The sequence below is a fragment of the Anopheles marshallii genome, chromosome 2, assembly GCF_943734725.1.
Source record: "Anopheles marshallii chromosome 2, idAnoMarsDA_429_01, whole genome shotgun sequence".
Taxonomy (NCBI): Eukaryota; Metazoa; Arthropoda; class Insecta; order Diptera; family Culicidae; genus Anopheles; species Anopheles marshallii.
Genome location: NC_071326.1, coordinates 37,311,524 through 37,451,787, shown reverse-complemented (window position 1 = coordinate 37,451,787; position 140,264 = coordinate 37,311,524). Strand labels below are relative to the sequence as shown.

At 43.0% G+C, this 140,264-nt stretch overlaps 18 protein-coding genes across 20 annotated transcripts; 11 read left to right on the top strand and 7 right to left on the bottom strand.

Annotated features, from left to right (window-relative positions):
- Nucleotides 1-14,977: 14,977 nt before the first annotated feature.
- LOC128719581 (B-box type zinc finger protein ncl-1-like) lies at nt 14,978-18,849 on the bottom strand. The gene is made up of 5 exons (XM_053813207.1): nt 18,236-18,849; nt 15,889-18,042; nt 15,618-15,781; nt 15,304-15,536; nt 14,978-15,082 (listed from the first exon to the last, which is right to left on the bottom strand). Exons 1-5 carry the CDS (start codon nt 18,847-18,849, stop codon nt 14,978-14,980), a joined length of 3,270 nt encoding a protein of 1,089 aa, XP_053669182.1.
- A 6,010-nt stretch (nt 18,850-24,859) lies between these two features.
- LOC128717927 (anaphase-promoting complex subunit 4) lies at nt 24,860-27,295 on the top strand. Its single transcript, XM_053811603.1, has 3 exons — nt 24,860-25,103; nt 25,165-25,310; nt 25,376-27,295. The coding sequence occupies exons 1-3, from the start codon at nt 24,860-24,862 to the stop codon at nt 27,293-27,295; spliced, it is 2,310 nt and encodes a 769-aa protein (XP_053667578.1).
- A 276-nt stretch (nt 27,296-27,571) lies between these two features.
- Nucleotides 27,572-28,030, bottom strand: LOC128710085 (40S ribosomal protein S14a-like). The gene has a single exon (XM_053805124.1). It carries the CDS (start codon nt 28,028-28,030, stop codon nt 27,572-27,574), a length of 459 nt encoding a protein of 152 aa, XP_053661099.1.
- A 434-nt stretch (nt 28,031-28,464) lies between these two features.
- LOC128719258 (N-acetylglucosamine-6-phosphate deacetylase) lies at nt 28,465-29,981 on the bottom strand. The gene is made up of 5 exons (XM_053812881.1): nt 29,753-29,981; nt 29,417-29,691; nt 29,126-29,344; nt 28,733-29,054; nt 28,465-28,664 (listed from the first exon to the last, which is right to left on the bottom strand). The coding sequence occupies exons 1-5, from the start codon at nt 29,979-29,981 to the stop codon at nt 28,465-28,467; spliced, it is 1,245 nt and encodes a 414-aa protein (XP_053668856.1).
- Nucleotides 29,982-30,850: 869 nt separating this feature from the next.
- On the bottom strand, nt 30,851-32,223 carry LOC128708461 (uncharacterized). Its single transcript, XM_053803439.1, has 2 exons — nt 32,158-32,223; nt 30,851-32,092 (listed from the first exon to the last, which is right to left on the bottom strand). The coding sequence occupies exons 1-2, from the start codon at nt 32,221-32,223 to the stop codon at nt 30,851-30,853; spliced, it is 1,308 nt and encodes a 435-aa protein (XP_053659414.1).
- A 525-nt stretch (nt 32,224-32,748) lies between these two features.
- On the top strand, nt 32,749-34,509 carry LOC128717926 (uncharacterized). The gene has a single exon (XM_053811602.1). It carries the CDS (start codon nt 32,749-32,751, stop codon nt 34,507-34,509), a length of 1,761 nt encoding a protein of 586 aa, XP_053667577.1.
- Nucleotides 34,510-46,768: 12,259 nt separating this feature from the next.
- LOC128710101 (troponin T, skeletal muscle) lies at nt 46,769-55,680 on the top strand. Of its 3 annotated transcripts, none has more exons than XM_053805141.1 (9): nt 46,769-46,791; nt 48,279-48,317; nt 53,355-53,721; nt 53,818-54,036; nt 54,135-54,227; nt 54,314-54,394; nt 55,098-55,176; nt 55,377-55,528; nt 55,594-55,680. In XM_053805141.1, exons 1-9 carry the CDS (start codon nt 46,769-46,771, stop codon nt 55,678-55,680), a joined length of 1,140 nt encoding a protein of 379 aa, XP_053661116.1. The 3 variants fall into 3 exon arrangements, with proteins under 3 accessions (XP_053661116.1, XP_053661117.1, XP_053661118.1); XM_053805142.1 differs by having other exon boundaries at nt 53,355-53,727; XM_053805143.1 differs by lacking the exon at nt 55,098-55,176 and adding an exon at nt 54,623-54,701 and having other exon boundaries at nt 53,355-53,727.
- Nucleotides 55,681-57,200: 1,520 nt separating this feature from the next.
- LOC128719095 (nuclear pore complex protein Nup98-Nup96) lies at nt 57,201-64,000 on the bottom strand. The gene is made up of 6 exons (XM_053812716.1): nt 63,730-64,000; nt 61,336-63,576; nt 61,008-61,260; nt 57,935-60,939; nt 57,587-57,699; nt 57,201-57,518 (listed from the first exon to the last, which is right to left on the bottom strand). Exons 1-6 carry the CDS (start codon nt 63,998-64,000, stop codon nt 57,201-57,203), a joined length of 6,201 nt encoding a protein of 2,066 aa, XP_053668691.1.
- Nucleotides 64,001-65,735: 1,735 nt separating this feature from the next.
- Nucleotides 65,736-73,026, top strand: LOC128707157 (cellular tumor antigen p53-like). The gene is made up of 6 exons (XM_053802105.1): nt 65,736-65,791; nt 65,875-65,908; nt 66,586-67,021; nt 67,152-67,517; nt 67,612-68,010; nt 72,965-73,026. Exons 1-6 carry the CDS (start codon nt 65,736-65,738, stop codon nt 73,024-73,026), a joined length of 1,353 nt encoding a protein of 450 aa, XP_053658080.1.
- Nucleotides 73,027-74,456: 1,430 nt separating this feature from the next.
- Nucleotides 74,457-75,701, top strand: LOC128707360 (lipase 3-like). Its single transcript, XM_053802311.1, has one exon. It carries the CDS (start codon nt 74,457-74,459, stop codon nt 75,699-75,701), a length of 1,245 nt encoding a protein of 414 aa, XP_053658286.1.
- A 22,657-nt stretch (nt 75,702-98,358) lies between these two features.
- Nucleotides 98,359-103,778, top strand: LOC128710423 (ecotropic viral integration site 5 ortholog). Its single transcript, XM_053805477.1, has 9 exons — nt 98,359-98,961; nt 99,035-99,394; nt 99,470-99,628; nt 99,712-99,948; nt 100,171-100,194; nt 100,960-101,133; nt 101,203-101,793; nt 101,872-101,970; nt 103,614-103,778. The coding sequence occupies exons 1-9, from the start codon at nt 98,359-98,361 to the stop codon at nt 103,776-103,778; spliced, it is 2,412 nt and encodes an 803-aa protein (XP_053661452.1).
- Nucleotides 103,779-114,267: 10,489 nt separating this feature from the next.
- On the top strand, nt 114,268-115,915 carry LOC128708179 (glutamine synthetase 2 cytoplasmic). Its single transcript, XM_053803140.1, has 5 exons — nt 114,268-114,275; nt 114,573-114,754; nt 114,842-115,374; nt 115,447-115,690; nt 115,767-115,915. Exons 1-5 carry the CDS (start codon nt 114,268-114,270, stop codon nt 115,913-115,915), a joined length of 1,116 nt encoding a protein of 371 aa, XP_053659115.1.
- A 1,812-nt stretch (nt 115,916-117,727) lies between these two features.
- Nucleotides 117,728-119,241, bottom strand: LOC128707102 (beta-parvin). The gene is made up of 3 exons (XM_053802049.1): nt 119,124-119,241; nt 118,414-118,775; nt 117,728-118,345 (listed from the first exon to the last, which is right to left on the bottom strand). Exons 1-3 carry the CDS (start codon nt 119,239-119,241, stop codon nt 117,728-117,730), a joined length of 1,098 nt encoding a protein of 365 aa, XP_053658024.1.
- A 653-nt stretch (nt 119,242-119,894) lies between these two features.
- On the top strand, nt 119,895-120,468 carry LOC128719947 (vesicle transport protein GOT1B). The gene is made up of 3 exons (XM_053813590.1): nt 119,895-119,919; nt 119,994-120,085; nt 120,163-120,468. Exons 1-3 carry the CDS (start codon nt 119,895-119,897, stop codon nt 120,466-120,468), a joined length of 423 nt encoding a protein of 140 aa, XP_053669565.1.
- Nucleotides 120,469-122,271: 1,803 nt separating this feature from the next.
- On the bottom strand, nt 122,272-123,341 carry LOC128706831 (ADP,ATP carrier protein 2). The gene is made up of 3 exons (XM_053801772.1): nt 122,917-123,341; nt 122,703-122,830; nt 122,272-122,621 (listed from the first exon to the last, which is right to left on the bottom strand). The coding sequence occupies exons 1-3, from the start codon at nt 123,339-123,341 to the stop codon at nt 122,272-122,274; spliced, it is 903 nt and encodes a 300-aa protein (XP_053657747.1).
- An 8,243-nt stretch (nt 123,342-131,584) lies between these two features.
- On the top strand, nt 131,585-132,808 carry LOC128708159 (carbonic anhydrase 13-like). Its single transcript, XM_053803120.1, has 2 exons — nt 131,585-131,660; nt 131,754-132,808. Exons 1-2 carry the CDS (start codon nt 131,585-131,587, stop codon nt 132,806-132,808), a joined length of 1,131 nt encoding a protein of 376 aa, XP_053659095.1.
- Nucleotides 132,809-136,342: 3,534 nt separating this feature from the next.
- LOC128719968 (carbonic anhydrase 2-like) lies at nt 136,343-137,290 on the top strand. Its single transcript, XM_053813611.1, has 2 exons — nt 136,343-136,406; nt 136,497-137,290. The coding sequence occupies exons 1-2, from the start codon at nt 136,343-136,345 to the stop codon at nt 137,288-137,290; spliced, it is 858 nt and encodes a 285-aa protein (XP_053669586.1).
- A 1,637-nt stretch (nt 137,291-138,927) lies between these two features.
- On the top strand, nt 138,928-139,995 carry LOC128707498 (carbonic anhydrase 7-like). The gene is made up of 2 exons (XM_053802451.1): nt 138,928-139,003; nt 139,103-139,995. The coding sequence occupies exons 1-2, from the start codon at nt 138,928-138,930 to the stop codon at nt 139,993-139,995; spliced, it is 969 nt and encodes a 322-aa protein (XP_053658426.1).
- Nucleotides 139,996-140,264: the final 269 nt, after the last annotated feature.

Genomic DNA, 140,264 nt, shown 5'->3' with positions numbered 1-140,264 from the left:
TCAACAAAAAGAAAAGACAAATTGTTTGTATGGAACTCTTGGTTGTTAAGGAAGTTACGAAAAGTTGAGAAAGTATGGAGTGTTTTCTTAAATGAAAAACAAGTACAAATTCTCCTTTTGCTTCTCTTAACTCAAGTTCATATCGTTAATCAAAATGTTTGTTGCATTGTTATATGATATGTGCAATCATAACATTGAAAAAAAACTAAATCAATCATTGAATTTAAGTCATACCTTATCATTTTTAAGAAAAAAATACCCTGAAAAAAAATTAACTCTGTATACCTATACGTAACCATAAGCTTAAAAAATTGTAATAATTGATAAAAATGGTTAAAGTTTTACTGGAATATTCAGTAAACAAATTTAATACAAATAATACAATACAGAATATAGCACCTTCAAACAGAAAAAACAATAAACTATATATAATTATACATCACGTAAACGAATGTGCTGCTTTGGCCGTTACAGTATACGACGCACCAAGTAACCCTCGTCGAATGCCCTGGGCACTCAAATGTTTGTCTGTTCGAACGCTCTATTAGGAAAGATGCAATAAACTTTAATCTGACGGCGGAACAAACGGAGTATATTTGTATCTGTAGCTATTGCTTACCAATTTCGCACTGCCATTACACACCTGTGACTAATAACTTCGTCTGGCTAAGCTCTGTGTTTTTATTTCTTATCTTCGGGAACAAGTTTTGCTTATCTTCGATAAAGTAAGGGGCGCTCATTGGAAATCATGCCAATTAACAACGTGGTGTTTAATTCTAGTCGGTACGCAGCTGGTGGTAGGAAAAATGTACCGATATAAAACCCAAAAAAGCTAATGACAAACTAGTCTTATTTCATAATTTTCACAACCGTACTATAATCGAAAAGGATGGTAAGCGCTGTATCGCACCAGTCGATCTTGTGGCGATGCAAAGCAATGCCCCCGAGCTGGTTACCATTTTAGCTGTAGTAATGTATCAAACATTTTCAAACGAAATACGGTTTGTTAAACAGCGTAAAAAGTTGTTGTGCTGCTGTACTGCCACGCTACGGGACACATATTCTAAAACACTACGCTACGACCATTCTATCATCCCTCCACGTTATATGACACCGAACTAGAACACCGTGTTGGACCTGCTGGCACCAAATATTCTTCATTGCAGCATCAAAACTCGTATCCATTCGTGCTATACTACGCGCTCAGAAACCATGGCACTACATTGTTTTGGGAGCATGAGGCCAAATGCATGACTTAAACCGAGACTTTCGTGCCAATATTGTGTAGCCTCCCACGGGAAAAGCTTTCTACCGTGGCAACCGAATTGATAGAACATGTTACTGACAGTTTTTTTTTGTTCAAAAGTTGCAGCAATAAGCTGAAAGAAACTCTGGAACTAGAATATTTTGTGAGTTTCATTCTGTACCGCCGGTTGCAACCCCGATAAAGGATGCATAGAGTGTAATTTTCAGGCCTATTTTGCAAAATGTGGCTATACTGTTTCTTTTCGCGTCAACGCTTGCAACCATCACAGTACAGGCGTGTGGTGACATGATTTTGGTGCTGCCATGCCTACTACCGATACGATGCGTGTAGGTTTACGAATGTATAGCACGTGTTTGCATTATCTACACACACACATGCGAACACACACACACACAATATCTGTATACGAATATAAATATTGTAATACTTTTGTTTTTGTTTGTTTGTTTCATTTTGTAATATAAATTATTGCTTTCAATCCGAAGTTTAGCTACAGACAGTATGATTCATCGTTTGTAACATTCATTTTCACACGTACACGCACGTACCGTTGTTGTTTTGTTTAGCTTAATCATTTCTCATGCTTTTGCCGCCCATTTGTTTCTTTGGCTTCTTTATTAGAATTTCGCCTATTATTTTTTTCTTCTTCGTCACTTTTTAAATCCAGCCACCGATCGAACGACATAAATAGGAAAATAAACGACGTTGTAAAATAAGCACATCTTATGCCCACATTCGCATTCGTCCACATTCCAACGCATATTTGCTACGTTCGCTTTAGCTACCAGGCGTCTCCATCGGACGCTAACTTTTTTTATTTCCCCCTTTGCGGCATGGTTCGCCTTTTTGCCATTATGAACAAATGTTGCAAGTAGCCTTTGAAAAACATAAACCATCGAATGAAATACAGAGCCACTGATGTAACCCAGAAAGATTATTTAGGGTGGAAACTAGATTACATCGACGGTGGATCAAGTACTAGGCGGCTCCATTACAGAGATACAAACCAAACCAAACAAAAACATTGTACTATGTTGCATTCCTAACGGTTTAATTTGTTTCCTACAGAAATTATCTAACTGGACTGTTTAGTTGCCTAAATATCCACCCTTTGTTTGTGCGGAAGTAAATGTTGTTCAGTATCAGCTGCCATATGCGCCATTTGCTTTGCGCTTTTATACCCCATTTCTGCTTTCTTCTCTTAAAAACCCCCTTTAGGAAATGAAAACAACAAAATTCATCACAAAATATTTTTAATAATCTTTTTTGCATTTGTTTTCTATTAAAACTTTCTCCTTCCCCATCCCATCTCAACTCCCTTCTCTTTCTTTTTCTTTTCTCTTCTTTCGCTTTCTTTCTCACTGTCTCTTCCTCTTTTCTCTTCCCCTGATTCTTCGTAACGTTCGCAGATTTTTGGTTGTTTACAGTATGTTGCGTTTTTGTGTTTATCTGCTTTCTTTACTAGCATGTACTTTTGTATATGTATATATATTTTCATATATATAGATTTTGTGTATAATAAATATGTGTATATAAAAAAGACAAGGCATACTATATATATATATATGTTCTTATGCGCGTGTGTGTATATATAACTTGTTTTGGGAAAAATAATTGATTTTTTTTATTTTGTAAAAAAGACAAAAAAAAGAACAAGATGCACTATCAAACATATCGGTTTTGGTCGTGAAATTTATCGTTTCACGCTGGGTGTATCTTTCATTTCATTTCGCTTGCGGTGTCGATGCTTTACTACTGCCCAAATCTACTACGACCCACCGTCGAGTGATAAGTGAAGCAGCAGTAAACAATGATCAATATTTAAGAAACTTTGAATTTGAATTCAACGGTACGGCTACAGTTTTGTTTTTTTTTACCAAAACAGGTAGCTAACAGTTGGTTTACATGAACTTTTGGTTTAATTTTTTCGTCATATATGTATACCCTGCGCACCGTATGCGCACGTATGCGCACCTCAATAGCTACCATTTTGGGGGGAAGCACGTATCCCACACCGCTACTTTCTTACAAGGTTTTTTTTGTTTTGTTTATCGAACAATGGACACATTTTCATTAACAAGCAAAAACAGCAAGCATTTACGTGAAGATGTGTGTGAGAGAGAGAGAGAATAGTGGGTAGTAACGCCGACAAGACCTTCGTTAAAATTCAAACCTATGCCTATGCCCCGCACTGCCATCGTGCTTGCGAACGTCAATGGTTAAAGGTGGATCCGACTTTTAAGGAACCATACGATGGTTAAATACAGCCCAACTGCCCATTGCCACTCGCGAGTGCACAACACTATGCCGTATGCGGTTACATTAGCACCGGTGCGCCTGGAAGAAATATGCAAGACTTTCACTGTCTTCTTTTATCTCGGTTTCTCTCTGCTTTCAAACACGTGCATCCCGGTTGGGTAATATTGTGTTTCATTAGTTGTGTCTTATCGAAAAGAACTACAAGAGGTATAACTTCAAAGATTTTTTTTTAATGTTTAGATTAAACTATGTTTTAAAAATTCAGTTTCCATATGTCGGGCTACATTTTTTTGTGTTTTTTTTTTATACGTATAAGTATATCTAAATGCATATATGCACGAATATATTACTATATATACTCATATATATGTATATGGGCATGTGTGTGTGTATATATATATAAGGTATAATTTAATTTTCTCTTTACTCTGGAGATCTAGAGATCGCTGCCAGCGCAGTGTTGCTTGCGTGTACGAGCTAAATATGTAAAAAATACTATATATTCACACAAAGTGGTTTGCTGACAACTCGCGTTTGAAGTGAATGTAGTAGGAATCGTGGTTAGCGTTTGGTTTGGTTACAGAAACAACAACAACACAAAACAGAAACACACTCGTAGTTCTGTGGCATTCCGTTTTCCCGTGGCTGTGAATGTGTTACTAACAGCTAGGCAAAGGTTTGCGCGTTCGGATGTCACGCTCTTTTTTTTTTTTAGCAGAGTTGCCAAAACAGCACCGAATTGTGGCTATTAACTGTGCTTTTGTCTACGTCTGTTGAAAGTTTATACCATGCTTAGTGTTGCCTATTATGTTGTTGTATACTTTTTTGCCAGAGTACAAACGTTCAATTGTTTCAACGCGTTGAATCGTGAAATATTCTTCTTCGTAAGGTCGTGACGTTTTCTTTGGAGCAAAACTGAAAGCTAACTGTGGGCTTGTTTTGTTTAGACCATTTTGTTTAACTTATCTATTTAATATATTGTCTTTTCTAACCCTTCTGCTAGTGTTGCACGGTTTACATGAGTGTGCCGAAACGAAATCGCGTTCAATGGTTTGCCTAATTGTAAATATTTCATGGTTTCTAGTGCTCTATGAAATCCGCCAATACAATGTACTGCACGCCATCTTGCGCCTGTGAAGTAAATATAAATAATACACTTTTCATTGGGCCTAATGCTTCCAAACGCTTTCTTTCCTATCGCTTCATTTCATTTCCTACCATCTCGCACGGTCTATGGTGCATGATCAATCTCGCAATCAGTTTGGCACCCAATGTGACTTTTCTACGACACGGTGCACACAACATCAAAGGGATGTCATTTCTGAAAGCGAGATTTGCGCCATCTTTGCAGGATATTAAACGGGATTTTCAAAACAAAACAAATGCGCTTAATAAGGTCGTATTTAAGAACAAATATTGGTTAAAACAATGCATCGAAGCTGGTGGTGCACTAACGCTTAAACTTTACTACAAATAGCCTTAGCAGAGGTTGCTAAACGGCCAAACGAAGATCAATTCTCGTACCTTCGCATTGATTTGGTTTGTTTGTTTTTTCCTCCTTTTTCTCGTTTTGTTACTATAAAACATAAATAAGAAACTCTACGGGCTAAGGTCATCAAAGGGACTAGGAAGACATCAAATGTGAGGCGCGTTCTGTTCTTTTTGTTTATGTATAGAAAACAAAAATCTTTCACACCATTTCCAAAAACCTTAAGCAACGTGTACTAGTATATCTACGGAACATATGACTCGATAGGGAACTAAACAGCCACGCCATAATACGAAAGATTAAAAAAAGAAAAACAATACGCATATATTATAAGCCTAACAATAAGTAAAAACACAAACAAATAAGACACAGAAACATAAATAACCAACGGGAGACGAAGGTAAATAAAACTGTAAAACTTTATTTGTTTTTTTTCCTTTTGTAAATTCCTGCATGTATAATTTGTATGTATATAATATATTTTTATATAAATTTTATGTACATTTCTTGTGTAAAAGCGAAAAAAAAACATTTTAACACTAAACCGTGCAAAAGGCACTACATCAATAGTAAAATGATAGTAAAGTTTTAACTATTGTCATCTCAAACAATCCTGACTTGGGTGTAAAACAAATAAACTAAAATACAATAATCATTAAAGAAAAAAAACAATTTCCTTTTAAGTTTAACTTTCACTCGCTATCGCGCGCCATTGTCTCTTTCAGCAGATTTTTCACGTCCTCGTTTGACAACAGTTGTTTCACATCCGCTCGATTGATCTTTTCATTTGTTTTTTTTTTTTACTTTGCAAAATGGCCTAAAGGTAAAGTGGATTACAGTGCCACCGTCCAGCACATGTGCTTAAGACTTATCGAATACGAAAGACTGCAAAAAGGATTGCTAGCTACAAACTAAACCATACATTAAACCATCTACCAAACGAACCTAACCCTAAAGCCGAATGCGTTCCGCACACTTCCATCATTTCACTGTACGTAGGAGCAAAGGAAAGAACATATTGAAGTGGATATAATGGGGAGCATAGACCTCTTTCACCCCAAAACAGGGGACATTAATGAAATGAAAACAAATCGTTAGGCCTATCAAAAGCGGGAGATGAAATAATTGCTTCCAATCCATGATGAAGTACGCTTCGGAAATTGATTATTATCCTAGTGTACATATGTGAAAACAACGAAACCAACTTTCACACTTCTCTCTCTCTCTCTCCCTCTCTCTCTCTCTCTCTCTCTCTCCTCTGGCATGGCACAGTTACACTCATTTCGCTTCCCATTGCTTCTTGGCATTCATGTTAAGAGAACAGCTACGCTTTCGCCGATCATCCCTCCACGTAAAGTTCAACCATGTTCGCCGGGGGAAGGTGCATTAATTGGGATGGACAAAAGGCTAATAATACGCTCCTCCGGCTCGCAATATTCCGAGAACGGTTAGTACTCGTTCAATAATGCTAAATATGAAAACTATTAGGCAAGAGATGGTTTTGACTATTTGCTTATCGTGCTGCTTTAAATATTTGCCTTCTGAGTAAATAAGATGAATTGTATGCATTGCCCTTCATTTTTGTGTTTCCTTTTTGCTCTACCTCAAATGCATCGTTTCTGGACGTCGAACGCTATATATGCCCGAATCTCCTGTATTGATATAGGTAAGTATTGAAAAAACGTTCTGCATGCGTTCTGTGTACAATGCGCGTCACAAACGAACGGCTGAGCTTGTGATGTATGTAACCACGGTTGGGAAATAGGTTTAGCTTTACTGTTTTCACCTTGCTCCTATATACTAGGTTTCATTCTTTAGGTTAGCTTCCGGTTTGTATACATAAGAAGTTGTCTAAAATTCGTATTAACATGGTATAGTAGGCATGTAAATAGCTTCATTTCTTCATTAAAACTCCCACAATTTCCAGCGGTTGGCGTTCTTTGCGCAAATATTCTATAGTTGCCCACGAGCAGTCAGAACACTCATGCGCCTTTCTCTGTTGCGCAACACGTATCTCATTCCGCATTAGCTTCCTTTAGCGTTTCCTTTGCAGTGTTAAAAGTGTCCATTCGTTTATTGTGTTTTCTTTTTCTTATGTTTTTGCAGAAACGTAGAATGTGACTTTAAAGAATACATCGTTAGAATTGATTTAAATATTTGTCTACTATTTTTTTTTTTGTTTCATATAAATATTTTACACAAGTGCATAAGTAGATACTTCTATATGTAATTTTTAGATTTTTGTACATACTTCCACTGTACTGGGTGCATTATTTCTTACTCTTTTTCTTTGTGTGTGTGATTGAATGTTGAAGATGTGAAGAAGATCAGTAATAAAATATTATAGGTGATTGTATTGTTTCAAAATCCGATAGCTCTGACATTCCAACAGTTCGTAGCAGTCAAAGAGGTTTCCACAATGCGTATTTGTTCAGCACTAGCTTTACGCTTTACCTGCCTTTCGTTTTCTTTCTCTCTTTCTCGCTTTCGCTTTTCGCCTATGCATTGTTGTGTCGTACTCGTTTCTCGTAAGCTTTGAAGTCGTAGAACCGTGAGCATTTTATAATTGTATGTAATTTATATTATTATCAAATTGATCTCAAATAGTTATTGTGAACAATGGTTTTTCTATATTGATTCGGTACGCTTTTTTTGCAGCTTGCATGGCTCTATAGACCCTGACTTGGTCTCCTCATTCAGGACGATAATTTTTTTTTTTTCAATAAGGAGTATATTTATACGTAACACAAGTGTATGTGTATATATGTTGTAATTCATATACACAATATCGATCTACAAAAATAGAAAATTCTGCAGACTCGCTGTTGGATTTAGTTTTTAAAGCTAGAACTGTACTTTACAAATTGTATGTATTCCATATACATGTATAGTAGGACTCCCTGGTTTTCTTTAATGAGTTTTCGACAAACTTTTTTTTTTGAAGTTTTAGGTTTTGTTTGAAAGGGTGTTTTAATTAACTTGTGTAAAGGTATTTTATTATTTCTAAAAGATTGCATTCAGTTCCGAACAATACGTTCCGTTTTTTCAATTATAGGAGAAATAAGAGAAAATTATTGTAACACGTGTCGGGGTTGTTTGAAAGGTTCATTGCCGCGTGTGAATGATGTGCTGTTGCTTGAACTTGATGAGATGCATTCGAATATTCCAAAAACGTCACTTAAATTAGAACCATCTAGGAGGAACTATGGATGGACGCTAGTTTGAAGTACCTTGTTGTTTTAGTTTATAAATACTTTCAATAGTGAAAGTTAAATTATACAGCGGAGCAAATCTTTACAATGACTTTCGTAAATGATTCTTTTATTTTGGCGATTGATTTCAACTAAAATGCATGTTCGCAAACAAACATTCAAATTTATATTGAAATTATTGAAAATCTTCAAAATATTGCCAACCTTGTCAACAGATTGTAATGCGATTCTCGTTGGTTAATGCCATAGTTCTTAGCAGTTCTAGCGTTTTCTTCGCGCAAATCTGTTCGAGTTCTGAACACAGTCATCATCATATGATCATCGTTGCATGATTTTTACAATAGGAAGAATGAAAGTAACATGTGTTTCTCAACAGCTTGCCCGAAACTGTTTGTTAAATAGATACAAAATGTGCGATTTAAAAGGCGTCTCCTCTTTTCTGTTAAAAAGGGTGTTTATAGTAAGATTTGACGTGTCTTTGTTCGATCTTTGTCTGTGTGCAGAGATAAAATATAACATGTTTGCCGATTATCTTTACTCATGGTTTTTGCTTCACCCTGGCTTTTTATCCTATGTATGTATATATATTATGTATATATATATATTATGTAAATACGTAAAAAAGCTTAATATCTACTGCGACAAAATTGGTTCAAACAAGAAACATTTCTACAACCATCGAAAGATCTTCCTTGCTTTGTTTTTTTTTTGTTTTGTTTTTACAACAAAAACGTACGCGATGGAAAGATAATTAAAAATCTAAAGTTTTCGACATTTGTCGTTCGTCTCGCTAAGATTACGGACGTTTCCTGTTTTTTTCTGCAAGAGGTTTTTCTTCAAATCTTATCTGAAACTATTTGTCTGTTGAATTTTACTGTAATTTCATTATGTATATTTTTTTTTTGTTTATTTTTCCCAACAACTTTTCCCATCGCCGAACGCAAACGGTTATACGCGATAAATGAAAATAGGTATTCCAAAAGGAATTTTAACGAAATAAAATATTTTGTTTTTTTTTTACTACTGATGGCACTATGTTGCTTGATTATTTTTACTTACTAAGTGGTTAAATTATTCTCTATTTTTTTTTTTGCTTTGTTTAAAACACCGTACTGTTTACATACTTCAGGATGTTATGTTTGTCAGATTCTACCACCAAATGGCAGGTTCCAAAAATATTTCGTGATTTGTTTCTATTTAATTCAACTATAATGTCGCCCTGTAGTACGACATTCTGAGCAAGTGTTATGCGTTTTCGAAAAAAAACCATAGTTCAAATTGTGTAGAGTGATTGGATTAGAAAACTGAAAAAAAGGAATCGAAGTATCTCGTGAATGCGATTTTTAAATCCAATCCAACTGCGTTTATATTGATTTTTCATTCAAAATTGACTTCATACAATGGATTTTGCAATGATGATATGTGTTTACGCCTGCTCTATAAATGGTTTTATCTGCTCTATACAGACCATTCATTGAATCGGTATGGAGCTATGCAAATAAATAAAAACTATGCGATATAACATGTTCGTGTATGACTTCGTTTTCTTTACCGACATTCGTAACAAAAATAAAAAGCCACCCTGCTGTAAATTGCTTTCGGAATTGTGTTACGTTGCGCATCACTTTTGTGATGCACATTATAAATATAAGCGTGTAATGTGATTTTCATTTCAATCATACACTTTCCGTATTTTTGTCTGAAAGTGACTTTGAGAAAAGTTTTACGCTTGCTTGTTTAGACACAAATTGATTGAGAGTTACAATAAAACGCAAACTATTTAACTCTCCAACAGTAGATACGGTTTTCTAAAACAAAGCACTAATTTGTAAAACCTACGCAATAATAATTTGTTACACAATGTAAAAACACTCACAAGGTTCATAAAAAATAAAGCGATAAAAATAATCTGTATCTTCATTCCACTATTCTAACACCTCGCCGTAATGCCTAATCTAATTTGGATAAAACAAACAGTCGTAAGCGTAAATAAAACATAAATTTAAAACTGTAAAAGCGTATCAAATTTCAGCTTTTATTTGTGCCGTAAAACCTACACTAAATCTATAACTATGCTGCAAAAACTGCTAAGGAACTGCTTTAGTACTGCAGAGTGTGCACACATCAACATGGTAGATTGAAAACTTCTAGATGTGTCAAAACGTTTGGCGAGCCCCAAAATAAGACAGCCTAAAGAAACACCCGGATAGCACAGCAGGATGCTCCTTTTAATGTGGGAAAATATACTATTACTATGTAAATTAAATCCAATCCGGGTACATTCACCCTCTAGTGTATCGCTGGATGCATTGAACGATCAATTTATTGATTTGAGAAGGAACTTTAATCGTTTTAGTTGTAGTATCCGTGAGATGTGAACGTTTATATTACTTTACTTGATTATGTTTTTCCTCTACTATTGGGGGTTTATTTTGCATCGTTTTTCGCACCTAACTTTTATATGACCGTTGGTCTGTATATATATTATGAACATAAATTTCCCGTGTTATGTTATTATTCTCAAGGTACGCCAAACGTTATTTCTGCACATACAGTACATTCTGACACAACTTTATGTAGTTCGGTAAAATTAAATTAAAATATCTTACTGCCATTCGATAGTATAGAACGGTACACACTGGTAGTATTCCTCTAACTGGTAGTAATCGCGCTCTACTATGAGAACTTTGAGCGACTTACCATCATTTACATCGCATTCTGCTCATTCTAAAATCGTTGCAATATTTCTATTCATAGATGTATAAATGTAAAATGTAAGGCAAAAAATATTTTGTTTCAATTATAAAATATTCTGCTTTGGGTTCGATTTTTTCTATTTTTTGTGAAAAAACCAAATTTTAGTTTGTTTGTTTTTCGTGAGAAATTTCTCTCGTAGTCGTTTGTCGTTTTATGTATAACTTTGTCGTTTTTCAAGGTCGAAAGATGCATTTTTAGTTTCATTTTTACAGGAAGCCATTGAATTTTATGTTTGGCTATGTATAATTTAGGATGGCAATTTAATTATCTCTCTGTTTACTACAATCTTCAACCAGAAATTGTCTTAGAACGGTTTGTGGTATTTTACACATGCTTATTCATATCCGTTATCAGAAACACAGCAAATGCACACAATTTGTTACAGGATAAATATCAGATTTTAAAGTTAAAACAACACGTCTACCAAACTTCATAAGCTTTGCGTTGAAAATAATTGGAACATTTAGTTGTTACACAAGAAGAAATTAAACCGATTCAATGTTATTGTTTGAAACCATTTTATACAAATCATTCTATTTTAAAACTGTTACCATTACTGCTTTGACAGTATGTTAAAATATGGCATCTATATATTGCATTCCGGCATCGCTTCGATGCATGCAGAGTTTATTATTACGAAACATTGAACACAAAAAATACCTTTTTCGAGATTCATTCGCATAAACATATCAACCAAACAAATATCTAAACCAAAAATGCGTGTAATAATAATTGTAAGCGAGATTCACAGAAACAAAATAAAACAAATTTGTCGTTGATAAAAATTGGTTGCCTTAGCGCAAGATGCACGACAGCAAAATACTAACTAACTACTCCAAATAGGATTCATATTTGCCGCACAGCTTGAATGCTTCGTGGTTTTCCAAAAATATGATCAAAACTGTCTGATTATTGAATGTGTCTTATAGTTCCGTACACACATGTACCTCTTTCACAGCTAACATAACACGGGAATCCATTTACGTGAATACCCGTCCAAAAGGTTCAGAGATGCGTCAGACCATATTCGACGTTTCGCTTTTCGACAAGATCTCCTCGATTATCTTTGTACCGATTCTTAAAATAATAACTAATAAATAAACAAATGTTACTCTAAGTGTGTATGCAACATATTATATTGTGGCATTGTTTACAAACTTACGTTGATTCAAACACGAAAAAGTATGATTCATTTTATGATGATACGCTACTACAAAAAAGCTTATAGCCATTTGGTCAATAGAATAAACTTAAACTTTTTTTCAAAAAGAAAACGATAAAATTCAAAAGGAACAGACTAATGCTTTACAAAAATTGTAACCAATAATGTTGCAGAGTTGAGTTGTTCAGGTTTTATACAGGCGTGTATGCTTCTTCTTTTTCTCTATGGTTTAATATGAGTGTCATAATTGAAAACAAAGATCTACATACAAATAAATATCAAATATTTAAAAAAAACATCAAAAACTGCTACATTTTTTTTACGACAGTGCAACCCTTTACACTTCTTTGATAAGTCTAGCTCATTTTGAAATTATTGACTGAAACAAGTGTGTAACAAACCTCGTGTTACTAAAGGAAATAAAACATGTACCTTCTGGAATGATACTTGGTATAAACAGAACACCAAAACAAACAAAACATAAGACAAATGTCGGTTACTTCTGGACATTTTAAAATTGCACGTTCAAAGTTGCAGTGCTATTGAAAGGGTTTTGTCAAGAACAAGAGGATATCATTAAAACATATATGTCTTTTACAATTATTGATCCCATCACGCTATAGCCCTGTAACGATTATTAGTTTCAAGTCAAAGGAATAATGGGACAATGGCCGCTACAAAATCATTTGGAACACACTCATTCTTAGGGAGATGCATAAAGAAGCCCATCGTCTACATGAAACCTAACAATCTGTCACGAACGAAATCACACAAGCAATATACGGGTTAACAATTATAAACAAATACTGCTAGAAATATTAAAATGAAAACATAGAGACCGATACAATTTTACGGTAAGTTTTAGTCGCGCTTCGTTGGTGGGAAAAATCTATCGCATAAAGAAATACATTGTTTACTGGTGGACTGTACTTAGCAATCAGTGTGCTTTCATTGCGAGGATTCACAATCGGTCACATTTAAAATATTACGGAACTACAAAAAAAATCACAAAAAATGTCTTTCTGTACCAGTAAAATAAAAACATACAGGAAAAATCCCCTACAGACGGGATGCAATAAAACAAAATATATGTGCTTCTTTTTACAACACTAACCTAATGACGATAAAACGACGTCATTCCATCTTAAACATTAGTTCAAAAGGCAAATATGTAAACTAGGAAAAAGAAACATGGAACTTGAGTCAGGAAAAAATCTGCCAATAACACAACCATAAAATTCTTAACAATATTAATAAAATTAGGAGGAACGATGCTTTTTGCATAACTAAACCATTCCATTTTTTATGATTTTTTTTTGTCAGCCACTTAGTGGTGTATGCAGTGCATTGCTGTACCTTCTGATAATATTTGTCTTCGATTCGGTTATTAGAAAAATTATATTGCTGTTTCACTTTTGCGCAAGTGTAAAAAGATGTTAGCAATTCTATCTCTCTTTCCTCTCACTCGTCCACTCTTGCAGTGAGTAGTTGTTTTTTCTTCCTCATTTTGTATATGATTTGTAATTTTCCATTCAAAAATATATCGGTAATAACTCACTGCATTTTTCCAATACTTTGAAAAATTCTACTTTTCCTGTTATCGAACAATCTTCGCCGATATTTTTTTAACGAACAGGTCCCACAGCGGGGTTGTATTATTAAAAACCATGCGCCATATCATAAGGATCAACTTAGAGTTTCTATGACTAATTCATCTGTTTTGGAAGCTTTTCTTCTTTGCTTGCTTATGCCAAAAGGATCTCGTTTATGTCGAATCTGATAAAATATCTAGCCAAGTGAAAAAGACAAAACACCGCCATTTCAATACTATTTACAATATGCTGCTATATGTTTGGACTTGTCCAAAAGTGTAATTCCTTTTGTACGGCAACGTTAATAAATGTAGATACTTGTGAGCGCATAAATGCGAAATATTGTTGTGTTACGAATAATGCACGCTCGTTGTGTATGTGGATGGTCGCCGACAGTGCACTTCTTTACGACTTATGCCATATATACTCTTTTCTTCTACACACACACACACACACACACATTTCACGCTGTAAATATATTATAGTTGAGGCGGTTCTTATTACACTTAGGAAACCCCGCAGTACGTTCTTGTACCAAACCAAATACGGTTAGTAAACCTGCGCATTGAGAGTGTTTCGCCAATGTCTCACTACATTGATGTAAACACAAGAACAGAGATCATATATTGTTGTCATCTTCAAATAATAAATATCGAATAATATAATTTACAGATTACAGAGGCGCAAAACAATTACCTACGATGAACACAAACAATTAAAATAATGATAACCATTGCTCTATAAATTAGTAATATCATTCATCCATCTTGTAGGCAAATTAAAAAAGCTTCCTGCTCTTGGTTGCAAATGGGTGAACCGCTCTGGAGAATGGTATTAGTTGCTAATGGCGAATGAATCGCTAATTCGAAAACGTGTACTATAAGCAATATCGCGACATAAAAATCATGCCCCGAAAGCTCGATGAATCCTAATGTTCCTATGTTTACTGGATTTTTGCATATGCCAATGAGACTTTTGTCATGAAAAGTCCTTCACTTGTTGGCTATACCGTAAACTCCCTCACTCCACGACGGTCATACCTAAAATGCTTTCTTGCACTTGTTGTTGCGACACGACGTGAAATAATGGACATCATAAAAAAGATGAATAGAACAATATCATACCCACGTGGTAAGCGAGGAGACTAATGTGCACAAGGATTACCGTTTTGTTTTGGAAGAGAAGGTGTGCAAAGATGCCTTAATAATTAGGTTTCAATATTCTCGCGCCCGCTATTGATCACTGAATATACAGTGTATTCAGGACAAGGACATGATGATTATTTTTGGCTAAAGTTACCACATATCCCTCGGAGGTGATTTTAAGTCCACAGCAGCGAGATACCTACAACAAGAAAAATACATCAGTTTAAAAAAAATATAATAAACCGATCGCTGTACTACACATTGTAGTTTGGTTGACGATGAAAAAAAACACTCAACAGTTAAACTTTAACATTGCCTTCCGTCCTCAATACTAAGATTTAAGAATTTCATCAAGATAGCAAATGGAGATCAAGGATATTTGAGCGCAATTACGGTGTGAATAACTGTTAAAAAGCTTACCTTCACATAAGGACACTCAAACTCCGACTGTAAGTGTCCATCCTTCGAATAGCAAGCGACGTGGAAGCGATTACCGTGCGAATCGCCAATTAGTACATCTCCAGCATCAGATATATCGATACCGTTTGGGAAGCAGGTTATCTTCTCACTGCCGATACGATACTTAAACGTACCATCTTCTGCAAATACTGCCACGCAGTGACCCTTGAAATCGCACACGAAGAAATCCGTTCCTACGATAGTGTAACAAAGTTGTAAAAGTAACCTTAAGTTTTGCTCCTATTTGTAGTCTTGTACAAATGCACCAAACATACCGTTGATAGCTATATCCGATGGTTCACGCATAAAGTCGCTACAATCGAACCAGTGTATCAGATTGCCGTCTTCGCATATGATAAACACGGTCGGCGAAACGCTGTCCACTGCCACAATCAACCCCTTGTTTGTAACGGCCAATCCGGCAACAATATCGATGTATCTGTGCGATAGATAGAACATATAATAATTAACCTTGCAATGTACCATGTACGAAAACGGGCCACTATTAACCCAACCCTTAAATAACCCAAAACCCTTTTAGCGCACCTGATGGCGATCTTCTTGATGAAATGGCCGTTTTTGGAAAATATTTGCATCCTCGAACGCTCGTTGCCCCTATCACACACCACAAACTTGGCACTGGTGCGCATGACTGCCACCTTGCGCGGGTAAAACAGTTGACCCTCCTCCTTGCCCGGTACGCCGAACGAAAACTTGAAAGTTCCGTTCTTTTCGAATATCTCGATGCGATGATTGTTCGTATCGGCCACAACGATTTCCTCGTCCACGCCCAAACAGAAGCCGTGCGGCGAGTTGAACTGACCCTTCGTTTGCCCGAGTGAACCAAATTTCGTACGAATCTGCATCGGCGTGGCCTTGGTACGCCCATTCACACACATCGACGGCTGGAAGCGGCTCATAGCCATATCGCTACCAGCACCATTCATCCCGGGACCATCGATAGTCGGCATGTTCGGTGGAACGGGCAGGATAGGAGATGTCGAGCCCGGCAGCACACCCGGGAAATCATTCATCATCGGCACATTGTCCAGGCTCGGATGGGGCGTTAGCATCGCACCATTGCCCATATCTTGACCGCCCATGGAAGAATACTTGGCCAGCGCCTGTATGGCGTGCTGGTTGCCAGATATCAAGTCAGCCAATGTAAAATTCGGCGTTGCACCAGCGGTCGATACCGTCGCCGGATTGCTGTTAACCACAGGTACAATTGAATCGGTCATGTCGTTCGCGGAGGATTCACCAGCCAAATTTGCCAAACGATGAAGATTATACTCGGCAATGCTGGACAGGCCGGGAAGTGTTGGAGGTCCCGCTCCAACCACGACACCCGGTGATGGTGTGCCACCACTGAGTGGATTAGAAGCGCCGGAAATCGTTCCCGCTCCGGTCGCCGGTTCCGGAGTCAGCACGTTCGGCAGAATGTAAGCAGTGCCAAGCGTCGAGATGTCACCGTCGAATGACGATTGCATTGAGGTTGGTAGTGAGATTGGACTGCTGGCAGTTACCGATGCAGTTAGTGGACCCTGGCTAAGTCCACAATTTCCATTCCCAGGTTGGTGGTGCGCCTCGGAAACCATTATTGGCACGCCGGGGAGCGTAGGAGATGGTGTAGTTTCGTTCAAATTCCCCGATAAGCAAGATTCGGTGCGGAATTTCCCAAAAAGCTCCGGTACGAGTTGTTCGAATTTTTCGTAGTTGCTTTGAAACTCAATCGAGAATTTCACGTCACCCTTTGGAGCAGTACCCATTACTTGGCTCAGTTGGGCACATATCATGCTTTTCAGGCTCAACAGTTCTGGCCCATTGGCCTGATCCAGCACCTTTCGGGCGTACTTAGTGGCGACTTCGATTTTCTCCACCGACTTCGCAACATTATCGTAAAGATCCATGATCTTCAGTTCCCGCTCGGAATGCAGCTTTTCCAAATTCTTCAGCGAATCTTCCCTGCACTGCTCCAGCACCGCCTTAAAGCTCTGGAATGACTCATTAATAAGTCCGCGTGCTGTCTCGTACTGGCTCTGTAACTCGTGCAGTGACGATTCCAGCTTAGCAGTCGCTTGATTGCAGCATTCGATTTTGGACTTTGCCTCCCGCATCGAGCACTCCAGTTCCTGGCGCATCGGCTTCTCGGCCTCGCTGATGATATGGTAGGTATGATCGTTGCCTTTGTGCTCACCGATCAAACATTCGTTGCATACCGGCGTTGAACAATTGAAGCAGTAATACTTCAAGTTTTCCGTCGCATGCACCGGACAGTAGAGCGGCTTGTGAATGGCCACCTTTTCGGACGACTTGCGCAAATCCTCCAACTGCACTACCTTATGATCCTCGAAGCAGCGCATATGTTGATGCGCATACTCGCAACTGTCGCACAAAAAGTTGGCACAGTCATTGCAGCGCGATATGGCCATTTCCTTGCTCTTGCACGAGGTGCACGCTAGAAGTGCTGGTTCGATTGTGGACAAATCAAGCACGTTGCTCAAAATGTAATCCTGATGAAGGCCAGCTGCACCCTTCGGACCGATCGAAGTAGATTGTTTGCAAATGGTGCAAACGATCGTACTACCATTACCGTCTTCAAGGTTCTTATCACCGGAACCATCGACCAACAGCTTATCCAGACAGCTCTCGCAAAACACATGCAAACAGGACAGCACACGAGGCGAAGTGTATTTGTTTCTGAAATACGAAATAAATTTGTTGAACGAAATTTGTCTAATGAAAGCTATCCTAAGATTGTGGATTGCGACGCGGTAAAACTAAATTTAGTAAGCCAGAAATGGAGCAGGCATGACCAAAAAGTTCATTACGTGGAGAAAGACTAGCAACCAAACTAATATACTCATAAATAATGGAGTATTATCTCACTTACTTGCAAAGGGTACAGTCCTGTTCCATCAAATCGGAAAGCGAACTGTTATCCAGTTGAAAATCGCCACCAGAGCTCCCATTCTCGCTCAGCGAACTATTGCCCACGTTCTCCAAATCCAGCATATCGTCCAGCTTAAAAACTTCCGGAAACATGCTACTACTAGTACTGCTACCGTTGCTGCAAACGCTGCTGCTGCTGTTCGGCGATGGGCCCCCGATCAACTTCGGCACGAGTTGGTCCGAACGGGGTGACACCAGTACGGCAACGCTAGGTGCCGTTTGCTGTAAAATGGCCACAGCAGTAGAGCTCGTCAGCGTCGTTGACGACACCGTAGCACTCGATACCGCTGGTACACCGCCGGCTATCGTACGTTCCGCTACACCAGCAACCAACTCCGGCGAGGCAGCGGCCACCGAAACAACCATCGATTGAATAGTGGACCCAATCGAAACGGACGTAGAGCTAACCGTCACTTCCGCAGCAACCGATGAAGTCGACACCGTCGAAGATCCACCGGAAGACGTAGTCGCCGACGACACTAGCGAACTACCGCTACCGTTCGCACTTCCGCCGGATTTACTGGTCGAGAAAGAGTACATTTCAGCAAGCGTCATATTAGCTTCAAAAAATCACAACAACAACGACACCACCACCAACCACCAACCACAAACACTGCCAATGGTCCCTGCTATTTGCCCACTGCACTGCTGTGAACCACCACCGTAATAGAATCACTGACGCAAGTGTTGTGGGACCGGTACACCACAATCAGCCGAAACCAAAGATGCGTACCGTTGACTGTGCACAGCTTAACTTACTTGATGGCAACAGAAAAGACCAATGCACGACACCTCCGTTGTTGCTTGGAAACTTCACTGTGTGCAGAAGCTTAACACGCTACTTCAAATCGAAGTAGCTACTGACGTTTGCTGTTGGTGTATCGTGATATTTTTAAACCGTTCCAGGATATGCGTATATTTTGTTGGCCTTACTGTTGCTGGATGTTACAACCGTTGATGCTTTTCTTTTATCTTTGGTACTGGTTAAAACGTTGTTCCAAATGGTTGCACGTTCTTCCTTTACAATACACCAGATGAGTGCTATGTTTTCGCTGTTTAGGCCTGCTGTTTTGCTGGTTTATGTGCAGTTCAGCCCAAAATCTGTCGGATGGAATAAGAATCGAAACAAGATTAGCTTACCGAATTTAAAATAAACCAAATCTAACTTTATACATTACTGCCAACCTAATCATTCACTCCTGAACCATCATATTCATAAAATTATAATTATATACACCACAAGAACAGGACGTCAAGAGGAATTCAATGCCACTTAACCATCCTAAATTATGACGAACGATAAAACATCATTGAACGTTGCATAAGAATGAAACAACTTGCCTAAGTAGGCGGACATAAAATCCCCACCGAATGGCCTACTCATTTACATAAACGCTAACGGGTCATGTATACGGATATATCTACTTGTCTCCGGATTGACCCTAAGAGTGGATTTTTTCTGACAAAAGCTACAAAAATGCGGTCCCCCTACCAAAAACCTCCACCAAATGTACAGTAATCCAACAATCGGAAACATTCCAACGAAAAGCACTCTCCAAAATTGTTCACTACGAATCAACCTTACTGTTCGAAATCTAAGCAACCCTTGTCGAGTGCCATCCACTTCCCATCCTCGCGCTTCACACTTTCACGACGATCATTTCTCCTTTTACACACGTGACCTTTATCTGTGCCATTTTTTTTCTATAGAGTTCGTCGGCTGCATGCGCCATACTTCTCATGAAATATAAATCAGACCCAGAGAACCATATAGAACCAAATTTAAGAAAAAAATAACCTTCGGTTCGATACCTTGCTCCAAGGAGCTCCAAGTTTAGGATCGTGGAAAAGCTACTATTTCGCAACGTACACTTAGCAACAGAATAACGTATTTTTGAGGTTCATTGCAAACAAAAAGATCCAAGGCAATGATTGGCAGTATTGGGCATGGTTTCAAATTTGAGGTACTAACTGCTTTGTTATTACTGTTCCAGAATAACTTTTCGCAAGTTTCAAATAGTATACATTGATACACGTGATGATTGATTGATAGAAGAATAAAAACGGGGGTACAATATAAACAAAAAATCTTCCAATTACACCATGAACCATCATTACTTCCAGACCAAATCATCAGTGCACACACAAGCAGCATAGCAACTTGAGCGAGTGGCAGAGAAAATTCTTCAATTTTTGTTCCATTTGAGGCACACTTTGCGTCACCATGTTAAGCACCGCAAATCCTAAGTAAGCTTTCAAAAACAACGAGGAATGAACATGATACTTGGGAAGAACTAACACCATGTAATATTACTTAATTTCTATTTAGTTTATGCCAAGACCTACAATAATCAAACATTACATAATTATTGCATTTAAGATGTAGTATTTTAACTACAATTGCAAGACATGTCCTGTCACAGAGCTTTAACAAAAAACCATCCTATTTGGTAGTACCCTTCTTATTCACATTGATATCAGACATTTGCGTGCATTGCATTTTTACAATAAGCAGTACACCAAAAAGGATTAAACGAATGTTACGATATGTTTAGTACACACCAATACCTAGCAGACCATCTACCAATCCGACCCGGAATGAAACGCAAAGCAAGCCTTGGACAGGTTCCGCAAAGCTATGTAGGAAAATTGCATAACACCACCCCAGAATCGGATCGTGCGCTGCGATGAACGGAAGAGACACAACCCACGTTTACACGCGCGACTCTCTCGCGCCAATGTAGGCGAAGGTAAAGGTTACAACTGGAGAAAATTGGCAAACACACCCTAAACGGGCATGAAGTTGTAATAAGTAATATCCTTTTTAGCGATGCCTTACGTTTGTGGAAAATGTACTATATGTTCAGAATTGATCGGTCGCATAGAATACAAAAGTAAAACCAATAGAATTCCAGCAGTTTTTAAACAAATCATTAATAAAATTACACAAGAGTGTTTCATTCCATTCTGCAAAACAATCGATTTATGGCCAACATCCAAACCTAGCCAACTTGGAATTAAAAATCGATTCTTTTCCTGTTTTCTGTGGCAATCAATAAACACGAAACACACGGATGAAAATGTGGCACATATCACTTATGAATTACATAAAATATCCAACAGCCTCATCACACTTCCTGTAGCACTATTGATTGGACATCCAAGGCAACACTTTCGATGCGATGTTTAATATCCAGCAGTAATTTTTCTTTTCACTAGTTTTCGGTATTCCACAGGATTGCCTCTGCGTTCAATGGGCGCATTAATTCACCACAATTCGCACATCCCACATAATTCTATGTGAGGCCCTTTTCCAATCAGTTCGTTGTATTCAAAGATTACATAAATCACACAAACTTTCCTCAATACGTTTTTTTGTAACCCGAAAGCAAAAACAATTCACCGTTTGCAAAATGATGCAAAAAAGACGACCGAGTAATTAGTAATCCACGTACCCACGGTATCACGGTAGGACGATGACGACAGTTCGTCTGCTACTGCTGGCAGATCCTTCAGTGGCTGCTGTCGCCCCGTATTAGCAACTGAGCGAATACGAAGTACGACGAAGAAAAAAAAAGCGTCTAGTAGCCTTTGGTGTTACGTCGGGGCCGTGAGAGCATAAAACTGTTGGTGAATGCGGAGAACGAGAGCGAAAAATGTACCGTGGCCGTTCTGCGTCGCCGTTGCATGTAAACACACGGCGGGTGCATATAACGCATCCACACCCTTATTGAAAGGACCCGTTCGGTGCGGCGCGGCAGCGATAAAGGGTGGGAGTTCCGAGCAAGAATTACAGAACACGCGTGGTTTTTGCTGTGGAGCGAGAAGATGCTGCGTTTTTCGCTCCATTAAAATTCGCCAACCGAGAGAGGCAAACAGTATTGCGAGCATCGGGTAAGTAGCCATGGACCAGACAAAATTTAGTGGACAGATTGTATTCCGCGTGTGGGATCGATGTTATGGGTAGGCCAACTAGATAGGAGGGCACATATTTTGTTTTTCAAGTGCTTAAAAAAATATAAAAATTTGATTTTTTTTATCTTTACTCCTGAACCTTCCGTTATATTAAGGACCTGACCTTGGCATTGGCTAAACTGTACACTCGATACCATATCTAGTTTTGCCAATTCAGTAAAGTTGTTTGGGTTTCACTATGAACCAACCCGTTTATCTATTTGGTTTGCGCATTTCAGTATGCAGTATCTATTGCGGAACCCTGTAAAATGTACAATGTCCTTGAGTTTTTCACAGCAAAAAAAAAATTGCATTAATAATCGCCAACGAGCAAAATGTCATGTGTGTAAAATAACAACACTAATTGCGCGCACACACATTCGCACAGGACCACCATCGGATAAATACAATCTTGGTTTGGGAATATTCCCTCGGGTGGTAGGCAGAACTATTTTTAATTCGCCATGCCATTTAACGTGTGCTTCCTTCTCCTGCTGATGTATATAGATGCGGGCCGAGAATAAAAAGCAGACGGTAAAAACAAATCCGTTCTTTCACGTATTTTTTGTGTGGTGGTAGGACAGCCGTGATTATGTTGTAATCATATTTTCAAAATATATTTGTCCTGTGTGTATGTGTGTGTATGTCTGTGGATAAAGAACCTGTTTTGTGTCGAAACGCGAAACAACATAACCTTACTTTGGTGACGAAACAGCACTATGATTATGCATTCAAATTTGAACATGTTTCCCTTAGAACATCCCATTCCAATCCAATAGAACAGCAAATTGAAAACTATGTTATATACACACTTGGGGAACTGTTTGTTCTCTCTAAATCGGGAACTGAATGATTTGCACCCTAATACTCCACATGGTCCTCATGCTTCCAATGCTGTGCGTATTAGAAGTTATTCGCAGTTCTTTTGCTTATTCCCCTTTTTTGAGGCATGGCCTGCCTGATTGTTTCGAAATTCGCGCGGACTACTGAAATCACGTTAAATGCTCGCACACCATCGTACCACCGGGTTGGATCACACGCGCACACAGCTACACATGAGCACGCCGTTGAAGTGCGCGCGCTGTCAGTGGAGCACATTTTAGGACAAACGCACCACAGCATCATCACCAGCACCCCCCGATTAGGTTGGGCGGGGAAGAATAGCAGCCGCAGAACGCACAGACGCACGGCCGCGTACACCCAACCACCTTCCGGGCGCACACCTTTACCCATTTGATTTGCTTCACTGCAAATCGCGCGTGCGGCGTAAACAGGGACTGGCGAACGGGAAAGGTATACAACGACTTACTGCGACAATTTTATAGCGGTACAATTGCGTATTCTTCCCAGAGACAACCTTTTGCAAACCGTAACGCCTCCCAGTTCTTCGCATATATTCACCTGTACAGCAGTCTAAGCCTTCGGACAGACACTACCTGCTTAGCACTATTGAGCAATAGTGCGAAAGGGCAACCCCTAGTGCCCGACGAGAAGATTAAATCGATATCAATCGGACGGGAACCGCTACCCTTACCAACCCCACACAATTCTCCACTGCGATACCACGACCAATAGAATGCAAAAAAGAAGATACACATAATCATCCATCCGCAGCTTCAATCACGGCTCACCACATTACACACACACACACTTTATTTGCACTACCCCTGTTGGACGAAGATTAAATTGCTTGATCTGTACGAGTTTTCACCTCAGAACTCACAACTTCCGGTGGGCTGAAGGTGATGGATGAAAAGGTGAAGCTGCGATTTGTTTTCCCCCTCCAGTTCGGTACGCGAAAGTTCTCACTTTAAAACGCCCGGAAAATGTGATTGCATCACCGGTTCTGTACCACACGGTACCGCACAATCACTACACGAGATCGAGCAAATCGGAGCGATACAGGCACGAGATGTTACGAGTTTGTAGCAAAACGGAAGATCAATTTACCTGCATCCTGAAGTTGCGGTGAAAAAATCCCGACCGTGTAAAATCTGGACCTCCTGTGTCACTCTGCCCTGCTTCTTGGTTTGCTTCGGCGCACTCGGACATCTGCGAACGGGTTGGCTAATGTACAAGCAGTTTGACAACCTAGGCAAACTATGCCGAGGTTGACGTTTGTGGAAAATGAACATGATGTCGGAATTTTGGCAAGACGTTTTTCTTGCAATTCTGGTACAAGTTGAATCTTTCACTGCAATTTTAAGATTTTGATGATGAAATTCAAATTTTCCTATTTTCTAGGTGTCGTGCCACAGAAATGCGGCATTTTCGTTTGAAATGTTTACTTTCACGAGAACCCTACAAAGTAGGGATAAATTAACCGTGAACAGCTATTAACCTTGGTGTAAACAATCAACTCATATCTGCACAACAATGCGAATATCTGCTTTATATTAGCGAATTATTCAAATAAAGCTCAGTACATCTCAAAAATAAACACACAGATACATTACGCACCTCAGGTAAACTGTTTTAAGTTCATATTCTGTTTAATTAACGTATTAACATCAGTGATTTATCCCCCCCCCATGCAGTTGCCGGCATCGCTGAACAAGAAACCATTCAAACAAGTTCTTGATTAAGGAATTCCAGTAAAAGAATTTCCACCATGGCTAATCAATACGGATTGGTGCGAAATCTCATGAAGCAAACCTGCAACAAAAATGTTGCTAGCAAAATTAACATTTTCAAATGGAGCCAAGAGATGGATTTGCTAGCGTTCGGAACGGAAAAGGGTGAAGTGTTTCTACATCGATTAAAATGGCAAAAAGTGTGGCAACTGAACCCACCGGAAGAAGGGCTGAAAGTACGAGGCATAGCATGGCGACCGTGCGAGAAATTCATCGCAATCGGTAATGTTCGGTAAATGAATCGTTGCCAGCTGCTGAAATGATTAAAACGCTCTCGTTTTAGGCTACAGCAATGGCACCGTATTGTTGATCGATCTGGAAACGAAGGAAGAAATCCACAGCTTCACCATAAAAACGGATATTACGTGTTTGAGCTGGACAGACAATACTGATGAAATGGCTTACGATGATGTCAGCTACAGTTCGGTGGTAAGTGTTTATCTAACAGCTCCTCATCAAATGCTTCTAATCGCAACAACGGCAATCGATTTTAGACTAGTCACACAAAGTATCTGCCAGAGCTACCGGTACTCAGCTCACTGTCCTCATCGGCAAAACCTCTAAATCCGAACAGGAGTAGTTACTGCTCGAAGCACATCCTAAGCATTCTTCTCATCGGTACGACCACCGGTCTGGTGTATATCTCCGCTCTGGGCATGCTGCCCTGTGGTAGTATCGATGTGTTCGCCACACTTGGCCTTCCTTCGACATCTTCTGCCTGCATTCGGGAAATTAAGATGAGCCACGACTTTAAGCAACTGATTGTAGGGATAGAACAAAATGAAACACTCAGTGTGATCGTGCTGGAAAACGATGTACTGCACAAAAATGCCCCCGCTGTGCTTAATTTGGCTTTAAAGTACGCCCAAATACTCAACACAATGTCGTACATGAACGAAACCATCGACTGTATCGTGGAGGCATGGGAAACGGTTTTGCTCGAAATGGACAACAAGCTCACAAACTACGCAAAAGATCAACCGGACGGATCGATATCGGCCGACTTTCTCGAACTGCTCATGTTCGGGACCGCGTCACCATCGCTAGAACAATTCCTGCTGCGCGATCTCACCGAAAAAGGGCTCCGCAAGCTGGGCTACAGTATCGAACTGAGCTATGTCACCATCCAACGGCTAGTAGTGAAACCGCTCTACACAGCCATCCATGCCGTGTTCTACCATCTCAACACACTCGACGGGATGCTGCGCAATCGGTTCTACTACGGTACGCTAATGCGCGACATGGCCACTGCAACGGAAGTGTTGCGAAGTTGCGGTGCGCTCCAGATAAAGGCTCATGAACTGCAACAAACGATCGATGCGTCGAAGCGCGATTTTAAAATATTTTTTCGCTGGCTGTACGTCGTAATAGTGCGCGTCATGGACGAATCGTTGCAGGAAAACCATCCCACCATCACCCAGCGGGAGATTCATTACTTGGCCCAATTTTTAAGCAACTTTGATACGGCCGCCCAAAACACGTGTGTCGACGAAAGCCGGGGAACGATGGAATCCCGTCGAAAGTTCAATCTCGAGCGAGTGGGTCAGTATCTCGAAGATAAACCCCTGATCCGTCCGATGCCGAAGGAGGACGAAAATGGATGGAAGCTGTTGCTGGAACAAAACGAATGTTTGCGCAAGTGTGATGCTATCTATCCACACTACGAAAACATGTCGTTAATTCAGCAGCAAAAGCTACTAAGGAAGCACATCGATCAACTGTTCGACCAACCGGGTAAGGTTGTTGGGTCTGACTTCAAGCAGAAGAATTCGCTCACGATTCAAACATCGTCGGTCTTGTCCGGTTTGAATGTGGGGTCGTTTGCATTCATTTGTCATCCACGGAACCACCTGACGCTGCTGGCCATCCTTCAATCTAGTCGCAGTCTGCTACTGGTAGAATGTTTTAACGACGGTGGTCTGAACCCCGTGCGACTGCACTTTGAAGAGAAACCATACTTCGATCAGCGGTTTGATACGTTCGGAACGCTTACCTTCCAGCACGTAGAGTTTTACGACGAGGAAACACTGTCACTGCTGTTACGCTCTCAAACAGCAAACGATGACCGTGCGGCGAGTTGTTACTTCCTTCAGCTTAATCTTGCTCCTGTGCGTGAGTTTTTAGGTACGTCGGGGACGCGAAGCTACATGCAAACGCTTATGGAAGATGCTGCCGGTTGTGCTAGCCTCAACTTGTACACGCTTATCGATGAAGGTTCACTTAAGTTGCTGGAAAGTAGCGATGGTCATAAAATTGCCGTCTCTGGCAAGCGCAACGTGATTGCTTTATTGTCCGAATCGATGAAAAACGTACGCATCTACGATATGGATGGACAGGAGGAAGATGATATACTGGATACATCGTCACAGATTAACAGCAGTCTGGAGAACAGCCAGGAATCGGTTCAAGAGTAATAATACTATCGTTTATTTGCGTACAATAAAACAAGGTGGATGAAATTTTTTCAAGCGATGAAATTGTGAAAAAAAGAAGAATACGAATGAATCAGCTGTGTTAAGAAGATTGTATGATATATTCACTAACGAAAACATTTAACGGAATCCGTTTGATAAGTGGTTGATTTGTCGTTTATTAGCTCTTCTGTTTACAATTCGACCTTGGTATCAAACGTCCACCAGTATGAGACGCACGAACAACCACCACCCGCCCCACCATGAAGAATTCGGCTCTTACAACCGACGACCGCGACGACCACCCTTGCGGCGGGTGGAATCGGATGGAATTGGCGTCACATCCTCAATGCGTCCGATCTTCATCGACGAACGTGCGAGCGCACGGAGGGCCGACTGGGCACCCGGTCCGGGTGTCTTCGTACGGTTACCACCGGTGGCACGCAGCTTGATATGCAGCGCCGTAATGCCAAGCGATTTACACTTTTCGGCAACGTCCTGGGCAGCTAACATGGCCGCGTACGGTGAAGCTTCATCACGATCGGCCTTCACCTTCATGCCGCCGGTTACCCGGGAGATGGTTTCCTTTCCGGAGAGATCCGTCACATGCACGAAGGTATCGTTGAAGCTGGCATAGATGTGTGCCACACCGAACACGATCTCACCATCGCGCACTTGCGGGCCAAGCGAGACTTGGACTTCTTCCTTCACTACTTTATTCTTGCGAGATGGAGCCATTCCTGCAGCGTTGGAATAAGAAGCAGAACGTTTATTTTCACCGAAATCGAAATAGCGCAACGTACGTTGATGTTGTTCGGCTAGATGGTGGCGGAAAAAGGAAAGAATTTTATTTGCTGCATGCTTTGGTTTGTTTGGCCGGTTGTCAAATTTGACATCACGTAATGTCAAGCGATTGGCTGCGTACGTGTTGGAGACATGTATTAACCTTGACCTTAACGAACACCTACGGTTCAATTTCGTTTTTTCCGGTACGTTTGCGATATTAGCCAGAAAATGCTACGCTCTGGGTCCAATTTTTCAAATAACTATTAAAATTACCATTGGTAAAATATTTCTTCGTTTAGTATAGATAACGAAGATAGTACCATTGATATCCTTTATTTATCAAACTGTCCTCGTATTTAAATTTCGTTTGGCACACCGGTACGCTTTTACAAAGCATTCGAGACAATCTCTTCGCCTCGATAGACACATTCTCCCGCAATCCATGTGGATTGCACCTGCAAATGATCATCCAGCACCACAAAATCGGCATCCGCACCATAGTTCAGCGTTCCTTTACGCTGCTCTATCCCTATACAACGGGCCGGATGAAGGGAAGCGGCCTCCAACGCGTATTCAATAGAGCAATCTACGAACGAAAAGGGGTGCAGGTATAAACATTATTTGTTTAAAGCTAAATGGTTAAGCGAATCATACTGGAGGCCTTTTTGAAGAATCGAATACACTCATCCATCGGTGCAATGCTACCGCACAACGTGTTTGTTCCGGCGACGTACGCTCGCCCAGCGCGAATTTCTATCTCCATCTGTCCGATGCGATGGCGTCCTTCGGCCAGCCCCATAGCCGATATAGCATCGGTCACCAGGATCAAACCGGCCGGATGCGTTTTGTATGCGATACGCAAAGCAGCCGGATGCGTATGGACACCATCCGAAATGATACCAAAGTACACGAGCGCATCGTGTGGAATGTTATCCGTTGTCAGCAACCCTACCAACCCCGGATCGCGATGATGGAACTGTAAAGATGCAAACGAGTTTAATAACGTTCAAAAGATTCTTTCAAACATCCAAACGTATTGATTCGCACCGGAAGCATTGCGTTGAACAGGTGCGTGATGAGCCTTGCACCATGCTGTACCGCAACCTCACCATCGCTCAGATTTGCCATCGAGTGGCCCACCGAAACCGTGATTCCATTGTTGCTTAGGTTCTGTATAACTTCCATAGCGCCGACCTTCTCCGGTGCGAGCGTTATTATCTGCACGTTTTCCATCGAACCGTAAACCTCACGCACCGTTACGATACCCTTCAAATGGACCAATAGAATGGTTTTTTTACTCGATACTTACGATACCCATCGGTTCATAATGGCTCATACCTGATCAAACTCTTTGATACACTCCGGTGGATGAGCACCCTTTTTGTTAGTGTTAATAAACGGTCCCTCCACGTGGCAGCCCAGCACGGTGGCACCATGTCGCCCACCAGCCGTTCTGGGAATGCGGGGCAAAACTGTGTGGTACGTTGCTGGTGGCGATGTAACCAGCGTCGGACAAAACGATGTAACACCGTGAGCTAATAGTCCTTTTGCCACCTTTAGCACACCTTCTTCGACGGTTTCAACATCAAACGAAAAGTCAACACCGTATCCACCTGGAAAGTTAAAGGGAAAATGATTATTTCAACACGAGCAAAAGCAAAACGCTTAAATTACCATTGATCTGTAGATCGATAAAACCGGGTGCAACGATACAGCCATGACAATCGATCTGTACATCCGCCTGTAGCTTTTCGTCGAAGAACACTTTCTCCGGATCGATGATCTTGCCATCGCGCACCCAAACATCGTCCTGCACCAGCCGATGATTGCGTAGTACGCGACAATTCCGAAACTGGGTCAGTTTCTTATCCGTCTCCGACAGGGTCACGGTGCTCAATGACATGACGCTTAAACAGATTCTACTTCGACACAAACGGAACAAAGTGCACCAACGTATCACAGCACAGGTCAAGATCACATTAATTGATGACAATTTACTAGCAAAACGGCACCCTTTTTCGGCACACTAGCGTCTTCGATCTCTGCCAATGCTCAACTGGAATCGAACGGAATGAAACACTACGAAGCGGTGATCACAAGTAGCGATCGTCACAAATTGGGTGACCTTCTAGCGCGCTGCAAACGCAAACTTCGATTCCTTCGATTGCAAACGAGTGCTGGTAACTGAGTGCGATAACCATTTTCGCACGATGATATGGTCTCTTTATAAAAAAAAATGCAACCGTCCCAAGGACAAACGCACGAAGCTGCAGTTCTGTTTCCTTATGGTTGTGACGGTTCCATAATCCCCTCCTATCTAAAGAACGCTATTGGACAGTTTTAGCGCTGTAAACACTGATTTGGATTTGGGATATACTGTTTTCTCTCTGTCGGTCAGATAACAAACAGATCCAGCTTATCATGCCACGGGATCACCGCACCATTCGCTAAACCCACATCTACGATCTGATCAGTGGTGGTTCGGTTTATGTCGCTTTATGGTTTTATGTGGTTTAAAATTGATAACGTATGGCCTAATAACAATGGCAAAGATGATCGTGCTTAGAAATCTTATCTACACTTCTTGTGGTTTGGTTTGTTTTGATGGAACGCTGCTCTACGCCCGCTTGCACACACACTACGTTAAATTTGACAAACCGACCAAATGCGTGGTGATGGCTGCGTTGTGTGCGAAAGCTTCATACGAAATGTTTCTCACTATTCATGTTCTTCTCTTCATATTCGCAAAAGAAACATAGCAAACTAATTTATTCATATATCTGCTGAAGTAAGTGTTACAGTTTCCTCCTCGCTACTCTCGACATCTTTGAACTCACATTGCCCTGGCCGGGAAAGAAGACTTTTTTTCTTGCTCTTCAAACCAGCTTTCGATCGCTTTTTTCCTGTCTTTTCCTTCACCTGCATCAGTTCCTCTTCCGTTATCCATTGGTTGCTGTTATCCTTACTAGCCGATATTAATACGGCCGCATTTTCACCGACCTTCACAACTGTTTCTGAATCATCTACAGCCATCGGTTCAACCGGTTCATTGTTTACCTCGCCAGAAGTTTCCCCGATGGTTTCCATTGCATCGTCAGATTCTGTTTCCTCGTCACAGTCAGATTCCGAACGTTCTTGTCCGTCAATTTTCAGCTTGAACCGTTTCAATCGCACCTGCATCCTATCCTGGGCGTGTACCGTCGTTTCGTTACGTTCAATTCCTTCAGCAAATCCGACCGGTAAACCCTTTTCGCGATCGTCATTGTCCTTTTGGATGGCGGCTTTGATCTTTTCCACCACTAGCCGGGCCCGTTTGCTTGCCTTCGACGATGTACGCAAAAGCAGATCGGCACTCGTGAGCGTTGTGCCACCGAGATGCAACCCACAAAGCTCACCGTACGAATTGATTCCGAAAACCATTTTTGCTTCAGCGACACGCTCCTCCAGGTAGGTGGGGTCAGCGATGGCTATTTTGCCCTGGTTGAAAATACCATAGCTCACGCAAATTGGATAGTGGAAAAGCGTCACCTTGATTGGATCCTTTTCCTCCATAGTGTGCACGATCACGTTCTCACCGTCGACCGTTATGTCTGGTCGCTTGAAGTGGGCCAGCGCTGTCAGGGCAGCTATCGAACAGCAATCTATGGTGTTGCCTTCGTGATTCAGCACGGTTACGTCCACACGCAGCGTCCAGACCTTCTCCTCCGACACCAGGCAGAGCGATTCCAGGTCGACACAGCCCGAATCTTTCAACGCACGCTCTAAAATGCGATTCAACTGTACACATTCGTCTGATTGACGGCCTCCATCGAAGTGTGGTGCTGCCATTGGACCCAGCTCGACATTTACGAAAAGCATGCCCTCGTTTGGGCGAGTAGCTTTGGGTTCCACCACCTCACAAGTGACCCGTGCCAGAGCTCGGGTTTCCCCCAGGATCACATGCACCAGTCCCCATTCGCTGCCGAAGCTTATCCTTAGTTTGCGGAACTCATCCAGTGTTCGGCCATCGATACGCTGAAAGTAGAGTACAGAGTTTTGAACAAAGAACTTTGGATGTGGCGACATCCTGTACCACTTACGATCGATTCAAGAATAGCCTTTTGTACGAATGATTTTTCATTATTTGTTAAAACGCGTTCCTTCATTGTACCGGCGCTAATACCGTGGGGTATATTTACAAACAACACAGGATCTCAACGTGCTCGTGACGTTTCGGGATTGACGCGCATTTCGTTACACCACATCTTGCGATTACACCACACAACAACTGCAGCTGTCAAAAATGTTCTTTGCATCGCTGGTGCACGGATTCTAAAAAGTGCATTAATTTTTGTGGTTTTTGTTGCCCAGTGTGGTTTTTAAAGTGCATTATGTTATGCAGTTTTATCCGCGCATTTAAATTCGAAAAAAAAACCTTCTGGAACGGCATAATTCAGCACTTTGTATAGACCGTCTCGAACGGATGACATTTGGTTTGGAAGCGACCTTACAAAGGTAGCGAAATTTTGTTTACGTTTGTAACTGCAGCAGCGAAGGTGATCTTTGTCGAAAGTTTTGAATACTACCGCAACGAACAAATCGGTAATTTTTATTTGCTTGCGATAACCCACAATATTTGGCCAGAGTTCATTTATTGCATTGTTTTCAGTTCACAAATCACAGCTAAAGAAATGTCGCACACATTGAACGTTCAATGGGTATCGGATGATGGGGAAGAAATCCAAGTGAAGGAGGAAGATGTCGTGTACGAGGATATCGAATATATTGAAGAATATTCGCTCGACGAACCAAACGCGTCCGAGGGTGCCGTATCGGTAAACGAGGAAACAAACACATATGTGACAAAAATTGAAACTATCGACAGTGCGCTGGATATGCTTCAGAATTCAGTATGGTCTATCCAGCCACCGGAACATGCCGGCACAATGGGACGAAGGCTGGCACATCCTCGTTCTGTTCCGATTGGGTTGGCAAAATCAGCGAAAGGTTTTGCCGATTGTTTGTCACTTTTTCTCGATGCAGACGTGATTGCCATGATCACCGAGTACACCAACGAGCAGATAAAGATTGAACAACCCAACTATTCCCGCGAGCGTGATGCAAACTTAACGGATGAAACGGAAATTAGAGCTTTGCTGGGTATCTTATTTATTGCTGGTACGGTGCGCGACGGGCGAGAAAACATCGAGTATCTGTTCGACACCAAAATGGGCACTGGTTTAGAAGCCGTCTATCTTACCATGTCCTCTTTGCGGTACCACTTTCTCATTCGAAACATTCGCTTCGATGATCCGGCAGCAGCCTTAGAAGAAACGGAAGGCGATAAACTAGCGCCGATAAGAGCGGTGTACGAGCGAATAGTAAGCAACTGCCAGAAATACGTCCGTCCCGGACGTTTCCTCATGTTGGATGAGCAGACGATACAGTTTAAAGGGAAATGTGAATTTCGCCAATTTTTGACGAGCGTGCCTGGCGGGGTGGGATTTAAATTTCATCTATTAGCAGACTGCGAAACTTCGTACATAAGCAATTTGGAAATGTTAGTACCTGATAATCAAAATCCGTTCAACTTGAGCTACGCACCGATCGATGTTGCCATGCGATTGACGGAACCGATACAAGGCAAGCAGAAAACGGTCGTACTCGGTCCATCATTTACATCACCCGAGCTGATTAAAAAGCTGCACAACAGCCGAACGATGGTAATAGGAGAGGTGAAGAAATCGTACCCGGACATTCCAAAAGCATTCGTTTCGAGCAAGGGACGCCCGGAACATACCACCTTGGCTGCATATCACGACGCAGTGACACTGTTGTCGTACGTAACTAAGCGTAAGGATCTGCTGATACTCATGTCCTCTTTCACAGATATCGACCCGGAAGTGAGCGAAGAGTCTGATGAAATTCAAAAGCAGAACCAACTCTTTCAGCTGGTAGAACTTTACAATCGCACCAGAAGTACCGGACAAAGCATCAAGCAGATGTGTACAATGTATGACGTTGTGCGAAGCACTCGCCGGTGGCCGATGGTCGTGTTTTTCAATCTCATGAACCTGAGCGCCATCAATGCGTGGTGTATCTATCAATTAAACAATCCAGACGAGAACAAAATAGGTCGGCGAGATTTTCTGGTCAACATGTCACTAGAGCTTCTACGTCCACAGGCACGAAGGCGGTTGGACAACAGAACAATATCGCGTACACTGAAGCACCGTATCGCCACCTTTCTGGGGATTAATCGGGAAGAGTACGAAACCGTCCCGGTGTTTGAGAATCGGAAAGATTCGCGAGGCCGTTGTTACTTGTGCAGCAGGGCACGCAATAAAAGCACACGCATTTCGTGCAACAATTGTGGTAAGTTTACCTGCGGTGCACATTGCGCACATTTGTGTCGTACATGCTACATGGAAGACGGTACGGAAGAACAGTAATTAATGCGAAGATAGGACTGCAGTATCGAACAATACAGGCGAATAAAACCTGAATTATTTTAATGAAAGCGTCCCATATTTCATTTGAGAAGGCTGCATTTTGTGAACTTTTAATTGTTATTTGAATAATGGAGGTGAGTTTATGACCTATTTAAAAGATTATGCGATGATCGTTCAACATCACGGCTTGAATTTGCACAAGACAAGACAGGTGCGACTGAATTGCTTTGTTTGCATTTGATGACTGAAAAGTAGATGTTTCGTTTCGATGTTTCGATGTATAAGATGCACCATCGATTGCAGGTAATTTCTAGGGAAAAGTTTGTTATCAGTAAAAGTAGTTTTATTATTGTGTAGTTTGTAAATGTGCTCTGTTACTGAATTCCCTAATTAAGTCGGGTCGCTACATAAACAAGTTCCACCGACGTTCAGGTTGCCCGTAACTCTTGTTTTACCAGGGACCACCTTCCGCCCAAGGGGTGGGAACTAGTCCGTGTACCCAAGCTTGGATATACGGTCATACATGTTACCACTATGCACGGCGAGGATAGGAATAGGAGTTATGTAGCCTTTGGAACCTTCGAGAGGTTTCGGATCCTACCTCATTAAAGAGCTATGGCGTGTTTAACATATTAAAATATATGTGTTAGGATTGTTAAGTAATTAATTAAATATTTAAAAGAATACTAATACAATAACTAATACTAAATACACACTAAGAAAAACTATGCTGGAAATAAAATAAATAAAAGCTATAAAACAAATATCGAATGTTTTGTATGATCGTAGCAATTTACGCAACTTAAATTGGACCATTTGCTTTCGTTAACGATCTGCACGATCGATGTAAAGTGAAAGAAGATTGATTTGATGAGAATTTGTTATTGTAGTTTTATATCTAGTCGACGTATAGTTAATATTGTTTTATTATTTTTCACAAATCATCTTTTTGCCAAACAACGCGTAGTAATGTGTGGCGACCAGAGCATCGCAAATAGCCAAGACACAAAATAGCGCCACCTAGGCAAAAATGAGGGTACTAAACAAATTGCTAGTTGGGAAGTTTTGCCTGGACACGACGAACACAATCAGTCCTTTGTTCCTAGGTAAACCCAAACTAGCAACCGGTAAAAGCTAGAACAATAAGATCCTTGTTTGTAGGAGAGGAACGAAGGAATACTCGAACAAACGAAAAAACAGACAGGATCAAACACGAAAGGAGACAGGAAAGTTCGAGACATGGCCAGCACAATATAAAAGCGGTGGCATGTCCGAACGAAAAGTTAGTTATCGCTCCGGTCCCCGACGAGGAAGACCTTCTTCTAGTTATCGCTCCGATCTCCGACGAGGAAGACCTTCTGCGAGTTATCGCTCCGATCTCTGACGAGGAAGACCTTCTGCGAGTAATCGCTCCGATATTCGACAAGAAAATCCTTCAGCCAGTAAACGTGTAGTAGGGAAGCAAAGTTGTCTGGAACCTAACTCCCAGCAGTTGGAAGGAAGAATAAAAATAGGACCCAACTTCGGTTGAACAACTCCTAAAACTGGTGACCCCGACGTGATTCCTTCCACCATCAGCCTTCAAACAGGCTTGTTGGGTACCGCACCACTGGCACCGAGGATCAACATGGGTACTGAGGAACCATCCGGTTTCTTTACTCCACGTACGTGTTAGTGTACAGTCTCGATCCGCACAAGCCGCTTCACCCGACATCGTCCCGTACCAACACTGTTGAGTATGACGCTGGCTCTCCGACGCCGACTCGTACACGCCTAGCCTTGTGTCCGTACACGCCGTACCACCTCAAGCCGTTTCACCGCACGATGAACGCAATCATCACGATCGCTGTGAACGGTGACGATTTCCGAACGCCGCCATTTTCTTTCACCACGTGCTGAACAACGCCACCATAGAAGGACGAACGCAGAAACGAGCGATAACTCCGCAGCCGAGGAACGACACCAGCAGCCACGAAACATCCGGTACCACCTCGTACCAACGCCTCGGCCCGTAAATGCTGCTACCTTACACATCGTCGTGTAACGGCTCATGTCGACAAACACCATCCGTACCGACGCTATCCCGTCCGCACCTTTCCGTAGGACATCATTCCGTTAGACATCATCCCGTTCGACGCCGTTTCGTTACACGTATTCCATCAAATATACAGCGTCCGTCATCCGCAGTGACGCCGTATTAGTGCGCCAAAAAGCACATACGGAGCGCCCCTACACTCGACAAAACTAGACGCTGTAACTTCCCAGGAAACGCTATCCACGCCGTCTTATTGCGTGACGAACGTAGCCACACCATCATCTACTGGTTGTTTTCCTTGCACTGCACAACGACAAACACAACCGCGTTGAGTGTCCTGGGAACGAACGAACTACCATCATCGCTGATGGCACATTGATCCTGAGCCTGACGACATCCATTGGAACCAACCGAATTGGTTTACGATACAACGTTGACGATCATCGACCTGCTGATGGAGTTCCCTGGATTGACCATTCGGTTCCGACACACGACAAACACCGGCACGCGCCTCACGCCCTCTAGATCAACTTTCGGGCCCTCGACCGACTCGCAGCCTCCTGCCCTCATCCACGGGAGCCAACCGTCATAGTCCGCGATACGACGCCAACGATGATCGACCAGCTGAGGGAGTTCTTTGGATCAACCGTTGCCTGATCACATCACCGATGTGCCCGCCTTCATCACGTCGTGACAACCGTCACCCGACCGCATCACCGAGGCTTCGCAACAACCGTTGCCTGATCCCATCATCGATGTGTTATCCTTCGTCGCCACTTCCTGGCGGAATCTTTCGATCGGTGTTTCCTAGTCACACACAGTTTCTGGTAACACCGCTCTAGGAGGGTAGTACTGTGGCGACCAGAGCATCGCAAATAGCCAAGACACAAAATAGCGCCACCTAGGCAAAAATGAGGGTACTAAACAAATTGCTAGTTGGGAAGTTTTGCCTGGACACGACGAACACAATCAGTCCTTTGTTCCTAGGTAAACCCAAACTAGCAACCGGTAAAAGCTAGAACAATAAGATCCTTGTTTGTAGGAGAGGAACGAAGGAATACTCGAACAAACGAAAAAACAGACAGGATCAAACACGAAAGGAGACAGGAAAGTTCGAGACATGGCCAGCACAATATAAAAGCGGTGGCATGTCCGAACGAAAAGTTAGTTATCGCTCCGGTCCCCGACGAGGAAGACCTTCTTCTAGTTATCGCTCCGATCTCCGACGAGGAAGACCTTCTGCGAGTTATCGCTCCGATCTCTGACGAGGAAGACCTTCTGCGAGTAATCGCTCCGATATTCGACAAGAAAATCCTTCAGCCAGTAAACGTGTAGTAGGGAAGCAAAGTTGTCTGGAACCTAACTCCCAGCAGTTGGAAGGAAGAATAAAAATAGGACCCAACTTCGGTTGAACAACTCCTAAAAATGCTTTTTAAAACATACTGCCATAAAAAAAGGTTTATTTGACAATCTGTTCAAGCGGATCATGGGGGAACAAATTGTTAGCATTTCCTTACATACCAATTTGTAAAACTATGCACAATTTTCCTAACAGCTAGTGCGCGTAGCTAAACACGTATCAAAATATTAATCACATCCTAATGTGACCTCCCCATGTGCAATAATACTTTCAACATCTTTTTGCACCTGCTTCCCGCCCAGAGTAGGCCATGGTGAATACGTAGGAAACCAATTTATAGATCGACAAATCTTCTGGCAAGCAGGCGGGATGCTTGGGCGAAGCAAAGAGATGCATGGAAGCATAAGGAAGAATTTATAATCGCCGACCCGGTGCAACACCGTGAACACTACTACAACAAGGGAACTCTTACAAACGATCTGTAATACAGAGAAATGATCGTTAGTTTTTATTTTATTTGCTGTACCGTACTGCTTCGGCGGGACGTATAATTAGATCACATTCAGATTTCAACAAATTTGCTAAATTCACTAGACTGTTTTGAACGGTGTTCGAGGATCGAGATAGAAGACAGACGTAGAATCACATAATGCACTTTATATTAATTTTTCAAAATACACAATTGAAGCATGAGATGTTTTTCTTTCACTAGAATTGATGAGAGTAATTTAACTTCATGTCGAATGTCAATTTAATACTTTTATTTCATTGGATTTTTTTTTATTTCCTAACTTTGTATAACACATTTCAAGCCGTCGTTTGTCCGAATTTCCTGCTATTTCCAATGGCCTAGCAAACACCTGCGCTTCCTTCCTTTCGCGATCTGCCGTTCCGCAGCGGGAACGCTCGCCGGTATTCTCGATCGCAATTTCACATTTTTCGGAACTTCTAACCTTCTTCTCCAGAAATGTAAACATACCCGACGGACGAACCACACATCGGTTCGCTCCATTATTTAAGTAGAAGGTGTTCGTTTGTTTTTTTTTTCTCTCCTTCCATTATGGTCCATTGAAGCATCCCTACTATGGAACCCGACAAAGTTAGCCGTTCCACCTGTGTTGGTGATCATTTCCATCGGTGATCGTGTTGGGCATGTTGCGTAGCCTAGTGATGTTTTTTAAAGGGGAAATCGCATTGAAATTTGCTTCCTTTCCAGCTTCCTTCGTACTCTCGCATCTATGCCATTAGAAGAAGAGGCAAGAAATAACTTGTCTGCGCAACAGTCCACACCGACCGCGCAAGCGTACACTGCGCATCGTTTTGCTTCGCTTCATTCCTGCACGGTGACTAACCGTACCGCATTCGTGCACGGTTCTATATTTATCGAATTAAATAATACACACGCGACCGCACGATGCTATCGATCGCAATGGAATATGGCCGGTGCGTGATACATGTGTTCGTGACGCTAGATGTGTGTGGCGCTGTGGCGGATAGTGGGGCAGCAAGAGCCAAAGGGGCGACCGGTAGCGAGTGCTGATGATGTACGAAAATAAACCTACGAAATTTCGCTATCGAGTCTGCAGCAGCAGAAGAGCGGTGTTTAAAAAATCACACACACACATAGATGGGGAAAAACTAACTCCACTAAATCAAAAAATAGAAATAAAAAAAATATTTATAATTTAAAATGAGCAAATGATCCCAAGACTCATCTCTCACCTGACATCTTGCAACTGCCAAACCGAAAGGCCTTGCATTCGCGGGCCATGTGGATCTGCGATGTGTGAACAATGGCAGTCCGCAGATGTGAAATCGCACAATGATCGGATTCTAAAATCTCTATTGTAGTATTAACTACACTACTTGAGGTATGATCAGCAACGATAAGACAATATAAAATTGCGTTAGTTAATATTGATCAACGCTGGGTCATTACTTGTTACTAAGGTCCACAAAAAGGGTTATGAGAGGCGAATGTAGCCGCCCAGCCCAAAGTCTCTATAAAAACAATAAACAACAACAACAACAAAAGGGGTTATCTGCTAAGCTAATCTGCTTAAATACTCGAATCTTTCTCAAGCTTTCACCTCTTCTCTTTAAATCTGGAAAATATCGCAATGTAACTCTAATGGTATTAATCTTCAGTATTACTATTTGTATTAAAATTGTACCAATATATAGCGCATCAAAATGTTCTAACCAGCTTGAAGAAGATTTTTCCAAGGTTTGGTATTTTCCATCCCATGGAGACGCCTGGTGCGCCATGATGTCATCGTTAATCGAACGGCTGTAGGAGTGCGCTGTATTGTCTTTACGAACATTTACACCGATCTGTTATAGATTGAATTTGTTGTACTATTTTGTGCAGCTAAAAATACCACTCCGTGCCCGTGTTGTATGTCGGGGCTCCACAAGCCAAGTCCCTTCCTCAGCCCAGTGTCATGTAATTCCCACCATTCATCTATGACCTTCTTATCCACAAGTTTGTCAACTGTTTGGAGTTAAACTGGTACACACGATTGCGCGCGGGAGATGTTTCTTTCACGGTTTATTCATATCTTTCCCGAGGTTTATATTTTTTTGTTTTGTTTTTGCTACATGATAACTTACCAGTATGTTCTACAGACGGTGACCGCATTCATCGTTTAGACGGGCACATGCATGAAACAGTGAGCGCTCCACAATGGTCAATGTGCCGGTGGGTGTAAATAGCGAAGAAAATGTGGCAAATAAGCAATCGTTTTGGAAAACACAACTCTAACATCGCCAGAAGTCTACGGTGTTGAGTCTGGGGACGATTTTCACGGGGGTGCTGGGGAAACTCTTTCAACGGATTTTGTATTGTGTGTGTGGGCAGCAAACCAGCGTACGATCTGTTGGAAGGAAAAAAGGTTTTCTTTTTTACCTTCACGGTACGCCAGCAACTATTGTACATATTTGCTGCGTGCGTGTGAAATAACGTTTATCAACGTGGAGAACGAAATGGTAACGAGTGTGACGCGCCGTGTTGCGTAAATGTCTGGAAAAATCTAGAGATGATTTTTTTTGTGTGCTGTTGAAATATTGAAAATGTAAATCAAAGGGAACTATTTTTTTAAGGTTGTGTTCTAAAACCAACACGCTTTAAAGAAGCGTATTATGGATGACCGTAGAACAAATTGTTTTGTTTAAACTCTTAAGCTTTTATTCTTATTAGTTTTCTCGCAAAGAAATCAAATTAAAGTATACCGGAAGGTATATTTCGGACTGACTGACTAAAAGCATCTTTAATAGCAATAGTTAACTGCAATATTTCTAATGTTTTGTACTAAGAACAACTAAGAGGAGAAACGTGAGAAAAGCATCACCGATTTCAAACTGTACTAAAAAGCTGAACTAAAACCGAAATCATATGACACAGGCGTACAAAGAATACTGTTTCCTTTGTGCAACCAAATTCAATCACATCATCGACCATTGCCATATGATCATCGGATGGCCATCTTTTACCGCATCTTTGTAGATTTTTCTGCAATGTCGACGAATTGACATATTATGAAAAAAAAAACGGATCAAACCCGTTTCCATATGCTCAAAAACGATCCATTCGTAAACGGAAAATGGTTCTCCGATTCGTGCTCCCCAGGTCTGGCCCCATTTCTACGTGTCGTGTCCCACACAGAGCATGGTGTGCCGTAGCGAAAAGAAAACCGGTGGGTGTAATAACTAAAACCACACAAGAAACCTATAAATAGGTCGCATAAATAGCATCCGCAGCCAAACAAATGGGTAATTTAAAGCAGGAATGTAGCTGCAAGTACTGGTTGGCTAGTGAAGACTGAACTGAGCCTTTTGTCTCTCGTGTAGGGACGTTCGGAGTACGATTGTTCCCTGCACTTTGTCATATGTCCATTGGACGGTTAGGTGAGATGCTTTTTAATCTCAACACAAAATGCATAAAAAAACGCATCCTGACCTTTTTGCTACAAATTGCTTGCAACGGAATGGCCGTGGATATTCCACCTTCCCTCCCCCTCCCCTCATCAGGGATAATGCTTCATTGAGCTTGAAAAATGGTCGTTACCTTTTTTCATCCCAGCGTGAATGATTAACCACCTGACGGAGCTACTTACGGATACAGTTGAATCGTTGAGCTGTTGAGCGGTGCTTAATGATGATCGCACTACCATCACCGTGCGTGCTTTCGAATACACGCACACATATTCTCACAAATGACCTGCGCTCTGTGTGCAACAGCGCAGCTAACCATTTCTATCCGTTATAAATAACAAACGCAATCGTGTCCCAATGGATTCCGTTACCATCCCTTTTGCTACCGTTCGCTCTGAACGAGCCTTTAAAAATTGGCTCCCGACCCAGTTAGTTGTCTTTTTGGCCGGGCTGTCGTTGCACCGTGGGCACGCACGGTAACGTGTAGGAGCTCTGGTCGAAACAAAAAAGATTCGCTGCTTGCTTGCTCTCCGTTTCACCTGGGACTCGTTTTTTTTTCGTTAGCGTAAGAGTACAGGCGAAGACACAGCCCCGAGCGTGCGTAGGCCGTACGAAATTAAGAAATTATATTTATCTGTCACGATATGACGCAGTCTTGGTGGAGCGTAAAATTTTGCTCACCGTAATCGGGTTGATGAAGCCGGCGTCAGCGGTGACACGCCACATTTAGCTGCTCGGTGTACGACATTCCATCATTCACCGGTGGACTGCCGGTGCCAATTTGGAGCTACTTAAGACAGATCAGCGCGGAATCAATCAACCATTTGGCAAACAATGCACGCTTTTCACCATTTTTTGACCCAGCAATGTGACAAACGTTGGCATTTATGGGATCTTAATCATTTTTGTGATTTAAACACTTGTTTTTCACATTTAACATTCTTAGTATAACAGTACGATCAATCCAGTAGAACAAATGACAAGGCGTCTCCATTATTAGCAGGAAATATAGTGGAATATTGAACCTACTTAAACGATGGGCTGCTGCTTTGAAAAATGCTTTGATTCATATAAAAAATTAAACATGTTTCTATTGAATATTAAAAAATAAGAAAACAACATTGCAGTGAAAACCCAAATTTCTGTACATAAGAAAAAATAATTAATAATGGAGACGCCTAGTATCCAATGTTTTGCAAGGGTCAGGACGATTTGTTATATTTGTTTTCTATTTCTACAAGGGCATAAGTTTATTTTTTTTAATTTTTCGTTTATAGCCTATAGAGCGATCTTTGCTCTACGATCACCGGATGATCACCGGACAGCCAACGATGCCAAGATGAATACAACTTTTTCTGGCATGCATAATTGCCCCTGCACCAGCTCATATCATGTTCTGATACGCTATTATGCATGCGACACTCGTCCAAAAATCGACATATAACGAGCACGATGGTGTAACGTCCGGTTCGATTGCCAAAGACGAGCGAACAATAAAAAAAAAAGATCGCTCAGTGCGAAACGATCCACTGTGGAATGCACGGTGAGATGTGCGTTTTAAGCGTGTGATGGTTGAGCTGCTTCATCGGTAACGTTCGGTTAGGCTTTCTCAAGCACACGCTCTTCTTTTTCTCATGATGGTCATGCCAATGTAACGTTATGTGGGGTTAATCTCTGTTTTTGTTGTTCTTTTTTTTTTAGCTCTATTGAGCAATCAGATCGGATCTACTGTTTTGTGGTGCTTTGATACAAAAGGTAACACCCACTTTTTGACTCCTGGTGGATAGGATCTGTTTTTTTTTTTCGTTAATATTTTCGCACGCTCATGTATGCCGACAAATCGAACACGCACATCGACGTAAGACAGCTCTAGTTTCTAGCACATGCATGTTTTTTTTTCGCTCCTCTGAACCGATCACTTTTTCCAGAGATCGTAGTGTGAAGGCGAAGGGTTTAGCGTACACCACATAGTACAGGGTAGGGTAGGAATAATCAACGACCATTCAACCGTTCTGCGCAGATTAGCCCACGCTCTCGTATTCTCTTCACGTTCCCAACGCGGCACACACTCGCTTACAACAAACAAACACACTCACACACTGCTGGGAAATGCGAAACAGTAAATCTATCTGCGCCTGGCCTAGCTTTGCTCCCTTTACATCCACGGGGCAGGAAAATGTTCGTGGTCGCACTGAAAATAGAACATAAACCCTGCACGATCGTGGCACGATGTGCAATCTTTTGCTGGGTCTAAGACCGAGCCGCACACATACCGTACCCACACGCACGCACACACACACACAGACTAGGCGCACAGCCAGTGCACGAAGATGCCCAAGTGTGGCGGAGTGAAGCAAAAACAAAAAAATGAATAACAAGTTCGCAACCCACGATCGTGCCCGACTCGGGCCCCATTTCTAGGCCGGATCGAACGGTCCCGGGTGCTGCTTGATTCAGTCATCGCTTGCAGTGACACTGAGTTCGACGACGGCCGCCGGATCAGTGCGTACATTCATTTTCTTGTAGAAGCAGTAAGTGTTGGTCAACATCCATTTTTGCTATAAGAGACATCGGTTGATCGCCAAACACAAAGAGCATAGGAAAGAAATAACGACAGGAAAGGTTGCCGCTGGTTTTCACCGCTGCGGAACGAATATTGTTAGGGAAAGATTACCCAACAAATTCTGATAAAGTTCGTACACTGGTGATCGTTCTCGTTAGTGCCCACAGACGTTCGTGCAAGATCGAGACCGTTCCAAGTCGGTGCAAAAATCCTATCGTAACGCAAATCACCTTCACACAAACCAGGCCGTGCCTTTAAAGAATAAAGTGCTCTTGCTAAACTTATCTTCCTGTCAGCGTGTGTGTGTGTGTCTGTGTCTCTCTGTTTGTGTGTGTGTGTGGGTGAAAAAAACATGCAGTTACATAATGATGTTTTTTCGAACGGATACAAAAGGCAAAAATGGCACCATTAACCACCGCCACAGGACATCACCATCGTAATGGCGTGGATAAGGACTGATAATGGCAGAACAGTGTGCTGCAGATGAGTGCATTAACGGACATGCTACCGCATACGGACAGGCTATGCAAGAATGTGCAAGGATATGGCGCAGAATGTGGTTTTGATTCTTTCTCCCAAAAAAAACAGAAAACCCCACTGTGCCGCAATGGTGCAAATGAGCTATTGCTTTGGAGCTATATTTACACCAGCGGGTCCCTGGGCCTTTTTTCCGTGTGTATTTGTCTGTGTGTGTGTTGTGTGCGTGCGTGTATGTGTGTTTATGTGGCCGAAATATGCGCAATCGCGTATCATGTTTTTTTTTTTTACTTGGGGGAACAGTACGTGATCACTCTTAGCGGGTTGATCTGGAAGAGAAGTTTGACGTTTTTTGCAAAGCACCCTTCTTTATGTCGCTTAACACGATGGACACCACGTGGAATGTTTCCTGGACGAAGAACGTAAAACTAATGTTTCCCAATTATCTGCTTTCAGTTGCATATCAATTGCAGTCATGAAACTTCTCTTTGCGATCTCGATCACTGAAGGGAGTAATTTCGTATGTTTGGTTCGAGTCTCGAAATAGAATGATGGAATGATCTCGTGAGAGCTTTCAACCTACTCAAAGTACAGTACTGTGGATGAAATTCGGTTCCTACACACCTTTTAAATGGAGTTATCGTTTATTTTTTATGTTTACGTTCATACTGTTCGAACATAATGTTGTCCGTTGGTTCTTCCAAAATACAGACCCAATTTTGATGGAATTTATTGCATGTAAACGTTGATCGTTCACCTTTTATAACGTAAGGATTGCATACTGTTGTTGTGTTTTTTAGCAACCGGTTACGATCGAACCAGATATGGTTAGCATTGGGAGGGCAAAAAAAATGCTTCGGCATCCATCGGCCCAACGCAACACGGTTCGGTTCCGAGAGCACAACTGCGCTGCCGTGCACAACACATCTCCCGAAATAGATACGTGTGTTGGTGTACGTACGCCTGTTTTTTTTTTTTGTATGCTCCTGCGTATGCGCAAACCGACCGATGCGTTCGTTACGATGCGCGATACCTAGGATGGTATCCCGCACACATTTCCCGTCCCGTTTGACCCGTGGGCGCAACGCGAGATTGAGATTAAAAATAGACTTTCGCGCTGTCGCGAGACGGCTGCCTGTTGCCTGTGTGTCTGTTTTTTTTTTTGCGTACCGTTTGCAGAATGGCCCATGGGAAGGATGACATTTTTTCCCGTACACGACGTGTTTTTCAACCCGATCTTCAATACGTGGGCGACATTTTGTAATCGTTTGGCACCGTTTGGTATCCAGCCTACTTTGCTTGAAACCCGAATGTTACGTTACGCCGAGGAGGTCTTTTCCCTCTTCTTTCTTCTATGTGTGTTGTAAAAGTAAAGATAGCGTAAAACATTTTTCTCTGGAAAATCGAGGATGTTTTTTCCTTTTTTTTCACTTGTTTTTGAACAGGTTGATCTCCATAAGCCTGTTTGATTTTTTTACACTTTTCTTCTATTTTCTGGGTCGTTTTCACTCTCTATACCAGTTTGGTGAATCCCAGGCTAAGCAGAAATAGATTTCGCTATTTTTAGAACATTGCCACGTACGTTCGTCCGCAATGTTACGGTCTACGGAAACCTGTTTGTTTCCAAAGCAAAAAAAAAATCAACTTTACGTACATGCTCGTTCGTTGATTGATTTCTTTTTTGTTTTATTTTTTTTTTAAACTTTGATAGCTTTTTTATACGTATTTAGATATTTTTAAATTTTACTACACGTTATAATGACTTTCATTTTATTAAGACAACATATTTTGTCCCCATTAAATTCGCAACTTCGCTAACATCTTTTTTTTTTATTCCCTTGTTTCTTTTCACCATTCCCCAACCACCAGGTCTTAGCGTACCCCTGCCACCATGTCTGATGATGAAGAGTATTCGTAAGTATACATCTCCACAACACGCCTCATTCTCACGATCGCACCCCAGACAAAAGAAAAAACCGAAAAGCACTCGTACTGCTCGTTTGACTGTTCACAACCACCACAAACTCGCGCCTCCCCAGTTTTATATGCCCCACCAGCCAACCCCGAACCGTTCCATCCGTAGTTTCACGTTGGTTACTTTCCGTTTTTTGTGCTATTTTTACACTCGTGTTACAGTTTCTCGTTTTCTACTGTCTGTTTGTCACGTTTTTTTTATGAACTGTTCATGTTTCGTTTCTTTTTTCTTCATGTTCAATTTTGTTCACTTGTTTTCACAATTCTTTATATCGTTTGTCACTTCCCTTTGTATTTTTTTGTTCTTTTTCGTAGTTTTACACATTATTATCTTGTTGTTTGTATTTTTGCCAATTTTTTATATCTCTGTGTGACTCGTTATCCATTGTTTTCTTTCCTTAGCTATCTTCTCTCTTTTGTACATTAATTTCTGTTTCCGTTAAGCTACATCCACTCTGCATTAAACCTAGAGTACGGTTATTAGTACATAAAATTCCTTCCCAGCCCATTTGCTCCATTCCACCAGTGCCTTTTCATCGATCTGTTTCCTTGTATTTGTTTCTGTTACTGTCTCGTTCGAAAATTACCCTTCTACGGCCCGTTAGTCCATGCATCTAAGACCGTTGTTTACAAGTCCACGAATAAACAGTGATGAACACTTGTTTTCCTGTCACATAGCTCCTCATATTCCACCTGCCATTTTCGTTCAAGCTTTCATGGTTACGAGTAGCTTTAATTTGCTTTGTTGTCAAATACTTTTACATTTTTTGTTAATGTTACACAATTTTTACGTTTTTCTGTTGAGTCTTGTTTTCACGTAGCTTATACGTTACACCACACTGTACCGCCTGCTACTGTTTTGCTGTATTTTGTCCATTTGGCATATCCGTTTCTTTTTTGTTTCTCTTTTTGTCTTGCAAACGTAAGCTGTTATCGTCGAGGAGTGTTGGATTTTTTGAGATATTTTAAAGGGTTTTTAGGTCCTTGCAATGGTACTGCCTTCGATGAAGTTTGTGTTTTATTTGACCAGACGAAACTTTTTTCCAGGCTGAACGACGTGGGTTAAAATACATGGTTCTCTTTAAGGTCTTCCTGGTGTCGCATTTTGGATTTGTTCGCAACGGTGTAGAATTTTCGGAAAGGAGTAATATTTTGTTTTCCACCACTCACGTATTTGATCTAGCAGATATCACGAACACGTGGACCTTTCATAAGAGCAAGTGGATGTTCCCTGTTTTTTTCTCTCTCTCTTTACCCCTCTTTCTTCCTTCTCTTACATTTTTGGCTTTCGGAACACGATAAAACAAAATTTAATCTTAAAAAAAACAACTACGGTTCAAGCGATCGAATCGTACCATCAAAATTTTCCTTCTAATTTTTCATTTAATACAATCCCTTTCTCAACCAACCAACACCATTTCTTTTAGCTCGGAGGAGGAGGTCGTCGAGGAAACCAGAGAAGAACAGTAAGTTCATGCAAAACGCGTGCCCAAATGCAAACCGTGGCACATTGAGGTTCAGTTGTCGTCCAATCTTTCTCTCTCTCTCTCTCTCTCTCTCTCTTTCTCTCTCTCCCTTTATCTTTCTAACGCTCTCTGTCTCTTGCTATTTATTTATCCTTCTCTTTGGCTCTCTCTTTTTGCCTTTTTGAGATTTTTATCATTTTTTAAATGATAAAATATTTGCTCTACTACCTAGTTAGCCATGTTGCTATTGTCTACTACGTAACACAGGTGATCCCCAAGATACAAAGAACGAAGATAAGAGCGGATTGAATTTTAGACCAGCTCAGTGAGTTTAGTGAAGAAAAAAAAATAAACTATCCCTACAAAAGTGAAACTCGGGGACTACCTGTACCTATGCCGTCGTGACTATTGCACATTTCGTGTCCACCCTAATACTTGTCCAAAGTATTCGCGTACTTTTATAAATTATTATTTGTAAAGCGAATAGATAAAGGAAGGTTAACGTCGATTGCTATTAGATTAGAAGTATGAATTTTGTGCAACCTATTTAGAGAACGAATTAGAATCGAATTAGAATTAGAAACAGTAATTATAACCGCAATGAAAATGCATACTAATGGAAGAAAAATTAATGATATGGTAATGCGTATGGTATTCATTCAGGAAAATAGTTAGAACATTACTCACAAAGCAGCGACAACTGCATAAAAAATGGTTTTAAAAATATTTACACCTGTCACGATTTGACCAGTATCAAACGCAAATTGCGTTTCAGACTTTCATCCTGTATTTTTCAATATTTCGATGCTAATGACTGATGTGGCACTATTCAGTACAATTTTCTCCGCACAAGTGTAGCGTATGTAGCACTTTTATTATGCACACTTTTAGCATCTCCTACCTGGTGCACAATCTTTCACATTTAATTCTATCAATTAAAGACCCTTTCTTCCCTAACCTCTACCAACCCTCTATCCACAAAAGTCACGACCAACGTCCTCAATTGCGCCCTCCAAGAAATGAACGCAACACTGAAGGAAAATTTCTAAATGTAGAATTTTCTCTCTATTTCCAGGAAGTAAGTCCTCGTGTTCCCTGTAGTTACCTAGCCAAATATTTCCTGCGTTCTGGTTCCGTTTACCTTCATTAGTGTTAACCTACTGTTCCCATACCGTCACCATCCTTCAAACTACTACCACCACCACCAAATGTACCCAAGAGCGTGTTACTGTCCGTGATTAGTAGTACGATCTAGTCGTAAGGATAGTGTAAGGTTATTTTTTGTTGCTATTTACCTTGAGGTTTTGGTTCACGTCACGCCACGGTTACAGTGTAGTGTGCGTGCGTTAGGGTGGAAAACCCTGTACCTTGCAAACACATGTAAACTGTGCTTTAAATTGGGTGTAAAGTTTTCGTTCGAGCAGAGATTTGGATCATGCACCCATTTTGGATTAAATGTTTCATGAAGGAGTGTGTTTCATGGTCGTTTTAAAAAGATAAAACTGTGCAATGATATTAAATGGTGTAATATTTGATTTGCCCATAGCAAGATCTATCAACCATTGGAAATGATCTTAAAACTATTGTGTTATTTATTTTTTAATAAGTTAAATTATTAAGGGGAGATATACACTTACATGCTCAAAAAATACTATTTTAATGATATTTAAACTTTCATTATTGGATTGGCAGTATGTTTACGGAAAATTATATACACGCAAGCCCCTTGAAAAAAAAAATATTCTGGGTATCAAAGCTTTGTTTAGAGAAAAACGTGTTTGAGTTAGAGTCTCGGCAAGGAAATCTTAAACTTCAAGAAAACGACTCAAAGATATTAATTTCTGGACTAACTGTATAACTCCCCTTAAAAGTGTGCTTCAAGGATGGTTTTGTACTAATCATACCGAACCATGGCTTTCGGTACCGTTTCCTCAGTAAGAAAGTAAACAAAAAATACTGAACAAAAAGTCGAAACACAATTGCTCCGCTTAGTTTTGCAAACTGATCGTCGACGTTCAACCGCAAGTGGGTAAAGCATTTTTTTGTAGTTATTGTAAAAAAAACAAACAAATTCCTTCCTTTAAACAAACAACATACCATTCTAAACACCCTTAGTGCACGGAATGCTTTAACTTAGAGAGAAAAGAAAAATGGCAACGTAAACTATTGTTTTACTAATCGCGCGAACGTATGTGTGTGTATTGTGACTGTATCGAGAACGAAACAACAACAACAACAAAAAAACACTAATCCTTGTAATTATAAGAACCGAAGCGTAATGATAACAAACGGGCGTTGAAATGAAATTTGGTAAAGTTGGGACAATGAAACGGGGGTTCCCAGAGTTGTCGCAAACCCAATTCCGTGCTGGCAAGTGATGATGTTTCAAATATATCCTTGTCCCTAATTCCTGCGAACCCGTTACGGTTCCTTAGGATGAACAGTATTACTTAAATGGACTGATTGCCACTGGAAAGGGCCAACCATCAACTGAGATCCCCGTGGCACATACCGAGGATCACTATTGCTTTCATTTCAACGCAACGCCGTCCATCGTACTTGATCAGCGTGACCAGACCAGACACTTCCAACCAAGTGGTGTGAAACTCCAACATGTCCGTTTTTTACATAGTGTTAAGTGTGTTTTTTTTTTAGTGTTTTGTTTTATATTTTTAACTTTTTTGTACCCTTTTATATGTACATAATCGACTGTGGTACCATCATTTTGATACCCTGTGTATTTTTTTCTCTCCTCTCTCTCTCTCTCTTTCTCTCGTTTTATACACACACGCGCACACGTGCATTTTTATTCGTTTTGTGAACGGATCGCCGTTTGTCATTTTTGTTTTCGTTGTATGTACAATCGTTTTGTCATCCTCATCGCCGAATATGCTCACCATATGCTGTTATCCACGCGGTATCCACGGTGCCTTGTCATTCGTTTCATTGCGAAAACCCAACTCCGTGTGTGTGTGTGTGCACTGCATCGAAATGCATCCCAAAATGCATCAACCCTACAAATTATATTACTGCCTGCCCACCTGCCCGCCCGTCCGTACGTCCGTCCGTCCGAACCAATACTTGCCTGCTGACGCCATCCGACATCCATCCGATTCTGAACCACGGCTCGTGGCCAACATTGTTATCTTTGCGTAATAAATGTACCATCATCTTGCCTCATTGCCAAACGACGCACCAACCCCTCCACAAAACCGCCAAACAAATAATTCAACTGCAACAAAAACTGGTTATAAAACATATCATAACCTTACGCAACATTGACACATCAAATCGATCGCAAATCGTATTGCGAAAAATGTCCCACACCATCACCATCCCCTCAAAACTCATCATTGTGGTACCGTGACAACAAACCAATCTCAACCCAAAAAAAAAAAACAAAAAAAAACAATATTGTATCCAATAATATAAACGTTGCAAAATACAAATACCACTACTAGGCCGGCAGCAAAATCCGAGTAAGTGAGAGTCACATTTAAACGCCATTTTATGTCCAGCATTACATTTTGATCACACGCCGCATCACAACAACCACACACGCAACTATTCCCCTTTGTTTTTCTCTCTCTCTCTCTATCTCTCTCTCTCTATCTCTCTCGCTGTCTCTCTCTCTCACACACACATACAATTAACACCATATCTTCGTATGGCGCAACCGGGAACACTAATGCCTGTTGGGATTAGGTCCACGTGTACCTGCAGCTATCACTAGCCATTAATACACTACACTCGCTCTCATTCACATGTAATGGGCCGGATGGTCCAGCTGCCCCAAACTTATGGCGGTCTCTGATTGGGACAATGATGTGAAGCCCTAATTGAACTAGAATGCTTGCACAAACCGTCTTTTACCTTTATATTTGTTTTCAAAATGGCGCCTACGAAAAGATGCTTGAGAATGGCATGTTCCTTTGCTGGGGGACTTCCCTGGGGGACTTGTGTATGTCTCCGTTACGTGTTACGCGTGATCTATCCGCTTTTAACGACGCTTGCAGTACTTCTACGGGACTATAGTTTAGGAGTACTTGTCTCAATATCTTCGATAAAACCGATTATAAAATTGAAAATTCTAATGTAATTGGACTTCGAATATTTCCAAATTCCTCAATATTTCTTTTTCCGAATTGCAACAATAGGGCTCCTAAACATTACTCTTCACTACCTCATCAAGCACACTACAACTGCTTTCGCTTTCAACTATAATAGAGCCCCAATCCAATCCTGTTCATCGGATCTGTCCTTTCGTGATCGTCGCATCGTCGCCGTCATTCATCATTTCGCTCATTCGATACTCCGACAACGGCCGACAAAAGATCGTTCCGGAATCTCGTTAAACTTTTGATTTTTGCTCTCTTCTTTCCGAAACATATATATTTCTACATATATATGTGCATCGAAAGCTTGTTCGCGTGTTTTGCTTGTTTCAATGTAATATGTGAATGTGTTTCCATGTCCATTTCGTTTTTGTTTTTTCTATGTGTGTCCACATCGATATGTCCTTTTTTTTTTAATTGTGCAACGATATTTTTTTTTTACAAAAAAACACAATTATGCCAACACATACAAACACAACAACGCCTGACTGCCCGTTACATACAAACTCAATGCGTGAATGTGCCTGTATAAAAAGAAGCAAGAAAAAGGCTTTTCATTTTGGACTCTGTGTGTGTGTGTGTGTGTTTCTTTTTTTTGTTTTCACACCTACCACCTACACCATGAAGCTAAGAACACAAACAACAACAACAAAAAAACAAAACAAAAATTAGTTAAATAAGACCAAAACTGCATCCATAATATACCAACATTTACTGCGCTGCTGCTGCCTCGGATCACTTCCGGGTAACCGTACGCGCGGGCGTGATCCTTTCGTGCCCCGCAACAGCCGGCATCAACGAATTTAGCGTTGTTGTCGTTCCATTACTTAAACTGGTTTTGTGCTCTTGTTTCTTGCATATAAATCTCACTCGCGAACCGTGCGTGAATGTTTGGTACAACGTGACTGTTGCGCACAACCAGGGGAGACGATCCCGAGTTCATTAAGCGCCAGGACCAGAAGCGCTCAGACTTGGATGAACAGCTGAAGGAGTACATTAATGAGTGGCGTAAACAGCGAGCCAAGGAAGAAGATGAACTCAAGAAGCTCAAGGACAAACAGGCCAAGCGTAAGGTCTCCCGAGCTGAAGAGGAGCAGCGTATGGCTCAACGCAAGAAGGAAGAGGAGGAGCGCCGCGTCCGCGAGATCGAGGAGAAGAAGCAGCGCGAGATCGACGAGAAGAGAAAGCGTCTGGAAGAGGCCGAGAAGAAGCGTCAAGCTATGCTCCAGGCCATGAAAGACAAAGATAAGAAGGGACCCAACTTTACCATTACCAAGAAGGATAGCTCCGTAAGTGTTGTGCTGAACGAAAGGGTCCGGTACGATGGGCCCTTTTTTGGATACGCGAACGATCACTGACCCCTTTATTGTTTCACCAACATACAGTTCGGCATGTCCAACGCCCAAATGGAACGCAACAAGACTAAGGAACAGCTGGAGGAGGAAAAGAAAATCTCACTGTCCTTCCGTATCAAGCCCCTGGAGATCGATGGTCTTAGCGCGGATACGCTGCGTGCTCGTGCCACCGAACTGTGGGAAACCATCGTCAAGTTGGAAACAGAGAAGTACGATCTGGAGGAAAGGCAAAAGCGTCAGGATTACGACGTAAGTATTGACACTTACCATTCGATACCATCTTCAAAAGGTTCTGTTGTTCTGATAAGTTCCCATACTTTTTCGATTTCCTTCCCGAATTCGTCTAGTTGAAAGAGTTGAAAGAAAGACAGAAGCAGCAGCTGAGACACAAGGCCTTGAAGAAGGGTCTAGACCCGGAAGCCCTCACCGGCAAATACCCGGTAAGTGTTTACCATTTTCGTCGATCACGCTCCGAAAGTACTTGCCTGTAGCTAATGATCTTTTGCTTTATCGCCATGGTTAACAGCCCAAGATCCAAGTCGCCTCCAAATACGAACGTCGTGTCGATACCCGCTCCTACGATGACAAGAAGAAGCTGTTCGAAGGTGTAAGTATTTTGGGAATTTAAAATAGTGTTGATCGAACATTGCCAAGAATTACACAGCGTTCTCAGCGGACAAGATTTCATACCTGTATTGATGCATCCAGCGAATCCCACGAAACTTTCCTTTACAAAATCCAAGAAAATTACGCTCAATTGATTTCACTCTAAGCATGTTAAACAAATAGCGAAGCTCGCAATGGTTAAAATCTTAAAAATCTATCGCATATGCAGGGTTACAGCGCGTACTATCAGGAGAAAATTAACAAAAAGTGGGCGCAACGCCAGGAACTGTTTATGGCGCGTACAAAGAGTAAGCTTTCTGTCAACTCGATCGCTACCACGATCTGCTCAACCTGTGGTGTTAAACAAGGATGCTAATTTATCTCTGTACTCAAACGTGTTCCTAGTTCAAAACACTCCAGAACACACACACACACACACACACACAACGATTTATTTTAATCGTCTGGTGAATGTGTCTAACCTAATAAAATCCCTGTCTCAATCTGTTACTGACGATCACTTGTCATTCGAATAGCTACTCAAATTTAGAGAAGAACTTAAAACACTCGGTCACCACCTCTTGGTAAATAATAATTCTGTTTGTTATCATTCCACATAAATGTTTTTTGTTCCATATTGTTTAACCTGACCCATGTACACGTGTAACTCCTGCTCCCGACTGCTGTTCTGTTGGAATCGGTAGGGCTTTGACACGTTGAACAAAGAGAGCCTCGAGAAGCAATGGGCTGAGAGGAAGGAACAGTTCGGAGGCCGCCAGAAATGTAAGTAGTCACAGTACGGAACCCTCTTGCAATCCCAAGAGGGGAAGAATGCTTGAGATATTCATCTTCACAAAACAACACGTATCAACAGAAGTTTTGTGTATCTGTTGTGTTTTCATGTTGCGTATTTGTCTAACAATTGTGAAGACTTGAGTGGCTAAGACTGTTATCTAATCGTGATCCTTTCCTCTTTATCGCAGCCAAACTTCCGAAGTGGTTCGGCGAGCGACCGGGCAAGAAGTCTGGCGAACCCGAGACCCCCGAGGGCGAGGATGAGGTCAAGCCCGAGGATGAGGAAGTCGAGGAAGTCGAGGAGGAAGTCGTTGAGGAGGTGGTAAGTAACGCGAATGGAGCTTTCCTGCAAGACTGCAGATCACTGAGACTAATTACGGTTGTGTCCATGTCCACCCTGCACAGGTTGAGGAGGAAGAGGAAGAGGAAGAGGAGGAAGAGGAGGAGGAAGAGGAAGAGGAGGAAGAGGAAGAGGAGGAAGAGGAAGAATAAATGCAAACACGGCGACGATGACGACGGCGACGACACCGATGAAGGATGGCATGTAGGGCACAACGATCGATTTGGCGGTGACGGACATCCGGGTACCGGTGCAGACGACCTCACTGTTGGTGCTGTGTGTGCTGCTACACCTAGCAACCAGCGGCTCCAACTGCTCCTGCTTACCGGCAACAACCGGACATATCTCGTCCCCATCATACCCGCAGAATTGTCCTTGCTGGTCGCCTTTATCGAAAAGCATTCATTTCTATCTTTCTCTTTTTTGTAATAAACTACTTTCTACTACCATTTCCAAAAAAAAAACAACAACAAAAAGAACAAGAAGCAAAACTTACTTTCCTCCAATCGAGTAAGGAAATCAGTCGGTGGGTAGTGCGCACTCCATCACGCTGCACTCTACAAATTGCACTCAATCGCGCGGCAGTTGGGTATAGGGACACTGCCCTGTTCAGCTCCACCGAACGGTGCGATGAAGAAAATGAAGAACACATAGCAAACAACCAACACTGACCCGGCGGTTTTACTTTTAAAACGGAAACGTATGTAGGTACGGAAAGAAATGCGTAATACAACAACGGGACGCGTTACAACAGCGAACTAGCAAATAGCAGTACTCAACGTATTTTAACATAAGCATGCATTAAGCAAATGGAAGAACAAAAGCTGCAAGGTGGAAGAACGAAGAACGAACGGGGTGACAAAAACAAACAAAGAAAAACATCACAAAACTGCAGCGAGAAGAGAACGAGCAAACAAGAAGATCAAGCAGAGGTTAGAACAAGATCGGAGAGAAGAAATACATTAAGGAAGAGAATAACAGCTTGTGCTCCGGAACATCGAGCCCAATATTGGATATATCTCAGTTTAACATCTGTCAATGAAGGTTTACTATTTTAATTGATTATTTAATTATTTAAAGGAAGAACGCTCTTTATAAAAAAAAAATAAATTATTTATTACAAACTACACAATACCGGAACCGAACCGTGGTACAAACTGTTTTCCTTTAGCACAATCACACACTCACGATTAGACTTTTCTCGCTGTAATTTCCAAGAACCCACCATCAAATCAAGCAACACTTTTAATTCCACTGTTCATTATTTATTTACGTTATTTTATATCGCATACAGTCACTTAGTAGTATAACATGAAATAAGAACATATTTTGCGGCACGCGATAGCTGTACCGTGGAACCCGAACCGTTTCCTTTCGATAGTATACTTAAATTTCAAAGTGGGTTTCATCAAGCGTAGTGTACGAAGCTGCGTGGGATCAACAAGTTCGTATCGCAAACAAGCATAATGACTACAATCGTAATGTACACGAACAATCCATTACGGACACGGAATGCAACCCACCGGTCCATATACCTTTACACTAACCTCAACCATTAGCCAAGCTGACGAACACAAAAAAGTTCCCTGCGCGAGGACCTACATCCATAAATCAACCTTTCTCGCTTAGCTTGCGTCTATGTTTCACTGTTGCGGCCTCGATTCCGAATCGTTCACTTTTGTTTCAACTCCTCCATCAAGAATGCACGCAGCATGTGGTCTAGTTCTTCCAGCACGTGCTCCTCTGGCAGGGGTAATCGCTCGAGTGCGCCACGCATTAGCGTACTGCCACTGATCTGTGGATCATCGGCGAAGTGTGTGCGAATCAGGTAGGCCAACCGTTGCGCTATTTCGCTCTGAAGCAGTGTGTGTTTCGGTGTGGGACACGGGAACATTTTAATCACCGAACAGAGCTCGGACAGCTTCGGCTTTAAACTCTCGAACCGCTGCTCTATCAATTCTTCGTCCATTACATCCTTGAGTAGCTCGAACTGTGAACAGAAACAGGTAGAAATTAGACCCTTCTCTTTAACATTACTACTTCGGAATAATTACTAACCTTCTCATTGAGCTCAATGAAATCAACCAAAATTTGACCTTTGGTAGACCAATTCGGTATCTGTTTGGTGTCTTCGATGGTATCTAGCATGGCCTTCAGTTGGGGGATTTTATCTAAAACAAAGACACATTTGAATTTTCGGGTGTTTGTTTTCGTCTAATGATATTTCAATCAAACTAATTTCCACCGGGGAAGCCCGGTGGCATAATGGTAGCGGCGCCGGACTTCACCCTAACGGACATGACCAATCCCCCGTAGCAAGGACTATCTGGCTACGTGGTAAAATAAGTCGACACAGCCTGGCCATTCTAACGAAAACAAATATATATACATTTGCCAAACACTTACTGTTCATCACGTATTCCGGTGCAAGCTGTTGCAGTATGACATCGTGCGCCAGAGACCACTGCTTGGCTAGGAGTAGATAGCGGGCCTGTTGTTTATAATCGAACACGGCACCCGCTCGGACAGCCTTCGCCCAGAAGATCCACTTTTCCGGTATGCCCAGCTCGTCGACGATAAAGTTTTCCCGTGCCAAATAATCCTGCCGCTCCGTCTCGACGCTGTCATCATCCTCACCGGCACTATCCGGCACAAGCTGTATGTAGCGGTACAGTATCTGTTGAATCGATTGTTCACGCTGGGCTTGATCGTTCAGCTGCATCAGCACAAATACGGCCCACTGCCACAAACCATGGTTTTCGAGCTGACTAGCAAACTCGACATGGATCTTGCTGCGATAAAACTCGGAACAGTGATAATAACCAAGCGTTTCGAGCACTTGCAGTAGGAGCCAGCTCAGCCGATAGTCGGTTGGATCGGCCGTGTGTGAGGCCGGATTGAGCAGTGGTTCAAGCGGATGGCTACGCTTCGAGTACAGCTTCAGCAGATGGAAACGCAAATCATGTATTGGGCCATTGTTCGGACCTTTCTGAATATACCGTGTCCGGTACGGTGGCAATGGGGGATGAGTGAAGGATTCGGTTGAAAGGAATGCTTCTTCATACTTCAGCAGCGCGTCGGTGATCGAAGCGGTCGGTGGACATATGTACCATAGATGAAGTGCCAACGCACCCAACCAATCGACGTGCTCTAGCATGTTGATGCAACCATGCGACGAACTCATCATGCGTATGCCCGCTATCGCCATAAATACTTCCAACCGTCGAGGATCGATAAACTTATCCGACTCCGAATCCTGCCAGCAGGTAAGCTGATGTTTCAACAGCTGCCGCACCACCGGTCCACCGGAAATCTGTGCCAGCAGCATCGCCAAATTAATGTCATCGTTGGTGAAGGCTAACTCGCACGCTTCGAGCACCTTGTGCGTGTGGATGAGCTCGAGCAGCTGATCTAGATAGTCGCGCTTCTCGCCCCGATTGACGTTCTTTTGCGAGCGAATCGTTACAACGTCCTCTATCCACTCGGAGAATAAATCCCGCCGGAACATGGTGCTCAGATGGCGGGTTTCCTCTACTCCTTCCAGCTCTTCTCTTGCTCCCCAAAGGGCGGCTAGTAGGGCCCACACCTGTGCACACAATTCACTGTACTGGTCGTTGGTGGCATCGCGCAAGGATCGGGCCTCTTGCAGATGATCTTCAAGCGTACGATATTTACCACCTGCTATCAACTGGGGACAATCGCTCGCCATGGCATCCCGTCGCTCACAGTAGCGCAGCTGCACACGTAGATGAGCTTCAACTGAGCATGCAAATGTATCGTCATCGATCAACATCGGTTCGGCTGTCGATTTGACGCGCAACAGCTGCAGAGCTGCAGGCGAAAAATCATTATCCGTGCGTCCGAGGAAAAATGGTTTCACCGCATCAATCCCAAGCAGCTTCGCTCTTGAAGCTGGTGACGTGCCGCTGGTAACGGATTCAAACTGACGCACCAGCTCGGTGCAGTTGTCCCGCGTGTTTAGCTGCACCATGGCGTTGCCGTACGTCCATCCAACTTTAAATTTGCGTCCATGAAAGAAGGCCAAGTTCGATTTATTGTTCAGGAACCGGCGCAAGATTGATTTCGACAGCGGTATCACAATGTTGATCGGATGCAGCGATTCTATTTTTGGTTTCAATGCAAGCGGTAATGCTTGCGGACCGGTCGGACGGGCAATCGGTGGCAATGTTGTTTGCTGTACGCCTGCTACCGCCGTTTGCTGCTGCTGTTTCGATGCTGCCGTTTGTCTGGACGAGGATAAACTCAACGTGGAACCGGCGTGCATGCTTTTGGCGGTAGATGTTTTCATTAGGCTACCTGGACTAAAACCCACCGAGGGAGTTCCATCTACCTTGAGCAGTGTACCAGCTGACGCGTGTGACTTGCGCTGCAGGACTGTGTTCGTACTGTTGCTGCTATAAAGGCTCTGGAGCAGCAATCTGCCAGCTCCTGCAGCGTGGGTATTCGATCGTGATGCCGTGCTAGGCACAATCTGATCAGGGCTGTCCCTTCCTTCGCTGTGTCCAAACTCTGAAGTTACAGAGCGTCCATCGAATTCATCGTCAGCAAAGAAGGACGCCTTCATGAGCTGTATTTTGTGCGGATCGGTACCCATCTCCATTGCGATAGCAGCTGTCGGGCTGGTTGGATTATCTCGCAAATATTGGGTGGACAAGTTCATATTTTCATCACCATACGGTGATGCATTGTAATCATCCTCATCACCATTCTCGAAGGCAACAACTTGGCGGGTCGCATTGTTATTGGCCGCCGTATCCGACGAAGCAGTAACCTTTCCCTGCTGAAGATCATTCATCTCCTGTCCGGAGCCGGTGGTGATTTCACCATCTTTATCATGCTGCTTTGAACCGGGAGATTTCACGCGCAACTGCAGTTCTTTGCGCTGCTGTGCAGTCGGCATGATTTTCACCTTCTTGGGATCGGTTGGTGTTGCGTCTTCATCATCACTATCGCTTAAACCATACTTGGAGAAGTGTTCTACCTTAAACACCCAGCTGCCCGTGTCGGGTCGATACTCCAGGAATCGTGTGTCATGCTTATCACACACACGCCGCAGCTTTCCTTCGTAATCCAGCAGAGCCAACCGTTGCGGATCTTTAATTGGTTCGTGCAACGTTTTATCATGCGGCCAGACTTGATCTAGTGTAATTTGGGCTTTACGGTTAAGACCACTTCCGACCGGTGGTTTGTTCTCATCGTCCGGATATATGATAACTTCCTTGTGGCGGAAGTGGACGATCTCATCAAGATTCAGCCCTGCAACGTCAATTGGTTCGTTGAAGTACACGTTACCGTAACCTTTACGACCGATGGTGAAGTTCGGGACAACGCAACGACCATCCTCATCCATTAGCTGGGCAATTTCATCAAGCGTAGGAATGGTATAATAACTACAAAGGTAAGGAAAATAATAAAAGTATATTGACACAAAACATGCAATTCTTCCAAGTATACTTACCCTACGCGACGTAGCACGATGCCTGTGGGATGTGGTTCGGCATCCTCCACTACGGCAGCGACGGATGTAGATAATTCCGTTCCAATTCCGGCACCTACGCTTGTTTCGTTCATAAAGGAACGATTAGAGATGAAACTATCGTTTAACGTTTGATTTCCTAGAACAGGTGATGTGCTGGATGTATGGTCCCTAGCGGGACCCTTCCTAGTGCCACCTCCAACATTGCCGGCATCATCTGATTCTCCCGTTGATTCTGAAAGCAAGACGGTACACGGTGCTAAATTTACTGATCCACAGCATCTAATAGAGTAATGGCAAATAATCTTACCTTCTCGATTAGGTCCCGCAGACAGCAAGCTGGCCCGTTCTGATCGCATATTTGAAGACGACACGGCAAACTCTTTGATCGTGTTGTCTAACACCGATTCCGACAGGCGCTGATTGTTGCCTTGCTGCTGCTGCTGCTGGCGCACCTTATCGAGAACATTTGACTGTAACCAAGACACTCGTCTGCTGCTGTCGGCCGTCCCTTGCGATTGCTGCTGGTGATATTTCCCCGATGGCAACGTATCGGTTTGGTGTGTCGGAATCTGATTACGGAACGATTCACCAACCCCGGAATGGCGCGTCGGTGTCGGAATTTCGTCCCCAACGTTCGACACGTTTGAACCACCAGAAAGATTATATTGTGGTTCGCGGGTACCACCACCGATCGTTTCAGGAATTATGATCGTCGATTTGGTAGAACGTGGTTTAATAATCAAACGCTTCGCGTTCGGTTTTAGCGTAAAGCTATCCTCCAGTGTGCTATCGTACTCTTCCAAACCCTCGAAAATGGACTTCTTTAGCTGTGCCGCACCGAGTGGTTTAACCTTCACGCGATCGGTACTTCCGTTACGGGAAGATATCTTCAACTGATAGTTGGATCCTTCCAGAATCGCTTTCTGTGCCGATGGATTTGTCGGTTTCAGTGATTCTTCCGACGGTCCAGCGAGCGGTTTGATGCCCTTAAAGATGGGATTATCGCCGTATGGGGAAGATGCCATGGCAAGGATTTGCTGATGAATCGGTACGGTTTGCTGTCCGGCCGCACCCTGACCCATAGCGCCGATTCCACCGAGATTAGTCATACCGAGCCCACCGGCACCAGTACCAGCTCCGAACGATGTTCCCATGTTCATTGCTCCGAAGGTGCCTCCAGTACCGAGGGTGGACGTATTACCGAACAGGCTAGTTCCCGTCCCTAATCCACCCGGTTTAGCTGCCGTATTACCGAACAGGGACGATGACCCAGTGCCGAACGTCAGTCCACCTGTTGCTCCCCCTATTCCGCCACCGGTTGCAGTGTTTGTTCCCAGACCAAATGTTGGTGCGGCTTGCTTGTTGAAAGTATTGCCAAAAAATGAATTACCTCCCGCGACGTTTGTGTTTGTTCCGAGCCCAAACGTGGGTGCATTAGACGTTGCGCTCTGTCCAAACGTTGTACCTCCGAGCGTGCCGAACGTGTTAGCTGGCTTTGCCCCGAACAGTGTCGATCCGGCCGCACTGGTTTGTGTGTTCGTGCCAAAATTGAAGCTAGACGGTGTTGATTGAGCACCCAGCGTACCAAACGCACCTGTTCCTGGAGCTGCCGTTCCAGCGCCCGCACCTGAAAACAAGCCGCCCGGTTGGGTGGCCGTGTTCTGCGTGCCAAATCCACCGAAAGTTGTCTGCCCGAAGGTGCTCGTCGCCGGAGCTGCCGTTTGCCCAAACAATCCACCGGTCGTACCGGTTGCACCAAACGCTGGTTTGTTGGCGCCGAGACCGCCGCCCAGCGTGGAGGTGGTTGATTGGGCAAAACCAAAGCCTGGTGCCGATGTAGCTACTGGGTTGTTTCCGAACGGCTTCCCGAACGTACTGCCCGCCGTTGTACCGAACGCGGGAGTCGTAGTGGCACCGAACGTGTTGGTCGACGTACCGAACAACCCACCGGCGGGTTGCTGGGTTTGATTTTGTCCGAACAAACCGGTCGTTTGCGTCGCGCCCGTACCACCGAAAAGACCCGTCGATTGTGTACCCGTTCCAAACAGACCTCCGGCACCAGGTGCACCGGCTTGAGGACCTTTCCTGTTGGCTGCATAATCTTCGAACCGCAGTTCTTCGACCGATTTGTTTTCATAATCTTTCATGAACGTGATGCAGTGCTGCTTCGTGTTGACGGTGGCCGTTTGACCACTCTTAACGAGCGTATCCGTACCGTGGGTTTGTTGGTATTTGGCCACCGCAGTGCCATTGCCGCCGACAACACCCGGTACCGTTGCAGCACCGAAGGCGGGTTTGGCCGCACCAAACAAACCTCCAGCCGTTTGCGTGTTTTGGCCGAAGAAACCTGACGTGGCCGTGTTGTTCGTAGTGGACTGGCCGAACAGGGACGTCGTTTGGGTGGCCGGTTGTCCAAAAACACCAAAGCCGCCCGGTTTAGCCGCACCGAACGATGCATTATTATTATTGCCAAACATCGACGTATTAGCAGCGGTATTGTTTTGCGTACCGAATAACGTCGTTGTTTGGGGTTGCGTCTGGCCGAAAACTATAAAAAAAAATAGAACCATTATAACATATATCCGATCATTACAAATACCAAAACGTTCATTTCTTGCGACGCAATAACATTCATAACGTTACAGCATGACGTCACTGCAAATGCACTTTTCATTGCTCTTTTATCCCTGCCACTACCTACCGCCAAACCCCGGTTGCGTCGTTGCTGCACCAAAGGCGGGTGCAGTACTGGTGCTTGCCCCGAACAGTCCTCCAGCTTGTTGCGTTTGTCCGAAGAGGGATGTCGTGGGCTGTTGGCCAAAGGCTGGAGTCGCACCAAATGCACCCGTTGCCGGTTTGCTGAATGCAGTAGTTTGCCCGAACGGGCTTGCCGCTGCCGTGTTCGTCCCGAACGTTCCGAATCCCGTGTTGGTGGTAGGCTGCCCAAAGCCTCCAGGCTTTGCACCGAACATGGCTAACGCGTAAACAGTAACAAACAAGCGTCTACCACAATGCTAATCAATACCACACCGTGGATGTGTCTTTAGGGCGCTGAATTCTAGCCCAGGCGCTAGGGTTTTAGATATTTTTTAACACTTTGTATGAACTCAATATGCACAACAATCCACCACTCACTCAAAGGCAGCCGTCAAAAAACGCGCCAACATAACCTCACTGTCAATTGGGGAGATTTATTCTAAATTCAAGATTGGTTTAATACGTTTACGTTCTATCGTCGCATCACTTCCACAATGCGGGTTCAGTTTTGTAACAATTTTACACACTTACTATTTTATACAATTATTTCGGGGCAGCTTATCGCGTTTTACCGTAAATTTTGCAACTTCGGGAACGCAGCGGATCAAACTGTTTGCAGAACAATGGCATTTTTGACGCTACCATGTTGATTTGCGGATGACAGTTCTCCTGTCTTCCATATTGCAGGGCTGGCAAATCGATTTTATGCGATTGAATTTGTATCTATTTTCGCGCACGATAAAATCAAAAGTGGTCCATTTTTGTTTGACAAAGTTTTAAAAAGTTTCGTTTATTTACTGTTTATACCGCCGTATTCTAAAACAGGAGGTTTTGTGGCAAATTTAAACAGGTAATTCTTTCCTTCTACTCAACCCTGAAACCGGTTGCATTTTGGAAATCAATTTTTGCTACACAAATTCTTCACAGACTTTTACTACGGCGTAACGAATTTTAAAACATGTGAAAAACGTTGAAAATATCAAAAAATAATGAAATGGTTGTTCAACATTCAAACGCAAAAAATGGTATTGACGTTTGTGGCAAGCGGAACAGATAGAAGAGGAAAGCAGGAAGAAGAAAGTGGCACAAAATGCCAAAGCATTGACAGCCGTACCCGAGCTGGCGGATGTTATTATATTTTGAACGTTTGGTGTGATCGGTCGTTGAATAGCGTTGCTCCGTGTACTGTGTAGTTGAAAGTTCTACATGAGTTTGTCAGTAGTTGTGAGCATAAGGTGGTGTAGTGTTTTTTACTCTCGCAGTTGCGATTGTACTTTTCGTGATTGAATGTGAACTTTGTGATTAAAATATATTGTTTAAAGCGAGTAAGTATTGCAATTTTGCCTTATCAACCATCGTCACTTCTTTGGTTTATGTAGAATTAATGATGAAATACCCAGAGCCGGCGAATTGCTATTTGGCGGAGAGCATATAAAATTAAAGATGGCGCGCGTGAAGTTTTAAGATGAGTCATTTTTCAATACCGGTTTTTGAACAAAGAAACCATGCGCCGGAGGCTTGGTGCAATGTGTAGTTAATGTGTAAAGAACAAAAAAAGGGCCAAAGGGTGCGCATAACGAGGGGCTCGTCACCACTTGATCGCGAAGTGACGGGAAATTACACAATATTGCGGAAGGTGCGATTTCTCCGTGGGGTCAGGGTTATGCTTTTCCTCGAAGAGTTCACTCACACAAGTATGCCAGTACCTTCAAGCCGTTTCGTTTTATGCTTCTTTCTCTTACTGGTGTGGTACTGGCGTAGTTTCTTTCTAATTCTCTTTTGTTCGCTCCTTTCGGCCGTTAAAAAAGGCCTGCTTTTATACCTGCACCAAAGATTGACCGTGCCTCTTTCCTGAGAAAACGATCTTGCAGAGTTTTCTAAGCAAGTCTTCTTTTCTTCCCACAAACAGGTAGTTGTGTATAAGTTTGCTGTTGTGAGCATTGAATTAGTATGGATTTGCTGAATGCCGAAATGTTTGGTGACATCAACACTGGATCGTGCCAGAAGTAAGTAAAAATATTATCATTTTCATCGTTCATCAACCTAAATTGTTAATGCTCTTCCCTTGTTTGTCATTATCTCGTTATAGCATGGAAGATTGCCAGACACTGTTCCGTATGAATGTAAGTGTTTGATAATATTATTTTTTAAATGTAATTTAAATTGTGATACAGTCACCGTTATGCCACAGAACTGCATATTCCCTTTATTTTCGTTGTAAAAAAATCACAAACCAAGCATAAATGGGCCGCATGAATCAATAAGATGCTCCGGTACATTACCTCTTTCTGCTAAATACGATTCTCTTGTTCGCATACATACGCATACATGCGGACAAGCCCCCACCCCTAACTAACCCCCTAAATGGGGGTGTGTTGGGGACGCAGGAGCAGTGAGCAAGCCCTAACAACACCCCGGCACACTACTACATGCAAAGTAAAAACGGGTTGAACCGCCCGAACCTTGGGGAAGAAGATGCGACTGAATATAAAATCACGCATACTGTTGCGTTATTGCTATGCTCTCCGCCCTGCGTGTTAAAAAAACATGATCAAACATGAATCAACATGATCGTTCGTGATCCGTGCTCTGTCAGAAAGTAGCGCTTTAAGCAATTTTTCTTTTACACATATATCTAAATTTTTATCAAAAACGGATTGGTTTTGTTGTATTTTTAATTAAAAACAATCAATATTCGGCATCAGTTTGGCTGGCAGTATCACGTTTGTGTAGAACATCACAATACGTTTCCGCATAATAGTTCTTATGCTCAATACTTTTCTTCCCTTTCTTTACATAGACCAACGATCTGCTACCACCGCTCCAAGGAGGTAATATGGACGAAATGTTTCTGAGCGATTTCTTCCGGGGCAATGGTATCGTTGATATGCAGTGCGTAAAGTATGAAGCAGAAACGCCAAAAGCATTGTCCGCGATGTATGGAGATGAACCACCAAATCACTACAAAAAAACACCGATCCTCGATGAATTTATTCATCCGTTGCAAAGTTTCACCGTCGCTATAAGTGGTAAACCGTGCAGTGCCTCATCCTGGTGCTACTCAACTGAACTGGAAAAGTTGTTCGTGAAGAAGAAAACTCCTGTTACGTTCGACGTTTCGTTCTCTCAGCCAACCGAAGGCACGCTGAAATTACGCGTCATGCTGGTGTATTCCAACTCACAGTATGCATACAACACGATCACCAGATGCCAAGACGACATATCGAAGGATGGCGGTAAGTCTAATGTTTGTTCAAATAAATTTATAGCAGTTTTTAAATATACATTTTTTTTTGCATTTCTACGTTGGAACGGTGAATACATTATGCATTGGGTCGAAATACGTTTCATGTTTACTGTTTACAGCTAAAGATTATCAGTTCAAAGAACACGTCGTGCGGTGCTTGAATCCAGAAGCCTCGTACACCGGTCGGGAAGATGGAGTGAACTTTGAGGATCGGCTAGCCGTGATCGTTGATCTCAACAATGGCGCGGTTAATCAACAGAAGCTACAGACAGTTCCCGTCTCGCTTGAATTTCTGTGCCAAAATTCATGCCCAACTATGGAGCGGCGTGCGACGACGCTTCTTTTCACGGCGGAAAACGAACACGGCACTCTGCTGGGCAGAAAGTCGATCTGTGTCAAGATCTGCAGCTGTCCTAAGCGCGACATGGACAAGGATGAAAAGAAAGTAACGGGACGGGAAAGCAACAAGAACAAACGCAAGCAAGGTTAGTTCAAACATTACACTTCTTTGTATCAATATGTATGGGGAGGATTAATAAAGTTTAAAATTTAATCGAAACATTTTTCAATTTGTTGTAGCAAACGAAACTGTGGTTTCTAGCACCGATCAACCACCGCGAAAGATAAGCCGCCATTCGAGTACGGATGTTAAACCTACAGCAAACAGCACCATCTCAACTACCTCTCGTACATCGTCCACATCAGTGGCGATGCCTACGTCCTCGATGCAGGGACAAATAAAGCGGGAGCCATCATTTACTACGTTGGGGCGCTCGTTGAGCACTCTGTCCAACAGTAGCACGGTCGACAACGATAGTTCGGCCGTCGTGTTGACATTGCGGTTGCCAGATTTGGCTTGCGCCGCAGATGTTGCTATGTATGCATTTAAACATCTGAGTTCGATCCTGGTCAGCTGCAAAGACGAGCAGGAGAAAACTCGATACGCCCAATACCTCTCCCACTGTCGACGCGTAAGGAGTAAGTATTCTTCGAGCCATCACTAGATAATACTTTCTTTTGTCATTTCATCGTTTCCCATTAAGAAATGTTGCCCAATGTGCCAATTCCTATGTTTACTTGTATCACTGAAAACACTTATTTTTGCTTCCAAGTGCTGTCGATTTTATTTACATATACCCATATTATTAATTAAATCCCTCCTGCCTGAGCAATGGGGATTTGTCACATGTTGTTATTCAGCAGTAGAAAGGAGAGACACGAATAATGTGTGTTGGAGAAGAAAACCATGCTTCGAGACATGCCACACGAGACAAGGGTGGGGACAACTCGTTCTAGAGGTTTGTACTATGATCGAAAGTTATTAGTACATGACCGTGCAGTACAAAAAGATGAAAAAATGTGTAAGATTTCTCAGATTGCAAGTTTGAAAAAAGGCATGAGCCATACAAAAAAAAAAATGACTGAAAAAACAAAAAAAAACGTTTAAAAAATCCAGATCAGAATGATCGATGTGCCAAAAAATATGGGCAAAAGCCAAAAAATTATGGGCTTCAAAAAAAAAACAAAAAAGAGAAACAAATGAAAAAAATCCGATGGCAAAAAATACTTAGCCACAAAAAAAAAGGATGAAAAGAAAAAGAAAACGCAACTGAGCTAATCATAAAATAATATAAAAAAATGTGCATTCAACAAAGTACAAAATAGTATGTGCACGAAGGAAATAAAGCTATGTGCCATATACGGGCCAAGAAATCATCCACAAACGAAACCGTCCGCCAAAACGGGTTATGTGTTCAATCACTTCAAACTCAAACTCTCAAGGAGACCGATCAATATACAACTTAGCGCCATTGGACGCTTGTAAAAAGCCCAATAGCACCGAAAACCGATCCAGTTGTACACGGAGGAGAGAGTTAGAGATGGCAGCTTTGATAAATGGTGGCGCACACCGGTGGGTGTGTACGTGCGTAAGTGAGTGGCAATCGAGATACGAAGGAGTGAAGCCAACCGGACCCCAAAACCAAAGCTATTGAAGTGGAACTGCTGACGCTTATGGCGTAACAGCATTTACATAACCCTGTGCCCCGGCGTCTCGTTGACGTTTCGAACCCTTGGCCGCTGTCACATCGAAATACTGTTTGCTTTTCTGTCGTGACGACAGAGGGTAGCAGAAACCAACCGATTGACAATCTGGCCTAGGGCACCGATCGTTGAAGGCATATGCAAAATGGTAACACGGATGCTGATCAACGACAAAAAACGAAAGGCACAGGCTAACGATTCCGCTTCTTTGATACGTACAAATTTTGATAATGTCAATTCCCAACCATTTCTTTCCACCAAACCAATATTTGAACCTATTCCTTTTCCATGTTTGAATTTTTTGAATCCATAAATGGGGCGCTTCTCTAATTTATCACACTTCAATTTAAACTATTTAGAAACCGTATAAGCCTTGACAATTAGGTTATAAATTTTATCAGATCTTCACGACTTAATGATAACTCTCAAAGCAGCCGCAAAACTCTCACTCTCTCTTCTCTAAGATTTGTAGATAATAATGTCTAATTCGACGACTCTAGTGTTATGAAAGAAACGATTTAAATTGATGAAGTGTTGTCACACTACAATCGACCCAAATGACACAAAACATTTTATCGCGCGTATCGTGCATATGCTTTAACATCCGATTTCCGGTCTCTCGATAGTTGCTGCACGTCCTTGGCCACTCACATTGGAGCAAACGAAGATCCGGGCAAAACCTGGTGAAATCGTTATGATCCTTTTGTGGGTGTGTTCATGGTACGGGTAATTACTATTGTTACTAGTATTGCCAGGGTAAGTGGTCAGGGAAGGCTTTTTCGTTTCATTTTGTGTTTTGTAAATTTACAAATGCACTTAAATTCGCTTGTAGTTGCATCAACTACACTTGCACTCTACAGTAGTATAGATAGTTTCATTTATACATGCTTCTGAAGTAAAATATAGCATCACCATACTATACTAGAAACTCAAATTGATTCAAACATCAGTTTTGATAATATTTCAAAGAACATTTCGAGCGTACCATAATAGGTCCTATCGTGACTAATTAAGAAAAACATTATAAAACTATCCGTAATTGATTTCATATTTTCTAGTGCGTTTGTCGTGAGTGCGAGCTATATAGTTACTTATTGTTCGGCCTACCAACTGATAACGCAATTGGCATATTTATAAGCAGTTCTCCCTTTTTGCCCTACACATTTTGATAGTGTTTGCTCTTCTTGGTGTTACGACCTACTACTCTATGTCTGCAATTGCTGATAATTTTACTCAATTTTACTGCGTAGTCTGCCTGGCTACGGGGGAACGGCCTGGATGGAACTTTGGTACTGGTCCTGTAAAAGACCAACGCCTCTTCCATAAATAAATCACCAAGCCTCGGTCTGTTCCCAATAAAATGAAAAATGAACATATCAAAATGCACATTACATTTCTGATGATCTTCGGAATTAGGAACCAAAACTTGTATTGTTAAAATGTAGTTAGAGATTAAATTTAATCTTGATTGAAAGCAGTGTAGAACGGGCGTGAATAGTGTATCCTTTTTGCGTGCTATGTATCGGATCGACTATGGGAATGTAAACTATCAATATATATTCCCAGTGATTATTCTCCGTATACTTCACTATTTCCGGATTTCATTTAAACTGTTTTTTTTACTATGGTTTTATTGTTAAACCTAAAGCTTCTCTCATCGATCATATAGAAATAACTTGTATCTACAACAGTATGTTGCTGAACGAACTATGCATTCACACAACGTTAACTGCAAATAGCAATATAATATTGAATGTTGACCATACTTTAGAATTTCTGACGTCGTACACGTTAAATTCCTTTTTGGACGTGAGTGACATTGCATCGAAGACGAACGTTATCTATATATCGTCCCATAAACATACATTTTTCCAATCAAAAATACGCATCTGTTGGTATAAAAACAACATTTCTGTTATGTAGCGTAAACCACATTTATTCTAAGAATATTTCACCATCATTAATAATGTTTGTTTATCTGATTCTATGACCATTATTGGTCTTGCTCTGCTGGCTATATTTACGAATTATCCACGACGCAAAAATCATCCCTGTGCGTTATATAATTATATTTTGCTTTCCCGCTTTTTGTGCTTAATAATCAACAGTAGCTAATGAAATCCACTGTGTTCGAGAGGCAGATGTTAAGGATTTTTGTCCCCATATGTATGGAAGAACAATAGAGCAGTCGCTCACTGGACAAGCTCTACGGTTTATACAATACACTCTCACTATCATATTAGGCATTGGACTCGTCGGACTTCGGCGGGCTGGTTATGTCATGAGTTATGGACAAAGAAAGAGCGTGGTAGGCAAAAATTGAGAAGGAGTCATGGCGTTGATTTGTCCGCCAGGAAGAATGGACTAACTACAGTGCTCCGGTTTAGAGAACTCCTTCAAAAGGCCAAGACTGCAATGCAGATGTAGCGCTGGATACGTAAGGATAATAAGTCCTGCGTTTGGGGATACGATCCCAATGATATATGGTACTAGGCCTATCGTCCGGCTTCATTGTCATCTACTTCCCCATATATTTAGAATTATGCCATAATCTAACTCTGAGTTGGAAGTGTTTAACGTATCACTGTAATTGTGAATCTGATCCAGCGTCGTGGGATAGACAGATCTATGGGCAATTGAAGTCCTCACACAATGTCGAGGACCCCTAAAGATGTCCGGGAAGCCTACGGATTTAAAACGGAATCTCTGTTGCATCTTATGTTGCCTTGTGGCGCCGTGTAAATCTACAGATAGCCCAAAAGCAAGATATAAGCGTGGTCTGGTAGTGCATTGGTAGCGGCGCCGGTCTTTACACAAGACCGAGGAAAAATCCTAACCGGACAAACCCCTCGTTGCAAGGACTGACAATCGGTCTACAAGGTAAAAATTAGTCGGTACGGCCGGGTCTGGCCGTTCTAACGAAAAAAAGCAAGAGATTTTCTCAAATTAGGTAACGATTGTAGATTTTATCAACTCGGAAATAATTGCGTTCCATAATAGCTATTGTGAGAGATTGCTAGCTTTGGTCTGAGTTGATAGTAATGACGTCCATTGATCAATGAGAATTGAACAATTTCTTTGTTAATTCCTTATTGGAAAAAACGAACTTCTTCGTTGTATTGACTTGGACTATATCTTCCTTTGCCTGATGATGTGAGGTGCATCACTTCATTCTAAGAAGCTTACCAGGTTCTGTTCGGTCTTACTATTACTGTATTTCACATTACAAGACTTCTTGCAGTCTTAACACTTCTATTATCTGTTTTCTCCAAAAATTAAAGGTGATTATTTTTGTGTGGCTCTATAAATGAAGAATTGACTATAACTGCCTGTCCATAACTAGGCAAGTGCATTCCGGGATTAAAATATTCATCACATGAATGGAATCATATAGTGTCCGGTTCGTATCTTGTACAAGTCAAAACCTGCCACGCCCGTAAATTCAAACAAGAAGAAGAACATTTATCATGAAGTAAAAATGCAACAATGCTCGAAGCAGCGGAATCATCGATGATGTAAAAGAAGCGCACTCTGTTGGATGCTAGCGCAACTACTTTTTCGTGCTGTTTGTTATTTTTTATGTGTTACAGCAGTGGGTGAAAGCAGTCTAGTTTTATATAACCCTTTTTGCAAGAGTCAATCTACCAATATTGGCCATTAGAGAGAGAGAGAGAGAGAGAGAGAGAGAGAGAGAAAAAGAGCGAGAAAGAGAGAGAGAATTTTAAATGTTCCATTTGTTTTCGCTGCTTTGGTATCAGGATATTACCCGGGGATTGGCTACACAAAACGACGCTTCTTCATTACGCCCACTCTCGATTTCCATTGTCACTCAGCCACAATCATAAAGCAAAGTAAGACCATTTACGACTGTTAAATTTGATCGTTGCAGAAAATTTCGAGAGATCCGCGGAAATGCAAGATCAACCAAGCCTGGATTACGACTCTTCTTAGCCTACCTACCGGACACATCGCGCCATGCAAAGCCAAGCAGTGCAATGCAAGGATGTAGTTAGGTTAGGCAGGAAATCTTTGTTTGTCGTAATATTTTAGTGTGTAAGTTATTTGTGAAAAAACTCATTTTTTGTATATTTAATAATGCGAAGTAAGCAACAGCAGTTTATTGTACTTATCGTTAAGCACCAGGTGCGTCAGTCTTTGTATTTTTTTTTGTAAAACAGCGATGAAAAGTGCACCTGGAACAGTACATTAAGATAATGGTGATTTGCGATTGCGCGCAAATTAGGGTTAATTATCTACGTTCATTTTACTCCTAATTGTTACGTAAGCTATCAAAAACATTGCAAGTATATTCATTGTTGACAATGCGAAAAATACTATTGAGTTAACGATCAAACAATGTTTGCTGTAAGACAATACTAACGAACATTTATACACGAACACGAATATGTGTATAATACTAATTATCAAGTAATTAATTTTGAAGAATTCATTTTAAATGAAGCTGATATAGGTTACTTTCTAAACAATCGTTAGGTTTCGAATTATATTCTATTATAAGGTTCATTACGATGTATGTATGATTCTGAGAGAAAAGTGCAGACTATTACGGATGCATAAAAATGAAAATGAAAAAGACAATACAAAACTCAAAAACATGCTATTAAAATTATCGGTTTTTACTTCTTCCCGCTTCATACTGAAGTTCGCCAATCGTATTTTATTCGATGACCACATTACCCCGTGAAAGTATGCAATTGCAGCACAGCTATTTGCTCTGTGAGAGTCTTCGAATGTCGATTTCACAAAACCCCGCAATGTATGCAATATCGACATCAGTTCGATATTTCCGTTAGTGAACGACCCTACATTCTTAACGACTGCTGGTTTAACCTGAAGAGAGAGGTACTTGAAGATATTTATAGGCTCACGTAAATCTACTGACAGTTTGCATTCTTTCGCTCTCGTAGGCAATCGGCAAACATTTCACATGATAATCTCTACGTTAGATAATCTAGATGTTTCCTTTCATGTCTTAACACAAACATGGACATGTATCACAAATTGCCCTAAAAATGAATTGTTAAGTGCTACCACGCGATGCACTTTGTACGTAAACTCCGCTGATCCACTTACCCATCCGGCTGGATGGCCCACGGTGTAATGTGTTGTGGAAAAAGGTCCTTGAATGACGTGAAGAAAGTCGATTGTGTAAAGTCGAGTCAAGTGTTGGGTACAATACGTTGTGAAGACGAGTGTGATTGCACTTTTCTGGTATTAGCTGCAGCTTGCTAATCTGCCCGTGCGGGACACTCGATACGAAGTTCGCGCGACAAGCTCTTTGGCAAGCGTTTTTAAGTCGCGCGAAACCGGTTGCAAACGTGTAGTATCTTCTGAGCAGACGATCAAGTAAGGTCAGCGGAATGAAGCAAAACGTTTCGAACGGACGCAACTTTCTGTCGTCGGTGTGGTTTATGCTGGTTTTGCTAGCAGCTGACACGCACCGTACAGCCGCTGCACGTTCGGCTAGGGCAGGTTTTCAAGTGGACAGTGAAGATGGACGTTTGTCTGTACCGGAGCTGGTGTCAAAGTACGGATACGACGTGGAGGAACACTCGCTTAACACGGAGGATGGTTACCGGTTGACGTTGCATCGTGTACAGAGTCCTGGCAGCACGAATGGAACGGTCGTGCTGCTGATGCACGGTCTGCTGTGCAGCTCGGCCGACTGGCTAATGATCGGCCCGGGTAATGCACTTGCCTACCTTCTGGCGGACCAGGGCTATGACGTCTGGTTGGGGAATGCCCGAGGAAATCGATACTCGCGCAACCACGACTCGATCAACCCGGACGATAATTCCTTCTGGAAATTTTCCTGGCACGAAATCGGGCGGTACGATATCCCGGCCACGATCGACTACATACTCGACAGCACCGGACACCGGCGTTTGCAGTACATTGGTCACTCCCAGGGTACTACGGGATTCTTCGTGATGGCTTCCACCCGGCCCGAATACAACGATAAAATCATCCAGATGAATGCGCTCGCACCGGTCGCTTTCATGGGTAACATGAAAAGTCCACTGTTACGGTTTATGACCAAGTTCCTGAAAACGCTCGACATTCTGCTGGCCCTGTTCGGTGTCGGCGAGTTCATGCCCAACAAACCGATTCTGCACGAGATCGCCAAGCACATCTGTCCGCCCGATTCGAAGATAAATATGTGTGCCCATCTACTCTTCCTGTTGGCAGGATACAATCCCTCCCAGATGGATCCCTCGATTCTACCCGTTCTGTTCGGTCATACACCAGCCGGATCGGCCACAAAGCAATTGGTTCACTACGCTCAGGAGGTGCTGTCGAAACGGTTCGAGATGTACGATCATGGCAAGCTAAAAAATATGCTCATCTACGGATCACCCACACCGCCAGAGTACGACCTTTCGTTGGTAACCGCCCCGGTGATGATGTACTACGGGATGAACGATTTTCTCGCAACTCCAGAAGATGTGCACAGGCTTGAGGCGAAGTTGCCCAACCTGAAGAAAAGTGTACTAGTGGACGATCATTTGTTCACCCATCTGGACTTTCTGATAGCGAATGATGTTCGGCATTTGCTGTATGAACCGGTGATGGAAGGAATGGCATCCGCTGAAGTGTTGGATTAATTGTATGGAATCGATAGTTCTAAGCCGTAAATTGAAGTGTAGCGAACATCGCTGAACTTCACATATGCGTTCAAGTATATGATAATAGATATTATTATAAGCGTTTGCTGATAGTCAAGCATTCATGAACAAAGCCCAACGCGATACATTGCAATAAACATAAGACACGAATCGTGTGCCATTGCGATGGATTATGGGGAGAAACATGACTGATAGATAGGAATCGTATAATAAAGGAATTTATTAACAGATTAACATGTGTTTTTCACTTCAAAACCCACTTAGCGTGTGGCGAAAAGTTGGAATTTAAAACTGAAAAGACAGCAAAAGAATCAATATTTTGATATTGATAGTTGTCTTGCTATTTCAGCATACGGCAAGTACTTAAGCGTGAAAATAGATCAAGTACGGTTTAAATTATATTTATCTTGCGGACATGCTAGCGACATAAATTTAAGATACATTTTGAAACAATTGGTCTTATCATATTTTATTTGATTTGTGCAAAATTGTGTTGAAAATTGAATAAGAACTATTTGCAATAACTGATGTTCGTTTTCCTCTACAAAGTACCTTTTTTTTTAATTTAACTTCACACGCTCGTGCGAAACAATCAACAACGTATGAAACGTGCTTTTTTAAAAACGCTGTAACGTGAAACTAACTTCTCGACCCAACATTATAGACGGTTTGTCGCGTTTCAAACGTCAAATTATTAAGGTGCCCGCAAACGAATGCGACCACCGACCAGTGCAGCCTGCGACACGCCTCTCGAGCGCCTGATTGCAGCCGTGTAAATTACTCTGCACGCGCCAAGATAGGTACGGGGTCAGCAACACTCAACCGTGCACAACACACACAAAAGCAGACGAGCAACAACACGGGGCAACAACGGAGAAGTGCTGTTGTTCGGCAAAGTGTTCAGAAAATAGTCGACAAGACAAGTGCTGTTTCCATCTCATCTGCTGAAAAAAAAAAACACTGGTAATGATTCTGCTGTTATCAAACGCTGTATTATCATCAATAAGAATATGTGTGCGTGTGTGTTTTTGTGCATTGTTGGAAACAATAGTGAAAGCAGAAACGTAATGAACTCCGTTTCGTAAAGCGAAAAACATGCAACGCGGGCACCAAAGGGGAGTGTCAACCGTGTGTACGCAAAAATCGTCAGTGAAAAGAAAATTTAAGCAAATTTTCCTCTTCTCATCTCGCGCAGGCACACCGTTCGTCGTTGTTGGGGGTGGGTGGGTCGCGTCATCGTAGATATGTGTGTGCGACAAACGGATGCCTACCAGCAATTTGCTGTGTACGCGAAAGAGAACAAAAAAACACAAGTGAAAATATCGTCTAAAAAATTGCAGATGCCTACTTTATGTTCTAGTAACCATAGGAAACCTAACTAACAGTGGGTGCGTGTGGTTTTGTTGTTTCTTTTGCCAAAGAAAGTTGTTTACTTGCGTGACATCGTTGCAAGTTGGAAGGTGTTTGTGTCTCGGTGTAGCGAAAGAAAAAAAAAGACACACATTATGAAACCTTTCTACCCTTTTCACTATTTTCCCAAAGCAGGGGCTTTTTTTTACGTTGACATTTGGTAACGTTACGGGTTGTTTGTGGCGTGCAAATGTGCGTAAGCCGCCCCCTTTCTTTTTCCTTCAAAAAGGTCAATTTTCCTATCGCTGCAAAAGTGCACTATCGTCTCATGCTTATCCCCCTCCGGTCAATTTCACGGTCATGAGATAAAGAACCTTACAACCGTGCAGCGAAAGCCACTATTGGGAAAAACAATCTTCAATCCCGTACCACGTTGCAGTTTCCTTCTTTGTAGCCTCTCGCAGCGCAATTTTGAAGTATTGGCGGCACACAAAAAAAAAAGAGTATGGAACTACATTCGTGGGAGCTGTGGCATGAACGAGAAATCGAACTTGCCGTGTGTTCATAGTTGGAGGTGAAAACGGTACGGCAATGGCAACAATAACACTGCTCCATAGTAGTAGTAGGCCGCGAGCAACGTGTACCAACAACCAACGGCGCGTATAACGGTGTGTGGAATTCATCCATCCATCCCCGTCCAACACGAGAAGCCGACAAGACCGTCACCAACTCCGTAGGCGAACGGCAGTGGTGTAACCTCGACATTTCCTGTGCTTTGATGGGGCACTCTGCACCAAAACTAACACCGATGGCACGGCAGTACAACCGAGCTTTACTGACCAGTGTTGTGCCTAAAGAATCGTTTGAGAGGACTTATTCATTTGAGTTTCAATCTCGAGTGAAGAGTCATTCAAATTCTATGTTTCGAGTTTTTAATCTTTAATGAGTCCTCCAAGATTCATGGTTCGTCAAAGAGTCATAAGTAATTATAGAATCCTTGAATCCTAGAAGACTCCCGACTCATCAGGGTTATAACTGAAGGCAACTTAATCTAAGATACAATTCACATTCGTTTGAAAACATTTCCTTCTCCAAACAGTGAAAGGTCAGCTTATCACCCTATAAAATTAACAGGAATAACCCTATTGCTGCTAGTCCCGTATGACCCTTTGAGGATCTTGAATCTTCAGCAGCCATGACTCTTTAGAATGGAGATTCAGAGTCATTCGTTCAGATTCTCGAATCTGCGTCATATTCAGTATTAGTAATCATTGTGTAATTTTCTGCTTCTCATCTCATTGCAGCCGAAGAGAGGAACCTTTTCAATTGGGGCGCAGGTGCATCACATTGTGACAGTGGCAAAAGAGAAAGCATCCCACCCGTCCCGTGTGTGTGAGAGAGGATATGTACGAGGCAGATCGGGTGCAGTGCTGTGTGCGTGTGTGTGAGTTTCGGCTCCATTCGTTCCACCGTGTCTAAATCAGCTGTGCTGGTTGTGGGCTGCGTGCGTACCGTGAAAGCCGTGCGCGTACTTCACATATCCGATCGCGCGATCGTACGCACCGCGCATCCACTGTAGCAGTGTGTGTTTGTGTTCGCTTAACCGTACACGGTGTATGTGGCGTGTCGTGTGCTGCAAGCAAGCTGGAAGATAGATGGTTATGGTTAGTCATCATCGATCGATTCGCCACGCTTCACCGCAGATACCACTAGGAGTGAAGAAGTGAATGCAGTGCAGTGGTTGTGAGCGTGTTAGTGTTTCTCATTGTGCGCGGGGGTGCGTACATTAGTGTGTGTTTGTGTGTGTGATGATCGACGGAAGGTATCAACTTCCAAACGTGGCCGCTCGTTGTTGACCGGAGCGAGGAGCGACAGAAGAGTCGTGATTCGCGATCAAGCTTAAGTTAGCTGCGTAAGGGTGTGTATATTGTTATTATGGATGTGTGCGTTTTTGAGTAAATCCAAAAGGAAGTAGTGGATACGCGGTGTGTTATCACCAGCTCTGTGCTTGCAGCAGAAAAAGTCAATAGTCAGCCTTAAGGCAATAGAAAGGAGCCTAGCGAGGTGGCAGCGTGGCACCACAAGCGAGTTTCACCACAGATGATCGAGGTGACGGGAGGCAACAATATATAATCGATCGCAACGGAGTGGCAAAAAAAAGGCAGGTAAGAGTGTTACCGAATCCTTTCGCAGAACAGATATATTTGGGGAGCTCTTGGAACTCGTTGTACTAAAATGGTTTTTTGATCGGACACGTGCCGGTCGCGTGTTAAATCATGCTTTAGCACAAAAGTTGACACAATAGTAGACGGTATATTACTAAGCCTTTGAAACTGTTTAGATGAAGATATCTGTCTGCTCTGAAATATCATAGATACATGTACCGCAAATAAGGCAGAAATTAAACTCGGTATGGGCACCTTTTAGTACTTATTTGAAAGATCTCCTTTTCTAAGGCATCCGGTTGCCTTGTAAAGCAATCAAACCAAACACCACATGGTTGCCGTTCAAAAGCGGTTCTGTTTGAATGAAGATGAAGGATTTCATTGAAATGCGTCGTTTGGACGGTATTTGTTGCTAATATTTTCGAGGCCAGACATGGGTGAAACCACACACATGCACACTTTATTAGTTTGCCTTTTAGTTTGACAAACGATGAGTCAAAAGCAGAAAGAATGAGTTGATTTTTAGCGTGGTTCCTTAAAACATACTTCATGTTCACCTCTGACTGCTGCTTTGATGATCTGCGATTCCATGATCGTGATCCTTGATGTCACATCGTTGATAAAAATAATAAAATTGAAGAAATAAACTTGCACCGAAGAAGCTTATTTCGTGTTAAACCGGCCTACGTACGGCAATAGACAAAAATGATGAAGAATTCAAAAGTCCAAACGGTGATCGAATCGAATGAACTGTTTTTTTTAAAGTAATATAGTCCGCCAATTTTCAAATCGTGGTTTAGAGATAGTTTGAATGCTTACACTACACCTGAGACATTGTTTCGCCTTTAAGTCTGTTACTTTCAAGCGCAGTGTCTCATGACCTTCGGGTTGCGTTTGCGATAAAGAAGATCGTCTAAGGATTTTTATGTCCAAAAATGCTTTCCTAGTCATTCAAAAATACACCAGAAAAACAATTTGTACCATAAATTGCACACCTTCGTTTGTCATCGTTTAAAAGAGTACAAAACACTCCCAAACCCCCCAAAAAAACGAGATTGAGCGAGTTAATCGACTGTGAATTGATGAAAATTCAACCAGCCAGTCAGTTTGGCCAGTGCGTGTCGGAGGGGGTAGAAACCTATTTGGCGACGTTCGTTGCAAATTGATTGCCCGTTTGGCATTTCGCAAACTCGCCGGAAATGTAGTTTTCTTCCCAGTGGTGCAAACAGCTCGTCCAGCTCACATAACCAGATAGCAAGCACAATGTGCAAGCAGTAATGCGTTTAAAGAGATGAAAATGTTTTTCCTTTTTGCACGTTTCCCCCCGTCGGCTTATCCGGTGTGGCACGGGAGAGAAACTTAATGAATAAAATATTCCCGCCGTTCAGATTGTCGTCTTGTCGGGTTGAGGTGAGGTCTGCCAAACGGGAGATATACTCGGTAGATGGATTGTAACGTATTGCATTAATCACCTGGATTTTCTTTATCGCTTTCGCAAGACGGGAGATCGACACGACGTGGATAAATTGATCGTGACGATGACTGATGGTACCACCGTTAGCAAAACTCTCGTACGCGCCTAGTCTACCATTTAGGGAGCATTTACGCGAAGAGTTGATTAGAATTTTAAAATCCAATTTTTAACTATTGTTCGAATGCTCATTTTAACATTCGCCAGACCGCCATTCATGCAACATTCACAACACGATTTGTTGACATGAGCAGCATGACGGTGATGGCCAATAACTTCTAGCTTTTGTTTATGTTAGAAGCAAAAAGTCCATTACACGAGGGCAAATGTTGTACAGCAACGACTTCCACGTAGATGTATGGGATGCGGTGCATTTACCATTAGCAGTTTATGCCCACCAGCGAATGCTGCTGATCGACCCATTCTACCCATTCATTTACCTTTGCTACTGCATAGAACACCCGACTCAATAAATCGATTGGTATAAATAAATGTTTTACCCTGTGCCGTACATTTCCGAGCATAAGTAGCACTAGAATATATGCTCGTGGTATTCTATCTGCAGGAGGCAAGGAGTTATGTTTGCGCTGGAGTATGTTTCGTTGAGTTTTATTGTTCCCATTTCGCTTTCCACGCTTGGAGTTCTCGTGTTCTTCCAAAAGCATTCCCTTGCGGGTTGTTGAACTTTTTCGGTTGGCCTGTTGTGAAGATCGCTCCCCTCCCCCCCCGTGCAATCGTTCTAACCGGTTCGTGTGTCTGGTTTTTGTCACCGGCACGGTACAGTAAAGTGCTGCATCTATCGATAATAATGCAGCTGCAGATACACGAGCTTGGCGGTACGTTAGGTTTCGAGGCTTTAAAGATGTTTAACAATAGTTCATTAGTTATTTAAGCAAAATAAAACTAACATTATCACGTGTTTTGGTATCTAAAAGAGACCCTGTTAGTGACATAATAGTTGTAATAAGAATCCCAACAAAGTCACAAGTAATTCGTCTGTTGTGTCAGAATACTTATTTCTGATGATTCATAGGTGACTCAATTCTGTCTTTTTAGGCAACAGAAGGCATATTATATTATAGGCTTTTAGATAAGATTATTTATTACGTTGAAAGTAATACATGTTAGTTTGTAGATGATCAGTATTAAATTTAATCTATAAACCAACTCTTACCAATAGATAACCTTGGCATTATGCTTGCCGCAGACTTTAAGAATGATGGCGATCGTTGTGAAACATGACACCGTACATAAACAATTATAAATTGATTTTCTATTTGCTCAATAGTTTCGTGAAGAAGCGCATTCAATTTCGAATTTCGCTGTATCTAGCATTTTGTCCACTAGCATCTCTTAAAGCTTGCGAAAGGTTCCCAAAATTCTTTGGGCGCTAAAGCCTGGGAAGACATTATCTAGGTCAATATTTGTCTGGCAATATGCTACCCGGCAGCTATTACCGCTGGCAACCGTAATGGTGACGATATTCTCGATGGAACACGAGCCCACGTGAAGTAGAATGGATGGATAATGGAACCATGGATGGACGTATGCCACTCTTTGCGAGAGTACACGCCAGAAAACGTGCCCCTGCACATTAGTGGTTTCAAGTGGCATAACAATATTCGAACCATCTTCTGTTTGCTAGCTGTTGGGCGGAGGAGAAGGCTTGTTCCAGTTCAATATATTTACAACCAATCCGTGGAGCGATGGAATGATTCGTCGAGAGGCAGACAAATCTATTCACTTCTAATGCATCGACCGGGACAAAATCGGGACCATCAATCTTGCCGTTGCGGCCATAAGCCCGCACCGATAATGAGTCGATCGATCTGGTATTCGCTTCGGGGCTATTAATATGAGGGATTGTCCGGAATGGATGAGGCTGGAGCGTAGCCTATCCCGAATCGAGGCTATTGCGGAAGGAGAAAAGGTCTGCAGAGGGGAGAGTTGGGGTTGGATCCACGCTGCCTTTTGCTTTGGCGCTCTGCTCTGTCAAGTGTCGGGGCGGTTCGAATAATGATATGGAAGCGATCCCCGGTGCACGTGTGTCGCGATAATAGTTATCAGGTTTTTGAAGTGTGTGCATCGGTGTTCATCCCCAAAAGCGAAGCGCCACTCGGAAAGAGGAGCGAGAGATGACGGATATTGTTGCTGTTGGAACGGTTTGTCTCCCCACAATTTCCCCTTGGTACGCTACCATACTGTCAAAGGCTATGACGCCGATGGCGTATCTCTGGTATCGGTTCCTCTTCTGCCAGCAATCAAACCTAATAGCTGGGTGGGTAACAGGAAGGCAACGCAGCAGCCAGGCCCTACTTTAGTGATTTTTTTCCCCGTCTTCGCTCAATCTTTGAAATTACCCGCCCACTTTCATCCCGTCCCGTTGGCCGGTTCGGTGGTTCGCCTGTCTGTTCCGCTTCCTCATCTATCTGCTTTTTGCCATCTTACATGTCTGGCGAACGATTTGGGGCGTATGGTAAATTAGTTTACCTTCTCCGCTCTCGCCCATACGCACGCTTGGCATCGTACGTTAGGTCGCCCCAACCTCACGCCCGGTAACCGTCTGTGGAGCTTTTTCTTTCCTTCGATTCAGTGCTGCGGAGTGCAAATTCTTTCTAAAATTATTCCGCCAGCAATTCATTCGCTCGATCCAGCAGCCGCACGTGAAGATGTTCATGTTTCATTAACGGAGGTTTCGTGCCTTCACATCACAGCCTTTACCTCTGTCATTGAGGTCGCCTGGTCGGGTTTGGGTCGGGTGTAAAATAAGACCCTTCGTGTTCCGCATGCTCTAGTTGAATGACGTGGAATTGAAACGAGAAACTTGGAAGCAATCTGTGTGAAACATGAGTGTTACTAAAATTTAATGTTTTTAAATCTGTGGAACAACGTTTTATCACCATTCGTTTGTTTGTAAATTCTTCCAATCTCAAACCTTTTCCGTAGCAAACCGTTTTATCATCGTGCTACTATTTTTTCGTAACAGTTCATATTGATCAGTAGTCGAACTGCTCGTTACGTACATATCGTCGAACTCGAAATTGCTCCGGCGATGGCGTAACAGCTGTGATAACAGAAGCATCAAGCTGCACCACAACGCATCACTCTCCATTCTTCAGCTAACCTAATCAGGTTGACCCACATAAAGAACACTGGCAGAAGGAAACAAAGACCCCCAAAAACCCGCCCCAGTCAGTTGCGCCGGGTGATGATGCGTTTGCCAAGCCGTGCGCTGGGTTTGCGGCATCTGTTGGTTTGCTTTTTTCGGCGGTCGTTGACACGATGGGTTATTGCGCGTTGTCACACTGCGCCTCGGTAATGGTCACACTTTGCTTCGGTAATGATCACGCAGAAGAAAACCTTTGGGCTTCATATATTGGCTCTTGCACCTCTTGCACATAACATATTCATTTGCAAGCGTTGTTCACTCACTGTGTTGTTTATTGATTTGTTTTAGTGTTTTTTTTTGTGTTTGTGTTTTGATATTGCTGAATGCAATAATACTGCTGAATTGTTACAAATAGTTTTGATAAAAGGCGTACAGTTGTTACCTGTTACCAATCCATATTCATCCAATCTGTCGGTTTGCGATAACTTTCCTTTGTTAGTTTGTTTTAGTAAAGCTGCCTTTTGCTCGTATGACGCGTGAATTTCTTCTTTCTGCATAAAGAATTCTTTCGTATTTTACCTTCTAATATTTTAATTCAGGGATCGGCAAAGTCTGATTGTCAGACGATTTTCTTGGGCTTATTCATAATTTTATCCTGGTTCAGTAAACAACACTATCTTCTTGTTTTAAATTTCGAAATATTTAAATCAAGTTGGTTATAATTGTCATATAATAGCGAAAACCTATTACCACCAAAAGCTTTCAACCTCGAGTTACATTCAATATTTTTGAGGGTCAGATCATTTTCAACAATTAATTAAAAATATATTACATAATTATATTATTATTATAAATTATATTATGCATAAAGTCAGTAAAGTTAAAACAAGCTAAACACTCCTGATTTGGTACCATTCACGACCATCGACCATTTGATCGAAAGTCATGCCAAGAGATCATAAAACACCTCCTGGAAAACAAGTTTATGCTACAATTTTGTGTACCAAAATTTATATTATTTGTTACAAAGCGTTTAAAAAAGGTCACGTATCACACAACAAAGGCTTCCCTTGGTCTAATACGCAAGGGGACAATAGGCTTGGATGTTTGGCGACCCCTGGTCTACACTAAATTGACTCGTTGCGAGCTCCGGCTCAGGTAACTCAGGTGGGTTGGATTAATGGATAGACAGCCTCTGCCTTTGGAGCATATGCGCACACAAGCACGGGCGAGACATTGTGTTAGCCAATGCTTAGACGAACGACTGTGGGATGCAGATGGTATGCTGTGTGGGAGATGGACAGCTATTACTGGAACCATTCTTATTAGCCAGTTGCCGTCAGTTGAATGAGACCAATTCAAGGTTCGATTATGTACCACCCTTTCGGGCACAACGAATGTGGCGTGTGTCGGAAAGTTTGTGCAAGGTGAAGATCATTCATTTCAGACAATTTCTTTGAGACGATCCTGTTAGAAAAAAAAAGTTACAATAAACAGTCTGTTCCGTAGAGCAACTTCTCCGGATCGAGTATACAAAATGCTTTTAGTTCTTGTGTTTTTTTTTCGGTTGCCACATGTGATACTTGGAAGTAAATGGCACACTAGTTGCATAAACATCCGTGTTCGTGCTGCACAAAAGGCAGATGACGATCAGTGTGGAGCTTAATTCACATTTTGCTGGTTAAGTGTAACCGAATCAGAAGCACTGAGAGCAACAATAAGATGATAATAATTAACAGCTCATATTTGGGTATATTGTTTTTGTCCAAAAGTTACTTGAAAATGAGAATATATTGTAGAAAAAGATCACTTCAAGAATAATGTACAAACGTATATTGAAGCGCTTTGTTTCCTTGAAGCGTTTGGTTGATATTTTCTATGATTATTTTTCGCAAGATGAGATATGCCAGTCCTGGAAATTTACAGCCAATAGCCAATTTAGACGTAGAACTATCAGAATTATATTAAGAAGCAATTGATTACTGCTTTCGCAGTACTTTCAGTTGTTGTCTCGATAAGAAATTGTTCCTTTTACGACTCGGGGAATCAGTATAAATGAATTAAGTCTACATCTACATCGTCACTTGCAAGTAACACTTGAACTGTAATCGTCACCAAATGCGTTATGGTGTAAGGTAGCTTATCTTTGGATATATAGAGTATAGAAATAATAGATTGCCTTGTCTATCTGTTGTGTGTGTGTTTGTGTAAAATACTGCGCCAATAATGCGCCACTCGACAACCTCCGATGTCGCAAAGCACCACTTGATCGTTCTTCGCGTTAGCTGCAAAGGTTCGTACACCAAGGTACGATGTACACCTTCAATGAAACGCATGAATGGTTCTTCACTTTATGCTTGCAGCAAGTGCGCCATCACAGCACAGTGAAGAGGGTCATTCGAAAGGCAAACTGACACGTACCGAAAACCTCCATCCACAGCGGTTGGCCCGCCTTTCTTAAGTGTCCGGTGAACTTGATCGCCGTATCGATTGCAACATACGCTTTACAACGGGTGCTTGGGTACTGATAAAGCTTGCCTCAGTTGTTATCGGTGGGCGAGCAGCGTTAGAACGGAAGAAACCCAAAATGGAAACCGTCGTTTGCGGGCGCCCCCACGGGTGAAGGTTGGAAAATTTGCTTTACAACCCTACCGTCTGTCCCTGGGTGAAACCTTCACCGCAGGAGGCACGGTTCCCTCCTTGCCGGGTAATTAATGGGGTCAAGTATGGGTACGAATTTTATGGTTTTAGAATTTTACCACCATTCTTTTTATTTTTGTGCCGGTGAGATTGGAGAAAAGGGTATTACGTTATTCGCTGCATGGCAGGCGAAGGTTGTGCGCACCCGAAAAAATTACCTCCGCAAAGGTTAGCTAAACGTTGGCCAGCGTTGACGAACGAGGTGGCCCCGTAAAAGGTGCAATACAAATACGACAATGGAAAAAAATAGTGTCGCGACCAAATCTTCATGTGTGGTGTTCGATGCGGAAGAACCCGTTCGTCAACGCCGACACGTTCCAGTGTTCTCTCGGTGACATCATTATGAGGCGGCATGGCTCATGGTTGTGCCAAGTTTACTTTCATTCTGTTTGCTGGTTGAAATCATCAAGAAATTTTCTGAATGAAAATGATTTCTCTACGGTTCATTGCCAATCATTATTTTGTGGGAAGGAATTGTATTATTGCTATGTTATAAATATTGTGTTTTATTTCAACGCGGGTGTTGTGCTCTACATAACAAATTCAGGGTGTTATGGACGTCCGAAGGTTTTCAGAGATGTGCCTGATGTGAGAAAAACCTTTAAAAAACCTTTTTATAAGAGAAGAATGGTCGTCTGTATGGGTGTTATACTACCGCACTACTGATCACGACACTCAAAATACTTTTTTTTCGTGTGATTGTGTGATAAAATAGGAAACTGTTCCTGCCCAATATTACCATGTCTAACGACTTTTGCGGTTTGTCTTGGTGGAACCTAAAATTGCAAAAACATATTTTTTTACTCTCGCATATCCTCTCTGCAAAGATCGAATTCTTTGAGGCATGAACTGAAGGTTTTGGTATCCTCTTAGCAATTACCTTGTAATGACTGTCGGACTGATGTGGATAGAGCTAATCAAATTTATGCCATAAATAAAAACTGAAGAACTTTTGAAAAAAAAAATTCCCAACAGCGATACACCTGGAATGGTCTTTCGAAGGAAAAAGTTCGACATTCGGAGTGACCAAAAATAATAAATAACTAATAGCTCCCAACAAGCAAATGCTGATCCCTTTTCCCCCCCTCCGCATCCTCAATCCGTCGATATGTGACTAAAATGTAGCTCCGAGGTAACTCTTTTGCTACCAAACACACATACACACCGATCACACGGAACCGGAAGAATGGCCCGTTGATGGGCGGGAAGACGTCCCGCCCAGCCCGTGTGCCACCCGGTGTCGCGTACATCGTGTGCCGTACGTGAACTGGGGCTTGTGGGATTTGACCTCGTTTCCGGGCGTAGAAACGAACGGGGTCCATTTGTTTAATTTTTAATATTTCTGTTTTGGAGTTTTTGTTGTTGTACATTGTTGTGGTTCTATTGGCATAACGGAAAATTGGACTTTCTTTAGGCGGCTGTATGCTGTTTCGGTTAGCTCGAAAGACGTGCACGGACTGGTTACGACGGCAGCTATTGAGCGAGGACGAAGTAGGATCGATTTTTTTATTGTACTATTGTATTGTACTTTTTTTATTGTAGCTGTATCTTATCAGCTTTATTGGCATTAAAGTTGCTCATAGTGCAAACTTCTTAAAGCCAACACTGCTAAATGATCTCACCTGCTGTTACAATTTTACTCATTACAAACATACTATTGCAATATTTTGTACACACTCCATTCGTGTTGCCGATTACGTTCAGTTGATGAGTTAAAACATTCTTTAATTTTGCCAATCGCTTAGTGAAATCGTTGCCTTAAGGCTTTCGCGTGACTGAAGTAATGCTGTCACACTGCTGGAATTTCACATCATCAAATCCCCCGGGCCTGCAGAACATCGTGCACACCTACCGGCGACGGGTGATTCGTTGCAATGTGCCCTTACCCGTACCACTAACAAACGAAACATGACTTTGTTCTGGGCATGTTGTAGTTTTCTGGTTAGTGCTGCTTAGTTTTTGGTTCGTTTTGATGTTTGTGGTCTACCAAACTGTCAGTCAGTGGTCGCCATCGCATGATGCACGGTTCTGGGTGGGTATTGTAGCGATGGCGGGTGGAGATGGGTTTGCTATGCAGTCTGCGCGCCTGCCCATGCCCATGGTGGGGTGGATCGCTGGAGCGTGTCATAAATTTTTCCAAGCACTAACCCCGGGTCGCGTTCGGTAGGCGATGATGGGGAGCCCTTGCACTGCCCAGTGCAGACAGCCATGCGGATCATGATACGCCCGGTGTGGCAGAGCCGTAGGGCACCGACCGTTGGGTGGCCTTCATGATGATGATCTGCCCTCGACAGCACTACACGAGTGCGGTAGAATAGAAAAAGAACGCACCTGTTTGGTTTTTTTCTTTGTTTTGTTTTTTTTGGTTGTTGCTTGCACCCTTTAATATGTGGCTCATATGGACGGCCAATGTAGTTTACCGGGGTGTGGATGGTGTTAGGTGGTGGTAATGGTCGGTGATTTGCTGAAAACGTACACACGAAGAGCATAGTACACAACAACATTGCACGCAGCAGTGAAGATACCACTGTAAACAATTAGTGAAAATATAGTGCTGGTTTTAAGTATCTTTCACACCACAAATTTATTATAAATGTGCACAATTATATTTACATGATGATAGTTTAAGTTTACATAAATTTATCGATTTGACAGTGCTTAAAGTATCGAGTTGAAGCTATTTCTGGAATCTTTTCAAGTTGAAGGGGCATGGGTCGAGGTAGATTTGTGATCCTTCTCACTATCTGGAACGTTCGCATCTTGAAGTTGATTCTGTTCAAGATTTCTTCTGCACTCTAAAAGCTTTGGGAAGAACGTTTTCAACTTCTAAAAATGGGTTACTTCATTGCTACATCGACACATTCCAGTTCAACTTGAAGAGTTTCCGCCAATGATTCTAAAATACTGTTATGCTATGAACTTGATCCGATTTCAGCTTGCACAAGGCCCAAAAATGTGAAAGAATTCCAGAATTATTTTTACCCATTATTGAAGAAAATTCAGAAATGATTTCATTTTTTTCATTTCCATTCTAAAACCCACCAACTGCATTAAACGCGTCTACGAAAAAAGTTAAATTTCCATAGCTTCATATAAGTTTGAGCTCCAACCCTTAGGTATTGTGAGTAACGGTTTGATTAATCTCAGCAGTGGTACGGTTAGTTTTACGCTAGATGGCGCTCGCTGGTTAAAAAGAATCGTGGACGACGATCGATCGAGAACGATCCACTAAGAACGAAGAGAAAGAGAGGGATTTTTAAAGCCAGCAAATAGGGGAGTTCTTTACACAACCAAAAATTCTAACAAAAGATAGAGGACGCAACACTGGACGTAAACAAAATCTAGCCACTTCACCTGTACAAAAAAAAAAAACAATCTGTCGGGAAAAAATCGTACTGCCAGTTTTATATTTTTGCTGCCAATTACTTTGTTGTGCACTCCGTAATCCTGGTCCCGAAGCACGTTCCGATTTGGCCAAAGCCTAGCCCGACTGCTTCAGCCACGTGGTTAAGGGATGAACATTGACAGCACCGCAAGTGTGTTGTTTGCCGAATTCCCTTGCTGGCTTCGTTTACGCAATAGCTACAACCAACCGGGTCGGGTTTTCCTTGTGTTTCTTTTGCCTGTTTTGTAGGATGGGTGTGATAACATGCGCTTCTGTGGGATGTTCTGAAAACCCATTCGAAGAACACGTACCGTAGATGATATTGTTTTGCTGATGTTAATATTGTTTTTTTTTCTGCACAATGATTCATTTTCAATTTTTAGAACTATAAAATAATAATAGTGGACTGCGGAGATGAGCGTATGTCGACGCTGTGAATCCACGTATACTGTTAGGATTCGGAGACATTTAGCAGAATTTAGATACCTTTCTCATGTGTTGTACCTAATCGACTCAAAAATAACAACGACGTACGCTCTTGAAGCGTTTAAATCTTTTTAAATCATTTTGCTTTCGAAGATCACGGAATTAGGTAGGAAAATTGTATTAAGATGTTGATTATTCAATAGAAATTCCATCATTCCCGGTGTACGTTTCACACGCGATTAGCTGCAGCTTTAACATGCTCTAGCGCTTAAAATTAGAAAACATTGCTGAAGTTTTATTGTAACCGTAACTTATTCTACCCCGTACGCTAGACGCAGAGATTCTCATCCGGATGGGTAGCACTTACACTATCATTCGGGAGCCTTACCCCTCTCGTTTACGTTGTTTCCCAGCCCGGAAAGTTTTCACATCGACCCATTGCTAGACCCACACAAATTGGCAGCTCTGGCGACGATAAAATTCACTTTCATTCAATTTTAACTTAATTTATTTATCCTCTACTTTCACGCCCCGGTTTTCGACGCCCCGCCAAAGAAGAAGACGGACAAGCAGAAAAAAAAAAATCCCATCACACCTTTACCAGTTTCGTTTGTGCAGACGGCGGTGCAGTGCCGTTTTTTCCTCGACGGGACCGTTGGGCACGACCGTCAGTTTTGCGGGCGCGTAAACAAGTGTCATTCGAGATGATGATAAATTTGCACTCCCCGCTTAACCCCAAAGTTCGCAAATGTCCGTCCGTTTGTGGCGGGGGGAGCATTGCAAACAAAGTTGATGGCCCTCGGGGCTGGGGAATTGGGGAGCTGGGCGAGCAACCGGGAGCGAGAGGCTTGGTCGGTAATGCAAATTAACCGGTGAAAACTATCCGTTTCCCGTGTGTCCCAGTGTTCCTTTCCCGCTTGGGGGATTTCTCTCGGGAAAAGCAAGCCGGTCGCATCACGCTGACCTCATGCTCACCGCTGCGTTAGATCGACTCGCCATGAAATAGTGTATAGCAGAGCAAAACACTAGGGCGCCACAAGGATAGGTGTGGCATTGTGAAATATGCTCACATTTCTGGAACAGCTGGAACGAGGATCTTATGTCATCGGGTTGGTGTATTTTTAGGACAAACAGAAGCAACTCCCCGTAGTTTCACATGTTTAAGCCATCTTTATTCGCCGCTCCGTTGCTACATTTTTCTATTGCCCATTTACCCTATCTTTATTTCCTATCTTCTGCCTAATAACGATTTATATCCAATTATTGCCAATGGCTTGATTTGCACATTGCTACTGGTGGAAGCATAGTTTGAAGCTTTTGTATTTTATTGCACTCTGGTGCACCGCTTTACCCGCGCTGGGGTGGGTGGTCCATTGTACTGATTTCGTCTGCGTTACCAAACCAGTATCATCATCACGGTTCGGGGGATTCGTTGTAATCTTGCGCCACCGTGTGCCCGGCCTCCTTTACACCACGCGGCCTTTTGCAGCGAATGCGTTACGGTGGCGAAAATGTAGCGAAACGAACCAATACACACACACACACTGTGTATGTACGGAGGTAGCAAAGCAATTATAGACGAAGAAGCAGACAAAAATGGCTAATAAAACGAAAACACATAAATCTCATTGCATGAGTAAGCATCGCGATGATGGTACGGACATCAAAATTGAAAACTAAAAGCGTACCAACCGACAAGCAGTGGTGCCCAAGCGTTTGGATGCGGTGCAAATGTATTGCAATGGCATTTGGCGTTGGCTTTTGTCCGTCTCTCCGGTACCGCGCATCTTCGCGCAGCTCAATGCAACGCGCGACAGGATAAGCAGATATATGAACCCTTACCCTGCCGGGGTGGGTACGTTACTCGTTTGCTCGGTGATTTTTTTTTTTTCAAACACCCCGCAGGAAGTAGTGCCTTCACGACGTCATTCTTTTTTTTCCCTCGCAAAACCCTCTCTGTCTGTTATGCGTGCCGTGTGTTTGCGCAGTTCCACGAGGTAATTGGCGTTAATTAATCCATCGCGATGACCACCGCGCTGTCCGGCGTTGAAGCGCAGGTATGCGAATGAATCAGCGTGTGTCGGTTTAGCAGCACACCGGAACACGGTGGCCGGCAGTCGATGAAACAGATGGAAAATATGTACGTTTATGTTAAACGCCTAATGGAGCTGTGTTAGACTATAATGGTTCTAGATTCTAAATTCCAGAACTGCAATATTTCCTTCGATCATGTAACTCAATTAAGCTTCGGGGCCCGTTGCAGATTAATAATCAGTAAATAGATTCAGCACCTGCTTTGACAAGGACCAGATTTTTGGGGGCCATAACATAACATAACACAACATATAATCAAATAACATTTAATAACAAAATTGGGGCGCCCCGGTGGTGTATTGGAAGCGGCGCCGGTCGTCACACGACCGGACCGGTCCAAAATCCCATCAGGACCAAAACTCTGTAGCCGGGACCGACTCTCCGGCTACGGGAAAATAAAGTAAAAGGTTGTTAAAGAGAAGATAATCAAATAAGATTTATCAGATATAGAAGACAAGTCAGTTATGTAAAGAAGTATATGCATGACGTGCCCCACCTGTGCTAATCACTGAGTTAGAGTAAAAAACAATCTTTCTTTAATGCCATTTAACACGTTTGTCACGTTTGTCTATGTACACTGCTTGGATTACTCACCAGCTGTTTGCTAACAGTACGAAAGAAACTGTATGTGTGAATGTAATAATTATCACACTACACTTACAGTCTTATTCTGAGTTACACGCAATTTAAGTTGCACATTTTGGACGATATGTGGGATTTTAATATTATTAATTTAATCAAATGTGTCAGTTTGTTGAGTTTTTTTTTAAATATTATCAGTTTTTAATTATACAAACAAATTGTGGTATATTTTTTTTATTCTAATTTAGTTCTAATTTCCTGTTTTGTAATAATAATTAGTTATATTTATATCAATTTTAAATTCTTTTCTCAACGTAAAGTTCCTCGAATTTTCCTGGAACGTAACACCCTTGTATCATAATAAAAGGTTATGAATAGTAATTTAGTAACTTCCATTTGCATTTTTTCCAGAAAATAAAAAATAGATTTACGGGCCCGGTCGTTCTTCCGATGCATAGAAAAAAAAATCTACAACATGTATTCTTTTCTTTTTCATCATTTTCTTGAAACTTAAATTCTAGAAAAATTGATAACATGTGTTGTAACATTCCAGTCCCACCGAATCGAACGAACTGTACGCTTTAACATTAAATGGGTTTACAAACTGAAGAATTAGATCATCACACACTCGCCTGGTGAAGCGAAGAATTCATTAAGAAATGGTGTACGTACCCATTTCCCTGCCTAACGGTGCCCACTGGTAGCAGATCATGCAAAGCCGTGCGCTATATGGTGCCGGGAACCTAGCGGGAAATCGAAAAAAAAACAAAATTAGAACACGTGCGTATAAAATCACGGTGGAAATGCTTTTGAAGTTCGCCAACCAGTACAGGCGCTGTAGTCCATTTCATACACACGCTAAGAGTTAAACAGGCACATTTAGCCGAAATTAGTCGCGGAGATAATGCGCGCTCGATATAGTGGCGTTAATGCGTTCCATGTTAGCAAAAACCGGTAGAGTTGTTTTCATTGTAGAAAAAAATGTGAAAAGTCGTTGCTTTGCTTCTGTGAACCAGAAACAACCGCAAGGGGGCCCGAATTGGTGTGACGTTCTTGTTGTACAACTTCCTGTTACTGCCGGGTGCCGGATTATCGCACCAAACCGCGAATGAGGCGCTTTGACGTACTAGCCGGGGGAGCGAGTGGTTGTGTGTTTATTAGCATTAGTAGTGCGTTAAAAAAACAAACAAACGCATTCAAATACATTCACACTTTACCGCCGTGCAATGGAGAACACTGATGAATGAACCGACGGTTGGTGGTTCTGAGTTACTGGCGGATGCTTTTTTGATGTTAAAGAAGTAGTACACTCTGAGAAAAAGGTGATTTTCCAGATATTTTTTTTTAAAATGATAATTATAAATGCATAATAAAAATGTATTATATATATTTATGCTAACGTTATTCGGATACTAACTTTGATTTCGGTTTTCTTGCCAACATTTGGGAAACTCCTTTGTCGCTTTGTTATACCAGAGAGACCAGCGCTGGTTGGCACGTCTAATCGTCAGCGTACGTACTGAAGTTTTAGATTCTGATTTATTATTTTATTTGTCATGTTTACTTGTTTATTAATATTTTTACTTTATGATCTTGTTTCAACCATGTTATTGTTTTGGTATTATTTTAATCATGATTTTTACTGTTATGTTATACGTTCCATTGGTAAAAAAAGTCATCCTTGTGTAGTTAAACACTAGAATTTCAAGATAATTTGGAGTTTTAAGTCTCTTCGACACTGTTACGTCACTTCGAGTCAGTTACGTAACTTTAAATGGAGGAACTCTCGGTCTCAGGAACTACAGGGTAAAGTTTCTTATTAATGATTGCTGTAAATCAAATCATATGTCATATGTTTTAGTCATAATTATATTAATTCTAATGAAATAATATTACACCCAGGTTTAAGCGTTTGCAATTGTGGCGTAGGTACAAATTCGTTTACCTTTTCCCAACGTCCTGCCTGTATGTTTCATCACTATGAGCCGTATTTTTGCTGCAAAAAGTATCAAATCGAGGAGAGACTGTATTCGCAACGAATCAAACCCAAATCAAGGTTTGTTCAATAAACGGTTACACGTGCTACAATGGTGGCTGTCGTCGTCGCGCAGTCCACTACCGAATTGGTCTTACACTGCTCCAATTAACTCCACCGCTGCATGTAAGCACGCAAGCAACGAAAGCCCGACGGCCAGACAAACTGTTGCACAATCCCGCTGATCGCGGACCGGACCGACGAAGACGCGCGCGACGCGTGATGAATCATATTGTCAAGTGAAGAAGAACAGGAGAAGCAAAAAATGCCACTCGTACACACACTTTTCATACCTTGCAAGATGAAATACCGCGTTGGAATGGAATGGAATGGGCCCAGCTTCGTTGCCAGTGTGCATTATTTTCACTTTAATTATACAATGCGATGCATTCCTGCAATGTGTGCTGCTTTCCCGCTTCGTTCGCTTTCATCGTGGTTGTGTCTATGTGGCTGTTTTTCTGTATTGTTGTTGAGTGGCTTCCTTCCATGCATATCTCCACTCACTTGCATTGGTGGATGGCCCGACACCATCCAACAGCAGCATCATCAGCACTTTGCTTGCAGCAAATGCACTTGATATGCAGCGGAATGCAATGAAACCGTACCGGGGTCGAACACTAGGTGGTTGAACGATCTTGCCGGACTGGTTGTGTTAACTGGACTGATGGTGGTGTAACAACAAGTAACTAATATGTACATAATTGCTATCAGCAATAAATTTGAACAAAAAAAAAATGTATTTGTTAGCAGCAATACTTCACACAATATCTTCATTTAGTTACACTGTGGACACCCAGTTCAAGATACTTTTCAATGCTTGAGATGGATCATAAAGCAATTAGATGGTAGCAAACGAGAATGGCTGTGTGGACGAAATGAGCCGCCAAAGAAAGTTGTTTGATGGTGTGCGAGATGCTTAGAGCAGCATCGGTGTGTTTCCGGTTTTTCTGGGAGTTTCTGCTTATCGCTTCTGCAGCCAGGCCGGAAGTGCACAAAAATGTGTGCGAAAATGAGCAGCACAACAACATTTTCTTGTGAACATGTAGCGTTTTCAAGACACTGTTCGCGTGTTTATTGTAGTAGATGGATGAGTGAGGCGTAGATGGAAATGTAACCGGCGCAAAAAATATCGTCCATCGTCCCCTCCGCTTCGCTCATATGTAAGGTTGGATCTGATCGTGAGATGAAAACTATCTTTTCACCTATTGTTTGCATTTGGTCGATGGTGGTGAAATGGAAATGGAGACACACGAAACAAGCATATGGGCAGCCGCACGATGCCCATCTGTTTCGTGTTTGTTCTTCGCCGTAGACAGTCAGTCAATAGAACAAGGATAATGGGTTTGTTTCCAGTCCAGTTGCGGACCGCGTTCTAGTTGCGATTTTGGCGGTGCGCTTGTGAGGGAATTCTCGCCATGGATGAAAACTGCAAATGGCATATACATTGTGTATCGTAACGTGTTACAAACGAATGAATCGTTGAGTGTTGTTCGCGATGTCTGAATGTTTCGTTACATTGTCATGCGTCATATTCACTTTCTAACTGATGCTCCAAACTTATAATTATTCTTCATACTAATGATGTGTTCTTTTCTTTATTTTTAGAAATTCTGCCACTTCACAAAATACGGTCAAAAAACTGTCAGTAAGGAAATAAGAAACTACATCTTTACGGCACAACTTCTTCGTGTAAGCCATCTCGCTGCGCATAGAACGCCCTACATCACTCTACAACACCCAACATCCCACCAGCGCAGGATTCTGTCGCGACAGGATATATCACCAGCAGCGATCGACCTGTAATATTGTGGGCATATTGGCATACACAACTTGGACACATTGAACTCATACCCCACAACGGCAATATCCGAACCCTTACCATCGAACACCATCACCTAAACCACCGCCGCCGACGTCCATCTATCGACACAGAAACACACGCAACGAGTGGGCGAAGGAATCGTCAAGCTAGTGTGTACACATTTTATGCCAAATTTCGTAAAAAGCTAAACGGATAAAAAACAATTATCCCTCCGTATATCGGTTGCCCAATCCTCGTAGTAGCGTGAAAAACACAAGCGCGGCCAAACACACCCAAACCTTTAGCCTAAAGCGCCAGCTTTGCTCGTGTAGTGTTTTCCTTCGTTTTCCTGTCCTGCGACCGCGTGGGTAGTAGGTATCCTCTGCCTAACTGTGCACACGTCAATATTTTAAAAGTATTAAAAGTTTGATTGGGCTTCCTTTGCGAAGGGTTGTTCGGTAACCGGTGTTGTTGTATTACGCTTTCCTTTATTATTTACGCCATCCGTGTATCTGTGTTTTCGTGCCCACTGTTAGTAGTTTAGTTTATGCTTTGTGTTTTTTTTCTTTCCTTTTAGTTTTAAACTAGCTAGCGCCTCGATAGATTAATACATCACACATCTCAACAAGTACGCTTTATTTATACATTATTAATACACACATCCCTGTAATCGGTACGGTTCAAGATTACCTCCCGTCAATTAAATAATTTCTTGTGATTTTCTTGCAAGACACAGACGCTTAAAGCAAACGGTGCTACCAACATTTGCAACAAGTATATTTAACAGTATTTTTGTTCACATTGGTTCAGTGTTTTTCATCATAAAAATAACCCCATCGCAAACGAGCGAAAGTAAGAGATTTATTTATTACTTCACACAAATATCTACACTCAACGCAAGTGATACGCACAAGATTACACAGTAAATAGATATTTTATTTATCAAAGTGTGTGCAGTTATACAAGGGTAGGTAAAGAACAGGATTTATGGATATGGTTAGTAATAATAGGAGATTTGCCAACCAGCACACTTCACTAGCGCAGTAAATGCTTTACGATCTACGCGATTCACAAAGACAGGAGAATATAGGAAATACCTACAATTTTTGGCACTGCATGCTACCCCTGGGTGACGCGAAGCGACGAAAGGTTCTTTTTGACATTCGTCGTTCGACATACATTCCGTGTTTCCGTAACGGCTTGACGCAGCTTCTCGTCTTTCAAATCGATACGCCGAGCGCCGAAGGGCTGCATTTTGCAGCAATCTAAAGCGATGAACTAATTCCGTATGAAAGAGCGTATATGAAGCGGTTCTCATTATCCTTTGCACGAGGAAGCACCAAAAAAAAACCGCACTCATTCGACCATTCGGCTCCGAACGCAACGATAGAAGCGAACGTGAATTAAATACTCTCGACACTACATCATCCCTCACATCATCAACCATCACCATCCTGTCGTGTGTCGTGTCCCACCTGCTGCCATTCCTTCATTTTCCTCCCGCCGCGCTCCGCTAGTATGACCCTCACGGTGTCGGAAACGGACAGCAATAGTCTAAGGAACCCGGACATGACCGAAACTCTACCAAGCTCTGAACTATCCCTACTAGCCAAACTGGAGGCCGCCAACAAGCTGATCGAGAGTGACTCGAAGAGTCTCAATTCGCTCCAGAGTTCGGCCCATAGCCGAAAGAGCTCCGACACGAGCCAGATCAGTTTAAATTCGGGCGCCTCCTCGGTCGGTGAAGAGGATGTCTGGTCGACCTGGGCCAGCATCGTCACCGACTGGGAGGCGAGCCAGAAGCGCAAAGGACCGACGGTGAAGGAGCTGGTACGCAAGGGCATACCACACCACTTCCGGGCGATCGTATGGCAGCTGCTGTGTGGAGCTTCCGATGCGGACAAGAAGCAGTATGCCGAGTATATTAAGGCGACGAGTGCGTGCGAGAAGGTGATACGACGTGATATTGCCCGTACATACCCAGAGCATGACTTTTTCAAGGAGAAGGATGGACTAGGCCAGGAGGCACTGTTTAATGTGATGAAAGCGTACTCACTGCACGATCGTGAAGTTGGCTACTGTCAGGGATCTGGTTTTATTGTTGGACTACTGCTTATGCAGGTAAGAATCATTCTGGAATGTTGGCTTCTAATACAGTTGAAAGCAATCATTAATGTTAAATCTCAATTTGCAGATGCCCGAGGAGGAAGCGTTTGCCGTTCTTGTGCAAATTATGCAACAATATCGCATGCGCGACATGTTCAAACCCTCTATGGCGGAGCTCGGGCTGTGTATGTACCAGCTGGAGAATATCGTGCAGGAGCAAATACCTGAGCTACATCTACATTTTCAATCGCAAAGCTTCCAAACGTCTATGTACGCATCGAGCTGGTTCCTGACGCTGTATACTACCGCACTGAATCTAACGCTCAGTTGTCGTATAATGGATGTGTTTCTGTCGGAAGGAATGGAGTTTATTTTCAAGGTTGCGATTGCACTTCTCACGATTGGCAAGGACACGTTGCTTTCGTTAGACATGGAAGCAATGCTTAAGGTATGTTATACTTTGTTTTCTGTGTGAGGAAATGTGCTAACGCTTGTTTTATTTCTTCTCCTTCAATATTTGCAGTACTTCCAGAAAGAGCTTCCGCAAAAAGTAGAAAACGATGCGGATGGACTATTTAATCTGGCCTTCCAGGTGAAGATCAATACGAAAAAGATGAAAAAGATGGAGAAAGAATATGCTGATCTTCGTAAGAAGGAACAGGAGGAAATGGTGGAACTAAGGGTTAGTTGTACTACGAGTACCTATTTCTGTCTATCGCTAGAATACTCATCAAAACTAAACCTTTGCACATTTTGACTTAACAGCGACTACGGAGCGAAAACCGTTTGCTAAAAAAGCGAAACGAACTACTCGAGGCAGAAAGTGCAGAACTGGCTGATCGGCTCGTTCGGGGACAGGTTTCCCGCGCCGAAGAAGAAGAAACTAGCTACGCGATTCAGTCCGAACTGCTGGCTCTCCGACGGGCACATCTGGAAGTTTCACATCAGCTAGAAAACGCAAATGAAGAAGTGCGAGCACTAAGTTTGCGACTGCAGGAAAACGTAAGTATGGCACGCACAGAGTTACCGAACCAACCGGTTAGCTTTAACCGTAAAACATTCTTTCAAAGTAGAGAATATGAAAATGAAGGAATGAAGGACCTTCGGAAAAGGTTGCTGATGTTGTTACTTCTCTTCTTTGTGTCTTTTCTTTCTCTCTACGTCTGGTTTTGGACTCATTTTTCCGTTAAATGTGCGATATTACTATATTTGCTGAAAATATAGAATCCGGACAATTCACTCGAATCCGTAAGTTCCGAAGGACACGATCCCGATAAGCCATAACCATTATATTTTGGTTTTGTTCGGAATGAAATGCTGTAGTAATTTGGAATGTTTTTTTTGCCTCTCAAACACGAAACGACAATTAATTATAAACTATTTTTACCGAAGCTCATTTCGTTGCGAGTGAATAAATTATCATTTTAACCAATACAGAGCACACACGAGCTTGTCACTAAGCAGCATGCAGCAATTTATATGCTTTTTACCAGATACTTTATCACACGAAGTAATATTTTTTCAGCAAATTTACAAAAGCATGAGTTTCATCATGCATTTTCCACAATTTATTTCTATAGTAATAATATCATACAAGTCATTACAAATTACTTACTGTACATATTTCTATGTCATGTGGTTCAATTTCAAAGTATTACATTTTCGAAATGTCCTCAAAACAAGTTTTGTTACTTCATTAGTTCTTAGTATCATTATAGAAAACGTATGGAATTTCTTTAAATGATTTTGCTTTAGAAATTGTTACGCTCGCATGGTTTTGAACTATTAATTAATTTGTTGTTTATGTAATGTTTTCATATCTGAAAGATATGTGTGTTTTTGTTTTAGTTCACAGTTCAAAATTTCTTCAAAACATTGTTTACACCAGTTGTGTATTGTTTTGCGTTCGTTTCATTTATATATTCATATGTTGGATAGAAAAAAATTATGCATGTATTTCAAGAGCTTTATTCGTTCGTCTAATAAAAATATTGAATTATTTTCTCTTCAAAGAACAACTCTCGACAGAACTCGTTTGATGAGTTGATTATGAAGGAAGAAGCACTGAAACAACGAGACGAAATGGTTTCATGCCTACTCGAAGAATTGGTCAAGGTGCGACAGGGTCTCGCCGAAAGTGAAGATGTGATTCGTAACCTAAAGACTAAGATCCAAGAGTTGGAAGAGGTAAGCATTTTATATCTATCACTGCTCCATAAAAATCGTGATGTTTAACTCAAATCTCCTGCTTTCAAGGATAAAAAACGACTGCGCGAAACCACCACAGACAACTCGGTAGCACATCTTCAGGACGAGCTGATTGCAAGCAAATTGCGCGAAGCAGAGGCAAGCTTATCGCTCAAGGATCTGAAGCAACGCGTGCAGGAACTGAGTACTCAATGGCAGCGGCAACTTTCCGAGCAGCGCAACGATCCGGCCCAGAGCAATGACTCCGGCGCAAAGAAGTTGCTGTTCTGGGAGTCGGGCCGTTCGCAAGACTTACAAAAGCTCGAGGAGGAACTCATGACCACCCGAATACGGGAGATGGAAACGTTAACCGAATTGAAAGAGCTTCGGTTGAAGGTGATGGAGCTGGAAACACAGGTGCAAGTTTCGACGAATCAACTACGGCGGCAGGATGAAGAGAGCAAGAAAGTAAAAGAAGACCTAGAAGAAGCGCTGGTTCGGGAACGCGAGCTTGCGAATAAGGCACGCGAACAGCAGCACCGTTACTCCGATCTCGAATCTCGCATGAAGGACGAGCTAATGAATGTGAAGATTAAATTTACCGAGCAAAGTCAAACGGTGGCGGAGCTGAAGCAAGAAATTTCAAGACTGGAAACAAAGGTTTGTAATTTTTGGTACTGTACTCTATTGCAATTTCAACAATCAATACTAAACTTGTGATGATCACTATCCTTTCAGAACTCGGAAATGCTGGCCGAGGGAGAGCTGCGATCTAATCTGGATGAATCAGACCGCGTCCGAGATCTACAGGACAAGGTCGCCGAGCTAAAAGCTGAGGTAAGATACGGACAATATAGCGCTAACTTTGGCGAAGAAGAACTCTTATGTATATACACAGCCGCCATTGCTTCATAGCTACTGGCGCACTTTTGAAACACATTAAACACTTTTGAAATTGGAGCTAACATGCGTTAGAGTTAAAATACGAAGGGTTAACTGTTTTAACAAGCTTTGTTTTAATATTGTTCACTACACAACTACATTGCAAAACTAATTAGTAACTTTAATGTTAATATGGTTTATTGAAACACAAAGCTAATCGAGCTTTAGGAATTTTGTTTTTTAATGGTTCAAATAATCATTGTTTGGAGCTCTAACGTGCAGCTTTCTCGGTGTCATTAATACTCACTTACACGGCAATCACAACACACTCTATTCTACAACACTCTCACCGCAATGTGCTAAAATTATTCACACAGTTTGTACATAAAATTCAAAACGTATAAAGTTGCTTTTCTCTTTGGCGTTCTTTTTTATATCGTATCTTTGACCTATCTCACTTGCATCTACTGCGTGGTGTAATAATTCGTCCCATCGGTTGGGTGTTGGGTGAAAAAATAACAACAATAATGCAATAAAAAAACATTCACACACATCTGGGGATGACTGTCATGTATGTGTGTAGTTTCCAACCCCGATTACCAGTCCGGAGACTGAACCATGGAAATGGATAGCGTAAGAAGTGAATGTAATTGCACACAGTATTAGCCAGTATGGTGTGATTTTTTTGCACACAGCTGGGCACAGTAATGGTTATTGAAGACATTCCCACAAACAGATAAGTGTAATAAACCATTCCCAGGAAGAAGGACGCCGGTGAGGAGGAAGACTACTTACAGCACAAATCAAATCAGCACAGCGCATTTTGCAAATGGCTTCCAGAAGTGCGTTACACACTACCCGTAACGGAATCGGAAATATGATGAATTTGATTTGCAACGGACGAAGTCGCAGACAACACTAAATTATAGTACTTATAAACCATACTCATTGGAGCATATTCGTACCAACCATAAACGATCATCGTAGATGTAGACGTGTTTGTGTTGACTAGATATAATTGGATGCCAAATGTGAATGTTTGCGAGACCACTGAAGAACACGAGTAATCACCTGCATCACCAACCCGGGGATCTTAAATTTCTACCATCAAAATCCAAGAATATCCGAGACAGATCTGAAGCACGGAACAGCTCATCATGGGAACACGGTTTTACAGCCTTAGCTGTTGTAAAACCGCTTCAAAGGAGGAAAACCATTTTAGCTGCAGCGAGTTCACCAATAAAGATGGGTAAACGATATTGGATTGAAGGCGTTGTAAAATTGAAAAGGTTAACAACATTAATCATTGAAATGGCCAGCTTTGTCACTGTAGTAATAGTTTTTTTATGCATGTATCTTTTGGACCTGTTTGGACCTTTACCAATCCCAATATTGTGTAAATTAGTCGAAGTAGAGAAAAGTGGATATAATTATAATCTTTGTTTCGTAGCTATTGTTTGTCATACTGTATCGTATCGCTCTGCATGCTACTAACCCCCCCTTCAAAATTTCTACTTAGCTTGTATCTATGTTTGAATGTTTAGCTGGTAATGAGTCTAATCAATGTGTTTCCTTTACATGCATCCTCAAACCCCCAGCTGACTGCCATCAAAAGCCGTGGAACGGCGTTGAACCTGCGGAAGATTAAGAGCACATCGATACAGTCGATAGATTCGAATGAGATCGATTTTGCCGAGATACAGCTTTCGTCCAAAATGAACATTCCCGGACCACAGGCAGCAAATTCTGGTTCTCCCTCGTGAAAGCGCGTGTGTTCCCGTGACGTCACAACTCCGTATGCACACACAGCCGCGTAATGAAACGCTTTGGGGTCGTCAATGTGAGCGGCGAATGTTTTCTGTTGATGTTGCATCTATTCGCTTTCCACTTCAGTAGAACTCTCCCGTGGGAGCACAGACGGATAAGTGCAAAGTGATAGCAATTAGCGGGCTAGTATGAATATGGAATGTGATGGACAGAGCAAGCATCGGGAAAAAGGTTCCTCACAAGTATGTTTTTATATTAAGCGCATAAAAGTAAGACACAACACACGAGCGGTATAGCAAAAGGAAGCAGTGGGAACATCGACGAGAGATAGTACTACGTTGAGGTTTAGTGTTTGCAATGCATACGCTACATTGCCTATGTCCTATAGATTCGTTAAGTTATGTAGAACGCATATTCAGGACTCATATATGCACTCGCATATTCGGGGGATCCTGGCCCATAAGTCAGTGAAAGAAGCTTTCGCTACGCACTACTTTAGTTGTCATCCTGTTTTAAACGAATGTATGTTTGCTAACAAATTCCATTCACCACACGCTTTTTTAGTGTGCAGGCATTGTAAATGTCTTGAGTTTATTATTATTTTTTTTAACAGTTACGTTATTATTTTCTTTCGTTTCCTACATTGCTATTTTCACCGACTGCTGCACAAAACTTGTCAGTATTGCGTTATACGTTCTAAACTATTCTAAACAGTGCAATAGAATGTTTATTTGTTATGGTTTACTTTGATCCGATTTAAAAGGGTTTCGTGTACAATGGGTTTTGCTTTCTAAAATCGAACTCATTTTGTCACAGACGATCACAATCCTTCAATGCAATGCACGGGCTCACGCACACTGGTGCAATGCAAAAGAATACAGCTGCTGTAAAAAGGTTTTACACTTTAGTTAAGAGTATATTTCTGTTGCTGTTTGTAAATGTGTTTTGCTTCAGTTCTGTAGGATGATGTAAGAAAAGGGAATTTATGCATTACGATTATATATGTGCGTGTGTTCTGGATGGAGGCAGGAGAAGTGAAAACTATTAACATTCGGTATGATTATGTATTGTTTGATGTTGCTTATTTTATTGTTTATAATCGAGTATATTTTCTTATTTGGTCATTTTGGCAAAACCGTACCACTTGTGACCGTGACAGCTCTTATCTATCTGGGTTTTCTTGAATGATATGCGTTTGTCTAACAATATTTAAATGAATGGAAAAAACACACTTTTGTATCAAGGCGTAAAATGGATAGGCATAAAAAAACAAATCTCTTTGAACAACCTCAACGAAATTTAAACAAAAATTAAAAGAATTTGACCGATAAAGATAAGTGACATTTTGTGAGTAGTTGAGTTGCGTTAACGATTCAACCAATTGCTTACCTTGAAGAATTGACGTAAACCACAACACAGGACACCGGTACTAAGCGATGCAAATTTAAGTGAAAACAAAACCTGACACAGCAATAGAAACACAGGTAAAATGGGTGCCAAAACAGAAACGATTTATCATGGAAGAAGGGAGTAAAAGAAATTAATGATTCGCACCGTTAAACCAGGTCGGATAAGTAGTAAAACACTTGAACCGGTTAGGTTGGAAAACACTCAACGAAACAGCACACCCAATCCTTTCCCAACGATACGTTGCGACGATGCGTTACGTTTTTTTTCCCCCAAAATGCCCGGCAAGTATATTACTAACACATTCAACATTCTGCGATATTTAATAATTAGCTAACTAAGCATAACAGCATTAATGCATTAAATAGCATAACTTATCTCAGTAGCGTTTGTCCACTTCTCATAACTTGCATTGATATTCCAAAGTTCTAGCTCCGGCAAAACAATCTATGTTGCGTGAATGTTATGAAAACGAAAAAAAACACAAACAAACACACAGATTAGCAGTAGACGCGTACTTAAATAAATTCGAAATTTTGTGGTGACAGTGTAGACAACCGAACCCCTAGGAACACTTTGATATTCGATAATCTTTTGGGTGGTTCGATTAAAACAAATTCCTTTCTATTGCCATGTGTTTAGCACTAGCGTTTTGGATGCAAGGTTTGTCTGGTTGAGGATTTGCAGAAAAAAATTGGAATAGGGGATTGAAAGGCAGAAGGCAGAAGAGCAACGATCTTGTTACAACAATTCCTAAATACAAGACACGCCAGAAGAGCAACAAAAAAAAAACGATCACAGGGTATCACTGTAACTGGACTACACCGGAAGTGTTAGATGAGAACAGCTAGCCCGAGAGCGAGTTAGATTGGTGTAAAACCAACCAAGGGACACAAATGTCGAATATCAACTTTTATACATCATAGTACATTCGCAACCACACCTATCATACACATAACGTTCCGTTTTGCGTTTTCAAACAAGTTTACTGAGCATATGAGCATTTGGACAGTGTGTCATACAAGGTGGCATCATGATCAGGCAAAAAATGTGGTAAACTTATAACTCATAACCGTTTCTTCGCCGAAGTGCCGTGGCGGAGAGACACGAAAAATCACGAAACGTATATAGCTCATACATTGCAGTGGTAATCGAAACGTGTGTTAAACCAATAGGAAAATGGAAAATGATACAATAATAAAGTAAACCGTAAACAAATATTTTAGGTCTATTTCATCCGATTTGGCGCTACGTTCGTTCGTTCGGACGGGTCCTTGTAGTTTGTGCTATGAACCGGCAAAAGTTCCTTGACATTGCGAACCGAATGTAACAACCGATAATCATCATTTTTGGTTTGGATTTTGAATGTTTACCGCTACGAAAAGGCTGCGTATCGCGTGCGAGTTAGTGAAGTAACGAGAAAATGTAGATATTCGGTGATAACCTGTTTGACTCGGCGCTGCAAAGCATGGTATTAAACACTTTGACACTTTACCAGCAGCCACCACGATGTACGAACCCAACCCAACCCAACCGTGGTTCGTTTTAATTGCAATCCACTCGCAACACGTGACCGCGACCCGTTACTGCGATAATTACCACGCGCCTATTGGGAGAAGAACGTGCAGGTGCGGGTGGGAACCTGGGCGGAACTAGAGACCCGATCTTGGTAGTACGATTCAATGAATGGAACTAGGCGTAATTAGATCTGCCTGTGGGAGCATGACAAATACGCGCATGTTGCCGTATACTGATTGCCGCGGATAAGTGTGTTTGCACCGTACAGATGTTTGTCCATCTGTTTGGCGCGGGAAAGTGACATGTTCTTTTGTGCGCGACCAGCTGGACGGCGATGCACGGATTGTCGCGTGATCGCTTCTCAAATTGGATCTTCATCCAATCATTACCCCTGTACGATGCGGTGCGACGCATTTTAAATTCTGATTCGACGTAAAAATAACCGAAAGAAGCACGAGATGAGTGAGTAAAGTGCCGGCGGTGACATTCGTCACGAGAGCATCGGTTCGGTGATTAGGCTGGGTAAAGCGGCGACCGTGGACAAACACCCCGTTAGCGTGCAGTTGATTATTTCCGGCATAACGTTGGCCCCCTCCTTTGCTGGACGATTGCCGGTACAGTGGGTGCCTTGTTGAACGAAAACAAAAACGAATTGTGGTTCCAATTTCGAGCAATTGCGACTCCCTTTATATGGTGTCCACCAATCCATTCGTTCTGGTCCGCGTTCATACATAAGTTAAACGACCTCCGGAGAGATTTGGACGTGTGTGAATGTTCGAATGGCCTTGAAATGAAAGTCCTCAAATCCTGAACCTGTACTTTGGGGAGGGGAAGATCCACGGATCCAGCTAGGAACGCTAGTCGCGCTCCGCAGGTCAATGTGAATGTGCCCATAAATAATGCGCCATGTCAACGTCACGGGCCACTCCTTCGGGAAACAGCGTTTAAAGCTGAAGCTTTGGTAAAAGATGATGAGTGAATCGTGAACCGCACGCAATCAAGTCGTACTGAGGGGAAATGCATAATTTATCAATTGTTTCGCTGGGTAGCAACAAACATGATCGGTCCATAGATGAGGGAAGTTGTGGAATTTTAAGTTCCCATGCATACACTTGACCGTGGTGCAGAGCAGGTACAACTATGTAACGCAAATTTCGCAAATTCGTCCATAAAACTCTCTTTTACGACCGTTTTGAACGCGCACAAATTTGAGCACGCAACGCGCAACGAAGGACGAAATGTCAAACTAACTGACAGTCACTAAGGGCGGTTACGGGAATTAGTACATTTCCTGTTTGATAGTTGCTTACGAGATTTATCTCACGAAGAGACATGACAGCACGAAGACAATTCCGGGTATCTGTCAACAACTCACTTGGTATTGATCAATTTTGCCCTTGCCTGAAACGGTGCCTAATTGTCCGACTCGCTACTAATAAACGTGCAGAAAAAGGACGGAACGTTGTCGTCCTAGACCTAATGCCATCTGTGACTGCTCGGTAACGATGAAGGAAGAACCTTTCAAAGTTCGTGTGTGTAATATCAACATAGCGACGCATACAGCGCTTTCGGTTCCATACGATTCTCCAGCTAACCACGCACGCATTTTGAGTTCCGACCGTGCCAGGTGTTTCGTACCGATGGCGTCGCCTCACAGCGTGAAGACGATAATCACGCGAGCGTCGTCGGCGCGGTAAGCTTTTTTGTGTTCATCCGACGCGTAACGGAAACGGCCTTAGAAAAACTGATTATTACGCAAGTTGTCGCTGATCTTGAGCTGAGCGGAAAGAGATGCTGTTTTCACAAAGAAATGGTTGATAATTAACATCTCATTTAATAGGCCTGTATGACCCATGTAGCCTTGTGTGTGTATGTTAATGCTAACAATTGGTGATTGTTTTGAACAGCCATAATGCAAATCACTGCTAATGCAATAATTACTAAAACTAAGTTAAGGAACTTGGCAGTAGCAGGAGCTCTATAGCTAAATCTTACAAACTTCTGACAAAAGAATCAAACAAATTTATGGATTTATGGAGCTGTTTAGCGGTGTTACTCATACGATTCTTTAGTGAGTCATTCAAATCATGAGTCGATTCTCAAAAGATTGATAAACCCTCATAGTATAATGAATACTCATAGATTCATCGCAAGGGCTTCCCTATGTTCGAATGTTTGCTGTGCTGGGGTTATTTTATCGGTTTTAATTATTAGTACCTTCTCATCGAATGAAGCTGCAAAAGCATGAGCTAAAACATGATTCCTTGGAGATTCATGAATCTTTCTGAGTTAGTCTATTTTTGATAGAACTCATAAAAAAAAGTTGAGAGTCTATGAATCTTTGAAAACTCATTAAACTTTGAGGATTTTTCTATTTTTGATAATTCAAGAATCTTCTGATGCATTTTGCGATTAATTCAGAATAATAATTCTCAATGAGATTTATCCAATAATATTCCCAAACGAGCAATAGTTCAATAAATACAACGATTGCGCGACATACGAGTTTAAGGCGTTATACAAGTTGAGGTATTAGATCGACCTACGATGTACAAAGGAACTCACTGTCAAGTTTGTGCTGTCTAAAGGCTATTTGGACTTGATTATCAATTAAAGAGTTGGGAAGTTTTCTTAAATTCAAATTTAAACCCCAAAATACATGCCTTAATTTTTAAGGAAAGCAGAAATGTTGAAGGCACAGAAATGTTTGTATTATTATCTGAACAATTAAGAGCCACTCGAATTTCTTGAAATCGCCTAATATTTTAATACCTTCCCAATCTGCTTCAAAATCTGTAACGTATCACGCCTAATTATTTATTGCCGAAATGCTACCGAGCCGCACCGACACCGTCGGTCTGTGTCGGCACGTTTATGTGAATTTAATAGATCATACCGACCGCATTCATTATGCATCCATGCTGACCGTCGGGCCGATTTAATGTCGCCGAAAACAAGCCGAAATCGAAATCTCCGTCTCACGTTTGTCCTTTTTGGCGGAAAGGCAAAAGCGATGCAAAGTGATAAGGGACGAACAGTAGGCGTAGCCACACAAGCGACGACCTTCGAGAATGAATGCTGCCGTGCCGAGTCATTTTCCACGCACTCCACGGCACTCACAGTTGCACACTACCATCGTTTCCAGCCGCGGGGTACGGTGGTGTTGGTGGCCCAAGTGCCTGCAGGTACCGCTGCGATTGTTGCGTTTTTGTTTTGAGTACGATTCCGCCCGGGTTGCATACCGCCACCCGCCGGGGAACGGCTGTTTGTGGTGTGACGTCATCACGGCAACTCGGTGACGACGCGTACACCCGATCGGCGATTGAATCGGTCGTCGACGATATAAAGCAACCGTACGATGTCAGTACCATCCACAGTCCATCGTTCGTACAGCTAGCGTGTGCACGTGTCTTTCATCGTTCCGGAGTACCCTGGGGGGGGTTCCTTTCAAACAGTGGCACTAAAGTGATAAAGTGATCCGTTCGATATCTTTACCACCGTTCCTTACCTTATCAGCTTGATCGCGTGTGTGTGTGTGTGTGCGTGCAGAAGGCAGCTTATCAGTGCATTCGTTCTAAACTATCGATCGACACTGAAACCGACAAGATCAAACGTGAGTTATTGCAGCGCACGGAGTGCGAACACCGCTGAAGATAAAGAACTGATCGCAGAACGCGATCCAGCGCGCCTTTGTTCTGATAGAAAAGATGGCGTTGTTTGTGGACGAATGCGTCACTAAGATTACCGATTTTCTTGTCGGAAAGCTTATCAGACGAAGCTGGACTCGCACCCGGAAATAATCCGATCGCAAATCACGTTGTCCGCTTTAGTTATGCGGGGAATTTATCGTTGCTTTCGCTATCACGCCGCAAAGATCGCAATCCACAACACAAACGGCAAGTGAAGTGAGATTGAACTGTTTGCGCTTGCACTTTGATGCACCGGATGCACCCGTTGAATACGTTGGCGAACCGTGTAACGTCACTCTTTCTGGCAAATTTCTGGCACCAACGGCACCGGTTCAACCGAACGCTGCCAAAAACGCAAATTTGTGGTTCGTGAGATGTGACCAGGTAGCGACACGGGGGATTGATTATTGCGTGGGGGTTTTTCTATTGCCCGTCGCACCGGATGTGCATCATGTAATGGCGACAGTGGAGGAACACGCCGAAGATCCCCAGACCGGGGGATGGTTTGTGTTTGTCTGATTTTTTTTAATAGACACATCAAACTAAATATATAAAGTGTTCGATCGAGTGAGAGAGTATGGGAAAGGGGAGAGCTGTGGCCTGTGTTTGTTGATGACATGATCTGCTAAAAGCGACGCGCCGAGATGATGAATGGGACGATAGGTAAAATAGAGCAGGGATGTTAATTAGGATGAGAACGATGAGATAATCTTTCGAATAGTTTAACGTACTACGGAGCGTATGATCTACCAGTTCCCGAACTCTCGATCATTTCCGATCACGCACCTTTTAGCGCTAAATTTAATCCACTCCGTGCTCAAAGAAAAAGCACCTTTAGCAAATTCGAAACCCTCTTCCGACTATTGTGCGAGTGTTCCATTAGGATCAATCAACCCCACAAATACACCGCACGTTTTGTTTAATGCTTTATGTATCAAGCGGATTCGTTTAGTCGTGCAAATGCGGCACATAATGGCCGTACGACCAGGACAGGCCCGTTGATTGGTGGGCAGCAATGTTGTTTGCGCCAATGGCACCCATTTCGCGCTGGATGATTTTTTTTCTTCTGCATAATACCACTCAACGATACTTATCCAATTGACGTGCCCTTTAAACACCCGAAAACGAGTGTGGCCCCCCCCCCCCCCAATGTCGTATGCAAGTGGGGTTGGATACTGGTGGAGGCGCTTGGTACTTGATCCAACCGGTCCAGTGAAGATGAGTCCTGGGGTTGGAATGCTGAAGGGAGAAGATTTTATTTGTGGGTGGGTGTTGCTATATGTTGCGCTTCGGTGAAAGTAAATGTGCAAATTGAATTCTTCACTCGAGCAATATGCTCCCTGCTCCCAACAATTGCCCTAACCAATGTGTTATTCGTAATGTAATATTTTTTTGCTCTTAAGTTTAGTTATAAGTACAACAGGAAGTATATAATGAAAAGACGACAAACCGATCGTTTTGAAGGTCAGGTTCAAGGAACATCGAACAGGTTAGAAACGATCGCAGCCAGCCAATGGTATCAATTTTGCGAGTAATTGTGCATTTACGTGCACAATGCGCACCGGCATGCAGATAAATGCATTCGTTTATAGTGAGTCACAAACTACCCCCCCCCCCCCCCCCCCCCTCCCACACATACACAGAGTTGTGAGCAATTACATAGAGAGTTTAAAAGCAACACCCGTTCGCATCGGGGCTAGATCGCTGACACCGTTGACAGATGCGCGTCGATGCAATCAGCCTTCGACCGCGACCGAGGCCAACTGATGTGCATCAGCTGGTGGCCGAGTTAATTTTCTCCTCCCTCTTACCACCTCCCTCCCTCCCCCCGTATCGTTTCCACATGCCAGTCGATTGATGAATTGACAGTACGGTGCATGATAAACCCAGTGCACTTGTGGCCATACGCAAGCCTATGAAATTGTGCAAACGTGGTGTTGGTTTGCGCGAGCGATGAAAAATGGTAACGGTTTGTGTTATGAAAAATACGCTCCGGAATGTGTGTAGGGGTTGGAAAAATGGAAAACAGGGATTAGAATAAATTACCATACAGGCAGAACGGGTCGATCAATCGTACGTCGTTTTTGTATGGTAGCAGCAGTAAAGCAAAGGCAGGGAGTGAAGAGAGCGATTTAAAGTGGTATTACCATCTTATTGGAACATTCAGTACGGTCATTTTTGAAGAAAGGGGCTTAAAGGACTTTTAGAATTGACTAAACCGACGATGAGCCGAACGGCAACAAAATTACACCAATTGGCCGTGAATAATAATAATCGCGATAACTCTCCTAGTATCGTCAAAGTCTACTCTCCGTGTTACGATTTTTATATATAACAATGTTGAAATCTGGCTGAGTACACCCGGGATAAGGTGACCTTTCACGGTTTGGAGAAGGAAATGTCTTCAAACGTTTGTGAATTGTATCTCAGATTAAGCTTCCTCGTTAGTTGTAAGCAATACGGCCTGGCCGTTCTTATTGTATAAACAATGTTGAAATCTAATAGAATTCAATAAAATAGAAAAGAAATTTAATGCACTGCACTCAGCAATGCACAATGCAATGCAGCAATGGTTTCGTAAATATTGCGCAAATAGCTACCGAATCGCCATGTAAAAACGCCTATGGTTCCATGTTCAAACGCGATTTAACTCTAAAAAAAAGGTCTTGCAGTTCGACAATCATGATTGCTCAAACAAAAAATAATTTGAATCGATTGACCTGAAGTTTCTTGAAGAACCTTAAAAAACTTGAGGAACTACACCGTTTCCATGTTGGAAGTTCTCTAATTGGTATAATTTGTTTTATAATTCACTTCTTAATGACATTTTTTCGAACTTCTGAGTGTAAAACGCGTAAATTCTCATGATATATTTGAAGAAGAATAAGAAGATGAAGATGATTTTATTGAATATTATCTTTTATATCTTCTTTCTTGGCTCAACAACCCCTCACGAAGTCTCTCACGAAGTCACGAAGCCTGCCATTTCCAACTTGTTTGACTTTATTTATCCGTAGCTGGATAATCAGTCCTGCGTACAGGGGATTGATCTGGATGGGATTTTGGACCGGTCCTGTAGTGTGAAGACCGGCGCCGCTACCAATACACTATTGGGCCGTCCCATTTTTTACACCCAACTCTTCCAAATATATAGCATATTTACCTCGATTCGACACTGATTCGATCGTTCGATCGATCTGATAGAATCGCGCATACATAGTGCCAGTTTTAAACCGGGTTAACGGATCATCTTTCAAACTCATCTATTCAGCCATCTGTTTGTTAAATAATATTTACCAATTACGATTGTTGGCACTACAGTGCCGCACGCTGTTACGATTGGTAGGGCTAACCTTTCATTGCTACCGTCCACAACTACTACGCAATACAGTTGCTCAATACATCCCTACAAAAGGTTTCAGTTTGAGGCAAGCCGTTTCGCCAGTTGCAGTATACGATCTTCAGACTCACGGTCTCAACTAATCATACTAATCGAATCACTAGCACCTGTGCGCCCGGCGTTCCGTCTATTCTAATGGATATGCTTTGCCACCACCACCAAACGGCGTGATGTTAATTAGCAAAGCGCCCATGGCTGGATGGATTTTTGCCAACGGCCAGCACCGATCCTGGACGGGTGACGGACTTTTGACACCTAGCCGTTGAAGGGTCCGCTCGACCGAAGCGATCGTACCGATAAAAGATAGAGCAATCGGAACCACCGGGCCAGTCAGTCAGACTGTGTGTAGCACTGTGTTTACTAGCAGCCAGCCCGGACAGGGGAGTGTTTTTGGACAGAACCAATTCCTAACACTAATTCGTTGTCGATTGAGTTGTTTAGTTCCCACTTGCTCCCAAAACAAAGATCAAGATGGTTGGGTGAGTGTCGTGTGTGGAAGTGACCTTGTTGAAGCTACAATTGGCGACATTTTTGCCTTCACCCCTACCACCTACAAAGAGTTCTCCATATGATCATTGTTTCCGTGGTTAGGTTAATCATCCGCGTTGCGTTCAAAAATAGAATCCGTTGCATCTGCTTGGCGTACTTGACGAGTAGAGTTCACATAAAGAGATTTCGTTTCGATCGCCACGGCCACGAGGTCGTTGCAGTCCGGGTTTAAAGCGGAAAACTCAATGATGAGTCGCGAATCGCTTTGTTTCCTCTATCCCCGACAGAATGACGCATACGCTGGAACTGTCGCCGAATGCGCACATCAACAAGTCGCTGCTCGACAAGTACATGTCCTTGCCGATGCCGGACGGTAAGATACAGGCGACGTACATCTGGATCGATGGTACGGACGAGAACGTCCGCTGCAAGGACCGCACGCTCGAGTTCATTCCCCAGTCACCGAGTGGTAAGCTTTTCCGATCCGATCCCTCCCATCCGGGTCTCGCTCGGCCTCGAACTAACGAGCATGTTTGCTGTTTTGTTTTCTTCGCAGAGCTGCCAATCTGGAATTATGATGGTAGCTCCACCTACCAGGCGGAAGGTTCCAATTCGGACGTCTATCTGCACCCGGTGGCCATCTACCGTGACCCGTTCCGACGCGGCAACAACATTCTGGTGCTGTGCGAAACGTACTACTACGACGGCACACCGACCGAATCGAACAAGCGCAAATCGTGCCTGGAGGTGTGCCAGAAGACGGCCGACGAAAAGCCGTGGTTCGGTATCGAGCAGGAGTACACGCTGCTGGACGTTGACGGCCGTCCGCTCGGTTGGCCGAAGAACGGTTTCCCGGGACCGCAGGGACCGTACTACTGTGGAGTCGGTGCGGACAAGGTGTACGCGCGTGACATCGTCGACGCACACTACCGGGCCTGTCTGTACGCGGGCGTAAAGATTTGTGGCACCAACGCGGAAGTCATGCCGGCCCAGTGGGAATATCAGGTTGGACCGTGCGAAGGCATCCAGATTGGGGATGATCTGTGGATGTCCCGGTTTCTGCTGCACCGCGTGTCGGAAGAGTTTGGAGTACGTACCGATGGGTGGGGTGTTATTTAAAATTTGGAACAGATACTCAAAGATTTCATTCCCTTCGACCAGATCGTTGCCACGCTGGACCCGAAACCGATGCAGGGCGATTGGAACGGAGCGGGAGCACACACGAACGTATCCACGAAGACGATGCGCGAACCGGGCGGTTTGGCTGAGATCGAGAGCGCGATCGCCAAGCTGTCGAAGCACCACGAACGGCACATCCGTGCCTACGATCCGCACGGTGGAAAGGACAACGAACGCCGTCTGACGGGAAAGCACGAAACTAGCTCGATCCACGATTTTAATGCCGGTAAGTACCACGAATTGCCCGTGCGAAGGTCCGGTTCGCCTGTGAGATGGGACGCTCAACGTATACTTTCCCGCAGGTGTCGCAAATCGTGGCTGCTCGATTCGTATTCCGCGTGGTGTTTCCGACCAAGGGTTCGGTTACTTCGAGGATCGTCGCCCCAGCTCCAACTGCGATCCGTACAGTGTCTCCGAGGCCATTCTGCGCACAATATGCCTGAACGAGTAAGATGATATTCACTGTAATCGGTATTCGTGTCGTCGGACATTCCATGTTTTGGAGAGTTGTATTTCCATTCTGAACAAAAAAAAAAAAGGGGGAAAAACATCAGTTGTAATAATGCATTCAGTATCTGCAGATCCATTTGTTTGATCGGATCGCGTATTTGTTTTACTGTTTTTTTTTTTATCTACCGCTCTGTTTAGTATTAGTTACTATAGTTACGCAAGGACATGTAACTTGCAAATCCCACTACTATCCGTTTCTCTTACCTCAGCGTGCTATGAAGCGTGTTTACAATCTGAAGGAACATACGATATAGGTTGTTTGTGCAATCTCGAAAAGCGAAATAAAAAGATGTAAAATCATTAAAAAAAAAAAGTTAATGAACACGTGCTTGAATTTGTTCTCAGCGGTAGTGTAACATCCGTTACGCAGGTATTTGCAGGAGATAACAACAACTATCAGCGAGGAAAACTAGTTACTCATCGGTAACGATTAACTCAGCGTGGGGCTTTTACACCGACACGACACGCATATCTGATCCGTAAATCACTTGTCTTGTTTACCGATAATTACCCACGCTGCAACGGTCGACAATAGGCTTGGTGGTGCAATTATAACCGTTGCAAATGTGTTGTGTTGTTACATCGCAGCAATAGACGTCCGGCAACGACGAGCAGCAGAAAGAAACCCGAGGTAGTAAAAATAACCAGCAGAAACTCACTAGGTTGCGCTTGAACTTGAACGACACGGTGAGTGACAGCCGTCGCGTAATGAATCGCAGTTACATACCTACACACATGCAAACACAAGCGTCGATACGGCGGGTGCATGCAGGGTTTAAACTTCAGATATTGTTTGCAACATGCGTACATTACTATTTACGCAGCGTGCATATCAATTAGTGGCGATAAATAAACTATTTGTCCGGACATGTGGAAAGATTTATAGCGTTCACCTATATTGTTTGAATAGTTCAATGAAGCAGTTTGCATGCTAATGTTTTATTCTATGCTCGAAATCAACATTCATTAACAACTGTGTGTAACATATTGCTGCAGTTGTACGTTTCGATCGTTCCTTTATGTTTATCTGCATTTTATACACTAATTCGATCGCTTGCAAGAGGTGCTAAGTTGCTGTTTGCTTAATATCGCCAATTAAGATAGAGCCTCTAAACGAGGGAGAGCAATTACAGCACTAATAAAAACCGGAATATCATTTCAACGGCATTCACAATCATCGGGCCGAATAGAAAATGGTTAAAATTAGCTTTTGAAAGCCTTTTGGTTTTGTTTCTCGTTTCATTCTGTGATCGTTATCGAACATGCCAGCAAGCGTTTGACAAAGATGGTCCAGCTCGCAGCTAGATTATAACACGCTTGTCGTGTTTCTTTCATTATTATCGATACATTCACCATCATCCAGCAGACAAAAACGATAGAAAATCCATCCTTGAGTTTGGTTAGTTTCGTAAACGTTTTTGTTTTGTTTTTATTTGTTCTGCAAACGTTAGCAACATCGACTGTTACAGATTTAATCACTAGTTAAGTTGTAAACAATGAAACACACGTTAAAGGCACATCTTCGTCCGAGAAACCCAGTGGGTATAAATATAATTAGTTGTCCTCTGGAAAGAAATGAAAAATGAAAGCTTTCCGAGACACCAATACCGAATGACTGATTTCGCATACTTACATGTTAATACTCTACATGCGTTTGCAATTACATACAATAAAAACGGAAGGCACATTGGTTAGCTGTCTAAAAGTGAGGGGGTTGATTGCTGCTCTCGGTGCGTGGTTAGAACCACGATGCTCAAGGGTTGTTGCGATACTTCGTGAACAGGGTGTACAGCACTCGCAGGGTGGACTTTAAATCCATGTTCACAATATCCTCGGGTCGTGCTTTCGGTCTCAGTCCCTGATCCATCATCAGCTCGAACGCGAACGCCACATTGTGCGTCATCTGATCGGCATCCTTGGGCGTTAGATGGAAATCATGCAGCGGTACAAAGAATCCTCCCAACAGCCCCATTAACAGGCACAAAAATACACCATCCTTGAAGTCGGTGCTCAAATCGGCTGCTTCGAAGTTTAGTTTGTGCAGATGTTTGTTTACGAACGAAATCAACGATCGTTGCACCACCTTCAGCTTGTCCGGGGCGTGATCGAACAGCGTATCGAATGCGTCCGGTTCGCAGCGCATACCGACATCGTCGTACGATTGGGTGATTTGCTCCTGGAACCGTTGGCTGGTGAGCTTTCCGTTCAGCTTCTGTACCATTACCACCGTTACGAAAACATTGTCCGGCAGACGGATTGGTGCGCGGTAGTGGCGTACCAGTGCGACTAGCAAATGCAAAATCGAAACAATGTTTTTTGTGTGTATACTTTCCACTGTCCACTTCGGAGTGTTATGGTGATAGCCAAGAGTCTAAAAGCATACAATTTGTAAGCATATCAATAAATCACATTACAATATCGGTTCGGTTAAAGCCTTACATGGTTTACAGCGTTCAGCACTACTGACAACTTCTGGCGTTGACCTTCGGCGGACTGTGTTACTTCCGGTACGTTTAGTTTGTTGTTGGACAGCTTTTCCCACAGCTTCTGCAGTACCTGGCCGTCGTACAAATCTTCCTCGATGTTGGTGACGATAATACGTTCCTCCACCAGCTCGTCGTTGATCCAATCGATCAGCACCTGGAGCAGTTCCTTCACCTTTGGCATTTGCAACGAAGCAGGCTGAATAATCGAGCGAGATTCATTGTCCTCCAAATTGTAATCCTCCGGGGGAATGATCGGTGCATTGGGACTTCCGGGCGAGTCGATCGCAATCTTGCCTTCCTCTTGGATTTCTTGCACTGCCGGGACCGAAATAGAAAACCCATACAAAAATGTAATGTTTACTCCGTACATTGAGAGTTGTTTACGTCATTGTTTGGGCGTATGACGATCAACCCACACGCCCATATGATCGAGGTGGAAGATTGACTTTATTCACAACTGTGCTACTAATCACAAATACAGGTCACAATCTTTATAAACCAATTCGAGTAAATGATCGGACTTCAATCGTAAGTCTACAAATAATGAATCACAACACTTTTCATCCCGTTGGGTCAACGGGAATAGCTACCATAAATGGAAATGTACACTTTTGTTGCCACAGCAATTCAGCAATCGTTTCGGTCGTGCCATCTTTTGCTTACCTTCCTTTATGCGTTTCTTCCTTCCCAGAGTTCCAATTTTGTCCCAGATGCTCTCCTCCTTATCAGTTCTCCCGGACGTAGGAGTTCTGGGAGATTTCGGACGATTTAAGGTGGACATTCCGGAATTTATGTTGCACTTTCGCTAGGATTGTTGTTTTTTTCTCTTGCTTGCAACAATGCATTGACAGCTGTTTGACAGTAGCCAAAGTCGCTCCAAAAGCAGGGGCTTTAAATTTATGAAAGTAATCATTTATTCAGCTGAACAATACCTAGAAGTGCATAAAGTTGCAATGCTAAAAGATGTTGTTATTTCTCGCACTTGAATCGTAATAATCCTCGTTATCAAAGTATTTTTGATGCAACAATTTCAAACCAGAATCTACGGCGTTTCCGAAGGGAGCCCGTGCGACAGTTCCAGCCAAAACAGTCAGCAACGTCAAACAAATAAATGTCATCGGTTTTGTTGGGTGCAACTGGTGCAACTTTTCGTGACAAATTTTTCATAATTTTCCGCCGATTGTTCAATTATTGTACGGATAAAAATGGCTCATAATTAATCAACAAGTCCTTCGACGCCTGACTGCGCCGAACCAGCAGTGGACACATAGATAATTTACATTTAAAAGCAACACGGAGCAACTTAAAGCTGCGAAGAGTTTCCGCGCCGAATGACGTGGAGAAAACAGCAGGTCCAAACACACCAGCGCTTTTCCAAACGATTACGACAAAGAATTTAGCTCGGGTTGAGAATAGGTGAATAACAGCAGTAAAATGTTCGAAATTACCGACACACAGAGTAAGTATGCGTAAATCAGAATGCCGACGAATGAATCATTAATGCGAATCTCTTGTCGCTTTTGGCTGCTTTAGAAATCGGAGTTGGTTTAGCTGGCTTCGGAATAACGTTTCTGTTCCTGGGCACTCTTTTACTGTTCGATAAAGGACTGCTGGCAATAGGAAATGTAAGTAAACGATACCACCAACACATGGCTTGAAAATCGTATTTATGTACGCATCATTACCCTTCCCTTACTCTCAGATACTCTTCGTATGCGGGTTAGCTTGCGTGATTGGACTAGAACGAACTTTTCGCTTTTTCTTCCAAAAGCACAAAATGAAGGCATCGATCGCATTCTTCGGGGGTATTGCAATCGTACTGCTCGGCTATCCATTGATCGGTATGCTGATCGAGATGTACGGCTTCATACTGCTGTTTAGTGGATTCTTCCCGGTGGCCATAAACTTCTTGCGTCGGGTACCAGTGCTAGGCAACATCCTCAATATGCCCGGCATTAGCAGGACCGTCGATTGGTTGGCTGGCGAATCGGACCGAACAACGGTATGATAAGATTAAGTTGCATTTCCCGTCAGTGATCGGTGATCGTCGTCGTTTCCTGGTGGCGGTTTGTTAAATGTCGACGCAGTGTGGATCATTCCACCGATCGTTATCGATTAACGGTCCAAAGGAGAAAATTGCACACATGCAAAGCTAGAAAAGTGACCAACTGGAAGTGGAATACGTTGTCGTTGATCGAAGTATTTGTGCTCGTTTTATGTTAAGTTTAATTGAACCACGTACGGTCTAGGGATTCCTTTATTCCCGTTTAGTTCGAATTATTTTAAAGAAAAGTTTTACAAACGTGCAACCAAAAACCGCGATCACAACTGAAACCGTTGAGTAAGCCAAAACAACCCTTGTGGTTGGTGCTGCGTAAAAAAGACAATGATTTTTCAAATCATCTCCTATTCTAGAGATTGCTCGTTTTGTGATTTTTTTTCCGTCTGTTCTTTGGTCGTTTCGTTTCGATACAACCAACGGATTCGAAAAGCAGATAGACAAAGCAGCACAGCTCTGTGGGTTAAATAGGAAAACAAAGCGAATGCCGGGTTCAACCATAATGTATCATGATTGTACTACTTTTCCTCTCAGCAATATGTACATAAGATAATAAATTTTGTATTAATTAGCCCATTTTTGTGGAAAACTATGATTTAATTGCACTAGTGCTTGTGCTAGCTGATGCTTCGCACGATGAGTCACGAATATTACCAATACGTCGCATGTATAAACGGGGAAAACAGGGCCTATAGAATGATTTAAATAGGTTAATCGAACTTCTATTAACAGTTGAATCATCGTTTCGAAACGTACCTTCGTAGAATATCTCGAACTAACAAACAACCTCAAAACCAAAGTGCCATGCAGAATGTTGTGCTTATAGATGTGAAAATATTTCTTTCCAGGAAAATGCTTACACCAACTGAGAAAAATTGTACGACCCAACCATACTAAGCCAGGAAAAACGATGCGAACGAAGCGAATGGGTGTGTCTGTCCGATTGGTCCTTGGTGGTTTGATTTGAAATCTTAACCAATAAATGATTCCTTATAGTCGCACCGAATGCTTTCCCGTTCGATGGGATGCGATTCCGGTAGACAGTCCAAGTCACATGGCGTTGAGTACTTTTAAAATGAATTTTTGTTTGTTTTATTACTATTTTTCGTCAATATTTTACTTCCTGTCGCTGGCATACTTGCTTCAAATGTCTTTCTCTTTAACGTCTAATGCGGAGCTTTTTAAACTCCCTCTATCTACACGCGAAGGATCACGATTAAAAACATCATGATCGCGATCGGTCGGTCGGTCGACTCTCGTCGGATGTGCGGGTCCTGCTCTGTCCGTTTTACCGTCTCTGGTCGAGTACTGTTCAGAGCATCGAATGAAACACAGACACCAACACACACACACGTACGTTTGTGGGTGGATTGCGAACACAATTAAATACATTAACATAGGATCTCTATGGCACTAGGGCTCGATAAAACACTTTACTTGTCGGTTGGATGGAAGACGCATAAACACCGGTCCGTTACAGCCGGTGACAGCTTACAGTGTGAGCGCAATGTATATCGAGCTTTTTTACAAAAAGGGCTTGTCCGAACACCAAGTTCCGAGTCGTTTGGCGTTTTTTTTTTGTTTTGGTAACTGTTGTGTTCGTTTTTTTTTCTTCGATGGAATTAGGACACTGTGCGGTGTGCAGATTGGTATGGAATGGAATGGGATTACAGCGGGGTAGGAATTAGGAACGAGGGACGGGATCTTGTGGGTTAAAGGGGAGGGGTAGGCGTATAGGAAGGGTGGAAGGTTTTACAGGAGCTTCTTGATTTCATCGTACAACACCAGCACGAATGCACCGCCAGTACCACGCAGCACGTTCGAGAAGGCACCCTTGAAGAAGGCACCGCTACCTTCCTGCTTGGCGATCGTTGCCCAACAGTGGAGCGTGCTCTTGTAGACGATCTCGGACTTGGCGCGACCCGACTGCATCATCATGCGACGACGGACGGTATCGAAGGGATAGGACACGATACCGGCAACGGTGGTCACGACCTGAGCGATGGCCCAGCTGACGTAGAATGGTGTAGTTTTCGGGTTCGGCAGCATACCACGGGCAGTGTCGTAGAAGCCGAAGTAGGCAGCACGGTAGATGATGATACCTGTGAACGGGAAGGTAAGAGATGTGTCGGTTTTACGCTAACCAGCCCAACGATCCACCCATTCCAGTTGCTCCAACTCACCCTGGACGGATACACCGAAACCTCGGTACAGACCGACCAGACCGTCAGTCTTGAAGATCTTTCCCAGACAATCGCCCAGACCCTTGAACTCACGCGCCTCCGAACCCTTGCCAACATCGGCAGCCAAACTGTGGGAAGAAATGGGTGCAAGTTTTTTCGGTTAGATATGTACTGCTTTTTTCGGTTGATCGCCACGCAGCAGACGGCCATTTACCGGGTACGGGCGAAATCGAGCGGGTAGACGAAGCACAGCGAGGTGGCGCCGGCCATACCGCCGGAGGCGAGGTTACCGACGAAGTAGCGCATGAACTGGGTGTTCTTGTCGACACCGCCCAGGAACACCTGCTTGTACTTGTCCTTGAAGGCGAAGTTGAGGGCCTGCGTCGGGAAGTAACGGATGACGTTGGCCAGATTACCGCGCCAGAAGGCACTGAAGCCCTGTTCGCGCGGGATGCGCACGAAGCAATCGACCATGCCCTTGTAGCGGTCGGCCTCGGCGATCTGCTTGGAGATGTGCTGAACCTGTAGCAGCAGCTTGACGCGCTCGATCGGGGCGACGGCCGTCTTGGAGATTGCGGCCGAGATGCCACCGGCGGCAAAATCCTTGAGGAACGCAACTGGATCCGAAAGTCCCGGCATGGTTGGTGTTTACTGCAAGGCATCGGAAAAAGGTAGGTTAGTATTGGCGTGGCCCAGGTTGGACGAATTCGGTCTGCTTTTCTTGTGTTTTATTTTGTCTAGACGAGAGGGATAACACCCTTTCTAGGTGATCTTTGCAAGATATTCCATTTCCTATGGGGATTCACCATGATTATCAACTTATTTGCCCTGGCGGACTTATCGACATATATCGACACATTGTTTTTTTGTTCCACTAGACGCCATGCGCCATGGTAATAAAGCAAAGGTAGAAACAGCCCCCAGTGACATGCCTCATGTAGCTTCACGTCCTCCAAACACAAATGCACAAGATAACGCAGGGCTATATTTATCCAGCGAAAGGAAATGGAATGTTTCACTTCGGAAACACTTCAGACAAAGTGGGAACAGAAGAAAAAGAAAAGAAAAACGTCGTTTTAATTAGGATAGGCACGTGTCACTCCCATCCTAACGAGCTGAGCATCAGCAGGGTTGGTAGCATAATAGCGATCCGCCTGTTGCATCACCACCCGATTGCATGGTCGATCGATCGTAACCGTACAGCAGCCTCGTCAAACATGCACGGATGTTCTATTTTCATCGAAACGCCATTTGTTGGCGCGCTTGGCAGTGCACTTGTCGCGAGGTCAACACCCAATCGGGTGCATTGTGCATTCAAACATCACCACGCAGAATGGCTCCTTTCGATTGAGTCATCCGATCTTCGTGCGTTATGCAAGACGCGACAGTTTGTTTTTCCATTTTCCCACGGGTTTTCCGAAGCGAATGCACTGATTACACTACCGAGATGGCGTGGTTAACAACAGACGAGGGACGGATTTGGAAGAATGGCGTCTGTATTACGTAACTTTTCCTTTTCCCCGATATTTTTCGGGTTCGAACGACGCAACACAACACTTTGCTAAAGGAGAGGATTCGCCTACCGATACGTACTTGAGTTAAGGTGTGCTGAAGGATGAAGTATCCTTTACTGTGACTTTCGGTGGGCTGCTGCTGTAGGCTGCACGAGATCGCGGCTTATTGAGATGGGATCCTTACTAAAAGACCGCAGGACAGAGAGTGACGTCTGGCGTTGAATTTATCATGCTCTTACACCAAATCCGAAGCCCTTGATCGCGTTTCGGCAAAATGTGACGATCGGGCAAACTGTCTGCGCGCGCATCATCGCCCCAAAATGCATCGATCGTTCACGAACCGCACCCGACTGCAACGGTAATGCACCCGAAACCCATTTCCCATTGCCTCATGCTGCCTCGCTGAGGGACGGTCTAGCTCGCCAACGATATACACACCCGTGTGGATCATATGATCGTTGCCGCCGTGGGGGTTTCGCCTGCTGTAAGGTTACCGTTTACGCTCGCTGTGTCTTGATTCTTTGTTTGGTAGAAGCGGAATTGTTTGGACAAACACACGAAATCATCACATCCACCCCCCATTGCCCTTTCTGCTGGATTTGGGTTGATGTGTCTGTGTGGTTTTGCGTACATCGTGCATCATTTTCCTCCCCATTTTCCAAACCCCGACATCTTGGCGTGTTCGCGAAACTCGCCGTACAGCGTGTAAATAGCGAGCGTGTGCGCCTGCCCTTGATCTACAACGGGTATCCTGCATCTCCGCGCACCCGACCAGATACCGCGGTATCGTTGGCTGTAGTTCAAAGCTTGACCACGAACCGAACATGCCGATGCTCGGGTAGGGGTTTTACCCACCCGCTAGGTACGTTGCGAGATGGGTGCGGTTGTAAGGATAGTGCGCTAAATTAGAATACTTTAACCACCCATCGATTAGCGGAGACAAAAAACTACACATGGTACCGAGGGTCGAGGGCTCAGCGGTGGCATGCGGTGGGCTGTATGGTGGGACCACTGTATTTGGTCTATTTGCGGACACGTATGTTGCTGAAGCTGTTGCCGAGAGTGCAAGTACTTTTGTAGGTGAGAAATGCATCGAATCGTGTCTCTGGGTCAATGATTTCTTCCGATCTTCGACTGTGGCCATGTTCGGCCGAACATATGGTGTGTGTTACGAACAATGGGGTATGTTACGGGGATACGGCGATAATCGCTTAAATAACAATGAAATCATTTGAATTCTGTAATTTCTACCAAAGAGGCAAGCAATGCAGGAAGTAACCTTATTACATGGAGCGAGAAAAGTTTGCCAGAGTTCGAAGTGAGCGTGAGGGACGGTTTAGTTTTTGCGCGAAAAATAAACGATCTGGCATTTAATATCTCGATTTAATCTGCAATCCGAAAAGCCAGTGCGTTGAATAAAAGCCCAGATCCGGAATCCAATCAGCAGCCATAATGCAAAAAGTGTAGCTGAGAATAACGTAGAACATCGAAGATGAGGTGACCCGTGCATTTCGCCGAGAAGTCGGAACAACAGTGAGACTGCTGACAGGGCTGGTGACTCCGTGGTCGCAATGGATAAGGAAATCTACTAAACTAGTTGATATAGTGCCAGGGTACTTTACGTTATCCGACAAAGTATCCGTGGGTTAATGATACTCACGCCATTTTCCTGGTAAAATTTCTGCCGAGGTTTAAGATGATTGCAAAAGGAAATGTTCTTTTCTTCAAGACTCGTGGTTATTTGGGATGTGTTTGGATATTTCTTACGGAAGGTGCTTTGCTATGTGTCTTTGCGAAGTAAAGATGCAAGGAAGGGCTTTTCATCTGGGTCTTTACCTGACCTCGATTTATCATGCGAAGAGATCTCTGGACTACTTTACCAATGTGCGATCTCCACTTAATGCGATCCACAGTACTTTTTTTGAGTAAATATCCAACATAATCCTTAGATCTACTTCAATAATTTCTATTGAAATTTAGTCATCAATTTCATTTTTCATAGCAATTTTTTGAGTATTCTTTGTTTTTGGATTTTGGTCATTTATGTATTACTACTTATTTGAGAACTGGTAATAACTAGCCCTAGCATGGAGTGCAGTTAGCAACGTGATTAAATATTATTTCTTTGCTTTATTATTATCATTATTATCCTGAAGGGATATAAGATTTCAAGTTAAAATAATATAACAGTGTTCTAATAAATTTTCAGGATGATTTCATAAGATTCGAGTAGATTTCATGTTTGAAGAAAGTTAAATCATGGACTATATTTTCTTGATACATTTTCGATACATTATATACTTTATTGAATAAGTAACTTAAATAAAAGGAATAGTAAACGATTAATTAATATAGCTGTTAATAATACTAAAGCCGCATCACTATCAGAGCGTTCCTCTTGATTGTGTCTTGACGTAAAAGCGCCTGAAAGTATGCAATTGCACTATGTTGGAATAATTTTCATATTAAATTGACGGAGAAAGAAAACAGAATTTAAGGTGGAAGCTAGGAAGGAAGCTTGCCAAGCCCATGCTACAGATGGTATCTTGTGTTACCCGATAAGTAAGTATTAAACAATTATTCAAACTGTTATTTTAATTACGCGTATAAACAAGACAACGATGTTGATATTCGAAAACGTTTCACAAACGAATAAATTGTTTTATTAAGCCACCTGTTTGTTTATGCACGTTGTAACGATGTAAAGAAGAAAGGATGGAAAAATGAATGCAGTAACAATGCGTGCCATTTCTCGTGGGTTTCGAACGAAAGTTGTCTATAGTTTACGTGTCATTCCGCTTCTGGTCATACGTATGCATTTAAAATAACAAAAAATATCTCCCACCTGGTCGAGACGAATGGCTAATGGACATTTGTAATGGGCACGGTTCCGTGATAGCAGACTTCCATTGAGAAGTTGAATACTATTTAACACCTAGCCTAGCCCACACGTGCAAAACGGTTCCCCTCAAGCGTTTTGACCTCCGATGCGACATGGGGTCGATGTGCAAAAATCACTATAATGATACGAATCGTCAGCAAACTGGTTCCCGTTGCTCTTGATTTGTCACCACCGATAAGATTGAGTACTTTTTTTTTTGCATGCACCAGGAAATAGTTCGGCAGTGCACTTTCGAGGCCACAGAACGGTTTATTTACTGTGTGTCCAGGCAGCTGACATTAAGTCCCACAGGAATTCTAAACTTTGTGTTAGAGTTTCCCGAATCGTTCGCGACGCTGACTAACCAAACATGCTAACCACACCAATCTGGTGACACTTTAGTGAAAATCCACACGAGTAAAGAACCATCGGGAGAGCGAATGCGGCCCCAGAGGGAATTTCTAACATATTGCTTCCAATTACGTCAACGACGCTACGAATCAATCATGCTGTAACGCCGTGTCTAGATGCACTCGACCGCTTGTTAAAGACTGGCCGCACGTCCCGATGATTCACGTTCTCTTCTACTGAGCCGTTAACTGGGGGCGGGAAGTCTGCCACTGCAATTAGATTACATGTTATAAATTGAACTGCAAAAAATCTAGTATAAAACGTTACATTCCATGCCCGTATCTCGTACGGGAATACCGTGAGTCACATCTTCGGGAAGATGTCAGCAAAGAACTGCAATTCTCCATTTCGCATAAACCAATTTTGGGAAGAGCTGTTTGATTTGAGGTAGTCTAAAGCATTAACAATTGCCGCAGCTACTGAAACCGGTTTGTCAGTCGTTGGTAGGGCATAATCAAGCGAACCAAGAAAACATGTACTATTCAATGTTTTTCGCACATATTTACCACGATAAGCAGAGACAGGCGGTCGTAAAAACAACACGCATCGACAGTGCGTTATGATATCGTACTACTATTAGTCAATAGCACTGGGAAACACAGATTAGTCGTCGAAGAAAAAACAAATCATTTACACGCTGGGTCCATGTTTTGCGGACCGGTTTACATTGTCAGGTTGAAGACGCACATTTATGCACTCCTTCGACGATAAGCGCCGCACAGGGCAGGCTAATTTTAATTTAATTACAAGCCATTTTTTGTTTCCACCAATTGCACGATGGTGTCGTTGAAGAATGTCGGCATGCTTTGCTGGGTTCGTTATCGAACCTGGTGCCGGTGCACGGTAATGGGTTGTTAATGCTGCATCCTGTTGACTACGGTGGACGCAGGTGCGGTTACGGTGGTTCAATCGTTCCAACGTTCAACTGTTGTCACCAGGAAACTGTGATCGGGACAAGCCCCTGCACAAAAGAGTGCAATAGAGCAAACGGATGGGTTTAGCGGTTTATGAGCTGTTTACATCAATTCATTCGTGATCGTTCTGTGGATGGGTCTGTTTAGCCGCCGATCGCTCCGGCCGGGAAAAGTAAATCCCGAAAATTCCCTACCAACAGCGGGAAGACGTGCCAACCGTTCGGGCCCTTGCACAGTCGAACGTGGAGAACCCGGCCTACGGCTACGCGCCCATTTGCGCACTATTTAAGTCCCGGCCGGTACTGGAAGGGCAGCTCAATCGAGTGCTAACCTCCGGCAAGTGCTCACTTACCATCCGGCGACAAGCGTCAACCAACAAACATCAGCGTGTGCACAAGCGTCTCGATCAAAACATCAAGAAGTACCGTCGCGAACAAGTTTACAAACATTGGCCCACGCGGTGACAGGCCACGGTTGGGCGAATCACCGGTACAGTGACGCGCACCTTATCAGCGAACTTCCCGCTTTCATTCTAAACGATCCGCAGCACGGAGTGCGTCGCGTGTTGAAAACCGGTAAGTAGTGTGGTATAACGCGCGGTGTTGAAATTCCCACCGTCGATCGAGCCGGAGTGCCGTCGCACGCCTATGCCGTGTGTTTAGTGTTGTGTGCGCTAGCTTTATGAATGAAAACCATAGCGCGTGCCGTTGTAAACATAGCGTATTCACCCAGCGGTGCAGCATCGGTACCGCTGTAAACAAACAAGCACGCGAACCATACGCAGATGCGCTTCGTACGCCGTTGCATCTGGTGTGTTAGTAAAAGGCCACAGCCAGTGCAAGCGTACACTTGTAACGAAAGTTTAACCACATGAAGTCCGTTACGTAAGTATCCGCGGTCGGGCATAAATGGTTCCAAAACGTGTGCACATCCCTCCGGAGGGTCGGCACCGCGATCAACGCTTTCCATCGGCCATTGTGCTGTCCGAAGTCGGTCAGATTTGAATTATGACGATACGGATGATGATGGACAACAATGATCATCGATTAGTCTCGCGTCAGCTTGCCACCCCAATGGGTGCACGCGGTTGACCCCTTTCGGCCGCGTTGATCAAACTAGCCACATCTGGAAACCTACATTTTCCCTAAACGATCCTAGACAAACATTAAATCGACACACGGTTTGCAAAATTGCGGAATAGGACCGTACACAGCTTGGGTGCCGAACCTTGAGTGTGGTGCAGGGGTGAAGGTGCGAAAGATTTGCGGTTTCGGTTCGCGGGAACATTCATCATTCTTCGCACACATCGCGAAGGTGAATCGAGCCCGCAGATCTGACGCCGGCTTGGAGTAGGGAGATTTAATTTAATTGAACCACCGATCAGCGAAAATGGCTCGGCCCGGCAACTCGCGCCTCGCGTCCAGCAGTTGCGTGCGTGCGTGCGTTACTGTGGTTGCAGCACGGTGCAGCCTTTGAAGGGGAATTTTACACGCTTTCGGTTCCGGTTGCTCATTCGGCTGCTTTTCGCAAGGAAGAATACATCGCTCAAACTCAAGGAACGTTCTGTCGTATGTGTCGGCACAAGCGAAAAGAATCGGGGAACTTACTTCAACCGTGATCGCAACCGAGAGTGGCCGCTTCTAGCCGATCGTAGCCCAGCGCGTTGGGTTAAACAAGCAGAAAAGCAACACGGTTTTTACGGTACATTTACTTATTTTGCGAACAAATTGTGAGGTAATTAACGCGAACCGAAAGTGAATAGCATTTGTGGTGCAGCTGTGGTGTAAAGGAGGAAAACCAACGTACCAAATTGATTAATTGTGTGAAACAAATTGAAGCAAATTGAGGTATGTCTTGGAGTAATCAAGTGTTACGAGGTGGTGTTGTTGGGTTGTCAAACAATAATTACTGTGAGCATGATGGGACAGTGCAGAGTTCAAATAGATATAGAATGCGCCCGGATTGATTTCCTAGAATCCTTGAAATCTTGTCTGAACAGAACAGAACAGAAGGTGCAAACAATTCCAGATCTGCCTCGGTACATTGCCTAGTAGTGTTTTCTACTCCGACTTTGAAAGTTGATCTCGATAAACGTGTAAAGCCCCGGAGAAAGATTTATATTCTTCATCTTCTATTTAAATATTGACCTAGTTTATAGTCCCGATTGGATACGTGATCTAGTTTGCCCTAAAACCTGGAAGGCCTGGTATGTAAGGAGAAGGTATCTAGAAGATCTCCTCTGGAACGAATTTCTTCCCACCAAACTTGTCGTAATATTCATGAAGACTAAATAAATACTTATATTCGTAGCATCTAATAATTCGAGCTTCATCGTAGTAGTCTGGTAGTAAATAATGGGCTCGTCAGCTTACGATCGTAGGACTATGAATAAGTGGAATATCACTTGTTTCTTTGTCATTTAATAATTTATTTCTATAGAAGTTCTATGTTGGAATGAATCTTTAATGTTCCATAATCCATATTTCATCGGAAATTTGAAGAACTTCTCAAGAAGATCGTTCTATGAACATCATTTCAATTCTACTCTCATCATGCGTAACGGAAATCGTTTTTTTGTCTCAAAACAAACTTCTGACAAGACGATCAGTGATCCATGGATATAATGACTATAAAAAAAACTCCAAAAATAATGTACCGGTCGTCTGATAATGGAGACCTTGAACTTGATCGGCCGTATCTTGTCGGTTAGTTTACTTTATCCAACGCTACATCGGTCAATGTTTCACCGGTGGGCGAGTAGCAAAAAAAAAACGACGCGCATAACGTCCTCCACCTTGGAGTGTGGTGTAAAGAACGCTGGCAACTCAAACACTGGCACCGCGAACCATTGTACCATAAAAAAGGGGCCATTGGCGCGGTCCAGTTCGCACGGGTACCATGCTATCAGGTGGCTGGTGCGAGTATGCCGAGTGGTCGGGATCCGTGGTGATGAACATCACGTGCTATGTTTTTAAGAATGTTTGCTTGGGTAGCGGAGGGCAAGCGCAAAGATCAACAGTATGCACTTTACCCTTCATCACGCAGGTCGTCAGAACGTACCTGCCGGACATAAGTTCTAACCGAAGTAGTGTTCTAATATAAAGCGTGTACTGTACATCTCAATTCTAATTCGGCTATTATCCAATGTTTGACGTTACAGAGATGCAGCTACTCAAATGGCACGGGCAGTTGATTCTGCTGAACTTTTTAATGTTTATGTCTTGGCGACCATGTCGAGGTAGGTAGCAGGAATTGAACAACAAAAAAAGTCCCATTAATGGTGCTAACATGTCTTAATATCGTCCCAATCCCTCGTGTCTCTCTCCTGCAGGATTGAACGTACCAAACTATGGTTCTACTTATCGAGCCAATCCTACCAGACGGTCAGGCGCTTTTACTAGCGCCAGAGATCCAGCCTACTATGACGAGTACGAACCATCCGGTCCTCAACCACTCAACCAAGATCAGCGTCGAGCGAAGCTGGTTGCCATCTCGAACCCGGACTTTTATTTTCCACCCGATCCCGAAGCGGACCTAGCGGAGGCAAATGAACCGGCATTGGAGCGGCAAAAGTCTCGCGCACCGGCCGCTGCAGGAAGCTTTTCGTACAATGAGAAAGACAAAAATGGACCATCGCACTGGTACCGCGTAGATGCACGCTGTGGAGGCCGGTACCAAAGTCCGATCCTACTAAACACGACCAGCGCACAGTTCGTGAGCCGAAAGCGGCCGCTACGTCTCGATGGACAAACCAATCTGCCACAGACGATACTGCTGCAGAACGATGGACATTCGGCGAAGTTTACGTACAACTGGCGCACCACCGGTGACCGTCCGGTGCTCCGTGGTGGTCCACTCAAGACCAAGTATCTGTTCGACCAGTTCCACTTTCACTGGGGTGTAAACAGTACGGTGGGTTCGGAGCACGTGTACGACTACCAGCGCTACCCGATGGAGATCCATTTGGTGTTCTACAACGGACTGTACGAGTCGTTCCAGGAGGCGCGCGAACAGGTGGATGGTATTGCCGTGGTGGGGTTGTTCTACGAGATTTATCAACATTCGCTGGACGAGCAGCTGAACACGTGGACCCGGTTTTTGCGCAATGTCGTCACACCGGACAGCCAGTACACGATCCCGTTCATTGATACGTTCCCGTTGTACGAGGTGATCGGGGATGTGGAGTGGCCTTACTTCTCGTACGAGGGTAGTCTTACGACACCGCCGTGTCTAGAGACGGTAACCTGGATCGTGTCCACCAAACCGCTGCTGGTGACGGAGAAGGAGATGAAGCAGTTCCGATGGCTGCAATCACCGACCGGACAGATGGTGAACAATTTCCGACCCGTCCAGAAGCTTAACCATCGTCGGGTGTTCCTGTACTGAAGCGTACTACTGACGTAGCCTGACGTTGTACTGACTGAGCTGAACTGAACAGCGCCTTTTCGTAGCGAAATACCAAAGGATTGTCATCGTTAGTGATTAGCAAGCGTTTTACTGCTCATTGTTACCACCTGCACGTACTGCGTGTCCAGTGAACTAAGTATTATACATTAGTGAAATATACATATATCTTTATCCAGTGCATTTGAATGGTGCTGAGGTTCTGTTTTTGCATAAATCATGTGCTGACCATTTTAAATACAAAATATTACCATTACTAATTATATACTAGGGTGCTCTAAAAAATGTCAAACCCTTTTTTTTTGTGTTATTGAAACGAAGTAAAGTAGCTTATCCTTGATATACATAGTCGAACATATTTTGTTGACGTTGGAATTAGAGATGTGCACGCTGAGTAAGAGTGAGTGAGTGATTTGAAACCTTCGAGAGAGTGAATGAATATAAATCAGCACGAAGAGTTTTTATGACTCCTTTAACCACTCTTTTGCGTTTATACTCACTCTTACTCTCTGTGCCGACTAGAAACTCACTCAGGAGTGAGTAAAACTGTTTTATCACTCTTTGGATTATAATCACTCTGTAAGAGTGAGTAAAAGAGTATTATCACTCTTTGGATTATAATCACTCTGTAAGAGTGAGTAAAAGAGTATCATCACTCTTACAGAGTGATTATAATCCAAAGAGTGATAATACTCTTTTACTCACTCTTACAGAGTGATTATAATCCAAAGAGTGATAAAACAGTTTTACTCACTCCTGAGTGAGTTTCTAGTCGGCACAAAGAGTAAGAGTGAGTATAAACGCAAAAGAGTGGTAAAAACATAAATGCAGTGTAATATTTTTTAATGAATCTCAAAAGAGTGAGTAAAGGTTTCAAATCTTTAAACCCACTCTTTGACTCCGATTCAAATCATTGAAAAGAGTGATTATTCTCATCTCTAGTTGGAATGGACTCAAGCCACTGAACATCGATAAACCTTCTTCTGATGTTTCATGACAGCTGCTGTAAGTTTTTGCTACATTGTTAGTTTTCTTTGATTTTAATCACTTCTAAAACTGTGTAATTGGAATAAACTATCATCAGCAAACAAATACATTACACAAATAGCAATAAGTATGGACAGCACATACTTCGACAGACTAGACTTCGCAGACATTACAATCAGAAAACTGATCAGATCTATTAGATATGACTAATGTATATTATTTTACATCACATATCATATGAACCGGTAATTCGTATACAAGAATGATATAACTGCGAGTGAATACAATCTCTCACTCTCTCTCTCTCTCTCTTCTTGGTTTAACGACCTTACTAGGTCATGGTTACCATTTCTGGCTTACTAGACTTAATGTTACAATATAGCCGGGTAGTCAGTCCTTGCTACGGGGGATTGGTTCAGATGGGATTTTGGATCGGTTCTGTCGTGTGAAAATCGGCATCGCTACCAATACACCACCGACCGCTATGAACGATGAATAATGAAGGATCATTAAGGTTAATACGAAGGATGCAGGCATTGACCAAGGACTGTGTTTAGAATTTGTCTTCTAGATAGGAGACCAAGGAATACTATCAAATTCCAGCGTATATCTAACAAGGCTTCAGTGAAGAACATTCAAACATCCATTATCAGATATTCAATCCCCCAACGTTAATTCAGATGCAATGAAACAGATGGTTTGATACATGGAGGTTTATTATATTTTGATTTTATTTTTGACAAATAGTAGGTACGCTAATACATTGATCTTGCTTCTTGTATACTTACATTCAAGTTTAATCTTAATTTTGTCAGTCGTTGAGGGAACGCAAGTATAAAACCCTAACCTTAAAAAAAATCTTTATCGTTAAGCTAAGAAGAGGAAATTCCATCCCCAAATCCTCCATTAAAACTATCAAATTTAATTACAGATAGCAACAACAGTGGTGTATTGGTTGTGGCGTTGGTCTTTACATGACAGGACCGGTACAAAATCCCATCCGGTCTAAGCCTCCGTGCGCAATGCTGACTATCCGGCTACGGATAAATATAGTCAAAGAAAGCCAGAAATGGCCAGACCTAGATCTCATGAAGTTGTTGTATCGATAAGAATAAGAAAAAACAAAAACAATAAGAAAATAAGATATATTATGTTGAAAAGTATATGAATTAAACGACCATTCCGATATATACAAGATCAAGGAATTGAATGAAATAAAAGCCTTATTTTGTTAGTGTTTATCACCTTACTCTTGTACTCATATTGATTCCATGTACCAAGGTAGTGTACTGTTAGCTTAAGGTGCGTTCGTAAGGAACGGCAAATATTGGAAAATCTATGATCACCTTATCGCTGTCCTCGATACAAACGCCAACATATGTACCCGCAGCAGTGTAGCATTAAACGATAATTAAGCAATCCAGTGACATGAAGATTGTTCGTTGATTTATTTTCTTTTTTGCTAATTTTGTTCTTTAAATTAAATAAAATTTTGCTGATCTTTCCAGTATGCCAATTGATGATAGCCAATTTGCGATCCATCATCGACCGTCCCAGCCGTCATTAAATGTACCGGAAGATGCGTCCATGAACTTAATTTTTTTTTAAATACAAAATTTATAAATATAATTACGGGGGATTTTTACAAATATAATTACGCTTCACGAACTTCCGACTGATTATAAGGACAACCAACCTGCATACGACGAAAAGGGCATGCATGCTGTGTAGCACGTGCTGCTACCGTATCTTAATTGCTGTTACAAAATGGTTCCGGAGCGATCATGCAAGATGCATCTGTTGCGATAGTCGGGAACTTCCCCCAGCTTTTTGTCACAACTGATAGTGTATGACATGTATTTTGCAGCGAGACTAATATAATTCTGTTAAAAAAAAATCAATTTCAATTAACATTTTTCCACAACAAAATGATTCGTATGTTAAGGTAAGTGCGGCATTGTCCCCAAGCAAATATATTTCAAATGGTTTCCATTCACATTGTGCTGTTTTTTCTTGCACTGGTTGAAAGCATCCTTTAAAAAAAATACACGCCCTTCAGACGCATTGTATGAATAAGTTGCTAAAAGTTATTCAAACAACAAAACAAAAAATAATGCATGCTACATTAATGCACGGGAAAAAATATGCAATAAAAAGTGTAAGCTCTAAATGCTAAACAATACATTATCTTCATCTAGCGCTGTAATCACACTAATGGTGTGAAGCCCTGTATCGTCCTCAAACGCTGTCACCCACACTGTAAGCGAGGCCGCATATGAGCAACCGGAAGAAGATCAACAGTTTTCCATCAACCAATTCGCACCACCGGTACGGAAAAATGAGCCCCCATCGAATTTTGTGTACATAAACTGTACCCCATTTGCACCGACCGATCAATTGTGAGTGAGTGCGCTTAGCGAAGGAGCAAAAACTGCACGTTGCGTTTTTCTCCAATTTTGTCACGCTGTGGAAAAAAACACACATTCATCAAACAATAACGCCGTTTAGTAGAGCAGCTCTCCAACAGCAATGGGCAAACACCACTACTATGGACTATTTTTTACTGCCTTGTGCGCACTCGGCGGTGTACATGGTGAGTAGCTGGTGGCAAAAATGTTGGTGCGACACAAAAAAAAAAACAAGCAAACTGTAATTCCCGGCATTATTGTTTGGGCTATTCTAGGTGATTTCTCCTACGAAGACCCGGACCGATGGGCAGAAACCGATCCGGACTGTGGCGGAATGCGCCAGAGCCCAATCGATATCGTGCGCTCGGACGCTACGCTGCCCTCGCTCGACCATGCGGCACCGCTGCTGCTCGAGGGCAGCACCCGCAAGCCGGTTTCGATCAATGTGACCAACAATGGCCATACCGCACAGTACACGTTCACCTGGAACACGGAGAGCGAACGGCCTGTTCTGCTCGGTGGGCCGCTACCGTTTGCCGCACCGTACGTGCTCGAGCAGATGCACTTCCACTGGGGGGCCGATAATGGGCGCGGTTCGGAGCACACGTTCGATGGGATGGCGTACTCGGCCGAGGTGCACTTCGTGTTCTTCAAGCGGGAGTACGGTACGTTCGAGCAGGCTATCTCCCACGAGGACGGGTTGGCCGTGCTCGGCGTGCTGTACGAGATCGGCGGTGACAAGGTCAAGCCGGGTGCCAAGTGGGCACGGCCACTGCCAAAAATCCGGCCCGCCGGTAGCACGATCACGCTCGAAGACCGGGAAGTGTTCAGTCTTAGCTCGGTGGCGGGTGGCACCTGGCTGCGGTACTACTCGTACGCGGGCAGTCTCACAACACCGCCCTGCTCGGAAAGTGTCACGTGGATCGTGCGCGACGGTACGTACCCGATCGCGCAGAAGGATCTGGACGAGTTGCGGAACTTGCGCGACTCGAACGATAAACCGCTGGTCGACAACTTCCGTCCGGTGCAGCCACTAAACGGGCGTCCGGTGGTGCGTTACGGATTCTAGAATGTGCTCCAAACCCCTAACTTCACCCAATTCCGCACCGATTCCAAACGCTTGTATCGAATATCCCCGGGACCTTGGAGCCGCAATATGTACTATCAGTATTAGAACTCCACCAGCACACCGTTTGCACGTTTGCGGATGTCTAAAGTCCTCGTCTTTCTAACCACGGAGACTTGGCGGCTAAGTTAGTGTCTGTGTGTGTGTGGGTGTTAGTGTGTGCTAGGGTGAACAAAAAAAAAAACGGCGGTAAAAAGGGATAAGGGAGACAGTACCAGTAAAATCTACAGATCACAGCAATAACAATAACCACACGGAACTCGGTTGAAAATAGTTCGTGCAGTTGGTGAGCGACAAACTGGTTATGTTGCTCATAGTCACATAGCTAAACTTACTCCCATTTGCTCCCGTCCTTCCATCCACCCGTCCTCCATTTCCCTGACCCCTTCCGGGAGGCGTGCGCTCAGAATCGCTACATAAGGGAGGGCTTTCGTTTCACGGTCACCCCATTAATCAACGCGGGTTTTCGGACATTGCGATGTGGGCGCGTGAGCAAGGCGTGGCGTGGCGGCATGGAGCGGTTGGTAGCGGGGCTGGGAAAAAGCGAGAGACACATTTCACCTGGCCCCGACTTTTCGACGCGTCATCAACGGCTGTGTCCATATACGAAGGGTTATAGAATTAGGCGTTAAAAAGGAAAAACTGCACTCCGCGCACATTTTACTACTCTCATATACGATCAAATACATTCTGCATGGAAGAACGCGCTGTTTTATTTTATGCTTTAATATCAAAGATCCAATTTTCCAAGGTGTGAAGATCATGCTGTCGTGATCCAGCTGATGTCCATCAACCAATGTTTTGTTGTCTAGCAATGTCCATGTCCGTAACTAGGTCAGCAAGAAATGACCTTGCGGCGTAGCTAGTGTTTATGCGCACAATAAGCTGTCTTTCTTCCAGCATAATAAAAGAAACTCCAAAAATCCCAAGACTTCCGGAACGAAGTTTTGACCACACGGCACACTTTTGCTTATCCTCCGGTCAGCACTCTTTTGCTGAAGGTCATTTGTCATTTGGGCAAAGTGCAAACACGCGAAATGCAGTGCTGTCATGTGTAGCCATCCCTGTTCGAAAAAGAAGCAGGTCGCTGCCCAAATCCGAACCCACCAAGCGGTATGCAACGACTAACAAAGTGCTAACGGCCACAGCAAGTGTCGGCGTCCCGTGCACTTTAACACCACTCCTGGAGTAATGCTATCGCATTAACGCTATCTCCTGCAGTAGTAGCTGTGGTTGTTTTGTTAGCAGCAGCAGCAGCAGCAGCAGCAGCAACAGTGCCCCCCAACTTAGAACGTTCTTTTAAAAACAGGCTTCCGGAGGACGGCAGCATTCAGAAACGGTGCAGCTTTCCACCGGTGCGGGACACACAAAACGCGCATTGACATTAGTGTCGGTTCGGCATTAGGGTAAGGTCTTGGCAAACCCGGATCTTGAAATAGGTCGCTAGAACAACGAGGCGTGGTCCGGTCGTTCGGGGTTTGCTGTGCTTTTTTTGTTTGTGTTTACTTCGGACAGTTAGTGGCTGAGTGGGCATTAAGGTGGTTTTACTACAAATCAATTCCTACGTACGGTACCGTTCCATGTGTACGGGAGTTACAATGAGTGCACTGTGTATGTCACTTTTATTAGCCTGTCAACCGGTCGTGTTCGCTCGAGGTAATGCTTTTACACCAACCATTTCTAGTTGCTAGTACGCGTGGTGGTATGCTGTACCGGTTCGGTTGGTATTCATATTCATCCCGAATTTATTCGCAGACTATCCGCAAGAAAATGGGTTCGTGTGGGGCAGAAGGACAGCACATCCGAACGATATCAACTTCGATGTGCACGAACTGAAAGCAAGTAAAGCCAGCGCACCGTCCTGGACGTACTCGCTAAGTGATGCGCTTGGTCCACCGAACTGGCCCATCGTAGCGCCGGCCTGTGGTGCACAGTACCAGAGTCCTATAAACATCGTCACGTCCGGGGCGCTGGTCGTAAACCGTAAGGTGCCGCTGGAGATCGTCGGACTGACCAATATGCCCTCGTCCATTACCGCTGAGAATGAAGGTTACTCGGTGAAGTTCACTCCCCACTGGACATACCGGACGCGACCGATGATGCGGGGAGGACCCTTGAAGACGGTGTACTTCTTCGAGCAGATGCACTTCCACTGGGGTCCGAACAACACGCAAGGATCGGAACATACGCTCGATGAACGCCGTTTCCCGCTGGAGCTGCATCTGGTGTTCTACAACGGTCTGTACAGTTCGTTCGACAAGGCGAAAGCGGAAGTGGATGGTTTAGCAGTGGTCGGTTTCCTGTACGAAGTGGTACCGAGCTCGTCCAGCTTTTCGCTGAACTCGTGGGCAAACTTCTTGCCGCAGGTGCGTCAACCGAAGTCGACGCTTGAGATACCGTTTAGTCGGGCGTTCACGCTGCTGAACGTTGTCGGTACGATGGGATGGCCGTACTATTCGTACGAGGGTAGCCTTACGACGCCCCCATGCCTCGAGACGGTCAACTGGATCGTGTCGGCCAAGCGGCTAGCGGTTACGGAGCAAGAAATGAACCGGCTACGTTCGCTGATTGGTACGAACGGGGCACCGATATCGCTGAATTACCGCCCAGTTCAACCGCAGAACAATCGTCGGGTGTTTTACTACTAGATGTTAGAGTTCTGGAGCGCTCTTTTTTACTATATAGTTGTAATCGTACAAAGCAGCCCCGGTTCGCATGCATGCAGCGACATGCTGGCTTCCGGGTTGCATACTGTTAGGCGTAAATCATCTGTCGACACGATCGTAGCTGTTGCGTTGCAGCGAACACGTGCACCGTTGGGTGCTGAATACCCCGAAGGGTATCCGTACCAAATAATTGTTCCTTTGCTACTTAGATATATATGTTACAATAAGTTTGGAATCTAGATGAATTGCGT

What these genes read in the sequence shown, in the direction of transcription:
- LOC128708461 (XM_053803439.1), bottom strand. Translation starts at nt 32,223, where the DNA reads ATGAAGGAACGCGTTTTAACAAATAATGAAAAATCATTCGTACAAAAG. An exon ending in AGGCTATTCTTGAATCGATC is followed by an intron (nt 32,093 to 32,157) that starts GTAAGTGGTACA and finishes CTCTACTTTCAG; the next exon opens with CGTATCGATGGCCGAACACT.
- LOC128706831 (XM_053801772.1), bottom strand. Translation starts at nt 123,341, where the DNA reads ATGCCGGGACTTTCGGATCCAGTTGCGTTCCTCAAGGATTTTGCCGCC. An exon ending in CTCGATTTCGCCCGTACCCG is followed by an intron (nt 122,831 to 122,916) that starts GTAAATGGCCGT and finishes TTCTTCCCACAG; the next exon opens with TTTGGCTGCCGATGTTGGCA. An exon ending in TTTCGGTGTATCCGTCCAGG is followed by an intron (nt 122,622 to 122,702) that starts GTGAGTTGGAGC and finishes TCCCGTTCACAG; the next exon opens with GTATCATCATCTACCGTGCT.
- LOC128708179 (XM_053803140.1), top strand. An exon ending in CATTCCCCAGTCACCGAGTG is followed by an intron (nt 114,755 to 114,841) that starts GTAAGCTTTTCC and finishes TTTTCTTCGCAG; the next exon opens with AGCTGCCAATCTGGAATTAT. An exon ending in GCGTGTCGGAAGAGTTTGGA is followed by an intron (nt 115,375 to 115,446) that starts GTACGTACCGAT and finishes CCCTTCGACCAG; the next exon opens with ATCGTTGCCACGCTGGACCC.
- LOC128707157 (XM_053802105.1), top strand. Translation starts at nt 65,736, where the DNA reads ATGGATTTGCTGAATGCCGAAATGTTTGGTGACATCAACACTGGATCG. An exon ending in AACACTGGATCGTGCCAGAA is followed by an intron (nt 65,792 to 65,874) that starts GTAAGTAAAAAT and finishes ATCTCGTTATAG; the next exon opens with CATGGAAGATTGCCAGACAC. An exon ending in CCACTGTCGACGCGTAAGGA is followed by an intron (nt 68,011 to 72,964) that starts GTAAGTATTCTT and finishes TGATCGTTGCAG; the next exon opens with AAAATTTCGAGAGATCCGCG.
- LOC128708159 (XM_053803120.1), top strand. Translation starts at nt 131,585, where the DNA reads ATGCAGCTACTCAAATGGCACGGGCAGTTGATTCTGCTGAACTTTTTA. An exon ending in GTCTTGGCGACCATGTCGAG is followed by an intron (nt 131,661 to 131,753) that starts GTAGGTAGCAGG and finishes TCTCTCCTGCAG; the next exon opens with GATTGAACGTACCAAACTAT.
- LOC128719581 (XM_053813207.1), bottom strand. Translation starts at nt 18,849, where the DNA reads ATGACGCTTGCTGAAATGTACTCTTTCTCGACCAGTAAATCCGGCGGA. An exon ending in ATCGGATATAGCTATCAACG is followed by an intron (nt 15,537 to 15,617) that starts GTATGTTTGGTG and finishes ACACTATCGTAG; the next exon opens with GAACGGATTTCTTCGTGTGC. An exon ending in TTGAGTGTCCTTATGTGAAG is followed by an intron (nt 15,083 to 15,303) that starts GTAAGCTTTTTA and finishes TTCTTGTTGTAG; the next exon opens with GTATCTCGCTGCTGTGGACT.
- LOC128710101 (XM_053805142.1), top strand. Translation starts at nt 46,769, where the DNA reads ATGTCTGATGATGAAGAGTATTC. An exon ending in GAGGAAACCAGAGAAGAACA is followed by an intron (nt 48,318 to 53,354) that starts GTAAGTTCATGC and finishes GCGCACAACCAG; the next exon opens with GGGAGACGATCCCGAGTTCA. An exon ending in TGGTAAGTAACGCGAATGGA is followed by an intron (nt 55,529 to 55,593) that starts GCTTTCCTGCAA and finishes CACCCTGCACAG; the next exon opens with GTTGAGGAGGAAGAGGAAGA.
- LOC128707498 (XM_053802451.1), top strand. Translation starts at nt 138,928, where the DNA reads ATGTGTACGGGAGTTACAATGAGTGCACTGTGTATGTCACTTTTATTA. An exon ending in ACCGGTCGTGTTCGCTCGAG is followed by an intron (nt 139,004 to 139,102) that starts GTAATGCTTTTA and finishes ATTTATTCGCAG; the next exon opens with ACTATCCGCAAGAAAATGGG.
- LOC128719095 (XM_053812716.1), bottom strand. Translation starts at nt 64,000, where the DNA reads ATGTTCGGTGCAAAGCCTGGAGGCTTTGGGCAGCCTACCACCAACACG. An exon ending in GACGCAACCGGGGTTTGGCG is followed by an intron (nt 63,577 to 63,729) that starts GTAGGTAGTGGC and finishes TTTTTTTTATAG; the next exon opens with TTTTCGGCCAGACGCAACCC. An exon ending in TCATTGAGCTCAATGAGAAG is followed by an intron (nt 57,519 to 57,586) that starts GTTAGTAATTAT and finishes TTCTGTTCACAG; the next exon opens with TTCGAGCTACTCAAGGATGT.
- LOC128717926 (XM_053811602.1), top strand. Translation starts at nt 32,749, where the DNA reads ATGTCGCACACATTGAACGTTCAATGGGTATCGGATGATGGGGAAGAA.
- LOC128710423 (XM_053805477.1), top strand. Translation starts at nt 98,359, where the DNA reads ATGACCCTCACGGTGTCGGAAACGGACAGCAATAGTCTAAGGAACCCG. An exon ending in ACATGGAAGCAATGCTTAAG is followed by an intron (nt 99,395 to 99,469) that starts GTATGTTATACT and finishes CAATATTTGCAG; the next exon opens with TACTTCCAGAAAGAGCTTCC. An exon ending in AGGAAATGGTGGAACTAAGG is followed by an intron (nt 99,629 to 99,711) that starts GTTAGTTGTACT and finishes TTGACTTAACAG; the next exon opens with CGACTACGGAGCGAAAACCG.
- LOC128717927 (XM_053811603.1), top strand. Translation starts at nt 24,860, where the DNA reads ATGGCTAATCAATACGGATTGGTGCGAAATCTCATGAAGCAAACCTGC. An exon ending in CGAGAAATTCATCGCAATCG is followed by an intron (nt 25,104 to 25,164) that starts GTAATGTTCGGT and finishes CTCTCGTTTTAG; the next exon opens with GCTACAGCAATGGCACCGTA. An exon ending in ATGTCAGCTACAGTTCGGTG is followed by an intron (nt 25,311 to 25,375) that starts GTAAGTGTTTAT and finishes AATCGATTTTAG; the next exon opens with ACTAGTCACACAAAGTATCT.
- LOC128719968 (XM_053813611.1), top strand. Translation starts at nt 136,343, where the DNA reads ATGGGCAAACACCACTACTATGGACTATTTTTTACTGCCTTGTGCGCA. An exon ending in CGCACTCGGCGGTGTACATG is followed by an intron (nt 136,407 to 136,496) that starts GTGAGTAGCTGG and finishes GGGCTATTCTAG; the next exon opens with GTGATTTCTCCTACGAAGAC.
- LOC128719258 (XM_053812881.1), bottom strand. Translation starts at nt 29,981, where the DNA reads ATGTCATTGAGCACCGTGACCCTGTCGGAGACGGATAAGAAACTGACC. An exon ending in TATCGATCTACAGATCAATG is followed by an intron (nt 29,692 to 29,752) that starts GTAATTTAAGCG and finishes TTAACTTTCCAG; the next exon opens with GTGGATACGGTGTTGACTTT. An exon ending in TGTTCAACGCAATGCTTCCG is followed by an intron (nt 29,055 to 29,125) that starts GTGCGAATCAAT and finishes GCATCTTTACAG; the next exon opens with TTCCATCATCGCGATCCGGG.
- LOC128710085 (XM_053805124.1), bottom strand. Translation starts at nt 28,030, where the DNA reads ATGGCTCCATCTCGCAAGAATAAAGTAGTGAAGGAAGAAGTCCAAGTC.
- LOC128707102 (XM_053802049.1), bottom strand. Translation starts at nt 119,241, where the DNA reads ATGTCCACCTTAAATCGTCCGAAATCTCCCAGAACTCCTACGTCCGGG. An exon ending in GAAGAAACGCATAAAGGAAG is followed by an intron (nt 118,776 to 119,123) that starts GTAAGCAAAAGA and finishes CGGTCCCGGCAG; the next exon opens with TGCAAGAAATCCAAGAGGAA. An exon ending in TGCTGAACGCTGTAAACCAT is followed by an intron (nt 118,346 to 118,413) that starts GTAAGGCTTTAA and finishes GTATGCTTTTAG; the next exon opens with ACTCTTGGCTATCACCATAA.
- LOC128707360 (XM_053802311.1), top strand. Translation starts at nt 74,457, where the DNA reads ATGAAGCAAAACGTTTCGAACGGACGCAACTTTCTGTCGTCGGTGTGG.
- LOC128719947 (XM_053813590.1), top strand. Translation starts at nt 119,895, where the DNA reads ATGTTCGAAATTACCGACACACAGA. An exon ending in CGAAATTACCGACACACAGA is followed by an intron (nt 119,920 to 119,993) that starts GTAAGTATGCGT and finishes TGGCTGCTTTAG; the next exon opens with AAATCGGAGTTGGTTTAGCT. An exon ending in GACTGCTGGCAATAGGAAAT is followed by an intron (nt 120,086 to 120,162) that starts GTAAGTAAACGA and finishes CCTTACTCTCAG; the next exon opens with ATACTCTTCGTATGCGGGTT.